The sequence below is a fragment of the Carcharodon carcharias genome, chromosome 31, assembly GCF_017639515.1.
Source record: "Carcharodon carcharias isolate sCarCar2 chromosome 31, sCarCar2.pri, whole genome shotgun sequence".
NCBI classification, from domain to species: domain Eukaryota; kingdom Metazoa; phylum Chordata; class Chondrichthyes; order Lamniformes; family Lamnidae; genus Carcharodon; species Carcharodon carcharias.
The window spans coordinates 17,090,610-17,234,788 of NC_054497.1; the positions used below are offsets into that span (position 1 = coordinate 17,090,610).

Below are 144,179 nucleotides of genomic sequence, written 5' to 3' on the forward strand. Positions count from 1 at the left end.
GATCAATGTGCTCTTTCACTCCCGGTTGAGGGAACTCCACACCCGCGCCCGCACATGGAGCGCATAGTGCTTCCTGGCGGACGTCACGCTGGGCAGGCCTTAATTGGCCAGCCCACATAAAATGACGGCATTCCCCCAGTTGGGGGCACTGATCGGAGGCGTACCTGCTCCCGCACTTCTCTGCATTGGGGGCGTATTTTTCCCAGTTAACCCAGTTAATGTTGGGGAAGTTGAAATCCCCCACTATTACTACCATATTAATTTTACACTTCTCTGAAATTTGCCTACATATCTGCACTTCTATTTCTATCTGACTGCTTGGGGACCTATAGTACGCTCCCAGCAATATGATTGCTCCTTTTTTGTTTTTCAGTTCTACCCATATGGTTTCATTTGAGGAGTCTTCTAAGTTGTCATCCCTCCTTACTGCTGTAATTGATTCCTTGATCAATATTGTGTTACCTCTTCCTCTTTTACCTCCTTCCCTGTCTCGCCTGAAGACTCTATATCCTGGAATATTGAACTGCCAATCATGCCCCTCTTTCAACCATGTCTCTGTGACAGCAATGACATCATACTTCCATGTGTTAATTTGTGCCCTCAACTCATCTGCCTTATTTGTCAGATTCCTTGCATTAAAATAGATACCATCCAACCTTGCCAAGCTCCCTTGTGCCTTAACTGGCTTATAATTTCTATACCTTCCTGACTCACTTGCTCTCTCTTCTAATTTTGACTGTACATCTCCCTCTGCTGAACCTCCTCTCAGGATCCCATCCCCCTGCCAAGTTAGCTTAAACCTTCCCCAACAGCACTAGCAAACCTCCCCGCAAGGATGTTGGTCCCATTCCAGTTCAGGTGCAACCTGTCCGCCTTGTACAGGTCGCACCACCCCCAGAAACAGTCCCAATGTCCCAGAAATCTAAAGCTCTCCCTCCTGCACCATCTCTCCAGCCATGCATTCATCAGAACTACCCTCCTATTTCTATACTCACTAGTGTGTGGCACCAGAAGTAATCTAGAGATTACTACCTTTGAGGTCCTGTTTTTTAATCTGTTTCCTAGCTCCCTATATTCTGCTTGCAGGACCTCGTCCCTCTTTCTACCTCTGTCGTTGGTACTAATATGTACCATGATCTCTGTCTGTTTGCCCTCCCCCTTTAGAATGCCCTGCAGCCGTTCATCCTGGACCCTGGCACCAGGGAGGCCACATATCACCTTGGAGTCACGTTTGTGGCCACAGAAATGCCCGTCTGTTCCCCTTACTATTGAGCCTCCTCCCACTATTGCTCTTCCCCTCTTTTTACTCTCGCCCTGTGCAGCTGAGCAACTCAGTGCCACTCCCCAGAGGAACCGTGAATCACCGTTTTCCAACACAGAAAAACGGTTCTCGAGCGAGATGCACCCTGGGATTTCCTGAGTACCTGCCTGACACCTTTCTTTTGACTGATGGTCATCCATTCCCTCTCTATCTGCACTTGAGTAAGCTGTGGGGTGACCACATCTAAAAATGTGCTATCCACAAAACTCTCAGCCTCATGGATGCACCTCAGTGCCTCCAGCTGCTGCTCAAGCCCCGAAACTCAGAACTCAAGTAGCTACAGCTGGTGGCACTTGCTGCACGAATGGTCAGTCAGAGCACAATGAGCTTCTAGGACTTCCCACATGTTGCAGGCGGTACCTAACACGGGACTGAGCTGCCTTACCATGCCTCTAGTTGAGAAGAAAAGCCCTTACTTTAAGTTAAATACATTAAAAAAAGTTAAATTATTTATGTACTTTTAAATAAAAACTAGAACCCATACCTTTCTTTAGCTTAATCTATTTTAAACTGGAGAAAAACACTTACCCACTACTTACCAATCAGTTCTCACCACTCACACTGGTTGTGATCTCTCCACTGCTCTCTCGTGCTGTTTTGTGATGTCACTCTTTTTTATTTTCAACAAGAACTGACTGCGGGACACTCTTCCCAGACTGCTTCACTGCGATACTGACTGCTGGACACTCTTCCCAGACTGCTTCACCGTGATTGCTGACTGCAGGACACTCTTCCCAAACTTTTTATTTGAAAAATGTACCTTATAAAATATCTGGAAGAACATTCCAAACTATTTCAAAATCACCATCACATAAGTACAATCAGATTCAACTTTTACAACATGTATCACAAGGTGCATCAATACAATCAATTAATATTATAATCATTTCAATATGGTCAATGCGGACAATCAGACAATGGTACTGGAGTTATCAACATACATCATGTTGCACTCTGAGGTGCTTCAATACAATTACAATACAATTAGTATTCAATGCATACATTCATTTTGAGCTATACAGCCCGAGGGGCTGGAAACTGTTGAGAGCCCCTCGGTGCACTGTGGCAGAAAGGTCTTAGACAGCGACCTTTCCCCATTGCGCCTTTGTGGCGGCTGCCCCAAGCTTTAGTGCGTCCCTCAGCAGGTAGTCCTGGACTTTGAATGTGCCAGTCTGCAACACTCGGTAGGGGACAACTCTTTGCGCTGGAAGACCAACAAGTTTCTGGCAGACCGAAGAGCGCCCTTCCCCGAATTGATGATCCTCTAGCTGCGGTTGATGTTTGTCTCGGTGTGTGTCCCTGGGAGCAGCCCGTAGAGCACAGAGTCCTGTGTCACAGAACTGATTGGGATGATCCTCGACAGAAACCACTGCATCTCCCTCCAGACCTTCTTTGCAAAGGCACAATCCACAAGGAGTTGAACAACGGTCTCGTCCCCACCACAGCCACCTCGAGGGCAACATGCAGAGGGGGTGAGACTCCTGGCGTGTTGGAAGGATCTGATGGGGAGGGCTTTTCTCACCACCAGCCAAGCTACGTCTTGGTACTTGTTGTAAAGTTTTGGCGATGAGGCATTCTGCCAAATGACTTTGACAGTCTGCTCGGGGAACCTTCCCACAGGATCCACCCTTTCCTTTTCCTGCAGGGCCTCTAAGACATTATGTGCTGACCACTGCCTGATGGACTTGTGACCAAAGCTGTTTCTCTGCATAAATTTTTCCACGAGGGACAGGTGGTACGGCACGGTCCAACTACTTGGAGCATTCAGCAGCAGCGTGGCCAGACCCATCCTTCGCGACACTGGGGACAGGTAGAACCTCAGCATGTAGTGACACTTGGTGTTTGCATACCGAGGGTCTACGCACAGCTTGATGCAGCCACACACAAAGGTGGCCATCAGTATGAGGGCGACTTTGGGCATGTTTTTTTCCCCCTTTATCTAGAGGCTTGTACATTGTGTCCCTGTGGACACGATCCATTTTCGACCTCCAGATAAAGCGAAAGATGGCACAGGTGATTGCCATCGTGCGGGAGTCTGGAATGGGCCAGGTACAGCAACAGTGAGAGTGCCTCACTCCTGATGACCAGGTTCTTACCTGCAGTGGAGAGGGAGCGTTGCTCCCACATGCCCAGTTTTCTTTGCACCATAGACACTTGCTCCTTCCAGTTTCTAACACGTATCCCGGTCCGTCCGAACCATATCCCCAGCACCTTCAGGCCGTAAGCCATGGCAGTGAAGGGGACAAAGGATCGGTCAGCCCAGTTCCCAAAGAACATGGTCTTGCTCTTCTAACGATTTTCCTTGGCTCCCGAGGCCAGTTTGAACTGGTCGCAGATGTGGATCAGTCTGCAAACCGACAGCGGATCCGAGCAGAAGATGGCGACATCGTCCATGTACAGGGAGGCTTTGACCTGAGTGCCTCCACTGCCTTGGACTGTCACTCCTCTTATGCCCGGATCCTTCCTGATGGACTCAGCAAAGGATTCCAAGTAACACACAAACAGGACAGAGGAGAGAGGGCAATCCTGCTTGACTCCAGGTTTAATAGGAAAGCTATTTGATTCCCACCCATTGATGGAGACTGCGCTACTGATGTTAGTGTAGAGCAGTTGGATCCAATTGCGAATTCCCTCCCCAAAACCCATTTTGGAGAGCACATCCACCATGTAGGTGTGCGATATTCTGTCAAAGGCCTTCTCCCGATCCAGGCTGATGAGGCAGGCGTCCACACCCCTCTCCTGCACATAGGCAATCGTATTCCTGAGCAGCGCGAGGCTCTTAGAGATCTTCCTACCTGGCACAGTGCAGGTCTGGTCAGGGTGGATCACCAATTCCAGAGCGGACTTGACCCGATTGGCGATGACCTTGGAGAGAATCTTTTAGTCCACATTCAACAGTGAAATGGGTTGCCAATTTCTAATTTCCTCCTTTTCCCCCTTGTGCTTGGAAATGAGGGTGCTGATGCCTTTCCTCATGGATTCTGACATGCTGCCGGCCAGAAGCATACTCTCGTACGCTTCTAGCAGGTCTGGGCCAATCCAGTCCCACGGAGCTAAATACAACTCCGCCGGCAAGCCGTCGCTTTCGGGAGCTTTACTCTTCTCGAAGGATGCAAGGGCCTTAGTCAGTTCGTCAGGAGTTAGCAGTTTGTCCAGGCTCTCCTGTGTACTGTTGTCTAAGATCTCCATGATAGAGGACAGGAAGGACTGGGAGGCCATGTTGTCTGTGGGCTTCACGTCATACAATCCGGCATAAAAGGATTTGCTGATCCTCAAAATGTCGGACTGCGATGGCTTTACTGAGCCGTCTGCTTCCTTCAGGCTGCTGATCACAGAGCTCTCTCTGTGTACCTTTTGGAAGAAGAAACGTGAGCACGTCTTATCCTGCTCCATGGAGAGGACTCTGGAACGGAAGATGGTATTGGAGGCCTCTGAGGCAAAGAGGGAGGCTTGCTGCCTCTTCACCTCTTGGAGTTCCTCCTTGACATCGACCCCCATCGACTGCAGCCGGAGCAGATTCTGCATGTTTTTCTGGAGTCGGGACATTTCCCTCTGTTCCTTTCTAGCTTTCTGGGTGCCTTTGAGGATGAAAAACCTCTTAATGTTTCCCTTGATCGCTTCCCACCAGTGTGTCAGGGACTCAAAGAGGGGTTTCACGGTTCTCCAACCTTTGTAATCCCTCTTGAGCTCCTCAATGTTCTCTGAGATCAGCAGTTGCATGTTTAGTTTCCATGCCCCCCTGCCTACCCTCTGGTCTTCCCCTAAGTGACAGTCAGCCAGTAGGAGGCAGTGGTTAGAGAAGAACACTGGCTTGACGTCGGTGGATCTGACTATGAACTTACGGGACACAAACAGGAAGTCTATCCTGGAACGGATGGACCCATCTGGCCGCGACCAGGTGTATCTATGCTGCGCTCTGTCTGCAGGGTTGCTGAAGACGTCGTACAGCTTGGCATCCTTAACTGTTTCCATCAGGGATCTGGACGTAGCGTCCAATCTGCTGTCGTCCCTGCCGGATCGTCCAGCAGCATCGATGATGCAGTTGAAGTCACCGCCCAGAATGACCGGCCTGGAGGAGCCAGCAGCAGTGGGAGCTGCTGAAAAACCACCAGCCGCTCGCCCTTTTGTGCCAGGGCGTACATGTTAATTAACCGGAGTGGAGCATTCTTGTACATTACGTCTGCTACGAGGAGGCGCCTGCCCACCACCTCCTTAACCTTGGAGACTGTGAAGTTGCATCCCTGCAGCAGAATAGCCAGGCTGGAGGAACAAGAGTCATTTCCTCCCGAACAGATCGATGGCCCATGGGACCACCATCATGACCATTGCCTGTAGGAGCTGAGGTGTGGTATCGCACGCTCCTGCAGAAACAACAGGTTAGCTTTGACCCTGGCAAGGTAGTCCAAGGTTGCAACACATCGCGTAGTAGATTTAATGCTACACACATTTATGGATACAATCTTTACACCTATTTTAAAGCATTTAGTCACTTACCAAACCTGACACACTTCCCAGACTGCTTCACAGCGTTGCTGACTGCAGGACACTTTTCCCAGACTGCTTCACAGCGATGCTGACTGCAGGACACTCTTCCCAGACTGCTTCATAGCGTTGCTGACTGCAGGACACTCTTCCCAGACTGCTTCACAGCGATGCTGACTGCAGGACACTCTTCCCAGACTGCTTCACAGCGTTGCTGACTGCAGGACACTCTTCCCAGACTGCTTCACAGCGATGCTGACTGCAGGACACTCTTCCCAGACTGCTTCACAGCGTTGCTGACTGCAGGACACTCTTCCCAGACTGCTTCACAGCGATGCTGACTGCAGGACACTCTTCCCAGACTGCTTTACCGCGATGCTGACTGCAGGACACTCTTCCCAGACTGCTTTACCGCGATGCTGACTGCATGACACTCTTCCCAGACTGCTTCACAGCAATGCTGACTGTAGGACACTTTTCCCAGACTGCTTCACCGTGATGCTGACTGTGGGACATTTCCCAGACTATTTCACCGCTATGCTGTCTGTAGGACACTCTTCCCAGACTGCTTCACAGTGATGCTGACCGCAGGACACTCTTTCCAGTAGAAGACACAAATTACACACCAGAAATAGGGGGTAATCATGGTGCTAAAAAGAGAAACTGAAGGTAATTGATATCAGTAGAGGAAAAGTACTGGAGAAACTTAAGGGACTAAAATTTGACTCTCCCAAGACCAGATGGCTTACATCCTAGGGTTCTAAAGAGATGGCTGCAGCGGTTTTGATTTTCCAAAAGTCCCTATATTCTAGAATGACCCCAGCGGATTGGGAATTTGAAAATTTGACTCCACAATTCAATAAAGTAGGGGGAGAGAAAATTGTGAGCTACAGATTAGTTAGCCTGACATCAGTTGTCAGGAAAATGCATGAACCTATCATTAAGGAAGTACTTCCTGTACTTAGAATATTATAGTATGATCAGACAAAGTCAACATGGTTTTACGAAAGGGAAATTGTGTTTGACAACTGAATTTTTTTTGGGAATGTAACTAATAGGGTAGATAAAAGAGGAATCAGTACATGTAGTATACTTGGATTTCCAAAATGCACTCAGTAAGGTGCCACAAAAAAGATTATTGGACACATGAAGTTGGGAGTAATACCTTAGTATGGATAGAGGATTGGTTAATGAACAGAAAGTGGAGAGTTTGGATAAACGGAGTATTTTCAAGTTGACAAGTTGTAATTAGCGGATTGCCGCAATGCTCAGTACTGGGACCTCAGTTGTTCACAATCTATATCAAAGCAAAAGAGGTTCAAAATCCTCCAACTCCCCAACAATACTGGGTGTATCTGCACCACATGTTCTGCAGTGGTTCAAGAAGGTGGCTCACCACCACCTTCTCAAGGACTGTTAGGGATGGGTAATAAATGCTGGCCTAGCCAGTGATGCCCACACCCCATGAAAGATTTAAAAAAAAGTAATGTATCTAAATTTTGCTGATGATACAAAGCTAGGTGGGCATGTAAGCTGTGACGACACATGAAGGCTGCAAAGGGATAATAGACAGGTTAATTGAGTTGGCAGCAAAATGGCAAATAAAGTATAATGTGGGGAAGTATGAAGTTCGCATAGGATTATGTAGGATATACAGCACAGAAACAGGTTTTTCACCCTGATCAGTTCTTGCCCATGTTTATGCTTTACTTGAGGCTTCTCCCATTTTTCTCATCTATATCTACTATTGTAACCATTTATTCCCATCTCCCTCATATGCTTGTCTAGCTTCTCTGGGAACTAGGAACAAGCAAATAAAATGCACTATTGCCACCATTGTCCACATCCCAGGAATAATGATAAAAGAAAGTACAGGATAATAATACTAGGTAGTAACAATGATATGAATGAGTAACAGCAATTTGCCTCTTTATCTGCACAGAATATTCTTAGTTTTGTGTCGTATATCTAATTTTCCTTTCTGCTTCCCCAGGTGAGAGGAGACACATGTTTGAACTGTGAGATGGTTGTTTAGCTTATGCAGTAAATTGCTGAGATCAAATATCACCTGACCATGACTCAAAGTGGGAATGGATGGCTTCTGGAGCGCATGTTCTGAAAAGTTCTCAGCCCACTGATTGAGAGGCGTAGGAAACGAAAGGAATGAGTAACCATCTGTAAGGGAGATTGGACTAAACAAGGAGGATCAGTGTAAGAGAACACTTTAAGTCTTGATTTGTCTATTAGGTATTTTACTCTTCATACATGCAGCAGAGAAAATATGTAGTATTAGGCGTAGAATACTCATGAGCAACGCCATGAAACAAATAGTTACATCGACTGAAAAAAGTAACATTAACAAGGAGAACAGGTTAGTCATGTATTCTATACTTAAGAGGATATGGTGCCATTTTGGCTGCTCAGAAGGAAGTTCCAGTAATCTGAGTGCCAGCTGGAACCAGTTCTGAACAGGGAAATAAGAACAGTTCAGAACTGGTGCTCCAGTAGAAATTTGTCAATTAAAGTGCCAATAATACTGCTGATATAGCTACTACAGGTCCAAACCGGTTATTTATTTAGTTTATCCGCTGTGCTTTATATTGCACTTAGATTTATTGTTATATGTATTTATTTATCACATTTATTGCTGGTGAGCATCAACTGATTTCATTAACTCCCCCTTCCAATGTTGTATTGTTTTGATTGGAAATGTTCAAGATTAATAACGAGATTCTGCAGATTTGCAGGTCAGACAAAACACTCAATAAAAAAACTGTGCAATTCTTATTGTGAAAAATGCCAAGTACACAAAATTAAAATTCCTCATTGATCACAGGCAAAAAAAAAACTCAGAATGAAGGTTTCAATAAAAGGTCAACCACTTTATTCCTGGAAAAGAGGTGAGAAGACACAGATAACTCACGCACAGTATCTGTGCTGATTGATTTCAGGCCAAACTTGCTCACGGTTCAGATCCAGTATTTTCTCTGTTAAATAACTGATCAGCTTGCTTTGCTCCTTTGAGACCTCATCCTCGCTCAACCCCTTCTTCAAATGATGAGCGAAACATGCTGCTGATGGAGAAAGAAGAGAGAAAAGATAAGCATTGATTCCTTGTTAAAGTTAACAAATAGCGCAAAACAATTAAAGCAAAAAACAGTTAAACAAAAACACAATTGGAAAAATAACTGCTGCTCACTGAGCTCCAGACCTCCTTGCAATTGAACCGGTAGGGGAAAAAAAGGAACATATTAGTGTAATAAAGACTAAATTATAGTGCATATACAGACTGCATGAATGCAGATGATATATATTATATATATATATATAATATCACCCCCGAGATAATCATCACTTTGAAGGATACTTTGTATGAATCGTACAGTTTTTATCTGGAGCATTCAGTAAATTGTACCTTCCCATCTATTGGAGTAAAGCAGCTCCGCATGTGTACTTACCTAGCTGTGCAAATAAACGCCGGTGCGGCTTCAATCTGTGCAGGCCTGGCAGGGTTGTTTCTCCGAGAGGCATGGTTGCTGTCCCTGTGGTTCCCGTGCTGCAACAGAAAGCAAGAGTAATAGTTCAGCTTATAATGACTCCTCAGCACTCAGATTGCTGCTGCATAAGGGTTGTAGTTATTGCACATATTACTCCGCTGGTCGGTGCTGAAAAATTGGTCCTGGGCCCTGCACTTGAGCCTCGATAGCTCGGACTCTAACCTTTCCTGGAAGTCTTGATTGATCCCAGAAAACTCCTCTGGATTCTGCAAGCCATGGACTGTCTTCTCTGCCTCCAGCCTCTGACCGTTCAGTAGCTTTTCCCAGTTCTGGGCGGGTTCTGCGCAATCCTCCAGCTATATTGCTGTCCTGGAAGTACTAGCTTTATTACTCTTGGCCGCTAGATGTTGGGACAATCATGCATCTCAGCTTCTTGTGTTGGCTGGCATATGTTCAGGCAATCTTATCCTTCTATCAGGAAAAAGGAATTAGATGTTAACAAGGTTGTTGACATTTTTGACGTGAGAAGGCATACAAATTCCATGCACTATTTGCTTTTAGGCACATGATTGTTCATGCAGTCTGTGAGAATACAATATGAGCAAAGACGATGAAACATAATGGCCAGAATTTTCCTGTTAGTGTGCGAGGGTGGGCCCAGCACGCCGACGCGTAAAATGACGTGTAGTGACGTTGCGCATGTGTCCCAACGTCACTGCGTGTCATTCAGACCTTTCATTCGGCAGGCGCGGGCCAGAGGTGGTTGCGTGCCCGCCGAACTGTCAAAGGCCTGTTAAAGCCATTGAAAAACCAATTAAAGTCATTATCAACGCTGCCTGTCCAACCTTAGGGTTGGCAAGCAGATGAAGAGCCCAAGTGACCTTTGCATTTTTCAGGAAACCTCATCCACAGGTGGGATGAGGTTTCCTGAAGGTTTTATTAAATGAATAAATATGTTTGTCACAATTCATAAACATGCCCCAGCTCATGTGACACTGTCACATGATGGGACATGGCTAAATTTATTTAATATTTATTTAAATATTTCAACATGAACTCAATCTCTCTGAGGCAGCTCTGCCCATGTAAAACTGATGGCGCGCAGCCGATCACAGGTGGCGATCGGCTCCGCGCCCGCTCCCGACCAGCGCCCCCCCCCCCCCCCCCCCCCCCCCCCCCAGGATAGGCAGAAAATTCTGCCCAACGAGTAGAGAGCTGCATATCTACCCTGGTCGCAGTAGCATCTCCCAACCCCCTCTTCGCTTGAAGGGTTGCACGGGCTACATCGTTGGCACTGATGTCACTCTACAGTAGTGTCCCAAACCTTTAGGATTTGCATGTGTTTTGATTTCTTTTGCTCCTTGAGGCCTTCCCAGGACTTTGCAGACAAAGAAAAACCTCAACATGTCTCAAAGACACACTTAATTTGCAACGATTGTGATCACAAAGGGGAGGATCTTCCGGTCGGCGAGCTGGGACGAGGCCCACTCGCCGACGTGTAAAATGACACGGGATGACGTCGGGTGGAATTCACGATGTCACCCTGTGTCATTTCCATTTTCAGGTCGGCGGGGGCGCAGCCGAGTCAGCTGCCCTGTCAACGGCCTATTGAGGCCATTTAAAAAAATAATTGACATAATTAATGGACCTGCCCATCCAACCTTAAGGATGGTGGGCAGGCCAGGAGCCTTGGTGGGTTTAAGAAAAAGCATGAAACCTCATCCACGGGCGGGATGAGGTTTCATGAGGGTTTTAAAATATTTAATAAATGTTTCAGTAAAAGCGATGGACATGTCCCAACTCATGTGACAGGATCACATGCGGGAACATGTCAGGGAAATTTTGCTATTATTTCTTTAACATTTTTAAATTTGGAGCTGATCTCCCTGAGGCAGCACTTGGCGCACATGTGTGAAAGAGCGCATCGCACTTCCTGGCGGCTGTCACACTGGGCGGGCCTTAATAGACCCGCCCACGTAAAGTGGCAGCGCACCCGCTCCCCCCCCCCGCAAACGGGCAAAGATTTTTCGCCAAGTTTCAGCTTTTTCGTTGAGATTTACTTCTAAGCAAAAGGATCTGTGCCTTATAAAAGACATCATCCTGCAACTGGTTCACTTCCCCCAAATTGTAGTCAGCCGACCTGCTGACGCTCAGCTGGACCCACCTTTCCTTGTGCATATTTGAGTCATGGTGGGTCTTGGGATCAAACTTTTTGATGATCTCTTTAATTGACACAATCCTGCAGACTTGCTTATCACCCAGGAATCAGACTCAAGCGAACTTTGCTGCACCACCCGTTCTTGGTTCCTAGAGATATCGATTGTATTGCTTTAAGAAATGAGTGCCAGAAAACAAGCTCTTTTCTCCCAAGTTGTGAAAAGCATGCCTCCATTACCCCCACTCTATATCTCCCCTCAGCTAACCAATCCGCCCCCACCAAACCTTCGGAGGGCTCTCTCCCCCTCCCTCCCGCCTCCAAACTCTCCCCCTCCTTCCAGCCTCCAAACTCTCCCCTTCTACCTCCCTCCAGTCTCCAGGCCTTGGGCCCTGCCGATGCTGCCAAATTCCGGGGCCTGCATTTTTCCGATGTTCCAGGACCTCCCTCTCTCCCTATCTCTCTCTCTCTCTTCTTCGCACCCCTCCATCCACCCGAACTCTTCCCTTCTGTGGGTGACAACTTGGCTGTCAGGCACCAGGGTAAGGAACGTGATGGAATGAGTGGAGAAGTGTTTGAAAGAAAAAGTAATTAATCAAAACTTATGGTTCATCTTGGAACCTTTGGACAGAATTTAATATCCTCCCTATGGCGAGTTTGGTGGTGGGGTATTTAATTGGGCGGGTGGGTGGCAGGTGGGGACCCTGCCGCTTTCATGCCTCTACCCGTATTAAGCCAGGGCGAGAAGGCTTGTATGCGGCCTTCCTGCCCCGCTGCCAATTGAGGCCCTTAAATGGGCCATTAATTCCCTCTTAAAGGCCTCACCCCACTGCTGCTGGTATTCCTGGTATTTACCCAGCAGCAGTTGGGGAACTCGCCATGTGGGAAGCCTGACAAACAAACCCTGTCAGGGTTGCTTGTGGACTTCCAGTAGGGAGGTGTTCCTTGTTCAAAGGCACAGTGCTTGTTTGAGGGACCCAGTATTAGGAATGGGTGGCCCACTGAGAGCCACCCCCCTGCCCTTGTGTTTGACCCCCTTCTACCACGCCCCCATGCCACTCACCTTCCCCACTTCTTCCAGGGATCCTGTGACAATCTCTGGTGAAGGCTTCAGTATGTTACCAGCAGCGGCTGCTGCTCCAGCTTGTGGGGGTGCCGGGATGGGAGGAGCGGAATTTGCACCCTACTGTGAGTGGGAGGTAAGTGCCTGCTTACCTTATAATTGTGTTGGGTCTCCCGTGGAAAGGTGACATGGGGTTCCCACTGGTTCTGCAACTGGTGGACTGGACCCCTATCGCTGCAACTAAATTGTGTCCATGTAGACTAATTTAAGAGACACAGAATTAACTGGGGAATTGTGTGTGTTTTATCTTAATGGAAAATTGACTGAAAAACACTACAGTGAGATGGGCCTGATTATAGCTTTCTTAGACTGAGTTGTTTCAGAGATAGGTAGAGAGATAAGGGCTGCACAATTGGACAGGGCTGAAAATGGCCATAGGTATCATAATGCATAATTAAGCTGCACCTGTTGCTTCTGTGCTGCCAGCTAATTTGCACGATAGCTGCAGGCAGCCAGCACTAAACTGCTATTGAGTGACTGCATGGGGTCCAAGTTTGTGTGATGTTAGCATTTAAAGTTAGCTTACATTACTTAAATCCAGACTATATTTCTTAAAGGATATAGGCAGATGCTGGAACTAATTGCAGAAGAGAGTGAAAGCAGGAAGAACACTGAATTACGGCGCAACAAGACATAGATGTGTTCCATGGTTCTCTGAGGTTGCTCTGAATGCTTTGGTAGAGGCGGTGGACAGGAGGAAAGAGGTTCCCTATTCATAGGAGGCACTTCAGGCAAACAGTGCGAAGGCAGTTGGACCAGGTAGCTATTGTGGTCAATACCAGAAGTCTGAACCCAAGGACCTGGATGCAGTGTTGCAAGAAGTTCAGTGACCCCCCATAAATGGCCAAAGTCGTGAATTTGTCTTCAAATGCCAAATCATACGAACTGCACCACTAGCCTCACTGCTTAATGCACTACATCCTCATCACTCATTTATCAACAATCAGTGATGTCATAGAGTCATAGAGGTGTACAGCACAGAAAAAAGCCCTTCGGCCCATCGAGTCTGTGCCGGTCAAACAAATAGCTAACTATTCTAATCCCATTTTTCAGCACTAGGCCCATAGCCTTGTATGCCATGGAATTGCAAATGCACATCCAATACTTGTTAAATGTTATGCGGTTTTCTGCATCTACCACCCTTTCAGGCAGAGAGTTCCAGATTCCCACCACCCTCTGGGTGCAAAAATTCTTCCTCACATCCCCTCTAAACCTCCTGCCCCTTACCTTAAATTTATGCCCCCGGTTATTGACCCCTCCATCAAGGGGAAAAATTCCTTCCTGTCTACCCTATCTATGCCCCTCATAATTTTATACACCTCAATCACGTCCCCCTCAATCTCCTCTGCTCCAGGGAAAATAACCCCAGTCTATCCAATCTCTCCTCATAACTAAAACTCTCCAGTCCAGGCAACATCCTGGTAATCTCCTCTGCACTCTCTCTAGTGCAATCACATCATTCCTATAAAGCGGATTCCAGAACTGCACACAATACTCTAGTTGTGGCTTAACCAGCGTTTTATTTAGTTCCAGCATAACCTCCCTGCTTTTATATTCTCTGCCTCGGCTAATAAAGGCAAGTATCCCATATACCTTTCTAACCACCTTATCTACCTTAAGGGACCGGTGGACATGCACACCAAGGTCGCTCTGACCCTCGGTACTTCCCAGGGTCCTATCATTCATCGTGTATTCCCATGCCTTGTTTGTCCTGCCCAATTGCATCACTTCACACTTATCCGGATTAAATTCCAATTGCCACTGACCAGCCCGCCTATATCCTCCTGTAATCTGTGTCACACTTCACTTTCATAGCTTCACTCTCTCACACTGAGCACTGCTGCAAGCCTCGTCTCACAGACTGACAGCTATTCAACAAGACAGCCATATCACATGTACCACATTCACTGACACACTTCCTCCTTTCTCTCACAGGGCTAGGTATTGAATAACTGGAGGCAGCAGCACCTACCCAGCAGAGAAATGACACGGTTGCAAATCCTAACTCCAGTGGGGGAGACAATGGTCACCATCACTTATCATACCCACTGAAGGGGCTGAAACGGTTAAATAAAACAGTATCCTGATCCTTTATCTTCCTTTTCACAACCTACTGCAAGATGTTACAAATACCTTCTGCTCCAGTTTGAAAGGAGCGGTTGAATAAAATTTTACGACCACGATCACCTTGACTGGCAATGCAGTCTTCATTCTGCTGTAGCAGGTGGCAGATTTCAGTGATGCTGCTCTTAATGTAGTGGAGACACAGTTCTTTGCAGAGGTTGATGTAGGAGAATTGTTTCCTGAAGACCCTGGGTGAATATGGCCTACTGTTGCAAACCCTTCTCCTGTCCCACGCCCTCTTCAAACAGCTTGTCCAGTTCTATGTCGCCTTTGTTCATTCTGTCTATTGGTGCTGTGGTCCAAAAGGGTTACAAACTACTGCCTCCATGTTTGTGACCAAATGGTTTGTGTGGAATTCTTGAATCACAACGGCACAGAAAGAGGCCATTCGGCCCATCATGTCTACACCGGCTCTCCAAATGAGCATTATGACCTAGTGCCATTGCCCTACCCTTTTCCCTGCACATTGTTTCTATTCAAATAATCATTTGATGTCCTCTTGAAAGCCTCGATTGAACCTGCCTCCACCACGCTTCCAGGCAGTGCATTCCTTGTTGTGTGAAAAAGTACTTTCTCACGTCATACTTGCTTCTTTTGCAAGTCACTTTAAATCTGTGCCCTTTCGTTCTTGATCGCTTTATGAGTGGGAACAGCTTCTCCCGATCTACTCTGTTCAGCCCCTCATGATTTTGAACATCTGTATCGAATCCCCTCTCCACCTTCTCTCCAAGGAGAACGGTCCCAACCCCTCCAATCTATCCTTATAGCTGAGGATTCTCATCCTTGGAACCATTCTTGTAAACCTCTTCTGTACTCTCTCCAATGTGTTCACATCCTTCCTATAATATGGTGCCCAGAACTGTACACAATATTCCAGCTGAGGTCTAATGAGTGTCTTATATAAATTCAGCATAACCTTCCTGAAGTTGGAACAAAATCCTTTAGCGCATGCCACACCACTCCTTGTGGATTTTAGCAACTTGAAATTCTAGAAACCATAAAGTACTTCTCCAATCACAACAAACAGCCAGTAAAAACCAATAAGCAATTAACCTAATTGATTATTCCTTTTTAATAACTGATGGGGGTTTTTACTACCGCTGAGTGAGGCCAAGAAAAGACATTAACTGGAACACTGTTGAACTTCAAAATGACAGCAGTGGTGTCAAATCATAATTGACATCATGATCTGCATACATCTGGTGGACGGTCCCTGCATGCATGCTAATGCCCTAATTAAAATGGCATCTGGCATGGCTAGCACCAGAAGTGTTATATGCATTGGACACCATTTTTTAGGCAAAGGGCCACCAATATTTCCCAAAAACTAGATGTTATGGAGTTGAATTTTGTGACGAGAGACTCCTTAAGATCTGTCAGAAATTCGGCTTGTCGCTGTGCCAATCAAAGTTACCACCTTCATTGAGAATTGCATTTATAAGCGAGAGTACATAATTTAAATGAAAAGAAAAGAGTTGACGTTTCGAGTCCTCATGACCCTTCGACAGAACTTGAGTGAGTTCTGTCGAAGGGTCATGAGGACTCGAAACGTCAACTCTTTTCTTCTCCGCCGATGCTGCCAGACCTGCTGAGTTTTTCCAGGTAATTCTGTTTTTGTTTTGGATTTCCAGCATCCGCAGTTTTTTTGTTTTTATATTTTTTACATAATTTAAATATCTGTTATTCAGCCTAATTGTTTTACCCAACATTCAACGTGGCTTTGTGTATAAGGAAGTTAACCCTTTGTGAGTTAAACCTGACTTTGTCAGTAACAAGTCTTAAACCAAAATTTGATCAAGGCTATGGATAAAACTCCCAAAGCATTGCACTTGGCTTTACCCAAATTGTAACTGGAACTAAACATTCTGAATTATAATATCTCTATACAGATAGAGAGAGGGAATATTTGAAAGTTGAGACATATTGCTTGGGCAGAATTTTGCCCTTAGCGGGGGCAGGCAGGGGCGTTTGGGATGCCGACTGCCACCCGCAGTCAGCACCAGATGGCGATTTCACACTAAGCACTGCCTGTGGGGGGGTGGAGAGAGAGGAGGCGAGTGAGCCGAGCACGAACTTCGCGCATGCACACGAGTGAACACGGAGCTGTCTCAGGGAGATGGCGATATTAAAAAAAAATAAAAATATAAAAAAAGTCCCCTCATGTGACTGTCACATGAGCAGGGACATGTTATTAATGAAAAATTAAAGTTTTTATTTTAATTTTATTTGCTTTTGGGAACCTTATCCTGCCCGTGGATGAGGTTTCCAAAAAAATGTAAAGGCTGCTTGGCCTTTTCACCTGCTTGCCAACCTTTAGGCTGGATGGGCAGCGAAAAATTTAATTTGATTACTTAATGGTCTTAACAGGCTTTCTAATTGTTGGTGGGTGCGCTGCTGGTTCTGGCACACACCTGCTGACCGAACAATTGCGTGACTGCACATTGACGTCAGTGCGCTTGGATGACATCACCGCGCGTCATTTCACGCTCAGGCGGGTCGGGTGTGCGCCCGCCTGCCGAATGAAAATTCCTGCTCCTTGTCTCAGATGTGCAGTGACTTTCTTCAGTTGAACTCTGGAATGTTTGACACTGTAATCTGCATACCCTACTACAAGCTTTGTATCCTTGCCATTAACTTCACGTCCCTCTTTGGCTATTGTCTCAGGCTGAAAGCTTTGTAAACTTCACGCCCTGTTTGACCTCAAGCTGAGGTTCTGATTGCATATCCTGTCCATGACTTGTTTCATCTCTGTAATATTTCCGCCCTTTACGTCAGGCACATTTAGGCGGTTTGTCACTTCCAGGTGGAGTAGCCGTCTTCCCCTGATAACTGGCTTCAGAATCCTTCAATCTGGATAACCTTAGGAAATTTCATCTGACCCTGGCTGAGTGCAGTTGGAATAGTGGCCGGAAATGCCTCACAGCTGTGCATTTTCCAGCAAAAATCATTTGGTGGTGATCAAGAGCAGGAACCTTGGGTTATTTTCTCCTTTAGGTTGAAACAGACTGCATGAGGCCAGTTGTACCCTCAGCACCATCTTGACTGAGATCAGCTAGTTCAATACAGAGTGAAGATCAAACTTGGGAGCTTCCTGATCTGAATGACTGCATTACGTTTACTCTGAAATACCTGTTTCCCATGATTACACAATGGCCCAGGGGGAAGAACAGGTTGATGGGAAAGGAGATTATTTTGCATATAACTTGTACTCTCATCCTCTTGGTTTGTTTTCTTAATTTCATTTTCTCACTTTCTCCTTTTACTTTCTTTTCTTTTACTATGCTTATTTTAATGTTGCCTATGTGTTATATTTACATATTGTAGTAGCTGTCTATTATACTGAGTTGATCATTTGGAAGGAGCACTAAAGTCAGCTTTAAATTAATATATTAGGTTGATGATGGAGCCAGGAAAAGAACAGCACCAAAATGTTCTGCACCATCTTGTGAGGAGCTGCTCTTTTGACAGCTTTTTCCAATGCAGATGGACATATGAGAAGGAATATAGTGGATTAAATCTGAAGAGGCGTAACAGTGTCGACAGCTTGATGTGTAACAAAGAGCAGCACTCCACATTAAGTGATGCTGCAGTAAAGAGGACTTTATCATTCCCGTCAGCAGGTACACATGGTAAGTTGTCCCGAGCAAGTGATTGCATAGCGAGGCACCCCATGCATCATCTCCCACTCTTTGTTCTTTTCTGTCTTTCTCCAATATCACTTCAGTCAGATTCAATGCAGAATTTAAGAGCAGTATCTCATATTCTTTATAGACACCCTTCCACTGTTTGATCTGAACATTGCCTTCCTCAGAGCAATTGTGATGAAAGGTCAAATCTGAAGCATTAACCTTTCTTTTAGGAGCTGATAGACTTGTGCATTTGCTGCTTCGCTTAGTGGGGTATTAGAGCCACTAACTCAATGAGTGAGCCTTATGTATGGCAGCAATCTCAGAATAAACTAGCTGGATTTAATAAACTGGGCTGCTGGGAAAAAAGAGAAATAAAGGGTTTTTGTAGGAACAATGTTAAAGAATCTGGCAAATTTACTTTAGATTTACCATTGGCCATGCTAGCACCTCACTGAATTCAATATAAAGCGGTGTCTAGATTTTTTAACAGGCATTATTCACATTGGCCTGGTTTCCACTCTGTTTTGGAGCCATATTTGACCCCTTCATGTATCAAATTGTAGTGTTATCTAAGTTTCATTTGAGATGTCCCACATTTCATGAATAGCACTTTGCATTTCTTTCCAGGATTTTAAAATCTTTGAATAGGCTTTGTGAAAGCACTTAGATTTTAACAACAAGCATGGGTTAATCAAGACATGTAATTACAAAATCTGCTCAGGGATTCAGGCATTTAATTTTCTCTGGTAGCATCATAAATATGTGAACAAAGGAAAAGGATGTGTTATGCTTCCAGCTGATGTTATAATTATACAAGCCTGATCCCAGGTTGGAACTTGGCTTGATAGACCTTACCTTTTATTTGTTTATTTAGATGCGTGGAGAGTAGCTACTGAACAAAGTCACAGGAGTCAGCTGATGAACTTTTAACAAAAGAATAAAACATTTATTAAACAATAGAAGACGAACTATATTTCAATACTCCTTCACCCACAACTATACCTTTACAGATATATACAGATTTGTAAGGCTAGCATAAGTTACAAAAACTATCTTATACTCTAATGTTCACAGAAAGTCCATGTATTGAACCTGGTTCTTGGAAATGAGTTGGGCCAAGTAGGTCAAGTGTCAGTGGGGAAACATTTAGGAGACAGTGATCATTGTATTGTATGTTTTAGGATGATGATAGAAAAGGATGATAGACAATCCAGAGTAAGAATAATTAACTGGACGAGAGCCGACTTTAATGGGGCAAGAACGGAGCTGGGCCAGATAGACTGGAAGGAAAGATGGAGAAACTAGCTGAACAATGGGCTACCTTGAAGAAAGTTGCTTTGGGCAAAGTCAAGGCATATTCCATTGAAAGGGAAAGATAGGGCAAACAAACCCAGAGCTCTCTGGATGAAAAAGAAGATAGAAATTAAGATAAAGAAGAAAAAGTGTGCTTATGACAGGTGTCAGGCAGAAAATACAATTGAGAACCAAGAAGAATACGGAAGGTTCAGAGGAGAGGTGAGAAAGCATATTTGAGAAGCAAAGAGGGATTATGAGAAAAGACTGGCAGCCAGCATAAAGGGGAACCCCAAAGTCTTCTATAGGCATATGAATAGTAAAAGGGTGGTAAAAGGAGGAATAGGACCGATTAGGGACCTAAAAGGGAATTTACACATGAACAAAGGGGCCATGGCTAAGGTGTTAAATGAATACTTCGCATATGTCTTTACCAAGGAGGTAGATGCTACCCAGGCCATGGTGACAGATGAGGAAACTCTGTCACTAGAAGGGTTCAAAATTGATAAGGAGGAAGTGTTGAATAGACTGTCAGTACTTAAAATTGACAAGGCACCAGGACCGGACGAGATGCATCCAAGGATATTGAAGAAAGTGAGAGTGGAAATTGCAGGGGCACTGACTATAATTTTTTCAGCCTTCCCTAGGCTTGGGAGGTGCAAACATTATACCCTTGTTCAAAAAAGGTTGTAAGAATAAGCCCAACAATTACAGACCAGTCAGTTTAACTTCAGTGGTGGGCAAGATTCTAGAAACAATAATTCGGCTTACAATTAGTAGTCACATGGAAAAATATGGGTTGATAAGGAAGAACCAGCATGGATTTCTAAAGGGAAAATCATGTTTAACTAACTTGCTGGAGCATTTTTGAAGAGGTAACAGAAAAGATCGATAAGGGTAATGTTGTTGATGTGGTGTACATGGACTTTCAAAAGGCATTTGTTACAGTGCTGCACAACAGACTTGTGAGAAAAGTTATTGTTCATGAAATAAAAGAGACAGTAGCAGCGTGGATACAAAATTGACTGAAAGATGGGAAGCAGAGGGTAATGGTCAATGGATATTTTTCGGGCTGGAGAAAGGTTTGTAGTGGAGTTCCTCAAGGGTTGGCTTTGGAACCCTTGCTTTTCCTGATATAAATGATCTAGATCTTGGTGTGCAGGGGATAGTTTCAAAGCTTGCTGATGATACATTGCTTGTAAATTGCAAGGACTATAGTGCAGAACTTCAAAAGGACATTGACAAGTTGGTGGAGTGGGCAGATGGGGGCATTTGAAATTCAATGTGGGGAAGTGTGAGGTGATGCATTTTGGTAGGAAGAACATGGAGAGACAATATAAAATAAGGGGTGAAATTTTGAAGGGGATGCCAGAGCAGAATGACCTGGGTGTATATGTGCATAGATCATTGAAGGTGGCAGGGCAGGTGGAGAGAGCAGTTAATAAAGCATTTTTAAAATTTTTTATTCAGTCACGGGACGTAGACTTCGCTGGCTTGGCCAGCATTTATTGCCCATCCCTAGTTGCCTTTGAGTAGGTGGTGGTGAGCTGCCTTCTTGAACCACTGCAGTCCATGTGGTGTAGGTACATCCACAGTGCTGTTAGGGAGGGAGTTCCAGGATTTTGACCCAGCAACAGTGAAGGAATGGCGATATATTTCCAAGTCAGGATGGTGAGTGACTTGCAGGGGAACTTACAGGCGGTGGTGTTCCCATCTTCTGCTGCCCTTGTCCTTCTAGATGGTAGTGGTCGTGGGTTTGGAAGGTGCTGTCGAAGGAGCCTTGGTGAATTCCTGCAGTGCATCTTGTAGATGGTACACACTGCTGCTACTGTGCTTTGGTGGTGGAGAGAGTGAATGTTTGTGGATGTGGTGCCAATCAAGCGGGCTGCTTTGTCCTGGACAGTGTCAAGCTTCATGAGTGTTGTGGGAGCTGCACTCATCCAGGTAAGTGGTGAGTATTCCGTCACACTTCTGACTTGTGCTTTGAAGGTGGTGGACAAGCTTTGGGGAGTCAGGAGTTGAGTTACTCGTCGCACGATTCCCAGCTTCTGACCTGCTCTTGTAGCACCAGCATTTATATGGCTATTTCAATTCAGGTTCTGGTCAATGGTAACCCCCAGGATGTTGACACTAGAGGATTCAGTGATGGTAATGCCATTGAACATCAAGGGGTAATGGTTGGATTCTCTCTTGTTGGGGATGGTCATTGTCTGACATTTGGTGTGGCTTGAATGTTACTTGCCACTTCTCAGCCTGAGCCGGGATATTGTCCAGGTCTTGCTGTATTTGGACATGGGGTGCTTCAGTATCTGAGGAGTTGTGAATGATGCTGAACATTGTGCAATCAGCGAACGTTCCCACTTCTGCCCTTATGGTGGAAGGAAGGTCATTGATGAAGCAGTTGAAGATGGCTGGGCTGAGGACACTACCCTGAGGAACTCCTGCAGTGATATCCTGGAGCTGAGATGACTGACTTCGGAGAACCACAACCATCTTCCTTTGTGCTAGGTATGACTCCAACCAGCGGAGAGTTGTCCCCCCTGCTTCCCATTGACTCCAGCTTTAATAGGGCTCCTTGATGCCACATTCTGTCAAATGCAGCCTTGATGTCAAGGACAGTCACTCTCACCTTGCCTCGAGAGTTCAGCTCTTTTGTCCATGTTTGAACCAAGGCTGCACTGAGGTCAGGAGCTGAGTAGCTCAGGTGGAACCCAAGCCGAGCGTCAATGAGCAGGTTATTGCTAAGCAAGTGCTGCTTGATAGTACTATTGATGACCCCTTCCATCACTTTGCTGACAATTGAGAGTAGACCGATGGGGCGTAAATTGGCCAGGTTGAATTAATCATGCCTTTTGTGTACAGGACATGTCTGGGCAATTTTCCCCATAGCCGGGTAGATGCCAGTGTTGTAGCTGTCTTGGAACAGCATGGCTAGGGGCATGGCAAGTTCTGGAGCACAAGTCTTCAGTACTATTGCCGGAATATTATCAGGGCCCATAGCCTTTGCAGTACAAGTGCCTCCAGCCCTTTCTCAATATCACGTGGAGTGAATCGAATTGGCTGAAGACTGGCACCTGTGATGCTGGGGACCTCCGGAGGAGGTCGAGATGGATCATCCACTCGGCACTTCCGGCTGAAGATTGTAGCAAATGCTTATCTTTTGCACTGATGTGCTGGCCTTCTCCATCATTGAGGATTGGGATATTTGTGGAGCCGCCTCCTTCAGTGAGTTGTTTAATTGTCCACCACCATTCAAGACTGGATGTTACAGGACAGTGGAGCTTAGATCTGATCCGTTGATTGTGGGATCAGTTAGCCTTTTCTATCACTTGCTGCTTATGCTGTTTGACACGTAAGTAGTCCTGTGTTATAGCTTCACCAGGTTGGCGCTTCATTTTTAGGCATGCCTGGTGCTGCTCCTGGCATGCCCTCCTGCACTCTTCATTGAACTAGGGTTGATCCCCTGGCTTCTTGGTAATGGTAGATAGTAATGGGGGATATGCTGGGCCATGAGGTTACAGATTGTGGTTGAGTACAATTCTGCTGCTGCTGATGGCCCATTGCACCTCATGGATGCCCAGTCTTGACTTGCTAGATCTGTTCGAAATCTATCCCATTTAGCACGGTGGTAGTGCCACACAACACGATGGAGGGTATCCTCAATGTGAAGGCGGGACTTTGTCTCCACAATGACTGTGCTGACTGTATCTTGCTGATACTATCATGGACAGATGCATCTGCGACAGTAAGGTTGGTGAGAATGAGGTCAAGTATGTTTTTCCCTCTTGTTGGTTTCCTCACCACCTGCCGCAGACCCAGTCTGGCAGCAATGTCCAGGACTCAGCCAGCTCAGTTTGTAGTGGTGCTACTGAGCCACTCTTATTGATGGATATTGAAGTCCCTCACGTAGAGTACATTCTGCGCCCTTGCCACCCTCAGTGCTTCCTCCAAGTGGTGTTCAATGTGGAGAAGCACTGATTCATCAGTTGAAGGAGGGCGGTACGTGGTAGGTTTCCTTGCCCACGTTTAACCAGATGCTGTGAGACTTGGTCCGGAGCCGATGTTGAGGATTCCCAGGGTAACTCCCTCCTGACTATATACCACTGTGCCACCATCTCTGCTGGGTCTGTCCTGCCAGTGGGACAAGGCATACCCAAGGATGGTGATGGTGTTGTATGGGACATTGTCTGTAAGGTATGATTCTGTGAGGATGACTATGTCAGGCTGTTGCTTGACTAGTCTGTGAGACAGCTGTCCCAATTTTGGCACTAGCCCCCCCCAGATGTTAGCAAGGAAGACTTTGCAGGGTCGACAGGGCTGAGATGCTGTTGTTGTTTCTGGTGTCTAGGTCAGTGCCGGGTGACCCGTCCGGTTTCATTCCTTTTTTGTGACTTTTTAGCGGTTTGTTACAACTGAGTGGCTTGCTCGGCCATTTCAGAGTCAACCACATTGCTGTGCGTCTGGGGTCACATGTAGGCCAGACCAGGTAGGGACGGCAGATTTCCTTCTCTAAAGGACATTAGTGAACCAGATGTGTTTTTACAACAATCGACAATGGTTTCATGGTCATCATCAGACTTTTAATTCCAGATTTTTATTGAATTCAAATTCCGCCATTTGCTGTGACAATTTGAACCTGCGTCCCCAGAGCATTACCATGGCTCTCTGGATTAGTAGTCCAGTGACAATACCACTGTGCCATCGCCTCCACAGGTAGTATAATATCCTGGGGTTTATTAATAGGGGCATAGAGTACAACAGCAAGGAAGTTATGCTGAATTCATATACTACACATGTTAGACCGCAGCTGGATATTGTGTACAGTTCTGGGTGCCACCTTATAGGAAGGATGTGAACCTACTGGAGACTGTGCAGAAGGGTTTTACAAGAATGGTTCCAGGGATGAGAAACTTCAGTAATGAAAATAAATTGGACTGTTCTCCCTGGAGAGAAGAAGTCTAAGAGGAGAGTTGATAGAAATGTTCAAAATCATGAGGGGGCTGGACAGAGTAGATAAGGAGAAGCTGTTACTGCTCATAAAAGAATCAAGAATGAGAGCGCACAGATTTAAAAGTGATTGCAAAAGAAGCAAATGTGATGTGAGAAAACACTTTTTCACAATGAGTGGTTCGTTGTGGAATGCACTGTCTGGAAGTGTGCTGAAGGCAGGTTCAATCGAGGCATTCAAGAGGGCATTAGATGATTATTTGAATAGAAACAATGTGCAGGGGTCTGGGGAAAAGGCAGGGCAATGGCACTAGGTCATAATGCTCATTTGGAGAGCCGGTGCAGACATGATGGGCTGGATGGCCTTCTGTGCCTTTAAAATTCTGTGCTTCTGGCCAGACACACCACACCCTGAAACCAAGTGACAGATGCCACCGCAGACAGGTGCTAGGGATCTCTCATCAACTCCTCCCAGTCACTTGTTACACCGTTAGACAACCAGTCTCACTGAACTCCCCCTTTCACAAGAGGGTTTCCAACCTCTATTCTGCCATAACTTGCTTTGGAATCTTCTAAGCTGATGCTTTCTCTCAGACGCCTTCCGCAAGTGTCCACCTCCACAGTTTCAAACTCTCCTTCCGATGTTCCCCTCCCCTGGGTCACCACATGCGTTCAAGCTTCCTTCCATTTCACACTCTCTCACTGACTGAGCTGTCAACAGTACACCACTGGTTCACATGCCCATAGCAAAGAGTTACAGACCTTCAGTTGTCTCTTTGGACCTTCTAATTCCTCACAAACCATTGTCGCTTGAAGCTTGGAGCCTTTCTCTGCTCCTCACTTTAACTTCACTTAGCAGGCTCTTTTCCAGGTTCCTGTCCTTCCTTTGACTAGAAGGTCTTTTTGGAACTTACTCCTGTTCCAGTCCCCTGGATTTGGGGACTTTCCTCTTTAGCTTGGGACTTGCTATCTGCCCCTTTTGCTCCAGTCTCTCTCAGGCAGCTACTTTCAACCAACTTTACTTTGGACTCTTCGACAGAACTAAGTAGAAATAGGAAAGGAGTGAAATATAAGCTGGTTTAAGGTGTGTGTGTGTGTGTGTGTGTGTGTGTGTGTTTGTGTGTGTGTGTGTGTGTGTGGGCGGGGGGGGGGCTTGTGGGTTGGGTGGGGGGAGAGAAGTGGAGGGGCGGGTGTTGTTGTAGGGACAAGCAAGCAGTGATAGAAGCAGATCATCAAAAGATGTCACAGACAACAGAACAAAAGAACACATAGGTGTTGAAGTTGGTGATATATATCTAAACGAATGTGCTAATTAAGAATGGATGGTAGGGCACTCAAGGTATAGCTCTAGTGGGGGTGGGGGAAGCATAAAAGATTTAAAAATATATAAAAAAATAATGGAAATAGGTGGGAAAAAGAAAAATCTATATAATTTATTGGGAAAAAACAAAGGAAAGGGGAAGAAACAGAAAGGGGGTGGGGATGGAGGAGGGAGGTCAAGACCTAAAGTTGTTGAATTCAATATTCAGTCCGGAAGGCTGTAAAGTACCTAGTTGGAAGATGAGGTGTTGTTTGTCCAGTTTGCGTTGGGCTTCACTGGAACAATGCAGCAAGCCAAGGACAGACATGTGGGCAAGAGAGCAGGGTGGAGTGTTGAAATGGCAAGCGACAGGGAGGTTTGGGTCATTCTTGCGGACAGACCGCAGGTGTTCTGCAAAGCGGTCACCCAGTTTACGTTTGGTCTCTCCAATGTAGAGGAGACCACATTGGGAGCAACGAATGCAGTAGACTAAGTTGGGGGAAATGCAAGTGAAATGTTGCTTCACTTGAAAGGAGTGTTTGGGCCCTTGGACGGTGAGGAGAGAGGAAGTGCAGGGGCAGGTGTTACATCTTTTGCGTGGGCATGGGGTGGTGCCATAGGTGGGGGTTGAGGATTAGAGGGTGATGGAGGAGTGGACCAGGGTGTCCCGGAGGGAACGATCCCTACGGAATGCCGACGGGGGGGTGAAGGGAAGATGTGTTTGGTAGTGGCATCATGCTGGAGTTGGCGGAAATGGCGGAGGATGATCCTTTGAATGCGGAGGCTGGTGGGGTGATAAGTGAGGACAAGGGGGACCCTATCATGTTACTGGGAGGGAGGAGAAGGCGTGAGGGCGGATGCGCGGGAGATGGGCCGGACCCGGTTGAGTGCCCTGTCAACGACCGTGGGTGGAAAACCTCGGTTAAGGAAGAAGGAGGACATGTCAGAGGAACTGTTTTTGAAGGTAGCATCATCGGAACAGATGCGACGGAGGCGAAGGAACTGTGAGAATGGGATGGAGTCCTTACAGGAAGCGGGGTGTAAGGAGCTATAGTCAAGGTAGCTGTGGGAGTTGGTAGGCTTGTAATGGATATTGGTGGACAGTCTATCACCTGAGATTGAGACAGAGAGGTCAAGGAAGGGAAGGGAAGTGTCAGAGATGGACCATGTGAAAATGATGGAGGGGTGGAGATTGGAAGCAAAATTAATAAATTTTTCCAAGTCCCGCCGAGAGCATGAAGCAGCACCAAAGTAATCATCGATGTACCGGAGAAAGAGTTGTGGAAGGGGGCCGGAGTAGGACTGGAACAAGGAATGTTCCACATACCCCATAAAGAGACAGGCATAGCTGGGGCCCATGCGGGTACCCATAGCCACACCTTTTATTTGGAGGAAGTGAGAGGAGTTGAAGGAGAAATTGTTCAGTGTGAGACAGACAGAACTGTCTTGGTAGACCAATCGTGTCAGCTTGCTCCTGCCCCACAGAACTCATTTCTCGTTATCTTGACTCCCTTCTCTCTCCCCTTGTCCAGTCCCTTCCCACCTATATCCGCGATTCCTCTGACACCTTACGTCACATCAACAATTTCCAGTTCCCTGGCCCCAACCGCTTCCTCTTCACCATGGACGTCCAATCCCTCTACACCTCCATCCCCCACCAGGATGGTCTGAGGGCCCTTAGCTTCTTCCTTGAAAAGAGGCCCAAACAATCCCCATCCACCACTACTCTCCTCCGTCTGGCTGAACTTGTTCTCACACTGAACAATTTCTCCTTCAACTCCTCTCACTTCCTCCAAATAAAAGGTGTGGCTATGGGTACCCGCATGGGCCCCAGCTATGCCTGTCTCTTTATGGGGTATGTGGAACATTCCTTGTTCCAGTCCTACTCCGGCCCCCTTCCACAACTCTTTCTCCAGTACATCGATGATTACTTCGGTGCTGCTTCATGCTCTCGTTGGGACTTGGAAAAATTTATTAATTTTGCTTCCAGTCTCCACCCCTCCATCATTTTCACGTGGTCCATCTCTGACACTTCCCTTCCCTTCCTTGACCTCTCTGTCTCAATCTCAGGTGATAGACTGTCCACCAATATCCATTACAAGCCTACCAACTCCCACAGCTACCTTGACTATAGCTCCTCACACCCCGCTTCCTGTAAGGACTCCATCCCATTCTCTCAGTTCCTTCGCCTCCGTCGCATCTGTTCTGATGATGCTACCTTCAAAAACAGTTCCTCTGACATGTCCTCCTTCTTCCTTAACCGAGGTTTTCCACCCACGGTTGTTGACAGGGCCCTCAACCTTGTCCGGCCCATTTCCCGCGCATCTGCCCTCACGCCTTCTCCTCTCTCCCAGAAACATGATAGGGTCCCCCTTGTCCTCACTTATCACCCCACCAGCCTCCGCATTCAAAGGATCATCCTCCGCCATTTCCGCCAACTCCAGTATGATGCCACTACCAAACACATCTTCCATTCACCCCCCCCTGTCGGCATTCCGTAGGGATCGTTCCCTCCGGGACACCCTGGTCCACTCCTCCATCACCCTCTAATCCTCAACCCCCACCTATGGCACCACCCCATGCCCACGCAAAAGATGTAACACCTGCCCCTTCACTTCCTCTCTCCTCACCGTCCAAGGGCCCAAACACTCCTTTCAAGTGAAGCAGCATTTCACTTGCATTTCCCCCAACTTAGTCTACTGCATTCGTTGCTCCCAATGTGGTCTCCTCTACATTGGAGAGACCAAACGTAAACTGGGCGACCGCTTTGCAGAACACCTGCGGTCTGTCCGCAAGAATGACCCAAACCTCCCTGTCGCTTGCCATTTCAACACTCCACCCTGCTCTCTTGCCCACATGTCTGTCCTTGGCTTGCTGCATTGTTTCAGTGAAGCCCAACGCAAACTGGACGAACAAAACCTCATCTTCCGACTAGGTACTTTACAGCCTTCCGGACTGATTATTGAATTCAACAACTTTAGGTCTTGACCTCCCTCCTCCATCCCCACCCCCTTTCTGTTTCTTCCCCCTTCCTTTTGTTTTTTCCCAATAAATTATATAGATTTTTCTTTTTCCCACCTATTTCCATTATTTTTAAATATTTTTAAATCTTTTATGCTTCCCCCACCCCCACTAGAGCTATACCTTGAGTGCCCTACCATCCATTCTTAATTAGCACATTCGTTTAGATATATATCACCAACTTCAACACCTATGTGTTCTTTTGTTCTGTTGTCTGTGACATCTTTTGATGATCTGCTTCTAGCACTGCTTGCATGTCCCTGCAACCACACCCCCCCTCCACTTCTCTGCACCCCCCTCCCCCCCACCACTCTTTTCTTCTCCGCCGATGCTGCCAGACCTGCTGAGTTTTTCCAGGTGATTATGTTTTTGTTTTGGATTTACAGCATCCGCAGTTTTTTGTTTTTTTACTTTGGACTGGCTATCTGCCCCTTCTGGGTTGCTTTTGCCTGGCAGGCAGCTGTCTTCAAACTGAACTCAAAATTGCTGTTTCTTTAGTTTTTCTATGTATGTGTGTAGATGGGGCCTGCCTCTTTAGACCCCTGTTGCTAGGCAGCAGCACAGATTTTCCTACTCTTGTATTTGCTTAACTTAGTTTGAAAAGCTATAAAGCACTTCAGAAATGCAGGCACCTTTTAAAGTAAAACTAAAACTCAACTTGATCTTTTCTTAACACACACATACAGAAAAAACAAATCAAACTTTAAAGCTAAAACCCATTTCTAACACCCACAAATACAAATATAGTTTACTTAACTATCTTTATTTCCTAACAGATGGAAAAAAGACCAGTCCCACCAAATACCCCATTAATCTGCATTATCCCCTCAATTCACATAATCACTTGGGAGAGACGAAGAACTGAAGAAAAGAATCTGGCCGTTTTGAGAAAAAAATCTGGAAAAGTCTCACTGCCTCCCTAAGGCATTATTTCCAGCTACCCTTTCAAGGACTTGCCCAGCTCCCCTTTTAAGGACAGCAAGGAGTCCATATTTACGATATGCTTTGATGATGATCCTGTGCAGCCATGCTGTAATTTGGAAAAGAACTGTGCAGGTGACTGATACGTTTAGAAGAAATCTGTGTATAAATCACCTTTGGTATCACAGCCAGGCTGCAGTGAGATAGGCCCTTTTCAGCAAAAAAGAACATGTTAGCAGATGGTTTGTGGATAATGAAATCTATCCCTGACCCCATCTAAAATGATCTCACTAAATGTAGTCCAGTCAGCAACAGAGGAGCACTGCAATGAGGCACCTGTATGTACAAGTTTGGTCATTGAAGAAGAATCGTTTGGAGTCTTAAAGGGATGCTTTCACTGCCTAGGTAAGTGGTGTGGCTGTACTTTATGCTGCAGATGCATGATGTAGCTTCTCTGTGCCCTGCACTTCAGTTTACAGTTAAACCTAGAGTTTATTCTCGCGGATGGTGGGGTAGGGGGTGCAAACCAGACTTTGATGGAGGCAAAACATTATATGATGCATCATTGTCCTCAATGACAGCTACAAAGGGCAGTAGAGCACATTTCATCGCTGAGCATCATTTTGTGTCATACTATCTACCTTTGACATCAGAGCCTTAACTCCTTCTCACCCACTTACAAATAAAGAAATATTCTCTCACTATAGTTTCCATCCTAGCACCTGACACTCACTTAGCCTTTTCTCCTCTGCATATCTATATAGGAACATAGGACTTTGTCAGTCATCCTCACTTAATTCAATGAATCAGAACCAAATAAGTGCACCTTTTCTTTATGACGCTAACCCATGAATAACTCAGCATCGGTGCAAATTCTATTATATTAGAATAAAGTTCAAAGTAAACAGGAACCAACTATTAATAAAAACATACAATGCTGGAAATATTTAGCAGGTCAGGCAGCCTCAGTGGAGAGGAACAGTTAACGCTTTGGGTTGATGATGATCCTTCCATCAGAACTCCTTTGAACTCTTTCTTAATGCTGTCCTTCCTCTGGATTAACCTATTGTGCATCTCGATACAACCTGAGGGCCATAGTTGTGAGTGGTCCTTCTCTAGCTCCATAACTTTAATTGGTACTTGTATGCTATTCTAACAAAGTAATTAATTCAATTTAAAATAAGCCTGTTAAGGCGTGCTAATTGTCCCTTCCTTCTACTTGCAAAACATTTAATTTTCCTTTAAAAAAAATCAAATTTCAGACCTTAAGAACCATGTTAGAAATTTTGGCACTAAAGTAATTTTTGTTTCATACCGCATCTCACTCTTCCACCCCACCTGACCATCATCATCTCCCCATCTTAGCCTTGAACTGTTCCCGCCCCTGCCTCCGACGACCATCACTGACCAATTCCCTAGACCACCATCTGACCACTCCCCCTGCCCCTGTTAGTACCTCCAAGCTTCCCTCCTTGCTTTGTGCTGCAGGATTTCCCAATAGACAGCCTGTTAATTAGGCTGAATTTCAGGAAGGAAACATGCAGACTGTTTAAAATAAAAACATGCTGCAGTACTTTTGGGTTTCTCCTCTATAACTACAATTGCAATCCCCTGCTCCGATTGCATGGCCATAAAGTTTTCATCAATAGTTGAAACAGCATTCTTGCTGAATGAGACAATTTTATTTTGTTTACCTTAATGCTACGTGGACGATGTGTGATTCTGACAGAAAACATCTTTCTTGTCCTTTCAGAACTGGTGTGTGAAATTATTGCAAAAGACTCTATTGAGAAATCAACTGACATGAATATCTGCTCAGAGGAAGATGTTCTAAATTGCACATTTGAATCCTGTGATATCGAAGGGAAAGGTAACATGTTACTTGCTTGAAGTGGTTACTAGGCTGTAATCTAATCAGGGATTTAGATAATGCCAAAGCTTTAGTGCAGATTTAGAGAGTTTATACTGTACAATGTAAGGGCTATTCTATCTTTGGAATTGTTTTCAGTTATGGCCACATACCATAAAAAGGTACATGAAATAAAGAGGGTGCAGGCATGAACAACAGAAATAATCCTAAATGTAAAGGAGCTGAGCCTTGAGAGAAAAAGATAATGGTGTAGTGGTAGTGTCACTGGACTAGTAATCCAGAGGCCCAGGCTAATGTTCTGGGGATATGGGTTCCAAATCCATGACAGCTAGTGGAATTTGAATTCTGTTAAGAAATCTGGAATATAAAGGTAGTCTCAGTAATGGTGACCAAGAAACTATCACTGATTGTTGTTAAAAACCCATCAAGTTCAATAATGCCCTTAGGGCATCCATACCTGGTCTGGCCTACATGTGACTCCAGACCCACAGCAATGTGGTTGACTCTTAACTGCCCTCTGAAATAGCCTAGCAAACCATTCACTTCAAAGCCAATTAGGGATGGGCAATAAATGCTGGTCTTGCCAGTGATACCCACATCCCATGAAAGAGTAAAGAAAAAAGCACAAGCTCTACAACCTACTGCAAAATGTTCGAAGGGGCATCAAGCCATATCAAATTCTATAAGGTGAAGCCAAATTACAACTTCAAAGTTATCCAAGCTAAATAGAAATTGTGAATGAGTGAAATACATATTAGAAGAATTTCTTTATTCAAAGGGAGATAAATGTATTGATAATTCACCAGATATTTTGGCAGGAACAAATACAATACAGTAGTAAACAATTAAAATGTAGTTAAATGTTCAAGTGGGAAGAGTTAGGTGCTAGAGAGAAGGGCTTCGAAGGAACACATTACTGTTTTTCACCCTGGGCTGTTCTAATGCTCCTGTGTACAGTCCATTGTAAAAGTTGATTGCATTTTAAACTAGCTGTTTTTCAATGGTTAATGAAGCCTGGCCTTGATTATCCCTCTTGTATCTGTAGGGGAAGTATACGTATCCAGAATCATCAGATATCTGGAAGATGTAACAGGTCAAAGCTGTGAGAAGGGGCAGCTAAAACTACTGCACAAAATGCTAAATCCTGAAGAAAGGGACATTGCTGTGAATTTAGGAACCTTCCACAACATTATGAAGCAGTGGATTGCTGAATGCAGACAGGAAGGGTAACTACCATAGACTGTGTATATAGGTTTTTCTACATATATATGTATATATATATAGTTAGAAGCTTTGATAATGGTATAATTGTAATGAAGTTTAACATTCCTGACATGCAGTGACTTCTGAGTTTAATCTGAATTTTAATTCATCCCAATGAATGAAAGAATGAATGAAAATGTAAGAGTAGATTCTCTTTTGGCGCCCTCAGCTGGGTGCTTGACAATTACAGTTTATTTGAGTTGTGCAGTGCTTGTTAGAATGTAGTTTTTCTGTCCCAGGCCATTTGCATGGAAAGCAACATCTAGAAGGTCCTTGGACCCACAAAGAGGTTGGGGGGTGGGTTTTAAAAATGAGAAATCCATGCCTGCCAAAATCTTCAGACTAGCACCAGAAAAAAGCACTAGTGTTTCTTTTCTACAGGTGCCCCTCTGCTTAGGTGGTCAATGGTTGACTGAGGAGGGAAATGAAGTGGGCCTCATTTTTCTTCTCATCTTTACATTGGGACTGTTCGATTCCAGGCATTGCTGAAGGAGACTTGACCTAAAGGGTCTCTGTTCCTTTTTCTCTTTGTTGTGCTTGGGAAACTGAAGCTCTGATTTCAATTGAAGTTGCCTGGCAAGAAGTGGTTTTGAGTGAGACACTTGATTTACAACCCTCCTGATTTTATGCTGCATTGACTTCAGTCTCCAGTGAGTTCCAGGAGATAACTGTGACCACAAGGTATGTTACCTAAAATCCCACCTACTTTTCCATACAGCAATTTGAGATTCCTCTAGCAACTTATTTGGCTCCTTTTGAACATTTACTGAGAATCTCCTTGTACTGCATCAGCAAGAATCCTACTCCAAAAGTTAATTAGTTTCTGGTAAAAGAAAAGCCAAGATGCACATTGCACAGAATTACAGAAGGAGGCCATTCAGCCCATCCTGCCTGCACCAGCTCTCCAAATGAGCATTATGACCTAGTGCCAATGCCCTGCCTTTTCCCTTGTATTTCTGCACACAGTTTCTATTCAAACAAACATCTAATGCTCTCTTGAATGCTTAGATTGAACCCGCCTCCACCACAATTCAGACAGTGCATTCCAGACCTGAACCACTCGTGTGAAGAAGTTTTTTCTCATGTCACATTTGCTTCTTTTGCAAATCATTTTAAATCTGTGTCCTCTCGTTTTTGATTCTTTTACTAGTGGGTACAGCTTCTCCCTATCTACTCTGTCCAGCCCTCTCATGATTTTGAACATCTCTATCAAAACTCCCCTTAGCCTTCTTCTCTCCAAGGAGAACAGTCCCAGCCTCTCCAATCTATCTTCGTAGTTGAAGTTTCTCACCCCTGGAACCATTCTTGTAAACACCTATCTTTTTTACAAACTTTTGGTCATCCTTTCAGTGTCTCCTTTGACTGTGTCTTTTCTTGGGCAGTTATCTACATTAAAGATGCTTTATAAACGCAAGTTGTTATTGTCTGAAGTGCTTTGGTGATGCTTCCGCAGTAACTATACGCATATAGCCCCTTTTAGATGTTCCTTACAGTGGACAAAATGGACTACAGCTAACTGTGAAGCGACATTTTGGGCATTTTACACTGCCACTAATGAGAGTAATAGAGCAGGAAGCCTTTGTGTAAAGGAAGGACTGATTTACGTCCAAATACATTTTAGCGCCTGCCCCCTCACTCAAGTAGCCTTTGAACACATGGCTAGAGATCTGGGTCTTTCAAGCAACCCCATTATTCCCAAAAGAAAAAACTAGTTGAGGTGATAGGAAATAAAATAATACTTGTTACATGTATTTCTTAGTGATAATGAACCATGTTGATTAGGAAGGTCGTTTATGATGAGACTTGGTTTTAGAGATTTTAGATAGTAAGGGTGGTTTAGATTTCCAGTGTTTAAAATATGAAGGAGTTGGTGACTTGACTATTAAAAATATAATCTCTCTAGATTCTCCAGTGGAAAGAATGAAGAGGCTACGTGCTTTGAAAACATTTGCATTTTACCGACAGGTTTGTATAATGTTGTACCAATCTTTAAATGTTAATTGGTGAAGACAGGGTAATGAACTTATCATTTTCAGTTTTTGGGGTTTATTTCCACTGGCCAAAAAAGGCTCTGTGCATAATATTGAAGCAAGGCAACAGATACTTGTGGCAACAATATTGGAAATGTTGAACTTTCTGAAATTACTATACAGGTTAGTTATGCTTTCCCAGCTCTTAGCTGTGTTCACAGGAAGAATAGGTTGGAGGATCACAGCTACCATTTTCTATTTTTGACTTATTTTCCTTCGAGTATGGCCTTCTCCTCTAGAATTATGGGATTATGGAATTAACCCTTGTATTTAATGGTTACTGGCTATTAATTAATTTAAAAAAACAATGTTTTTTCCCAGATAAGAAATCTGATACAACTTCAGGGCAACTGGAAGGGTATGGAGGTGACGTAAACAGAGGAAACCTGTAAGTATCTGTGCAACTATTGGACTTAAAATTAGCAACAATGAAGCCAGCCAGTTTAGTAGTGAACAAGTAGAAGTGTCTGTGGATCATGCTGGCCAGTAGATGTAATAGAACATTACTGTGTACTCAGTACACTACTACGTCATGGATTCTCAAGCTTTTTGCCTCTTGAGGCTGAGGCCCCCTTCTGCAGACCCTGGAACACAAGTATTTTTTTCTTGTATAATTATAAAATATAAGCATAAAAACAGTTATGCAATTACAAAAAACAAACATTGCTTGTCCTTTTATATTTCATGCTTAGCAATTAAGTGTCCCTAATTTAGAGGGTTTCAAAGATTCATTCGACAATGCTTGTACAGAAATTATGCACTGTGGTTGAGGTATATCGCCATTTCCAGTACAGACTAAACCTAAATTCAAGTAGCTGTCATAATATTTCCTTAATTTTCCAGTGTTAATAGTGGCTTTATGTTTTTACTCACACCTCCACTTCCTCAGAGTTCTCTGGCCCTTATGGTTGAACTTGATGAAGGAAGTTCTGTATCATCGCTCTGTGGGTTTTGTTGTTTTGAAGCTGATGGTGGACTAAAAAACTTACTCATATCTAGTAGTTACTGTGTAAAAACAATCATTTTTCCAGTTCATTGTAAGTTATCTTAGATGAAGTAAAAAATGCATGATGTCGCTTGAGAAGCCATTAATTTCCGAATTTTTAGCATATAATAAATACACATGAACCAGGGATGAGCATAAATGACAGCCTTGTCCATGTCCCAAGAATCAGAATATATTAAAAATATCCTAGCCCTCACCCAAATGGGCAAACATAGCATCAGATACCTCACATGGATGAGCAAAGCATTCGAAATGTCAACTCCTTCTGAAGAAATGTTGCCTGCTCTTCGTAGCTGTGTAATGACCTGTTTTCCAATATGTGCACTGTTGCAGTAATTTGGTTTTTACCTCCCTTTAAAGGGGATGCTTTGATAAGTCATATTGTGAACTTGCACCACATTCATTCCTTGTTCTTGGGAGGTGCTGCATGATGAATTGATGGGCCTGTTCTCTGTCTCAAGGGTTATTAGAGTGGTTACCTGCAGATGGCTAAATAGTGACCCCAGCAGAGCTAGACACTGGACGAGGGAAGGCAGAGCCTGTGGCAGGGGCTGAATCAATGGGAGGATGGAGTTTAGGGGAAGAAAAGCTGGGGTGAAATTCATCTGGTTAATTGTCAACATATCTCACGTTTGAGGGAAACTGGGATTTGCTTGGAAGTTGCCGCCTTTCCCTAGGTAAGTTTCTAGGACTAACCCCATACGTTGCTGTCTGGCTCCAGGTTCATATTTCACCATCACACATTAATTTATAACCTCATAACCACCTTCCACTTTTCAGTAGCCTCACTATATGGCAGGTGCAGTGTGGGGCTGTGCTGATTTGAGAATGGGTGCTGCTGTATTTTGTAATGGCAATAAAGAAAGTACTAGTTTTACCTATAAGCTGGTGGACCCCTTGAAACTTTCTCGAGGACCTCCAGTTGAGAACGCCTGCTTTATATCACAATTTTGTTTTTTGTGAAAGCTTTATTTTAGAAACTCACTGAGTAAATATGTGTATGTGGTCCAAAGACTTAAAAATAAATTGTGACCGCTGCCCAACCTTTCTTTCTGGCCTGTTCCCACTAATTGAGGTGAGCTGTTGGCACCATCTATTGGTAGTCACCCCTCTGGGAGGAAGAAATTCAAGTGCTGCTATAGCATTGAAGTGGCTACAGTAACTGCAAATTGTTGTGCAACCACTTTGTTCCTAAGTCAAGTTGGAAAACAAGAAAATCTCACATTTACCTTTTTCAGGGCAGAGAACCTCAAAATGTCAGAGGCATAGTGGAGGTCTTGCTGTCAGATTGCAGCAGAGGAGGAACCAGATTTTCAGAATGACAGGGAGGAGTCCCACAAAGGCTGTAATGTTGGCCCAATGGCATGAGGTAGCCATGCCAGTAACTGCCACTTCTAACGCTCCATCAATATGAAAGGAACACCAGAAGGAATTCAGCGACTTCATTAAGATGATCAGGCTTGGAAGATATAATACTTACTTAAAACTAGGCCTTCTTTGTAGTAATTTTGCTTTTGGCCTCTGAGTGTGCTACAAAGTGTACTTCATTCTTGAAATGCCCATGGAAAACATAACAAATGGGAGCAGGACAAGGCCATATGACCCTTCGAGCCTGAACGATCTCAATAAGATCTTGTCTGAATTTCTACACCAACTTTACTTTCCTGCCCTTCTCCTATATCTCCAAGAAGCACAAGTCCCTTCATATCCCTGTCTCTTACTGCAACTATTCTTTAATTACAACCTCAGAATCCTGGTGGAAATGAGAAACCATGTTGCCAGTTTCCTGCACCTGTCCATAAGAAGGACCCTAAAAGCTGCTGCCGGGTAGCTACTTTTGTCCCAAATCCAAGAGCTCATTGACCATCAGGCATCTACCGCTTATTTGCAGATCTGTGATTATAGACTCCATGTTCGCAGCCCTGTATCCAATGTCACTCATCCATCACTGTAGGGCTTTTTGCTGTCCTAGGCAAAGGACTGCACATGTCACCTTTTAACATGAGGTGTGCAGTCAACAACTGCACAATTTTGGTGGGTTGGCAACCTTTACCCAGTGGCATTGCAAGCAATGATAACTTCGAGACTATCAAGTCCCATTGCAGCCTTCACGTTAATCTGGCAGGAGAAGAGTTCAGAGGAAATGCGTGAGCAAGGTGTAGGCTTCGCAGTAGGGGATCACTACTCTCAATGATAGAACCCCCTCAAGAACTTGTTCTTTTTATCTGCCCCTCAACTCAAACAGGGCCAGTTAACCCTACCCTTATCTGTGCTCCAACACTGTGCTCCAGTACAGAGGTGAAAGACCAGTTCTGTGAGGAACTTGATACTGCTATCAGCAGAATCCCTAAGTCAGATGAGTTGAGGGTGTTGATTAACACATGGGGATATCACATCATTGCTATCACGGAGACATAGTTGAGGGAGGGGCAAGACTGGCAGCTCAATATTCTGGGGTGTAGAATCTTGAGGCGAGACGGTGGTGGGGAGGGGTGTAAAAGATGAGGTACTATCACAATATTGATCAAGGAGTCAATTACTGCAATAATGAGAGATGATTTCTTAGGTTCCTCAAATGAGGTCATGTGGGTAGAATTTAAAAACAAAAAGGAAATCACATTGCTGGGAGTTTACCATAGACTCCCAAACAATCAGAGAGCTATAGAAGGGCAGATATGTAGGCAAATCTCAGAGACGTGTAAAAATTAATAGGGTAATAATAGTAGGGGATTTCAACTTCCCCAGTATTAACTGGGATTGATGAAGTGTTAAAGGCTTAGAGGGGGTGGAATTCTTTAAATGCATCCAGGAGAGCTTTTTAAGCCAGCACATAGAAAGTCCTACAAGAAGGGGCAGTGCTGGACCTAACTTTTGGGCACGAAATCGGGCAAATGGTAGAAGTGTCAGTGGGGGAGCATTTTTGTGATAGGGACTCTGTGAGAACATCTTTACCTACCGCGGGATATCAGTGCAAGAGTAGGTGCGGATCATGAGGCATGGCCCTCCTGCCTCGGACATCATGGCCTGGGAAAGATAAATGAGAATGGTACATAGACTACTTGAGTCTTGCTGCTACCATGAGCTTTATGTAACCAACACACCACAAACTATACCACAAGGTGCCCTGGAGACATTGAAGATCAGGGCACTGGCACCAGCTGGACTTGATCACCACCAGATGTGACTCTGAACAGCATTCTCAACACAGCTACCACAGCGCTGACTGTGATACAGATCACTCCTTGGTGTGCACCAGGGTGAGGATGCAACCCTTGAAATCTTTTCATTCAAAGCAGAAATGCCGTTCTTGTATCAATGTCAGTCATTTGCCTACCTAGATAAAAACCAACAATTCCGTGACCTGAATACTCTCTGGCATTTCCACAGAGTGCAAAATCAAAATGGAACATATTTTGAGACACTATCTACAATACTGCACTCAACTTATGGGAAGCAAGAGTGCAAAAATGCTGATGGCTTCAAGGCTAGCTAATAATATTGTGTTGGAACCTGTCGTTGATGCCAAGCAGTCTGCTCTTATTAATTTCAAAAGAGATCAGAGTGAGAAAATTCTGAATGAACTAATAGCTGCTTGAAGTAAAGTCCAACAGACTGCTAGGCAGTGTTTCAGTGCCTACTGGTTACAAGTCTGCCAGAATATCCAGATGTCCTTCGACACAAGGGTATGTAGGCAGGGATCAAAAAGGCAACAGGTTCATCAGCAAAGACAATGGCTCCATTGAAAATAAGGGCATGGGAGGGTCATCAGTGACTGTGATAAATAGTTGTAGCCATGGGTGGACCACTATGTTTAGTCGTACTCCAAAGGGAGAACACCATAGAAAGCTTGCCTGTCATGGCAAACCGGAATATTGAACCCACAGTGGAGGAGCTTAGCAAAGCCAATGACTTGTCATGGGCAAAGGCCCAGATCCTGATGCCATAGTGCCTGAACTCATCAAGTATAGGAAACCCATGCTACTGCAGCATCTGCACAAACTTTTCTGTCTCTGCTGGAGGGATGGGCCTGTGCTCCACGATATGCATGACGCAGAGATTATGATCCTGTACAAGAACAAAGTGAGCTTCATATGAAAAGTATTTGCCTGTGATGCCCTTATCAGACTGCGGATCTACTCTGCATCTATCCCGAATCCCAGTGTGGTTTCAGAATTGGAAGATCTACAATTGACATAATCTTTTCGGTCTAGCAGTTCTAAGAGAAATGCCGTGAACAAAGGAGACCACTATATGTTACTTTCATGTGTCTCACCAAGGCTTTTGACCATGTGTGTAGAGGGACCTATTTAAGCTGCTGGAGAAAACTGCTGTTCACCAAAGCAGCTCGGGGATCTCCTTTTTCTGTGACAACATGATTAGTAAGGTCAGCTACGACCGGGCAACATTGGAACGCTTTAGGTCCACAGTGTGGTCAAATGGGTTGTGTTCTGGCACCGACACATTTTGGCATATTCTTTGCTGCTGTCATGCTTTCAGGTCATCTGCAGAGGGGTGTCTAGGTGCGTAGCAGAATTGACAGAAAGCTGTTCAAGCTTGCTTGCCTGAGATCCAAAACAAAGGTATGCCAAGTCCTCATCAGAGTTGTTCTACGCTGATGATGCCGTGTCCACGTTTCATAGTGTAGAACACCTGCAGCGGCAAATGGACAGACTCTGTCAAGGCTGTAATGAGTTTGGTTTCACCATCATCATTAGGAAGACAGATGTCATGGAGCAGGTTATTGCTATACTGCCATCTATCAGCATTAACAATATGATGCAGGGGATTGTTGATAGCTTCATATATCTAAGCTGCACAATCACAGCAATCTGTCACTTGTTGCTGAAATCAAGCCATGCATCACAAAAGCTGCAGCTGATATATTCAAACTAAGTAAGAGTGCGGAACAACAGCAACCTGACTGAGAATATCAATCTGCGAGTCAACCACACCCGTAGCTTCAGTGCACTCCTTTGCAGTGGTGAGACCTGGACAACATATGCATCACAGGAGAAAAGGCTGAACAGTTTCTACCTTTGTTGTCTTAGATGTGTCCTTGGCATCTCTTGGCAGGACAAGGCCACCATCTCAGAGGTCCTGGAGTGTGCTAATTTCATCAACATACACTTATTGCTAAGCCAACAAAGTCTTCAATGCTTTGGCCATGATCATTGGGTGGATGGAAGCCTTATATCCAAAGATTGCCTGTATGGTGAATTGGCCACTGGGTCATGATCTCCTAGACATCCATACCTCTGCTACAAGGACATCTGTAAGTGAGATATAAAGATAGCGGATATTGACACTGACAGCTGGGAGACAGTCACTGATGGCTGTGACTGCCTGGAGGCTGACTGGAAGGGCATTGGAAGAGATAAACAGAAATGAAAAACTCAGCTGGCCGAGAAGAGGGACCAGGGAAAATAGAGACCAGCGAATTGTGCACCTTCCCTGCCCACTGTCTTCCTCGACATCAAATACAGCTGAGACCATCATGCCAGAGTGTCAGGGATCCTGAGCCACATCAGACATGCTTAACTCAGAGTTGACCACCACAGCCTAAACTCTTCATCTTATGTAATATCGATGTTGCTGTGCTCAGTGAACTCCCTGCATAAGGGCAGCATAGAGTGGAAGGAGGAGGATACACCATCTGGAAGGGTAAACCAGAGGAAGATCGTCGTATCCATGGAGTTGAGTTCGCCGTCAAATTAGAACCGCAGATATACTTACAGGGCTTCCAAATGACATTAATGAATGGCTCATGACCTTACGCTTTCAGGTTAGTGCCAATGAAAGGGCTACAATCATCAGTGCTTATTCTCCCACACTCCATTCTCTTGGAAAAAAAAAACCCAGAAAGCTCTTTTATACAGATCTGGATTCTCTACTGGCAGCTGTCCCAAAAGAAGACTAACTGATTCTACTGGGAGATTTTAATACCAGAGTTGGATGCAACTACACCATTTGGAAGGGCACCATCAAGAAGGAAGGAGTGGGGAAATCAAATGCCAACTACAATCTAAGACTGCTCCTCACCAAGGGCGCTGAACATGGGCTCACCATCACAAATACACTCTTCAGTTTAGAAAGATAAATACCAAACAATGTGGAAAGATCCCCGATCATCGCATTGGCCATCCTGGATTACGGAATTGTCTATGCCCATGATAAGAAGGATGTGCACATCGCTTGAGCTGTGTGGGGTGCAAAGGGCTGCTGGACAGACCATGGACTTGTCTGCCCCACCATGAACATACGACAAATACCCAAACACCAAAGATACTCAAAGGAATTCAGAAAAAGTTTGAATATCCACATTCTCCAGGATATAAAAACAAGTTAACAATTCCAGATGCAACTTTCTTCCTGTCTTGCTCTCATAGGCTCCAATAATGCCAGTGTGGAAGGGTTTTGAGACAAGATCAAATCTGCAATCCAAGAGACATGCACCCAAATCAACAGGTTTGAGCCTTACATGCACCAAGACTGGTTTGACGAGAAATTCGCAAACTTAATGTCTTGATTGGAAATGCCAAGCATGCATTACATGTCAACATCACGCTGCATGCACCTTAAGTTTTCTGATGATACAAAGCTAGGTGTGAATGCAAGCTGTGAGGAAGACCAAAGAGGCTGCAAAGAAATATGGACAGGTTAAATGAGTGGACGACAAGGTGGCAGATGGAGCATAATGTAGGGAAGTGTGAGGTTATTCACTTTGGTCTTAAGAATAGAAAAGAATATTTTTTAAAAGGCGTGAAACTTTTAAATGTTGACGTTTAGAGAGAGTTGGGTGTATTCATACAAGGAACACAAAGTTAGCATGCTGGTATAGCAAGAAATTAGGAAAGAAAAGGGCTTGTTGGCCTTTATTTCAGGAGGATTTGGAGTATAATTATAAAAAAGTCTTGCCAATTGTACAAGGTTTTGGCGAGACCACATCTGGAATATTGTGTGTAATTTTGGTCTCCATATTTAAGAATATGCTTGCAAGACATAACAATCGAAACAATCCCTCAGTGGCTTGAGAGATCAAATTTGGGTATGCTGCCAACCCTTGCTGAGACAGAAAAAGCTATTCAACAGATGAACAACAAGTTGTGTGGTGCGGACAAAATTCCTGCGGAGATCTATAAAGTTTGTGGTCATGCACTCTCACTCAAACTCTCAAGACCATTTGACAAAAATCTGTGATGATGAGGTACTACCTCCAGACTTCCTCAATGCCATCTTTGTTTCATTCAAGAAGGGTAATAGTCAATCTGTGGGAACTATAGAGGCATATCCCTTCTACCAATTGTGGGGAAGAGTTAGGCACTAATCCTGCTGAACCATCTCCTACCCATAAGTGAAGACATCCTTCCAGAGACCCAGTGTGGTTTCCTACTAACCAGGGAAACCACAGACATGATCTTGGTCACTCAACAAATCCAAAAAAGTGTCTGGCATAACACAAAGACTCTATGTGGTCTTTATTGATCTGTCAAGGCCTTTGACTCCATCAAGCATGAAGCCCTTTGGAAAGTCCTCCAGAGACTTAGGATTTCTAGCAAAATTTGTTATTATCCTGTGACTCCTGTAACTATCAATGTCCTGCGGGTTACCATTGATCAGAAACTGAACTGGACTAACCAGATAAGTATTGTGGCTACAAGAGCAGGTCAGAGGTAGGGAATTCTGCAGCGAGTAACTCGTCCCCTGACTTCCCAAACCCTCTCCATCATCTATAAGGCACAAGTCAGGAGTGTGATGGAATACTCTCCACTTGTCTGGATGAGTGCAGCTCCAACAACACAAGAAGCTCAACTCAGACAAAGCAGCCTACTTGATTGGCATCCCATCCACCACCTTAAACATTCACTCCCTCTACCACTGGTGCAGTGGCAGTCGTGTGCGCCATCTACAAGATATGTTACAGCAACTCACCAAGGCTCCTTCGACAGCACCTTCAAAACCTGCGATCTTCATCTTTTGTATCCAGACCGGCACCAAGTAAGGATGTTTGATTGTGCCAACTCTCTTCACTATCTACCTTGACCTGGTTTTTGGAACTCATTCGTGACTAACTTCCACAAAAGGTCATGGTTGAGTCTCAACTCAACAGTAATCTTTTCAAACTCAATAGGCAGGAGAACCATGACGAAGGTGACACTTCAACTTACAATACTTACAACCACAACTTACAATATATTGATGCACACCTGTGGCACAGAGTGCAAGCAACACTCAGACCACCCTCAACCTCTTCAATTCTGAATACAAAAGGATTGGTCTCTCATTCAACAGCAGCAAGACCAAAATCCTCTACCAGCCCCTCCCTGGACAAGCACCTACACCTCTAGCTATTGTTATCGATGGGAAACACTTCCCATTTCTAGGCAGCTACCTTTCTTAAAAGGTGACCATCAAAGAGGATATCCAGCACAGAATCAGCTGAATCAGCCTCCACCTCTCTTTGAGTGGGAGAATTCCAAAGATTAATGATCCTCTGAGAGAAGAAATTGCTCATCTCTATCTTGAATGGGAGATCCTTTATTCTGAAACAGTGCTCCTTAGTTCATGTTGCCCCAGAGGGGAAATACCCTCTTAGCATCTGCCCTGTCAAGCCCCTTCAGAATCTTGTATGTTTCAAAAGATCACCTCCTACTCTAACTCATTGTGCTTATTTTTTGTAGACTAATGAGTTCTATCTACTGCAGTTCCTATTTGCCTCGTGATTATCAATTTTTTCACACTATTTAATTGAGGGCCATTAAATGAGGAAGACAGAAAGCTTTGGATTAATCAGGAAATAAATACATGCCTAAATTGAAGATGTGGTTGGCTTGTAGCTACAGTACTGTGCAAAACTTTAGTATAACACAATTCCAGGCTTGCTGCCCTGAGAGTAGTAGTATAAGGTTTTTAAAACTGTCCTGAACCTCCCCATTGGCAATGTTCTGCTCGGGTGGCATCTGGGGGTTGGTGTAGTGAATGGGATTTGAAATGTCCTCTGTTGGAGAAGCTTCTCCAATCCTCTCCCTCTCTGGGGCATTGCTGCTCCCAGCTTCTCGGAGCTGGGGTGCGCTGTGCGCTTTACTGCTCTCAGATTCCTGGGCTGGGATGCGCTGGCCTCTTTGGGTTGTGGGCAAAGTTGGGGTGCGCTGCCCTCCTCATTCTCTCCAATGTTCTGTCGGTGCCGCCCTTGTACTTCTTCGTCTGAAGAGCAGCTGCCCTCATCATGCGTGTCAGATGGGAGAAGCCTCTTGCCAGTTGTCTGGGAAGTGGCTTGGTCCCTTCTTAGCCCCTTCTTCCTTTTGGCTTTCTTCACCAGCTGCCACTCTCCCTGCTGATTTTCCGCTGCTTCCTCCTCATCCATTGATTCACTCTCCTGAGGAGTGGGAGGTTCAGTGGCAGTGCTGTTGATTGGCTGTCTGCTGCCTCAATCCTTTCCTCCACCTCTCTCTCCCTGTCCTCCTTTGTCTCGTTCTCACTGGGGGCCTTGGTGGTTGGAGTGTTGCAAGTGTCCTTGGTATTTCCTCTGCTTCCCCCTCGTTGGCTTTGGCTGCCTGTGCATAAGTGAGGCAGCATTTGGGGCAGTTCCTGTAGAGGTGGCCTGCCTTGCCACACAGGTTGCAGCGCTTAGTCTGTTTGCAGTCCTTTGTCTGGTGCCCTTCCTGTTTTCAGTTCTTGCAGAGGGCAGCCCTGCAGTTGGCTGCCACATGACCAGACTTGCCACATGAGCGATAAAGTTTGGGCTGCCCAGCGTAGACAAGGTAGCCACGGCTTCCCCCGATAGCGAAGCTGGAAGGAGGGTAGAAGATGGCTCCCCTACCATCGGTTTTGAGTGTGATCTTAACCTGGCGTTTGCATGTCCAAATCCCGAAGGCGTCTCTAACCTTGGTGCAGCTCCCAACCTTGTCGACGTACCTGATTAGGAAGGTGAACACGTCGGTGACAGGGATGTAGGGGTTGTAGAGATGCACAGTCACCACATGGTCCCGTTGCAACGGCAGAGCAAAGAGCAGCTCCACCGTCAGGATCTCCGTCACCATCACCATCTCCGGCTGGTCTCTCTTCTCCTCAAACACCTTCAGGAACTTGACGCAAGCTGCCACATGCTTGAAAGTCACGTCGAAACATTCAGTGCAGGGGAAGTCTGGGAGGAAGTTGATCTCCTCCACTTCAAATCCACACGCCTTCAACAGGATCCGCTTGATGAAGAAGGCCCGATCCATGGGTGCTCCTCCTTTGCTGTCTTTCACCATCACCTGGACGGTGTTAGGTACCCCATGGTCTGGGGCTCGATTGGTTATAGCCACCGCTTCACAACTACAATTGATCTTAGCCAAAAGGCGGAGAAGCGATCTTTCTCCCAAAGTGAATAACTTTTTTTTTGAAAAATATACATTATTCATAAAATATCTGGAATAACATTCCAAACCATTTCAAAATCACCATCACATAAGTACAATCAGATTCAACTTTTACACAAGGTGCATCAATACAATCAATGAATGTTACAATCATTTCAATATAGTCAATGCAGGCAATCAGACAAAGGTATTGGAGTTATCAACATACATCATGTTGCACTCTGATCTGCTTTAATACATTTATAATACACTTAGTATTCACTGCATACATTCATTTTGAGCTGTACAGCCCGAGGCGCTCTCAACAGTTCCCAGCCCCTCGGTGCACTGTGGCAGAACGGTCTTAAACAGCAACCTTTCCCCATTGCGCCTTTGCGGCGGCTGCCCCAAGCTTTAGTGCGTCCCTCAGCACGTAGTCCTGGACTTTGAAATGTGCCAGTCTGCAACACTCGATCGGGAACAACTCTTTGCCCTGGAAGACCAACAAGTTTCAGGCAGACCAAAGAGCGTCTTTCACCGAGTTGATGATCCTCCAGCTGCAGTTGATGTCTGTCTTGGTGTGTGTCCCTGCCCATAGAGCACAGAGTCCTGTGTCACAGAATTGCTTGGGATGAACCTCGACAGAAACCACTGCATCTCTCTCCAGACCTTCTTTGCAAAGGCACAATCCACAAGGAGGTGAACAACGGTCTCGTCCCCACCACAGCCACCTCGAGGGCAACGTGTAGAGGGGGTGAGACTCCTGGCGTGTTGGAATGATCTGATGGGGAGGGCCTTTCTCACCACCAGCCAAGCTACGTCTTGGTGTTTGTTGTAAAGTTCTGGTGATGAAGCATTCTGTCAAATGACTTTGACAATCTGCTCGGGGAACCTTCCCACAGGATCCACCCTTTCCTTTTCCCGCAGGGCCTCTAAGATGTTATGTGCCGACCACTGCCTGATGGACTTGTGATCAAAGGTGTTTCTCTGCATAAATTTTTCCACGAGGGACAGGTGGTATAGCACGGTCCAATTACTTGGAGCGTTCTGCGGCAGCCTGGCCAGACCCATCCTTCGCAACACCGAGGACAGTTAGAACCTCAAAACGTAGTGACACTTGGTGTTTGTGTACCGAGGGTCTACACACAGCTTGATGCAGCCGGACACAAAATGAATATCTCCCAAAGTGAATAACAGCACATTTTCCCAAATTGTACTGCACCTGCCACCTTGCTATCCACTCAGCCTTTCTATATCTCTTTGTAGCAGTCTTTTTGGGTGGAAGTTTCCATGCTCGCTGGCGTCGGGCATCAAGGTGGGCCTGAGTGGACAATATGGTGAGAAAGCCAAAGATCTTTCACGATGTTGTGAAACCAGTTTGCAGTTGTTTGCTCTGCCTGTCAATGGTGGGCTGTGTTTCCTGCCACTGCATGTTGAAAGCTTCATTGTAATAAATCTGCACATCATTATAGGCACAGCGTACCAGAATTATCCCCCCACGCTGGATCATCCGGGTATCATGCCGACGTGTTTCACAAATGAACATAAGTGCTGTTCACCTGGCGAGCTGTGCTTTGCTTGAGATTTTGAGGCATGTTTGCCTACCGTGCTTTGGGCAGCGCTCTCAGTCATCAGCGCCAGGCTGTGCAGGCAGCACCACATCACTTTTAGGAGGGCTCGTGGGCAGGTCTCTATTTATGAGACCAGCTGTATGCAGGGCTTTGGGTTGCCAGGGAAGGAGGAGAAGTGGCCTGAGGCAAGGGAAGAGGCTGCAGGGCTAGGGCATTACTGGGGAAGGTGGGTATCCCAGGGTGTTTTTGGGAACACATGTTGATCTGTGCAAATGGGCTCAAGAGGTTGAGGGCTGAGAAGGCAATATCCAGAGGTGATGAGTCCAGATGGAGATGTGTGGGTGTTTTGTTTTTATTCATTCATAGGTTGTGGGCTTCACTGGCTGGGCCAGCATTTGTTGCCCATCCCTAGTTACCCTTGAGCAGGGTAACTTCTTGAACCGCTGCAGCCCATGTGGTGTAGGTACACCCACAGTGCTGTTAAGGAGGGAGTTCCAGGATTTTGACCCAGCAACAGTGAAGGAATGGTGATATATTTCCAACTTAGGATGGTGAGTGACTTGGAGGGGAACTTCCAGGTGATGCTGTTCCCATTTATCTGTTGCCCTTGTCCTTCTAGATGGTAGTGGTCGTTGGTTTGGAAGATGCTGTTGAAGAAGCCTTGGTGAATTCCTGCATTGCATCTTGTAGATGGTACACACTGTGTCGGTGGTGGAGGGAGTGAATATTTGTGGATGTGGTGCCAATGAAGTGGGCTGCTTTGTCATGGATGGTGTCAAGCTTCTTGAGTGTTGTGGGAGCTGCACTCGTCCAGGCACATGGGTAACATTCCATCACAATCCTGACTTGTGCCTTGTAGATGGTGGACAGGTTTTGGAGAGTCAGGAGGTGAGTTACTCTCTGCAGAATTCCCAGCCTCTGACCTACTTTTGTGGTCACAACAATTAAATGGCTGATCCAGTTCAGTTCCTGGTCAATGGTAACCCCCAGTATGTTGATAGTGGGGGATTCAGCGATGATAATGCCATTGAGCGTCAAGGGGAGATGGTTAGGTTCTCTCTTGTTGGAGGTGGTCAGTATCTGGCTCTTATGTGGCGTGAATGTTCCTTGCCACTTATCAGCCGAAGCCTGAATGTTGCCCAGGCCTTGCTGCATATGATCATGGACTCCTTCAATATCTGAGGAGTCATGGAGGGGTGCTGAACATTGTGCCATTATCTGCAAACATACCCACGTCTGATCTTATGATGGAGGGAGCGTGTTGATGAGAAAGCTGAAGATGGTTGTGCTGAGGACACTACCGTGAGGAACTCCTGTAGTGATGTTCGGGACTGAGATGATTGACTTGCAACAACCACAACCATCTTCCTTTGTGCTTGGTATGACTCCAACGAATGGAGAGTTTTCCACTTTGATTCCCATTGACTCCAATTTTGTGAGGGACCCTTGATGCCATGCTCAATCAGATGCTGCCTTGATATCAAGGGCAGTCACTCTCATCTCATCTCTGGAGTTCAGCTCTTTTGTCCATGTTTGGACTAAGTCTGTAATGAGGTCAGGAGCTGAGTGGCCCTGGTGGTACCCAAACTGAGCATCAGTGGGCAGGTTATTGCTGAGCCACTTGGATAGCACTGTTGATGACACTTTCCATCACTTTGCTGATGATCGAGAGTGGACTGATGGGGCATTAATTTACTGGGTTGAATTTGACCTGCATTTTGTGGGCAGATATATCTGGGTAATTTTCCACATCTCTGGGTAGATGTCAATGTTGTAGCTGTACTGGAGCAGCTCGGCTAGGGGCGCGGCAAGTTCTGGGGCACAAGCCTTCAGTGCTATTGCTGGGATGTTGTCAGGGCTCCTAGCCTTTGCAGTATCCAGTGCCTTCATTCGTTTCTTAATGTTACATGGAGTGAATCAAATTGGCAGAAGACTGACACCTGTGGTGCTGGGGACCTCAGGAAGAGGCTGAAAAGGACCATCCACTTGGCCCTTCTGGCTGAAGGTGGCTGCAGTTGCTTCAGCCTTATCTTTTGCACTGACGTGCTGGGATCCCCCATCATTGAGGGTGAGATATTTGTGGAGCCTGTTCCTCCAGTTAGTTGTTTAATTATCCACAACCATTCGCAGTTTGATGTGGCAGGACTGCAGTGCTTAGATGTGATCCCTTGTTTGTGGGATTACTTAGCTGTCTATCACATGCTCCTTATGCTGTTTGTTATGCAAGTAGTCCTGTGTTATTGCTTCATCTCATTTATAGGTATGCCTGGTGCTGCTCCTGGAATGCCCTCCTGTACTCTTCATTGAACCAGGGTTGGTCCCCTGGCTTGATGGTAATGGTAGAGTGGGGGATAATCTGGGCCATGAGGTTACAGATATTGGTTGTATATGGTGGTGCCACACAACACTGGAGAGTATCGTCAGTGTGCAGACTGGACTTCGTCTTCACAAGGACCTTGTGGTGGTCACTCTTATACTGTCATGGACAGATGCATCTGCGACAGGTAGATTGGTGAGGATGATGTCAAATAGATTTCTCCCTCTTGGTTCCCTCACCATCTGCTGAAGTCCCAGTTTAGCAGCTATGCCCTTTATGGCTCGCCCAGCTTGGTCAGTGGTGGTGCTGCTGAGCCACTCTTGGTGATGGACATTGAAGTCCCCTACCCAAAGCACATTCTGTGCCTTTACCACCCTCAGTGCTTCCTCCATGTGATGTTCTACATGGAGTACTGATTCAACAGCTGAGGGGGGAACGGCAGGTGGTACCCAGTAGGAGGTTTTCTTGCCAATGTCTGACCTGATGCCTTGAGACTTCATGGGTTCCAGAATCGATGTTGAGGACTCTTCCCCCCGCCCCCCCAAAATCACTTCTGACAAAGGTGCCAATCCCCAACAGTGTTCTTTGCTCTCTTAGAGGATGTGTGGGCTGTATGTGTTCCCTCATCACCATCTTGGAAAGCAAACACATTGGTGAATTGGGATAGCAACTTCTCATGACAGCTGGCACCTGGGCTGTGACTATTGCGATGATCTGAAAGTAAAGGCATGCAAACCAATCAAGGAAAAACTAATTGAAGAGAGAACCCTCCAGGAATTTAATGATCACAACCCCTTTGAAAAGGAAGACCATGAGCTGAAATTCTCTCTCTTTCTTTTGTGTTGCACAACGGGGAATGCTGAAAGCACTGACTTGAGAAAATGGAGCACTTTCAGCTCCTATGAAGAACTTCGCAGCTGTATCATTCATTGCTGCTGTGATGATAATAGAATAAATTTTGGTAGACAAAAAGAAGAACGAAGAACATCCTGAAGACACTGCTGGATATAAGGAAAGGAGGACTTCATTACTGCTCTTAGAGTAGGGATTTCACTTTCTGTAGATATTGGTAGCATTTCCGTACTTGTTTCAGCATGAGGCTGCTCTGTTGCATACAATGGGATCTCTGGGTCAGCAGGAGAAAGTAAGATTGCGCCATCATGAACAGTGGAATAAACTTCAGGACAGGGAGCTATAGGAAGCTCCCGCATAGTACTCTGGTCTGTAAAATTGCTTGAAAGTTCAACATCAGCGTTGGGCGCTGTTACTACAAGGGTCTCAGTAGTAATAGTACTGGTGTCAGTACTCCTTCAGATAGTTGCTCTGTAGCCAACACTTCCATCTATGCTGTGGCAGTTTCCTTAGATGCGGTATAGCATTTATGCACTCCTGTACTGCAATATGTTCACTTACTTTTGTTGCACCATTTCTAGTGTGTGAATACTCCTTTGGCTTGGTAGTGCTGTGTGACTACTAATGACTGGGTTTTTAGTTCAACATTCTGTTGGTTTGAATATGTTCAAACTCCACTTGATGTTTGACTGATGTTTGATGTTTGGGCCTCTGCTTCTTTACTGAAGGAAACCTTGAGTGTGTCCATGGCATGCTGATGAGATCCAAGCATGAGCCCCAGCTTAAATTTGTACAAATAAATAAGCTCTGAACTTTCACTATTGGTTTGATCCAATTTAGAATTAAACATCTCATTCTCCCTGGATAGCTTTTTGCTGGCTGCTTACAGTTGTTGATGTATATTGTCAGTGGGCTCAGTGGAATAAGTAGACAAATTCACTTTTTTATTATCTTCTTCAACAAAAGAGACTCTCCTCAAAAGAAACAACAAAGACTTCATGATCATTGGCAGTGGAGCTAAAGGGTGTAGTAAGGTTCAGGACCTCTTCCAACAGATCATCTGCCTCTGTGGCAGTTTCATTCTCTTGAACTTTGTCCTGAAAGAGCAAGCCAAGATCTACAGGTTCATCTAGCAGATGGTCACTCATTGTTGGTGCATACTGTTTCTACGTTTTCTAGCCTGCCTCCAAAGAGAAGTGAAAGATCTGCAATCTCCTTCTGTGGTCCAGTGGATGGTGCTCCTTCAATAAAGACTGGCTTACTCCATAATGAATTGACTTCAATTTCTGCTGCAGGTTTGAGCTTTCCCAGTCTTTGGAACAACTTTGGAAACCCATTCCTGAATATTGATCCCCTGTATCTATTATTACCTCATCAACCTTTGTAGAAGACCAAGTCCTGAACACACTGCCCTTCTGAGCAGAGAATTTTGCTGGTTCCGTAAGATATAAAGAGTTTAATTAATTTCTTTATGTCTAAGGGTTGTAGTGATCTGACCTTTCACTTTGAGATCTTTGCCTCCTGGCCCCTGTAGATTTATTTTTGATGGCTGGATCTCAAAGTTATTAAACCAGCCCAATTTGTCCGTTGCGACTGTGACCCCAGCCCCAGTGTCCAGTTTAAATTATATTCTGTATCCTTTGACTTCCAGCTCTGTAGACCAGAACTGCTTATTGGGGTCTTTTATTTATCCCAGGAGATCTCCAGCTTCAATGTCTTTATTTCCAATTTCCTGTACTTTAGAATGGTTGGAAGCTTGTTCTCGTTTTATTCCTTTAAATTGTGCTTTAGATCTGCAGAATTGTTTAAAATGTCCAGTCTTGCCACAGAGAAAGCATTTGGCTCTCCCTACTGGGCATGCTTTGCAGTAATGCTGTTTTTTGTCACTGCACCTGGAACACTTTAAAATAGTTGGAAGGGTTCTTCCCGCCCCCTTGGTGATTATGGTAGGCTTTTGGGCTTTTCGATGGGCAGCGCTCTGGAATTTGGGCCTATGTACCGCCGGATCGACCCCTCTCAAGCCTCGGTATCTCCTTGAAGTACACATCCCAATCTACTTTTGCAGCTCTGCCTGCCTTGCAGCGCCTCATTCAGCGTGCCAATTAAAATGCGGTCATGGATTAACTCACATTTTAAAGCTCTGTAGCCGCAACTACTGGCCAGCGTGTACAAGTTATCAATAAATGAATTGATGGATTCACCCAGTTTCTGGCTCCTTTGGTTGAATCTTGCCCGTTCAATGACCGGATGTTTCTTAGGGCTGAAATATTTATCGAAGGCCCTCAAAACTTCCTTGTAGGGTGCTGAGGTCTCTGGCCTTTTGCCTTGCCAGGGCATCATCAGCTGTGTCCCCAATTGCATATAAAAGCGCTTCCAGAGCTTCCATTGTTGTTCTTGCTGTGGGTACTGGATGTGTTGGAAGGGCTGTGGAAAGGGTAGTAGTTGTTCAATGGAAGTAAACATCGTGAGTGATTCGTTCATTGTCCCCAACTAAGGTATGTTTTACTTTTGTTCCTCTTCTTTGTGAAGTTGAGCTGTTCCTAGGTCTTTGCCTGTGCATTACAAATCTGTGGCCTCAGTTTTCTTAAACTGGCCTCTAGCACTGCCATCACGGTTTGGCTTGTTGCCCTTGTGTTTTCTTCTAGCCAGGTGAGGCTTCTCTTACACTATGAATGACTTGGAGATAGTCAGTATTGAGTTTTTCTTAAAACTATTTTTTTTTACAACTATTTACATCCAAGACATCATGGTTCTCTGGACACAGAGTGTTCTGTGTCTTGCTCCCTTGAATCTCTTGGCCATCTGACTTTGATGTCATGCTTACATCATCATTAATATCATTGTCTTTCTGATATAACCATTATCCCCTGACTTGTGGAGCCGGGAACTCTCCCAACTCAGCACACCTGACTTGCGGACAAAAACCCAAGCCTCTCTGCCCCATCCTGCTTGCCTTTACTCAAATCGCCACAGTGCTCTGTTGGCTCAACTGTCCCTTAGATTTCTAAATTTCCCTTAAACTGTATCCTCCTTCCTCTTTCCCACTTTTAGTTTAAAGCCAATCCACAGCCTTAGTTGTATGATTCGCCTGGACACTGATCCCAATCTGATTTAAGTGGAGCCCATCCCAATGGAACAGCTCCCTCTCTCCTGGGTACTGGTACTAATGCCCCGGGGAGGGTGGTGGCATAGTGGTATTGTCACTGGGCTGGTAATTCATTGACCCAGGATAATGTTCTCGGGACCTGGGTTTGAATCCTGCCATGGATGGTAGAATTTGAATTCAATAAAAATATGGAATTAAGTTTAATGATAAACATGAAACCATTACCACTTGTCGTAAAAACACATCTGGTTCATTAATGTCCTTTAGGGAAGGAAATCTGCTGTCCTTACGTGATCTGGCCTACATGTGACTCCAGATCCGCAATAATGTGGTTGACTCTTAAATGCCCTCTGAACAAGGGCAATTAGGGACGGGCAATAAATGCTGGCCTAGCCAACGACGCTCACATCCTGTGAATAAATAAATAAAAAAGTCAAAACCCCTTCTTTCTACACCACTTTGAGCCATGTGTTTAATTCTCTAGTCTGCTCGATCCTAAGCCAATTGACGCGTGGCTCAGATAACAATCCAGAGATAAGTACCTTCAAGGTTCTGTGATTAAATTTAAACCCTAACTCCTCAAATTCTCTCTCAGCAGAGCATCATTCCTACTACGAATGCCGTTGATGTTTATGTGGACCACTAGAACTCTCCCTCCCACCCAAAATTTGTCTCCAGCTGTGAGGAGATATCCTTCACCCTGGCACCAGGCAGGCAATGCAACCTTCGGAGCTCCCGTTTGTGGCTCTATTTGTACCTATCCCTCTGAGTACATTGCCCCTTTTCACTGCCAAATTTCTTCTCACTCCCATCACTTGAATGGCATCCTGCAGGATGGTGCCATGTCAGCTTTCTCATCCATCCTGCAGGTTCCTTAATCTAAAGGACGTGACTGCTTCCCAGTACAAAATGTCCAGGTATTTCTTCTCTTTTCGAAAGTCCCGCAAGTCTGCAGTTTGGTCTATATGTTGGCAACTTTGAACCAAGACTGTTTAAGCTGCAGGCACTTACTGCAGATATGATTGTCCAGGATTGTGATGCACTCCACAGAGTCCCACAGTTCACAGTCATAGCATGACTGTTTAACCTTATTTATTTGTTTGATTACTTAACTGAATTAATAACAAGTGATAGTAAGTGACAGCCTCCTTGTTTGGAGACAAACGAAGAACACTCACCAGGTACAGGAGAAAAACAGAAGAATAAAAAGAAGCACCTCTTTCCTCCTTTGCACTGAATTCCTACTTGCACCAGGCTTCCGACTTGGTTCACGAAGCACTCTATTCACAAGGCACTCTGTGCTCCCCACCTTGTGCTGCCCTTGTTTTTCTAAGTGGTAGAGGTTGAGGTTTGAAGGTGCTGTAAAAGGGGCTGTTGTTGCAGCTGCATTGATCCAGGCAAGTGAAGAGTATTCTATCATATTCCTGACTTGTGCCTTGAAGATGATAGAAAGGCTTTGATGAGTTGGGAAATGAGTTACTCACTGCAGAATTCCCAGCCTCTGACCTATAGCCACACTTTATATAGCTGGTCCATTTAAATTGTAATCGTTCAGAATGTTGGTGCTTGGGAATTCAGCAATGGTAATGCTATTGAATGTCAAGGGAACGTGGCCAAACTCTTTCTTGTCAGAGATGGTCATTGCCTGGCACTTGTGTGGTGCAAATGTTAATTGCTGCTTATCAGCTTTAGCCCGAAAGTTGTCAGGACCTTGCTGCATCTGGAAATGGACTGCTTCAGTATCTGAGCAGTTGCAAATGACGCTGAACACTGTGCAGTCCTCAAGATTCCATTCTTGCCCGCAGCCATCCAGTAACTCACAAAAGTGTCCAGTTTCAATATGTGTCAAATGGCTATTCAACTGTTGAAAGAAAGAAATAATTTGTATTTATGTAGCATTTTCAACATACTCAGGATGTGCCAAAGCGCTTTGCAGGAAATTAATTGCTTTCAACTGTGGTCATTGTTATATTAGTAAATATGACCTTTAATTTGCACACAATAAAGTCCCACAAAAAGATAAAGCACAAGTTGATTTATTTATTGACATTGTTGATAAATGATAAATGTTGGGAATGACCCTCAGAGTGTTCCTTGCATTACTTTGAATAGCAGTATGGAAGGCTAGATTCTTTGCCTGAAATGGGATGGAATGGCAGTGGAGTATGAAGCAATTCTGCCAGTCAGATCGACCCCAACCTCAATTTTGCTCCCCCTCCCCATGGGGTGCAGCCCCCCAGTTCCTTTCCTATCCATTCCAGTTACTGCTACTTCCCAGGACTGCCATGTGGAAGATGGCAATAAGACCAAGGTAGTGGTGACGGTGGCCCTAAGGTCAGCAGTGGAGGGAAATGACCGAGGAAAGGCTTGTTCTCCTGCCATATATGCCCCCATTCACTTACAGTATAGGCCTTCATTTCTGCTGAGATGTATACTGCCGTAGCTTTATGGATTTTTGAGACTCAACTGACATTTTAAATGTCTAGGTGTCTCTTCTGGTGGCAGCAATAATGCCATTGCAGAACTATTGAGGATTTTTCAAACTGGCAGTAACTGGCTCCCTCTTGGACCAAGTGTGCCTGGAGCCTGCTATACATATCCAGTGTTCCAGGACCCAAGGAAATTGTTCGGGGCTGGGGTGGGATAGGAATGATGGATGGAGGTTCAATTTATCTACCACTCTACCCCAAATTGGAAAATCACACACAAGATCTCTCATACCCACCTGAATAGTTAGATTGAGCCTGGGTTTAGTATCTCAGTCAAAAGTTGTCATGTCTGAAGATGCAGCTATACCTCGGTTAGCCTAGATTTTGTGCTCAAGTTCTGGATTGGGGTTTGAACTCATGACTTTCTGATTCAGGCAAGAATATTACCATTCGTAGTCAAGGTTCCATGGAGAATTTTGCAGCTGAATCAGTTGTGTCCTCAGCCAATGTCTGCACATGCATACTTTCTGTAGTACAAGGGTTTGGTACATGTAGGGTTAATGTGGGACTGAGTGCAGTACCGCTTACAAAGTAATGTAAGAGAGCACATGACCCGCCCCCAGTGTCAGCCTAGTGTTGGACAGAGCCATGTGTACCAGCAAGCATGGAAACAGCTCCCAGCTTGTACCCTTTACTGTATATTTGTAAGTAGTTCTAAGGGTCAATAAAGACTTACAGTTAACCTATGTATGACTATGAAGACTACTTCAGACCTACTGAGCTATTACCAAACACCTATGCAACATTTTCTTTTAGGGGGTTACTGGATGTAGCAGCCCAGTTTTTTTAGCTCTTAACCCTGAGTTCAGAGTGCCTCTAGTGCCAGCCTTGCTAAGATTAGCTAAGTCACGAGAGACTGAAATCAAACCTAGGGTCTTTTGATCTGTATGACTTAACTGTAAACTGAATTTGGGGCTAGTAGGAAGTTATATTCTACACATTTGAGATTATATTAATCTTGCACCTAAGTGGAGAAAGATGAGAATTCTGAATTTTTGCAGATAGATTGATTTGTGTATAGTTGTGGATATTTTTTCCTCGTGTAATTACTTTATTTTGATGGGACAATAGAGTTCAGAGAGAGAAGTCTATGTTAGGACATTATTTTTGAATACTAATGTTCTACTCTGCCATGCTGCCTTGCATTCATTTATTAAAGTAACATTAACTAAGGAAAACAACCACATTAGTGAAGTACTGGAGTCAAGTAGGTTCCATGGGAAGAGACCCCGTTAAGGAATCAATGTGTTTAGACAGTGAAATGATGGGAGAAAATTGGTAGAAAAAATATCTAACTAATATGGAATATTTATATTCAACAACAACACAAACCCTGATATGTGAGTGAGAGCCTTTAAACATTGCCTTTGAAATAACTTTTAAATTTAACTTTTTTTTTCTCAAGAGAGACTACTGAGCTAATCAATGACATCGAGTGTCTGGAGTACACGAACAGGAAGCTGGTGGATCAAAATGCAAAACTACAAAGATCAGTAGAAGGATTTGAGGAAGCAAATGTACGTCTGACTGAGGAAATCTTTGATCTGAAAAATAAACTCAAAAGGTAGCTTGAAATAAAATGGCTGTAAAAAGCCTGTGCTATGTCAGTGTGAAAAGTCCCCTGCCTAAGGTCAGAAAATATCAAAAAAAAGTACATGAGTAAACATCAGAATTGCCAATGTTTGTGTTAGTTTAAAATGCAGCCTAACATTACTATACAGTATAGAAACCTGGGGCAGAGTCTTCCGCTCCCACCGGTAGAGGGAAACGTGATGTGCGGTGGCACTAAATTTAGCATGGTGGAAAAAATCAGTTCCCCACTGGTGGGAAATTATCTTGTAATTTTATTCTGCCGACTTGGATGATGGGTCGGGTTTCCCACTGATCTATGTTGGGGGACCACATTTGCATTCATTCACATTCATTCACATCTCCTGTATGCTCATTAAAAGGTTGACTTGCTGGAAGTATGTGCCCTGCCAGCAGATAATTAGAACGGTCTGTTTCCCGACTGTTTACTTGAAAGGCTATCTGGAGTAGATGGGAATGTGGAGTTAAGGTTACAGTCAGATCAGCCATGATCTTATTGAATGGCGGAGCAGGCTCGAGGGGCTGAGCGGCCTACTCCTGCTCTTAATTTGTATGCTTGCATAGGTGGCATGTGCCTGGCGAAAATCACTTAATCAATGGCTTTGAGATATGTAGACACTGCCTTTGCCTACCTTTAAGAGCGTTTCTGCAAGATGTCGGGTGATTGTATCAGAAGCTGTGCCAAGGCTGGAATATGGGAGGCAATATCAGTGGAGAAGGGGAAGACAGGGCAGGACTTGGGGGGCTGGTGCTGGAACATGAGAGTGAAGGGAGAAGACAGAGGCAGGACTGGGGGTTGGTGATGGAACACAGGAGGGAAGGGGAAAGACAGAGATAGAACTGGGGGTGGTCAAGTGTTATATCAATAAGACAAGAAAAGAAAAAAACTGTATATATCAAAACTTTATTCTTTTTTGCTATTTTAAAATTGACTTCTGCTGAACCACAAAATGGTTGCTACAGGTCACAAGATTGGCTGTTTGCCTGGAAGGCTCCAACAGACTACAAGAACAGAAGAATCCTTGTGGAATCTCACACCCCATTGTAAAGCCACGTTATAATCACAAAACTAGAGGACTAACAGATAAACTGACTCCCCCAGCCGGGACAATAACAAAGACAGAGCCATCAAAACCCGTTATACCTGAAGAAGTGTTAACAGCCACCATTTTGCTCCTGAGGGAAACAATGGATTTTAGCTAGGAGCACAGAAGCTGCTTGTGAGGCTGCTGTTAACTCATTAATGGGTCATGTCACGTGACCTCATGCTTCTAGTCTTTTGGACCATTTTAATATTTCATTTCTAGCCTCACAGCTCAGCCAGCTGCTTCAACACCAACCAGACAGAACTCCAGCGGCTTCCCGCTGACCAAGCAGTTGGCCACCATCTCTCAACTCCTCAAAGCCTGTTTGATGTTAAAAGTGTTTGATTATTGCCTGCTAAGTGGCCTAAACACAAAAACCACATTTTGTTGCAGGGTCATTAGTTTCAAGGATTTTCGTGTTGCCATCTCCAACCGGAAACTCATTTAGACTGAAATCTGCCACAAAGGAAACACCCTCTGGACTTGACTTCTCGGACTCTGGAAATCATGTGAACGAGTATTCATGCCTATGGTTCTTTTACTGTTGTTGCCCATAGTTGTAAATCTTCCTCTTTTCTGTCCCTCCTTATTGCATTGTGATGTGTGTGTGTGTGTGTGTGAGTGGAGAGCACAACTCCCATTCCCAGACTAAGGGAAGACTTCCTGAAACCAGCAAGGCCCCAGAAATGATGTTTACTCCAGAGTCCTGACCTGAAGCCTGTTACTTCTGTCCAAGCAGCTGTGAAGAGTTTTGAAGTATTCCTGCTCTCACACGCAAGTAGCAGTAACTTTAAGCATTAAATGTCTGACAAAGAACACTCGTGACCCCACTCACCCCCTTATCCCACCTGTGGGTAAGGTTTATAAAATTGTCTCCTACCCGCCTGCCCATTGCACCCGTGCAAGGACCTAAAGATCGCATGGACCCCGAAAAATCAGCATCAATTATTGCCTCAAGGGCCTTAAGTGGCCTGTTACTTAATGGCGGGCGCGCACCGGAGATCATTGCATGGCTGCCCACTGTAATATTGCGATGGTGCGTGGTGATGTCAGGACGCTCGCCCAACGTCACCGCGTGTCATTTTACGCGTCAGTGTGTGGGGCCCGCCCCCACATGCCGACATGAAAATTCTGGCCCATGTTTTCACTCCCCACATCTAAATTAATGTAAGTCGTAAAAAGTTGAGGCCCCAGTACAGACCCCTGTGGACTTCACTCATCACATCCTGTCAATCAGAAAAATAACCATTTATGCATACTCTCTGCTTTCTGCCAGCCAACCAATCTTTTTTATCCATGTTAATATGTTATCCCCTACACCATGCACTTTTATTTTCTGTAATGATCTTTGATGTGGCACCTTATCAAATGTCTTCTGTAAATCCAAGTACAGTACATATACAGGCTTCCTTTTATTCACTGCGCATGTTACTCCTTCAAAAAACTCCAATAAATGGATTAAACATGATTTTCCTTTCATAAAACCATGCTGACTCTTCCCTATTGCTTTGAACTCTTCTGAGTGGCCAGCTATGACCTCCTTAATGATCGATTCTAATAACTTCCCCACGACAGACGTCAAGCTCACTGGCCTATAGTTTCCTGTTTTCTGCTTCCCTCCCTTGAATCAGGGGCTATATTTGCTACTTTCCAATCTGATGGAACCTTTCCAGAATCTAGGGAATTTTGCAAAATTAACACCAGCGCATAAACCACCTCATTAGCCACCTCTTTTAAGTCCCTAGGATGTAGTCTGTCGGGACCCGGAGACTTGCCAGCCTTTAGCTCCATTAATTTGCTCAGTATTGTTTCCGTAGTGATTTCAATTTCACCAAGTTCCTTTCTCCCATTCACCTGATTTGCAGCTATTACTGGAATGTTTTTTGTATCCTCTATAGTGAACACAGAAGCAAAATATTTGTTCATTTCTTCCGCCATTTCCTTATTTACTATTAACTCCCCACTGTCACTCTGTAGTGGACCAACGCTCACTTTACTTACTCTTTTCCTTTTTATTTTCTTTCTCCTGATTAACCTTTTAGTCATTCTCAGCCATCCTTTATATTCTGTCCAATCATCTGTCCTGCCACTCAAATTGTGGAGTTGTATGCTTTTTTCTTAAGTTTGATCCTTTCTTTAATATTTTTAGTTAACCACTGATGTTGGGTCCTCCCCTTAGAATTTTTCTTTATAGTAGGAATGTACTTATTCTGAATACTCTGAAATATCCCCTTAAATGCCTGCCATTGCTTCTCTATTGACCTATCCTTTAGCCTAGTTTCATAGTTCACTTCAACTAGCTCAATTTTCATCCCCACATAGTTCCCTTATTTAAGTTTAAGTCATTAGTCTCAGACCTGCTCTTCTCCCTTTCAAACTGGATGTAAAATTCAATCATATTGTGGTCATTGCTACCTAGGGGTGCCTTTACCGTGCAGTCACTAATTAATCCTGTCACGTTACACAATACCAAGTCTAATATAACCTTCTCTCTGGTTGATTCCAGAACATGCTGCTCTAAGAAACTATCTCGAAAGCATTCTAAGAACTCTTCATCCAGGCTACTACTGCCAATCTGAATTTTCCAGTTTGTGTAGATTTTAATCATCCATGATTATTGCTGTCCCTTTATCACAAGTACACAACATTTTCTCTTGGACACTTTGTCCTATACTGTGGCTACTGTTAGGGGATCTGTAGACTACTCTCACTAATGACTTATTTCCCCTACAATTCCTCATCTCCACCCAAACCGATTATATGTCCTGATCTCCTGAACCAAGTTCATCACTAACTATTGCACCAATGCCCTCTTTGATTAACAGTGCTACTCCTCTGCCTTTACCTAGCTTCCTATTCTTCTTGAATGTCATGTACCTTTCAATATTAAGGCCTCAGTCTTTTTCGTTCTGCAGCCATGTCTCTGTAATTGCGATCTGATCATATTGATTGATTTCAATATGGGCTATCAGTTTATTTACTTTACTATGAATGCTATGTGCATTCAGATAGAGAGCCTTCAGTTTTGTCTTTTTGTTACCTTTGCAACATCTAGTCTTGACTGCTGATATATTGTTAGGTTTTTTCTCTCTGTCCCTTCCTGCCATTCTCTGACCCTCATTTCTCATATTACTATTTTGCTCTCCTGCCTTGACTCTACACCTTGAATTGCTACCTCTACCCAAGTTCCACGGGTGATAATATGACCGTTTTGCTGATTCTTGTTGGCTTATTCTGCTACGTTTTTCACCGGCTTAAATTCAGCTGTGTACTGGTTATTCTTTCTCATAGGCATTGTGATAGATAATGTGGTACAAGTTAGTCTTGTCGATTGCCTGGGACATTGCTGTTGAAATTGGCGGAAGGAAAAAGGTTCCTAAGCATACCTTTAAATTAATTAACATAGTAATTATTGGTAAGTCATTAATATGCACAACACAATTTGAACCCTGAAAAACTAGGGTCGACTTTTGCATGAAGTATATGAAAACTTATGCTTTTTAGGTCAAAAGTCATGTGGTTGACTTTTACTTGAGATTGACTTTTACATGAGTATATAGAGTATGTATTTACTGCCTGATATGTCTTGCTACCTGCATTCAAACTGCAATGAGGCAACAAACTCATGGAAACTAAGGCCAGGCAACAGTGGTGAGTAAGAGATCATCATTGTCTCAAAAAGAAAACTTCATATCATTGTTGGTGTGGGCCATAGCAGCAGGAACAAACTGACATTCTCTATAGTTTCAGATCTGCTGCTGGCCACAGTCTGCTCCATTGGAGTGAGGACGTGCAGCTGCACCTGTCCTGCACTGATTAGGTGTTGCTGTCTCCGGCAATAGGTCACTTTGTCCTGCAAGAAAGAGGGAAGTTTGTCAGTGAGTGTTGTGTAATGTGTTTGGATGATGTATGTGTCATAATTGAATAACTGGAAGTGTATGCAAACTGAAAGATGTGGGTATGAAACTTGCAGCAGTACTAAGTGTGTGAGGGTAAGCTTGAGGCCATGAATATCTTGAGTTGTGCATGATAGAAACAGCTGGTAGTTGAGTGAAGTGGATGTGTTGAGTGGAGCAATTTGTGCGGTTACTGTTCAAAGGCTATATCCTTATAAATGAAGTTGTAATTATTGACCTTAATCACTCATGTAAGATCATTGAATTTTTTCCTACACTGCATCCAGGTCCTCAGAGCTAGATAGCTGGCATTGACTGTGACAGTTATCTGCTCTCACTCCCTCTTTGTGTAACTGAAGGGCCTCCTGGGGGAAGAGGACCTCTCTCCTCCTGCCCACCTTGCAATAAGGCCTCCAGTGCTGCATTGAAGATCCTTGGAGCATGCTCTCTGGACTGATGTGCCACTTTCACTCTTCTTACACTCAGAAACTCTTCTCTAATCAGTTCCAGCAGTTGCTTCAGCTAGAATACACCTCAGCTTTAAGAGATGCCAACATATCATGGCCTTGCCATTGAGGCATCTTCCTTCAGGCGCTGCAGCTTAAGCACTGGCCAACAGTAGCATCCTCTTGCAGGTGCTGGGCACAATCCTCAATTGTACGTGACCCCAGCAGCCTGTTAATTGCTGCCGTCAGCAAAATGCTGCCTCTGGGTCCTGCCACCTGTTGGGAGGGTTTGGCTCCCACTTTCGCCCTGGAGGTAGGACTGCGGCTTCCCGGAAAAATTCATTTCAAAGAGTGGGATAACTGGATTGCTCCACAGAGAGCTGCGTACACTCAATGGACCAGTTGGCCTCCTTCTGTGCTGTAATAATGAACTTTATAAGTTAGGCCATTTTAAAAATGTACTTTCATTTGACCAGAAATTGTCAGGAGTTGGGAACTTCAGTTACCTTTAGGTTTTAGCAGTTAGGCGATGATCAGTTACTCAGTATAATTAAAAAAAAGGGGTGATTTTCTTCCTTGGAATACTGTGCACCCACAGCGTGTGATTTTCTGTCTGCTGTGGATGGAAATTCATGGCTTTCGCATGAGCAATTTCCTAATATGTACTCCTGGCCCACATCAAAGTGTAGAATAAAATCCCCTGGTACAGAACAGAATCCTAAGAAAATCACACATAGTTACCAGGAAACCAAATTGAAGCTACCTTTTAAAGTTCAAACCATGTTCTCAATCCAGACCTGTCCACTGCTGATTGTTAAATAATGATGCTTGTTACTCCTTGCAGCTCTCAACAAGTGTTACTTCATGTCAAGTTACTAGAGAATGAACTAGAGGATTTGAAATCCATTGTGAAGAACCTGGAGGACAGAAATTCTAAGCTGCAGAGCCATAACAGACAACTGGTATGTATCTGTAAATGCAAATTAGGGCCAAGATTGATTTTTTTTAACATTAAGGCTAAGTTACCTTCAAAGCCCTTGCCTAAATTGAATTTATTTGTGGCTAACTAAAAACAGATTTCTTCCCTTTCCTACTGATTGAGGGGGAAAATATTGCCACAGATAACATCTATTCTTCACTTATGAGCATTGATAGTGATTGTCAGCAGGTTTTTCAACATTTAAGAGTATCACAGATGAACCTGATCTTTTTCTTGCCTGGTGTCCATAGTATGTTTTCCAGCAGCAGTGACTGGACAGTCACTGGGCCACTGAACCCTGAATGATACTTTTTCTCTTTGCTAGCCCGAGTCTTCTGAGACCATTTGTTGACAAAGACAAGCCTCAACTGAGATACGAACAAGGAACAGGAGTTAGCCATTTGGCCCTTCGAGCCTGCTCTGCCATTTAATAAGATCATGGCTGATCTCTTTTTTTTATTTCTGTTCATTAAGTTTTAACAACAATCATAATGAGTAACAATACAAAAAATAGCTTACAGTACATTAATAATTTAATACACTTAACATTTGGAAGAGAAAGAGAAAGAAAAGCGAAAGGAAAAGAGAAGTAGGAGAAAGAAGAAGATAAAGGAAAGAAAGAACCCTCCCCAGCCCCGAATAAAAAAAAAAGAGAATCAGCAACAATCATAGACCAGATATAGTTTCACATACAACCTAATTAAGATCAGTTATGTGAAAGTAGAGAGCTGTAGTTCCTCCAAATAATCTAAGAAAGATTGCCAAGCTACATAAAATCCATCAGTGGAGCCTCTAACAGTGTACTTTATTTTCTCAAGTTTAATATTTTGTATAAGTGTTATGGGACAGTGGATGGTAAATGTCCGGCAGAGGGTGCTGGTGAGAATTGACTGAAGTATTCTGGGAGAAGTCACCGCAGACACAGTGACTCAGAAGGGAATCGAGGAGAAGGACTCTTGCACTCAACAGGAGGAAGAGCATCCAACAGAGGGTGCTGGTGAGAAGTGACTGAAGCATTCTGGGAGAAGTCACTGCAGACACAGTGACTCAAGGGAATCGAGGAGAAGGACTCTTGCACTCAACAGGAGGAAGAGCATCCAACAGAGGGCGCCGGTGAGAAGTGACTGAAGCATTCTGGGAGAAGTCTATGTGCAGGACAGGGGTGTGGACACCTGCCTCATCAGCCTGGATCAGGTGAAGGCCTTTGACAGAATATCGCACACCTACATGGTGGATGTGCTCTCCAAAATGGTGAATTCGCAATTGGATCCAACTGCTGTACACTAACATCAGTAGCGCAATCTCAATCAATGGGTGGGAATCAGATAGCTTTCCTATTAAATCTGGAGTCAGGCAAGGCTGCCCTCTCTCCTCTGTCCTGTTTGTGTGTTGCATAGAACCCTTTGCTGAGTCCATCAGGAAGGACCTGGGCATAAGAGGAGTGACAATCCCAGGCAGCGGAGGCACACAGGTCAAAGCCTCCCTGTACATGGATGAGGTTGCCGTCTTATGTTCGGATCTGCTGTCGGTGCGCAGACTGATCCACATCTGCGAGCACTTCGAACTGACCTTGGGAGCTGAGGTAAATTGTGGGAAGAGTGAGGCCATGTTCTTTGGGAACAGGGCTGACCGATCATTTGTCCCCTTCACCGTCAGAGCTGACGGCCTGAAGGTGCTGGGGATATGGTTCGGAGAGACCGGGGCACGCATTAGAAACTGGAAGGAGCGAGTGTCTATGGTGAAAAGAAATCTGGGCATGTGGGAGCGACACTCACTCTCCATTGTGGGTAAGAACCTGGTCATCAGGTGTGAGGCACCCTTGCTGTTGCTGTACATGGCGCAGGTCTGGCCCATTCCAGACTCCTGCGCGATGGCGATCACCTGAGCCATCTTTCGCTTTATCTGGAGGTTGAAAATGGATCGTGTCCGCAGGGACACAATGTACAAGCTCCTAGGTAAAGGGGAAAAAACATGCCCAACATCGCCTTCATACTGATGGCCACCGTTGTGTGCGGCTGCATCAAGCTGTGCGTAGACCCTTGGTACGCAAACACCAAGTGTCACTATGTGCTGAGGTTCCACCTGTCCCTGGTGTTGTGAAGGATGGGTCTGGCCACGCTGCCGCGGAACGCTCCAAGTAGTTGGACCGTGCCGTACCACCTGTCACTCATGGAAAAATTTATGCAAAGAAACACCTTTGACCACAAGTCGATCAGGCAGTGGTCGGCACGTAACATCTTAGAGGCCCTGCAGCAAAAGGAAAGGGTGGATCCTGTGGGATGGTTCCCCGAGTAGACTGTCAAAGTCATTTGGCAGAATGCCTCATTGCCAGAACTTTCCAACAAGCACCAAGACGTAGCTTGGCTGGTGGTGAGAAAGGCCCTCCCTGTCAGATCCTTCCAACATGCCAGGAGTCTCACCCCCTCTGTATGTTGCCCTCGAGGCGGCTGTGGTCGGGATGAGACCGTTGTTCACCTCTTTGTACCTTTGCAAAGAAGGTCTGGAGAGAGATGCAGTGGTTTCTGTCGAGGTTCATCCCGAGCAGTTCTGTGACACAGGACTCTATGCTCTACGGGCTGTTCCCAGGGGCACACACTGAGGTAAACATCGACTGCAGCTGGAGGATCATCAAATCGGTGAAAGACGCTCTTTGTTCTGCCCGAAACTTGTTGGTCTTCCAGCGCAAAGAGTTGTCCCCGACCGAGTGTGTAGACTGGCACGTTCCAAAGTCCAGGACTACGTGCTGAGGGACGCACTAAAACTTGGGGCAGCCGCTGCAAAGGCGCAATGGGGAAAGGTCGTTGTCTAAGACCATTCTGCCATAGGGCACCGAGGGGCTGGGAACTGTTGAGAGCCCCTCGGGCTGTACAGCTCAAAATGAATGTATGCATTGAATACTAGTTGTATTATAATTGTATTGAAGCACCTCCGAGTGCAACATGATGTATGTTGATAAGTCCAGTGCCATTGTCTGATTGTCTGCATTGACTATATTGAAATGATTGTAATATTCATTGATTGTATTGATGCACCTTGTGATCCATTTGTAAAAGTTGAATCTGATTGTACTTACGTGGTAGTGATTTTGAAATGGTGTGGAATGTTCTTCCAGATATTTTATGAATAAAGTATATTTTTCAAGAAGAGAAAAAAAAATTCTGGGAGAAGTCACCGCAGACACAGTGACTTTGGAGGGAATCGAGGAGAAGGACTTCTGCACTCAACAGGCAGAAGAGCATCCAACAGAGGGCGCTGGTGAGAAGTGACAAGCATTCTGGGAGAAGTCCTGCAGACACACCGACTCAGAAGGGAATCGAGGAGAAGGACTCTTGCACTCAACAGGAGGAAGAGCATCCAACAGAGGGCGCTGGTGAGAAGGGACTGAAGCATTCTGGGAGAAGTCAGTGCAAAAATAGCTTCAAACATTACATTGTTGTACTGTTTACATCCCTCCCTCCTCCTCAAGCCAAAAAAAAGAGAGGGAGAGGCAGCAGCTTCAAGAGTGCACCAGACCTGCGAGGGACACTCTTCTGAAAGTGGATTTTAAAAAAAAGCAAAATACTGCGGATGCTAGAAATCTAGAAGAAAAACAAAAATACCTGCAAAAGCACCGGTCTGACAGCATCTGCGGAGAGGGATACAGTTAACGTTTCGAGTCTGAATGACTCTTCATCAGAACTAAGGAAAAATAGAAAAGAGGTGAAATATAAGCTGGTTTAAGGGGGGTTGGGACAGGTAGAACTGGATAGAGGGCCAGTGATAGGTGGAGATTGCCAAAAGTTGTCATAGACAAAAGGCCAAAAAGGTGTCGATGGTGGTGATATTAGTTAAGAAATGTGCTAATGGGGACATTAAGGGTAGAAAGCAGGACGAGCAAGGGACAGATAGCCCTAGTGGGGGTGGGGTGGGGTGGGGGGGGGAATCGAAATAGGCTAAAAGGTAGAGATAAAACAATGGATGAAAATACATTTAAAAATAATGGAAATAGGTGGGAAAAGAAAAATAATATAAATTATTGGAAAAAGGGGGATCGGAAAGGGTGTGGGGAAGGAGGAGAGAGTTCATGATCTAAAGTTGCTGAACTCAAAATTAAGTCCGGAAGGCTGTGAAGTACCTAGTCAGAAGATGAGGTGCTGTTCCTCCAGTTTGCGTTGAGTTTCACTGGAACATTGCAGCAGGCCAAGGATGGACATGTGGGCATGAGAGCAGGGTGGTGTGTTGAAATGGCAAGCGACAGGGAGGTCTGGGTCATGCTTGCGGACAGACCGAAGGTGTTCTGCAAAGCGGTCACCCAGTCTGCGTTTGGTCTTTCCAATGTAGAGGAGACCTCATTGGGAGCAGCGAATGCAGTAGACAAAAAGCAGCTGATTGCTGAGTAAATACTGGTGAGTTCTTTTTTCAATTTACTAGAGTTATTCATTGCTTAATACTGAGGTAGGAACCTAATAAAAAAAAGTATAGAGTAGTACTGTACAAGTATAATTAGTCAAGAAACAAGGTTCCTAGCTAACATAAATAAAGCCCTGAGCTAGCGTATTTTTTTTAAGGGAGTAACTAGCTTAATTGAGAGGGACGTCATGGCAGGAGATCTCAGACCCGTGATATGCTCCTCCTGCAGCATATGGGAAATGAGGGACGCTTCCCTGTTGACCATGTGTGCAGAAGGTGTGTCCAAATGCAGCTTCTAGCTAACTGCATTTCGGGGCTGGAGCTGCGGGTGAACCCATCGTGGAGCATCTGTGATGCTGAGCAAGTCGTGGATAGCACATTTAGTGAGGTGGTCACACCGCAGGTGAAGATTACACAGGCAGAAAGGGAATGGGTGACCATCAGGAACAGTAAAAGACTCAGGAAGGTAGTGCAGGAGTCCCCTGTGGTCATCCCCCTCTCTAACAGATATACCACTTTGGATACTGTTGGGGGGAGTAGCCTCTCAGGGGAAAGCAGCAACAGCCAAGTTCACGGCACCATGGGTGACTCTGCTGCTCAGAGGGGCGGGAAGAAAACAAGTGGCAGGGCTATAGTGATAGGAGATTCAATTGTTAGGGGCACAGACAGATGCTTCTGTGGCCGCAAATGTGAATCAAGGATGGTATGTTGCCTCCCTGGTGCCAGGGTCCGGGATGTCACGGAGCAGCTGCAGGACATTCTGGGGAGGGAAGGTAAGCAGGTAGTGGTCGTGGTATACATTGATACCAACGACATAGGTAAACTAAGGGATGAGGACTTGCAAGCTCAGTACAGGGAGTTAGGAGATAAATTAAAATGCAGTATGTCAAATGTAGTAATCTTAGGATTACTCCCAGTTCCATGTGCTAGCAAGAGCAGGAATAAGAGGATAGACTAAATGAACCCGTGGCTGGAAAGATGCTGTAGCTGGGAGGGATTCAGATTCTTGAGGGACTGGGACCGGTTCTGGGGAAGGTGGGACCTGTACAAACCAGACAGGTTGTACCCAGGCAGACCTGGGACCAGTGTCCTTGCGGGGGCTTTTGCTAGTTTTTTTGGGGAGTATTTAAACTAATGTGGCAGGGGGTTGGGATCCCAGGAGTAGGATCAGATAGGTCAGATTCAGATCAGAAAAATGGAGGTAGAACATTAGCTAGGGACGTTGTAATAGACATGGAGTTACAGGAGAAGCAGAGTTTAAGAAGTGTCCAGCAAGTGAAATTGACGGGGTTAAACTGTTTATACTTCAATGCAAGGAGTATTACAAACAAGGTAGATGAGTTAAGGATACAGGTAGACACATGGCAGCAGGATGTCATTGCTAACGGAGACCTGGCTAAAGGAGGGACAAAACTGGCAGCTAAATATCCCAGGTTATAGAGTCTTCAGACACGATATAGGAGACAAAAAAGGAGGGGGTTAGCACTAATGGTTAAAGAATCAATACCAGTTGTGAGAAGGGATGATATACTAAATGGGTCAACAAACGAGGCTTTATGGATTGAGCTTAGAAATAAAAATGGGGCAGTTACACTACTGGGAGTATACCTCAGACCCCCAAATAGTGGAAGAGAGATAGAAGAACAAATATGTAGGCAAATTTCTGCTTGTAAGAACAAGAGGGCAATAATAGTAGGAGACTTCAACTACCCTAATATTAACTGGGATTCAAACAATATAAGGGGCACTGAGGGAGAAAAATTCATGCAATGTGTCCAGGAAAATTTTTTCAACCAATTAATGACAAACCCAACGAGAGGAGATGCAATTCTAGACCTAGTCTTGGGGAATGATGAAGGGCAAGTGGGTGAAGTGACAGTTGGCAACCATATTGGGGACAGTGATCACAATTCAGTTAGATTTAGCATTACCATGGAAAAGGACAGAGATAGGCAGGAGTAAAAGTCTTGAACTGGGGTAAGGCAAATTTTGCAGAAATGAGAAGGGACTAGGCTGAGGTGGACTGGACAGCACTGCTGGAGGATAAAGCAGTAGAAAACCAGTGGGATGCATTAAAAAGCTAGATCCTAATTGTACAAAGTAGACATGTCCCCTACAAAAATAAGAGTGTTACTGCCAAATCTAGACCTGCCTGGTTGACTAGAGGAATACAGGGGAAGATCAAACATAAAAAGGAAGCGTACGATAGGCACAAAGAACTAAGCACTGCAGATGGCCTAGATGAAAATAGGAAGTACAGGGACGAAGTAAAAAAGGAAATAAGGAAATCAAAGAGAGGGCATGAAAAAAGATTAGCAAGTAAAGTTAAAAATAACCCAAAGATGTTTTATCAATTCGTTAATGCTAATAGGAAAAAGTAGAACCTATCAGAGATGAAGATGGAAACTTGTGTGTAGATGCAGAGGCTGTGGGAAAGGTTTGAATGAATATTTTGTCTCCGTGTTTACAAAGGAAAGGGAGGATGTAGATATAGTAGACAAGGAGGAACACTGCAAGATATTGGACGGGATAGTCATAAAGAGAGAGGAAGTACTCGAAGGGTTGAAATCCTTGAAAGTTGATAAGTCGCTAGGGCCAAATGGATTGTTTCCGAGGCTGCTGAAGGAAGTCAGGGAGGAGATAGCAGATGCTCTGAGATGATTTTCCAATCTTCACTAGATACAGTGGAGGTACTGGAGGATTGGAGAAATGCAAACATAGTTCCACTGTTTTTTTAAAAAGGGATCAAAGGAAATGCCAAACAATTATAGGCCAGTTAGTCTTACATCGGTGGTGAGCAAATTAGTAGAATCAAGCCTGAGAGATAGGATTAACTGTCATGTGGAAAGGCATGGACTAGTCAGGGATGGTCAGCATGGATTTGTTAAAGGAAGGTCTTGCCTCACAAATTTGATTGAATTCTTTGAGGAAGTGACAAGAAGGGTTAATGGATGAAGTGCAGTGGATATTGTGTACATGGATTTTAGCAAGGCATTTGACAAGGTCCCACATGGCAGATTGGTCAGGAAAGTAAAAGCCCATGGGATTCAGGGTAATATGGCAAACTGGATAAAAAGTTGGCTTTGTAACAGGAAGCAAAGGGTAATGGTCGATGGATGCCCTTGCGAATGGAAAGTTGTCTAATGTGGTGTTCCACAGGGCTCAGTGTTGGGACCCTTGCTGTTTGTGTTAAATATTAACGATTTGGACGTGAACATGTGGGACATGATTGGGAAATTTGCAGATGACACAAAGATTGGCCAAGTAATGGATAGTGTAGACGATAGCCATAATCTCCAAAACAATATAGATGGGTTGGTGGAGTGGGCAGTAAAGTGGCAGATGGATTTTAACATAGAGAAGTGTGAGGTTGTATATTTAGGGAGGTCAAACAGTTACAGGGATTACACAATAAATGGGAATATACTAAGAAGGGTAGATGAAGTGAGAGATCTTGGCGTACAAATACACAGGTCCCTGAAGACAGCAGTTCAAGTAGACAAGGTTGTAAAGAAGGCATATGGAATGCTCTCCTTCATTGGCAGAGGTATAGAATATAAAAGTAAAGATATAATGTTGGAATTGTATAAAACACTGGTGAGGCCACAACTGGAGTATTGTGTGCAGTTCTGGTCACCACATTACAGGAAGGATGTAATAGCTCTGGAGAGAGTTCAGAGGAGGTTTACAAGAATGCTGCCAGGGTTAGAAAAGTGTAGCTATGAGGAGAGATTGGATAGACTGGGGTTATTTTCCTTAGAAAAAAGAGGGCTGAGAGGACTTGATTGAGGTGTACAAAATTATGAGGGGAATAGGTAGAGTAGACAGGATAAAATTGTTTCCCTTGGAGAATTCTGGAACCAGGGGACATTGATTCAAGATAAGTGGCAGAAGGTGTAGGAGGGACATGAGGAAGACCGTTTTTATGCAGAGGGTAGTGGGGGTCTGGTATTCGCTGCCCAAGTTAGTGGTAGAGGCAGAAACTTTAAACTCTTTTAAAAAGTACCTGGATCTACACCTGAAGTGCTGTAAGCTGCAGGGCTATGGGCCGGGTGCAGGAAGGTGGGATTAGAAAGAGCACCTGGTGTCCTTGGGCAGGCATGAACAAGATGGGCTGAATGGCCTCCTTCTGTGCTGTAACTTTTCTATGGTTCTATGTCAAGCTGCTCAAATCCCAGAGGGAAACTTGAAACAGCCACCACAACTGTTTTGCAATTTGTATTTTATTTCAAGATGCGTACCTTGAATTTTTAGTTGTAATAAGTCCGCCGAGTCTTAGAGATGTTTTACAAAACTAAATTAAACATTCATTGAAAAAAGAAAAGATTTTAAGCACATACATAGGTCTACAAATTACTACTATAATCACTCCTAAAACCCCTAATTAACCTGATTCCCAGTTGCACGTCCATTAAGGCAACAGTGAAAACAAATTTCAACAGACCCAAGTAAAGCACACAATACCCTGGATGGGGATATTCAAAGTGAGTTTTCTTAACTTTGGTTTCTGTAGACAGCAACTTGATGTCTAGAGGCTGGAGGCTTTTCATGCTTGTTAGATCTTAGAATGCCTTCTCCCTTACACATAACCTCATCTCCTATATACATGCTTCTCCTTTTTAATGCAAATTCTATTGTTCCCAGATGTTTTTGCAACTACTTTTCCCATAATGTAAATCTTTTCATTGTACTAATTTTATCAGTAATCTTTGTGAAAAATAGACACAATGGGCAGAATTTTCCCCCCGTCAAGGGGGCAGTTGAAGAGTGGGCACAATTAAGGCCTGCCCAGCGTGATGTCCGCATGGAACTGCTATGTGCTCCCTGTGCAGGCGGGGGGAGTGGGGGGGATTACCTTTACCTGAGCCGAGAGTGCGCTCTTTTGAGCATGTGCACGAAAGAGCGCACTTTTCTCCCTGAGGCTAACTGCTGCCTCAGGGAGATCGGCTGTACATTAAAAAATCAGAAAAATAAGAAAAATTCCCTGACCTCCTCTCATGTGACACTGTCACATGAGTTGGGACATGTCCATAACTTTTAATTACGCTTTAATTAAATTTTTAAAAACTTACATGAAATCTCATCCTGCCCATGGATGAGGTTTCATGCTTTTACTAATGCCCGCCAGGGCTCCTGGTTTGCCCGCCAACTTTAAAGTTGGACGGGCAGGTCCATTAATTAGTTTAATGACCCTGTCAATGGCCTCAATTGGCCATTGACAGGTCAGCGGGCACACAGCTGATTCAGCTGAGCCCCTGCGTACCTGAAAATTTAAATGGAGCGTGGTGACATCAGGAGTTCTGCCTGACGTCATCCCGCGTCATTTTACGCGTCGGCGAGCAGGCCCTGCCCCCTGCTCACCGACCGGAAAATCCTGGCTAATGTTTGGTTTAGCTTCTTATGGCTAGGTGTAACATCTTACCATCTCTTTGAAATTCAAACTAACCTGATTTATCTAAAAATACAAATGTTCCTCACACCTCACATTATAAAACTTCAGCCATGTTTATATATTTAGCTTTTCAAAATTAGCTTCCCTTTTGGTAACCCAAAAGCTGGAGACCAGCTGCCCCCAATTCAATTAAGTCCCCCCCCCACACACATCCATACAGAGAAACTAATTCAAATCCCACTATTAACCTACCTTTACATATTTTCAAGACAATAAGATCACATATCCAATTAGTAAAAGAAGGCAGGGCAGATTGTTTCCAATTTAATAGAATGATGCATCTAGCCAATAATGTTGAAAAGGTAAGTGCATCAGTCTTAGTTTTATGTAAGAGGGATGGCATTTGGTTCCACTCCAAAGAGTGTAGTAATAGGAGAGGGTTCAATGTTGCATCTAAAAATATGAGAGTGATGTAAAAGTTTTTGTCCAAAACAAAGCCAATTTAGGACACAACCAGTACGTATGAATTAGAGGGGCTGGGGTAGAATGACATTTATCACAGATTTGATTAAAATTTGAGTAAATCTTTGACAATTTCACTTTGGATAGATGGATATGATATAGGATTTTAAATTCTAATAGCTCATGTCTTGCACATACAGACGAGGAATGTACATGAAAGAGAATAGACTTCCAGTTATCTTCTGATAAGTCTGAGTCAAAATCTTGCTCCCAGAGAGTTTTTAAGGTAGAAAGTGAAGGGCAGTATAGTGAAAGAATGAGAGAATACAATTTGTAAATGAACCCCCTAATGAAAGGATTTAGTTCTAATATAATAAAAAACGGTGATTTGGGGGGCAATAGAGGAAGCTGAGCAATTTTTTTTACGTGCAATATTTGATTTGTAAGTAGTGAAAGAAGTGTGCATGGGGCAGATCATATTTTTGAGAGAGAGAGTCAAAAGAAGCAAAAATATTATCAATATATATGTTAGCAAAGAGTTTTGACACCTCTTGCATGTCAGACTTGAAAGGCAGGATCTCCTAGTGAAGGCGGAAATAAATGACCTGCATCAATAGAGCTGCATAAAGAGAGAGACTAGCCCAAAGTGTGTTCTGAGCTGGATCCAAATCTTAAGTGACTGTCTGACGATAGGGTTTGAAGAAAAGTGACCGGTTGAGAAAGGAATGGAGGAGCACAGCAGAGCAGGCAGAGATGCAGATTGACAGGAGGCTGCCTCCAATTGTACCCGTGCTAAATCAGCCGAGTCCAAATAAACCATGAAGAAATATTTTGGATATTAGCAGACCAATAATAAAACTGAAAACTTGGCAGTGCCAAACCACCTAAATGCTTGGGTCTGTAAAAAGACTTTATGAATTCTGGGTGTTTTCTTATTCCAAATAAAGGAAGATTAATAGATCTATTGCAACCAAAAACACTTGGGGATAAACAATGCGATGCACTGAAATAAGTATAGAAATTTTGGCAAAATATTAATCTTTACAGAATGTATATGACCAACTAAAGAAAGGGGTAAGCTAGACCAATGTGCTAAGTCTGCTTCGTACATTCCAATACAAGATCAAGGTTGAGCTTAAAATGGTCTCCAAGGGATTGAAATTAAAATTCCTAAATAGTTAAAGCTGTTTACTGAGACCTTGAAGGGGGGGAAAAGAAAGAAGGCGACTTCTTAGTGGATGCATTGGTAGTCATCTTCTGAGATTCTATGGACTCTGGAACAGTTCCTACAGATTTGAAGGTAGCTAATTTAACCCCATTATTTAAAAAGGGAGGCAGAGAGAAAACTGAGTTATAGACCAGTCAGCCTGACGTCGGTAGTGGGGAAAATTCTAGAGTCCATTATAAAAGATTTAATAGCTGAGTATTTGGAAAACAGTGGCAGAATCGGACACAGTCAGCATGGATTTACGAAAGGGAAATCATGCTTGACAAATCTACTGGAACTTTTTGAGGATGTAACTGGTAGAGTTGATGAGGGGGAGCCAGTGGATGTGGTTTATTTGGACTTTCAGAAGGATTTCCACAAAGTCCCACATAAGAGATTGGCGTGTAAAATTAAAGCGCATGGGATTGGGGGTAGTGTATTGAAATGGATAGAAAATTGGTTGGCAGACATGAAACAAAGAGTAGGAATAAACAAGTCTTTTTCCGAATGGCAGGCAGTGACTAGTGGGGTACTGCAGGGATCGGTGCTGGGACCCCAGTTATTCACAATATATATTAATGATTTAGATGAGGGAATTAAATGTAATATCTCCAAATTTGCAGATGACACAAAGCTGGATGGGAGGGTGAGCTGTGAGGAGGATGCAGAGATGCTTCAGTGTGATTTGGACAAGCTGAGTGAGTGGGCAAATGCATGGCAGATGCAGTATAATGTGGATAAATGTGAGGTTATCCATTTTGGTAGCAAAAACAGGAAGGCAGATTATTCTCTGAATAGCTATAAATTGAGAGGGGAATGTGCAACGAGACCTGGGTGTCCTTGTACACCAGTCGTTGAAGGTAAGCTTGCAGGTGCAGCAGGCAGTAAAGAAGGCAAAAAGTATGTTGGCCTTCATAGCGAGAGGATTCGAGTACAGGAGCAGGGATGTCTTGCTGCAATTATAGAGGGCCTTAGTGAGACCACACCTGGAATATTGTGTGCAGTTTTGGTCTCCTTATCTGAGGAAGGTTGTATTTGCTATAGAGAAAGTGCAGTGAAGGTTTACCAGACTGATTCCTGGGATGGTGGGACTGACATATGAGGAGAGATTAAGTCGGTTAGGATTATATTTGCTGGAGTTCAGAAGAATGAGGGGGGAATCTCATCGAAACCTATAAAATTCTAACAGGACTAGACAGGGTAGATGCAGGAAGGATGTTCCTGATGGTGGGGGAGTCCAGAACCAGGGGTCACAGTCTGAGGATATCAGGTAGACCATTTAGGTCTGAGATGAGGAGAAATTTCTTCACCCGGAGAGTGGTAAGCTTGTGGAATTCATTACCACAGAAAGTAGCTGAGACCAAAACATTGTATGCTTTCAAGAAGGACTTAGCTATAGCTCTTGGGGTGAAAGGGATCAAAGGGTATGGAGAGAAAGTGGGAGCAGGCTATTGAGTTGGATGATCAGCTATGACCATAATGAATGGCGGAGTAGGCTCGAAGGGCTGAATGGCCTACTCCAGCTCTCAGTTTCTCTGTTTCTAACTCTTTGCAATAGAGTTAATGGGAAAAATTTCAATCTTTTGCAAATTAATTTTAAAATGTGAAATATGACCAAATCTCTCAAGAATAGAGAAAATATATGGGAGAGATGAGGCTGGATCAGAGATGTAAAGAAGCAGGTCATCAGCACATAGGGAGAGTTTCTGCTCAACTCCACCCGTATAACAGCCTGTATATCCCCACAGCTCCGCGGTGAAATTGCCAGTTCAATGGCAATAATGAAAAGTGAGGGGTGAAAGGGGACAGCCCTGTCAGGTACCTCGATGGCGGTCAAAGAGTTTAGAGTAGATATTATTTGTACATACAAGAGTAACCAGCGCAGAATATAATAATTTTATCCATTTTATAAAAAATGGGTCCAAATCCAAATTTTTGAAGAGTGAAGAAAACATAGTCCCTTTCTACTCTAATCTAATCTCTAATCTAAAGCCTTTTCTGCACCATAGTTAGAAGAACCTCAGGGAGAGGAGTGGTTGAATGCGTATAAATAATATTGAAAAGATGCCTTAAGTTAGAGAAGGATTGCCTGCCTGTAAAACCTGTATGGTCAGGGGAAGTAATAGGTGGAAAGACAGGTTCAAGATGGTAGGCTAAGGCTTTAGCTAGTATCTTGACAACTGCATTTAAAAGGGAAATAGGCCAGTATGAACTGTAATGCAGAGGACCCTTATCCCTCTCTATAAGAATGGACAAAGATGCCTTGTGCAGCCTAGGAGGGAGCATTTTAGAGAAAAAGCATTACGTAAACAGAATAATAATGAAGAAAATGTGATGAGAATTTTTATGAAATTCTATTGGAAATCCATCAGACACTGGTGCCTTATTACATTGCATGGATTTAATTGGCCTTAGTATTTCATCTTGGAAATGAAGTACTTCTAACGCATTCATAGAGTCAGACATTAGAGGTCGGATGTGAATATTATCAAAAAAATTGTGAAATAAACCAGGATCTGAAAAGGAATCTGAGTTATAAGGAGTAGAATAGAAAAGTTTGAATTGATCATTGATCTCCTGATGGTTGACCCTGATGGTGGTGGTTGACCCTGTTGGACTGGTAATTTCAGTAATAAACTGAGAGGAAGCAGACTGGCGAAGCTGGTGAGCCAGGAGTCTATCGGTTCTTTCACCATGCTCATAAAATGTATCACTTGATCTAAGTATAAGCTTTTCTGTTTGTTTAGTAGAAAGAAGATCAAATTCAGTCTGTGGAGCTAGATGCTGTTTGTATAATATTGGGGCAGGTGCAATAGCATACTGCTGATCCACTAAGTGAATTTGGTCAATCAATTGGGACAATTTTGAAGTATTATATTTATTAAGTTGAGTAGTATATGAAATTATTTGTCTATGTAGATAAGCCTTCATGCTCTCTCAGACAGTAGCAAAGGAAATATCTGGGGAAGTATTAAGTTCTATAGAAGTATCTATATACGAGGAAATGAATTTAGTAAAATCCGGGTCTATCAGAAGAAGAGAAACAGGTTGGTCATGGAATCGTGTTGCTGAAATCACAAAACTACTGTATCCGCAAAATTCAATAAATGGGAGCAGCCTCTCCTGTTAAGGAAAAAATAGTCAATGTGTGAGTAAGTGTGATCAACATGATAGAAAAAGGAGTGTTATCTTGCTGATGGGTATAGAAAACGCCATGAGTCTACCAATCCGTGTATTTCCATAAATTTTCATGATGGCTTAGGCTGATTTTGATATTGGAACAGATTTTGTGGATGAGTGATCTAAATTTGGATTAATAACACAGTTAAAGTCTTCTCCAAAAGGTAAGTGATATGAATCTAAATCAGGTATGGAAAAAAGAAGCTTGAAATGAAACGGTGATCATCCCAGTTGGGTATATATAAGTTACCTAAGATCAATGGACTGTTTAAAAAGCCTGCCTTGTACTATAACATAGTGGCCATTAGGGTCAGCTATAACCTGAGAGTGAACAAAGGGAATGCCTTTATGGATTAGAATTGCCAAGCCTCTCACTTTACTATGAAAATTAGAATGTGACATCTGCCCAGCCCAACCCTTCCATATTTGAAAGTGGTCGGATGTACATAAATAAGTTCCCCGCAAGAAGGCAATGAGCACCTTCAAATAATGTAAATGAGAGAGAACTTTAGTTCTCCTAACTGGGTGATTTAAACCTTTCACATTGCAGGTGATAAGATAGATTGAATAACCACCATGTAAGACCTTAATATTAGTGGACATTATGATAATAAAGCGTATGAAAGCGTATGGTTCTAAATTCCATTATGATTAAAGGAACTCATCCACCTGAAGAATGTTAAAAACTGACCGAAAGGAAAGTACATCTGTATATTTGGAAAAGAAGGCTATATTTTAAGTCCGGTTTCATGAATTTGGGCTTTTAACAGATTTGTATTCTCCACGATGTTGGGCAAGATCCACGCTGAGATCAGGGTAGATGATTATCTTGCTTCCATGAAAGTTTAGTTGACCCTTTTCTCTAGACAGATGCATAATTTTCTCCTTCACTCTATAGTGATGCAGTCCTAGTATTATTGGCCTTGGGGGGCTCACCATGCTGCGGCCATGACGCCAAGACCACTTGTTGACAAAGACAAATCTCAACTGAAATACGAATATATGAATGTATGAACAAGGACCGTGAGTAGGCCATTTGGCCCCTCGAGCATGCTCTGCCATTTAATAAGATCATGGCTGATCTAATAATAACCTCAAATGTGCATCCTGCCTACCCCTGATTACCTGTCACCCCTTCCTAGAATCTATCCACCTCTGCCTTAAAAATATTCTAAGACTTTGCTTCCACCGCCTTTTCAGGAAGAGAGTTCCAAAGACTTAAGACCCTCAAGAGAAAAAATTTTGCCTCATTTCTGTTTTAAATAGTGATCCCCTACCTCTAGATTCTCCCGCAAGAGGAAACATCCTCTCCACATCTATCATGTCAAGACCCCTTAGTATCTTATATGTTTCAATCAAATCGCCTCTTATTCTTCTAAACTCCAGTGGATACAAACCTAGCCTGTCCAACCTTTCCTTATAAGACAACCTGCCCATTCCAGGTATTAGTCTGGTAAAGCTCCTCTGAAGTGCTACCAATGTATTTACATCCTTAAATAAGGATACTGTACACAATATTCCAGATATGGTCTCACCAGTGCGCTGTACAACTGAAGCAGTACTCCTGATGTGTTGTCACTAGTGTGTTATGATGCCAGCTGAAGTTGCCCCTAGACAAACAGAAAATGCTGGAAAAATTCAACAGTTCTGACAGCATGGAAATTTTGAGTCCATATGACCTTTTTTCAGAGCTACAGAGAAGTAGAAATGTGATGAAATGTATACTGTTTAAGGTGGGTGGAGTAGGTGAAGCTGGATAGAAGGCCAGCAATAGGTGGGGGTGAAGGAAAGATTGACAAAGATGTTCCCCTGTGCACTGTATTCCCACTTTGAACCAAATCCCCAAATATACTCACTTGGTCTCTGCCTCACTCAGGCCGAAGTCTCTCTCATTACTGACTGTGCACCTCTTACAGAACAGATTACACAAACAAGCCGCAGGAGGGAAATAATGTTGTGGAAGTGTAGGAAGTACCTTGGCAGAAAGAGCGATTAAGCCTATGAGAGAGAGAATAGCATATCTCAAATTACACCTAGATGGTCTGCATAGTTCTTTTGAACTTAAACCTTCCTATGGTTCTTTGAATTCAGCATGGATTAGGGTTCAAATCTGGTCGGCAATGCACAAGTTGAATTTAAACCCCAGTCCTTAAAAAAAGAGACAATCCTTTCTTGTCCTTAGAGAACATAGTGATTTGCTCCATCTGGACTGAATTCAAACACAAACCTGATGAAGAAAAGTGTGTTCCAACTTTAATTACAGACTTTGGGGAGGTAAGTTTTTTATTCTTTCATGGGATGTGGGCGTTGCTGGCAAGGCCAACATTTGTTACCCATCCTTAATTGCCCTTAAGGAGGTGGTGGTGAGCCTCAGTCCATCTGGTGCAGGTACTCCCTCAGTGCTGTTAGGAAGGGAGTGCTAGGATTTTGATCCAGCGACAGTGAAGGAACAGTAATATAGCTCAAAGTCAGAATGGTGTGCGGTTGGAAGGGGAGCTCGCAGGCGGTGGTGATGCATCTGCTGTCTTTGTCCTACATGGTAGTGGTTGTGGGTTTGAAAGATACTGCTGAAGGAGCATTGGTGAGTTGTTGCAGTGTATTTTGTATATAGTACACACTGCTGCCACTTTGTGTTGGTGGTGGAGGGAGTGAATGTTTAAGCTGTTCAAGCGGGATGCTTTGTCCTGGATGTTGGAGCCACACCCATCCAGGCAAGTGGGGAGTATTCCATTACACTCCTGATTCAGCTATGGTAATGCCATTGAATGTCAAGGTGAGATGTTTGGATTCTCTCTTGTTGGAGATGGTCATTGCCTGGCTTTGTGTGGCACAAATGTTATTTGCCACTTATCAGCCCAAGCCTGAATGTTGTCCAGGCTTTGCTGCACATGTACATGGACTGTTCGTCTCAGTAGTTGTGAATGGCACTGAGCATTGTACAATCATAAGAGAACATCTCCATTTCTGACCTTATGATGGAGGGATGGTTGTTGATGATGTAGTTGAAGATTGTTGTGCCTGGGATATGTGGAGCAGAGTGTAGGATGAGCTAATGTTTGCAAAGAGTTGAGGATGTGATATCAGCCAGGAGACCATTGGAATCTGGAAATTTATTTTATTGAGAAGCAAAGGCGAAGGAATGATGCCCAGTAACAATATTACCATGGTCAGTGCACCGTTGAACTTTTCCTGTTATTCTCCTCAAGCTGAAAATATGCTTTTCCTCATTGCGTAGAGGTCAAAACTCACTCATTCTTTCCAAGGAGCTCAAAACTATGGAAGTTCCGAATCTTATCAGTTGCCATTTCTCTTACAAACAGCATCTAATTGCTACTTTTTGATTGATTTAATGTTCTTTCCTGACATTTACAGCCTTGGTGATGTCGTGCATATGGGCTTTACCTTTACCTAGATTCCTCAATTCAAAATTAATTAAAACATTCAAAATTGAAGTAGATAGACTAAGGTCTGGCTAGAAAATTACAGATATGAGTGAAATTATTCCAGTGTTGCGATAAAATATGATGGAAAAACCTAGATTTCCCATGACAAGAATTTAATGAAATCTTTTTTCAATAGGAAAAGGAACAACAGAATCTAAGCACAAGGATTTGTCAGCTTCAGGAAGAGGTAAGCTTTTAGAGTGGGGAGATAGGTCAAGAATAGATCCAATTGTCTATATATTGGTGCATCTCTTGTCGTCAGGATGATTCAGAGGGTATGCTATTTTGTAACAATAAAGATCATAGTCCAAATAACACAATCTATTATTGCTGAAAAAAGAGACATGCTGTAGAAGCTTTTCATCTTACACTCATCAGCACAGATGCAAGAATGCCAAATTTCAAAGGGAACAACAATTTATGCTGCATAAAAATGGGTGTTGATTGGTTGGCAAATTGATCCTAATAGATCGAGGTGTTGCCATGGAGAGTGCAACAGGGAACTGTTGTCCCTCTCGCTTTGTCTAATTTTAAAAAAGCACAATGCCTAGACATGTTCTTTTTGCCTATGGGGCACAGGTCCCTGCATATGAATATATGTAGCTTCTTGTAAGCATAAGTGAACCACATTGCAAGCCCAACTGATAAGCTTAGATTAGTTATAGTGTAATTCTTAGCACACTCAGGATTATTCAGTAAGTGGTGTCCGATTGCGGGTTCACATCTAATGTCGAACATTATGTTCTGAGCTTTGCAAGTGTGGGCTGGTTGAATATTGTCAGTACTGTACCTATTGTGAACAGCTGAAGGGATGTGCTGTTTGATACAAGCCTCTTGTCGTTTGGACATATGGGCTATGTATCTGACATTGCATTGGCACTAAAATTCATATACCACATTACGTCTTCTTGGCTTGATGGCAGCATCCTGTTAGTGAAAAATACCACTTGTGTTAGTACTGCATAGTAGCAGCGTGAAACGACCAACTTCATCTGTTGCTGAAATTTTCAACATACCAGATGCTTCCAGGGTAATTTGTGGTAGTCTGGGCACTTTGCAAGTCTGAAAGCAGCAGCCTTAGGCCCATTCATGAGGATGTGCTTTACACAGCGAGCAATGATCTGCTTGGTGTAGCCATTTTTCTGTGGGATAGCTTTGTTGTGCCCTATTTCAGTGTCAAGCTTGCACGGTGAGCACATGGCTTGGGCCCTATTTATGAGATTGCCAATAAGGCCAATCCTATAGTGCGAAGAGTTGTAGGAATCTCATAGTGTATATTTACTAGTGAAGGGTTAAGCTTGCAGTAGAGAATAGCGGAAAACACATTAGCGGATTTCTCAGGATAGTGATCAGATTATTGTTTGCTGTGTACTATAAAGTTTTGCACTATCAAGTGACATAACCTATTTATAGAGATGCAGATTTATAGTGACTGAATAAATGAATTTGGAACAAAACAAAAATACCTGGAAAAACTCAGCAGGTCAGACAGCATTTGCGGAGAGGAACACAGTTAACGTTTCGAGTCCGTATAACTCTTAAACAGAACTAAGGAAAAATAGAAAATAAGTGAAATATAAGCTGGTTTAAGGGGGGTGGGACAGGTAGAGCTGGATAGAGGGCCAGTGATAGGTGGAGATAACCAAAAGATGTCACAGACAAAAGGACAAAGAGGTGTTGAAGCTGGTGATATTATCTAAGGAACGTCATAATAAAGGTACAGATAGCCCTAGTGGGGGTGGGGTGGGGGGAAGGGATCGAAATAGGCTAAAAGGCAGAGATAAAACAATGGATGGAAATACATTTAAAAATAATGGAAATAGGTGGGAAAAGAAAAATCTATATAAATTATTGGAAAAAAGGGGGATCGGAAAGGGGGTGGGGATGGAGGAGAGAGTTCATGACCTAAAGTTGTTGAACTCAATATTCAGTCTGGAAGGCTGTAAAGTGCCTAGTCGGAAGATGAGGTGCTGTTCCTCCAGTTTGCATTGAGCTTCACTGGAACAATGCAGCAGGCCAAGAACGGACATGTGGGTGTGAGAGCATGGTGGAGTGTTGAAATGGCAAGCGATAGGGAGGCCTGGGTCATGCTTGTGGACAGACTGAAGGTGTTCTGCAAAGCGGTCACCCACTCTGCATTTGGTCTCTCCAGTGTAGAGGAAACCTCATTGGGAGCTACGAATGCAGTAGACTAAATTGAGGGAAGTGCAAGTGAAATGCTGCTTCACTTGAAAGGAGTGTTTAGGCCCTTGGATGGTGAGGAGAGGGGAAATAAAGGGGCAGGTGTTGCACCTTCTGCACTTGAATGGGAAGGTGCCGTGGGAGGGGGTTGAGGTGTAGGGGGTGATGGAGGAGTGGACCAGGGTGTCCCGGAGGGAACAATCCCTGCGGAATGCCGCCGGGGGCGTGAAGGGAAGATGTGTTTGGTGGTGGCATTAAGCTGGAGTTGGCGGAAATGGTGGAGGATGATCCTTTGAATGTGGAGGCTGGTGGGGTGATAAGTGAGGACAAGGGGGACCCTATCATGTTTCTGGGAGGGAGAGGAAGGTGTGAGGGCGGATGCGCGGGAGATGGGCCGGACACGTTTGAGGGCCCTGCCAACCACCGTGGGTGGAAAACCTCGGTTAAGGAAGAAGGAAGACATGTCAGAGGAACTGTTTTTGAAAGTGGCATCATCAGAACAGATGCAGTGGAGACAAAGGAACTGAGAGAACGGGATGGAGTCCTTACAGGAAGCGGGGTGTGAGGAGCTGTAGTCGAGATAGCTGTGGGAGTTAGTAGGCTTGTAACGAATATTGGTGGACAGTCTATCACCAGAAATTGAGACAGAGAGGTCAAGGAAGGGAAGGGAAGTGTCAGAGATGTACCATGTGAAAATGATGGAGGGGTGGAGATTGGAAGCAAAATTAATAAATTTTTCCAGGTCCTGATGAGAGCATGAAGCAGCACCGAAGCAATCATCGATGTACCGGAGAAAGAGTTGTGGGAGGGGGCCAGCTGGAACAAGGAATGTTCCACATACCACATAAAGAGACAGGCATAGCTGGGACCCATGCGGGTACCCATAGCCACAGCTTTTATTTGGAGGAAGTGAGAGGAGATTAAGGAGAAATTGTTCAGTGTGAGAACAAGTTCAGCCAGACGGAGGTAATTGACATTGGGGGTAATTTGAACTTGTGTGAAGTACTGAACCTAATTCTGCTGATTTATTGTATACTGTAAGTAGTGGAGGCCAGTTATTTTTCTATGGTGAGTCACTCCTCACTACTTTCATGCCTCTATTAAGTAGCTAATTATCAAAATTGCTTTAACACTGAGAGCAGTTCACTTGTTCTTTAGTGTATATGTATGATACAAATAACAGAAGAGACAGGTGGTTAAAAATAAGAACCATCATCATAGAATCACAGAATTGTCATGGCACAGAAGGAGGCCATTTGCACTGGCTCTCCAAATGAGTAATTCATCTAGTACCATACCCCTGCCTTTTCCCCATAACCCTTTTACATTCTTCCTTTTCAGATAACACTCTGATTCCCTTTTGAGTTCCTCGAATTGAAGCTGCCTCTACCACGCTCAGGCAGTGCATTCCAGATCTTAACAATTTGCTGTGTGACGTTTTTCCTCATGTTGCCATTACTTGTTTTGCCAATTACTTTAAATCTGTGCCCTCTCGTTCTCAACCTTCCACCAATGGGAACAGTTTATTGCTCTACTCTCTCCAGACCCCTGGTGATTTTGAATACTGCTATCAATTCCCCTCTCAGCCTTCTTTTCTCCAATGAAAATAGTCCCAACTTCTCCAATCCAGCTATGTAACTGAAATTCCCCATCCCTGGCACCATTCTCTTGAATCTTTTGTGCACTCTCTGTAATGCCTTCATATCTTTCCTAAAGTGTTGTGCCCACTACTGAATACAATACTCCAGTTGAGGCCAAACCAGTGTTTTCCACAAGTTTAACAATAACCTCCTTGTTCTTGTACTCTGTGCCCCTGTTAATAAAGCCTAGGATACTGTATGTTTTATTAACCACCCTTGCAGTCTGTCCTGCTGCCTTCAATGACTTATGCACATATACAGCCAGGTCTCTCTTTAGAGTTGTACCCTTTATATTGTCTCCACACATATCTGTGTTGAATTTCATCTGTCACTTGTACATCCATTCTGCCGACCTGTCCACGTCCTTTTGAAGTTCTACACTACTCTCTTCACAATGCTTCCAAGTTTCATATCATCGCCAAATTTTGAAATTGTGCCCTGTACAACCAAGGTCTGGGTCATTAATATATATCAGGAAGAACAAGGATACCAACACCGATCTGGGGGGGAGCTCCATTACAAACCTTCCTCCAGTCTGAAAAACATCCATTAACCGCTACTGTCTGTTTCCTATCCTCAAAAATAAAATAAATGAGAATTTTAAAAAATGAGGTTGAAATCTGGAACAACATTGATATATTAAAAAAGTAAGGTTACACTTTTCTTGCATCTGATACAGAATGGGAAATTAACAACCGAGAAAGACTATGCACACTGGAGAACTGAGGAGCTAGCATCAGAGAAGGTTGAGCTGAAGGTATGTCACTGCAGTGCCAGAAAAAGTGCAAAAAAAACTTTTTGGCAGTTTCTTAGATTGATCTTTTTTGTTGTTAGTAAGTCATTACAATGTAGTGTCATTTCACTTCAGGTTCTGCTGCACCTCTGGTGAACCTTGTTAGAAGAATAAATATTAGATGAGGACAGGATTGTGCTTGATTGTGATGTCCAGCATGATCTAATTGTGAATATGTCAAAGCAAAGCCTGACCTTGTTACAACCTGCTGACCACATTTGTGCATATGAACATACAAACTACAAAATAGGAGCAGAAGTAGGCCATTTGACCACTTGAGCCTACCCCGCCATTCAATAAGATCATGGCTGATCTGTTTGTGTTTCGAGTTCCAAGTTCCCAATTACCCCCGAAAACCTTCGATTCCCTTGCCTAACAAGAATCTATCTACCTCTGCCTTAAAAATATTCAGTTACCCCACTTCCATCGCCTTCTGAGGCAGAGAGTTCCAAAGTCATACGACTCTCTGAGAGAAAAAAATTCTCTTCATCTTTGTCCTGTAAGGGCAACCCCTAATTTTACAACAGTTTCCCCTAATTCTGGACTCACTCACAAGAGGAAACATCCTTTCCATGTCCACCTTGTGGAGAGCATTCAGAGTCTTATGTGCTTCAATTAAGTCACCCCTCACTCTTCTAAACTCCAGTGGAAACAAGCCCAGTCTGTCCAACCTATCCTCCTAAGACAATCCATTCATTCCAGGTATCAGTCTAGTAAACCTCCTCTGAACTGCCTCCAACGCATTTACATCCTTTCTTAAATAAGGAGACCAAAACTGCTCACAGTATTCGTTCGAGATGCGGTCTCACCAATGCCCTGTATAACTGAAACATAACATCCTGATTTTTATGTTAAATTCCTTTCGTCATAAAAGATAGCATTCCGTTAGCCTTCTTGATTACTTGCTGCACCTGCTTACTAACGTTTTGTGACTCATGCACGAGAACACCTAGATCCCTCTGCACTTGGAATTCTGCAGTCATTCTCTGTTTAAGTAATACTTTGCTTTTTTACTCTTTCTGCCAAAGTGAACAACTTCTCATTTTCCCACATTATACTCCATGTGCCAGATTTTTGCCCACTCACTTAGTTTATCTATATCTGTCTGCAAGCTCCTTATGTCGTCTTCACAACCTATCTTTGGTTCCTGCCTACCTTTGTGTCATCTGCAAATTTAGCTGCTATGCCTTCGCTCCTCTCACGTAAATCATTGATGTAAATTGTAAAAAGTTGAGGCCCCAGCACAGACCTCTGCGGGACTCCGCTTGTCACATCCTGCCAATCAGACAAATTCCTATTTATGCATATTCTCTGTTTTCTGCCAGCCAGCCAATCTTCTCTCCAGGCTAATATGTTGCCCCCTACACTAGGAGCTTTTATTTTCCACAATAACCTTTGATTGCACTTCCAGCAATGGTCGCTGGCAGTGGGAGCCACCTTCAATTTGTTTTTACCATCTTCTGTGGAAAGCTGAGGTTAACTGTAATATTGTCTTGCTGCCCTGGCCGAGGCCAACTAACTCAGCAGATTGTGGATTAAAAATTAGCTATCTATTGTATGTGTGATTATAATTAATCACAGACTGCTCCTTTTATTAACTGTTGATTTAGGATTTCACATTATCAAATGAATCAAATCATATTTTTTAACTGCCGGAACTAAAAATATATGATTGCTGCTTGTCGTTTACAAATATGTGAGTTGAATTTCTTTGCGTGGGGCTGGAGGGTGGTGGTGGGGTGGTCTCCCAATTGTCCATAACTTTGGTAGAAGAACCACAGAAAGCTCAGGAACTGGTGCTAATGTACCATTTGGCGTGTTGTAATAAATGATCAAGAGAACACCCATGGAAACTCAACTACAATACTAATCAATTTCTTGCCACAAGACCCTGCTAAAGAGTCTAGTGTGAGTATCTGAAATGTTAATGTTCTTGCTTTTAAGAACCAGATGCACGAAGCCAAGAGACTTATTTCCGTTAAAGATGTCTTGCTAACTGAGGTGGGTGTAAAAATGACATGGGTTTGTTTCACACTAATGTACATTCTCATTGGTTACTAACTATATCAAGTTTCCTGAAGTAGGTGTTGACTTAAGTTTATTAATAACTGTAAATAGATTTCAAAAAATCAATATATTGGTGATTGCCAGTTTTACATCCATAAGATTGACAAAGCTATGGAATGTCATGTTGTCATCTGCTGCGCTCAATCTGGACCAGAAATCTACCAAGTACTATACTGCATTGAGTGACTTTTAGTCATCTAGGATATCTGTCTGCATCAGGCACTACTTTCCTTGGATATGCAAATTGCCATTCTGTGCTGACTGTAGGACCTCAAATGAGAAATTAAGGCCAGGGTTTTCCCGTCGGCGAGCGGGGGGGACGCGGGGCCCGCTCGCCGATGCGTAAAATGACACATGGTGATGTTAGGCGGAACTCCCGACGTCACAGCGCCCCATTTAAATTTCAGGTAGGTGGGGACTCAGCAAAATCAGCTGTGCGCCCGCCGACCTGTCAATGGCCAATTGAGGCCATTGACAGAGTCGTTTAAGTAATTAATGGACCTGCCCATCCAACCTTAAGGTTGGCGGGCAGGCCAGGAGCCCTGGTAGGCTTCAGAAAAAGTATGAAACCTCATCCACGGGCAGGATGAGGTTTCATGTAGGTTTTCAAAAATTTAATTAAAGTGTTTTTAGGAGTTATGGATATGTCCCAACTCATGTCAGGGAATTTTTTTTTCTATTTTTAATATTTTTTTTTTACTGTAGAGCCGATCTCCCTGAGGCAGCACTTTGCCTCAGGGAGATGTGTGCGCACATGCGAAAGAGCGCATTCTCGGGTTTAGGGATTCCCCCACCCCGTCCGCACAGGGAGTGCATAGCGCTTCATGCGGATGTCACGTTGGGCAGGCCTTAATTGGCCCGCCCACGTAAAATGGCAGCCTGCTGGGGGAAAATGCTGTCCTAAGGAACAAATGGGTAGAATTTGTGTTGCATATGCTCTGCCAAGTTCTATTAGGTCTTAAACAGCCTAACCATCAGTCTTTAAGGATATCACTGGAGGTTGGTCAATAAAAGAAGTGGCTGCAGAGGTAGTAGATGCGTTGGTTGTGCTCTTCCAAAATTCCCCAGGTTCTGGAAAGGTCTCAGTGGATTGGAAAATCTCAAATGTAACACCTGTGTTCAAAAAAGGAGGGAGACAGTAAGTAGGAAATTATAGGCCAGTTAGCCTAACATCTGTCATATGGAAAATGCTAGAATCCATTATTAAGGAGGTAATAGCAGAACATTTAGAAAAATCATAATATAATCAGGCAGAGTCAACGTAATTTTGTGAAAGAGAAATTGTTTGATTTACTTTATTAGAGTTCTTTGAGGAAGTAACAAGCAAGGTAGGTACAGAGGAACCTGTGAATGTGGTGTACTTAGATTTCCAAAAAGCATTCAATAAGGTGCCATATCAAAGGTTACTGCATGGTGTAGGGGGTAATATATTAGCATGGATAGAGGATTGGTTAGCTCATTGGAAGCAGAGAGTAGGGATAAATGAGTGATTTTCAGGTTATCAAGCTGTAGTTTCACTGGAGTGCCGCAGGGATCAGTGCTGGGGCACTATTTACAATCTACAATCTTGGATGAAGGGACTGAATGTATGGTAGCTATATTTGCAGATGATGCAAAGTTAACTAGAAAAGTAATTGTCAAGAGGAGGCAAAGATTCTACAAAGGGATTTAGATAGGTTAAGTGAGTGGGCAAAAATTTGGCAGATGGAGTATTATGTGGGAAAATGTGAACTTCACTTTGGTAGGAAGAATGGAAAAACAGTACATTATCTAAATGGAGAGAGACTGCAGAACTCTATGGTCCAGAGGGATCTGAGTGCCCTGATACACAAATCACCAAACGTTAGTATGCAGGTACAGCAAGTGATTCGGAAGGCAAACGGAATGTTGGTTTTACTGCAAGGGGAATTGAGTATAAAAGTAGGAAAGTGTAGCTACAGCTGTACAGGGCCTTAGTGAGACTGCATTCTTGTACTCCAAGACTGCATCTGGAGCACTGTGTACAATATTGGTATCCTTGCATAAGAAGGAATATAATTGCATTTGTAGCAGTGCAGAGAAAGCTCACTTGACTGATTCATGAGATGAAGGAGTTATCTTAGGAAGAAAGGTTGAGCAGGCTGGGCTTATCCCCATTGGAATTTAGAAGAATGAGAGGTGATCTTATTGAAACAATAAAATCTAGAGGGGACTTGTCAGGTGAATGATGAGAGGATGTCCCTTGTGGAGGAACCTAGAACTAAAGGACACAGTTTAAAAATTAGGGGGTTCCCATTTAAGACTGGGATGAGGAGAATTTTTTTCTATTAGAGGGACATTAGTCTGTGGCATTCTTTTCCCCAGAGAGCAGTAGATGCAGAGTCATTGAATATATTCAAGGCTGAGTTAGATTTTTGATCAACAAGGGATTCAAGAGTTATGGGGACAGGCAGGAAAGTGGAGTTAAGGCCAAAATCAGATCAGCTATGATCTTATTGAATGGCGGAGCAGGCTTGAGGGGCCCAATGGCTAACTCTGGCTCCAAATTCTTGTGTTCTTGTAAAGAGGCCCAAGAAATGTTCAGTTTTTATTTTCATGAATCCAGCAAGCAGCTCTTCTCCAGCCTGCCACCAGTGCATTCGAACTCCTCTCTTGAATTGCCTGTCTGCAACCCCCCAAAACCTGACCTATATATGAGAGCTAGTCAGTTTCCCGCCCTATTGGTAAGCTGGGGTACCCATGGATTTCTTGGAGCATTTAAATGAAGGCTAAAACCTAATTTGGTTTGAATCCTAGGCCGGCATGGACTAACACGCAGAACGATTGCTCCATTGACTCTGCCATGTTTTCGTTGGAAGTTGAATTTTTCCCCGACGTAAAATACTAATGAGGAAAGGGAGTAGAAATGTAGAGAGGAATCTGTAAAGCTCAATATTGGATCCAAAGATAGAATTTTGCTACTGTAGTTGTATTATCATTACCAAAGTTCTTCATGTCACATGTCAGTAAATTAATTGCAAGACTTGGGGGTGGTGGCATAGTGGCATAGTCACTGGACTGGTATTCAAGTAACCTAGGATAATCCTCTGGGGACCTGGGTTTGAATCCCACCACGGCAGATGATGAAATCTGAATTCAATTTTTTAAAAAAATCTGAAATTAAAAGCCTGATAATGACCATGAAACCCTTCTGATTCACTAATGTCCCTATGTCCTTCACTAATGTGACCTCAGACCCACAGCAATGTGGTTGACTCTTAAATGTGTTCTGAACAAGGGCAATTGGGGATGGGCAATAAATGCTGACCTAGCCAGCAATGTCCATATCCCATGAACAAATTAAAAAAAAGGCATCTGTATGGGGCTCACAGGAATGTTTATGAAGCAAGAGGCATGAAAGAATGGTAAAATGACGTCGTATTAATGAGAAAATAAAGGAATAGTGCAGTGATGTGTAGGTTAAAGAATAGAATCAATGATTTATTCATGGGTTTCAAATTGGGTTTGGGCAGATTTCAAAGGTTCTGAAGTGTTTTAATATGGAAACGATCTGATACAGGTTCTTCGACATCTATAGCATTGTGTTTCTGAGGCTGCTGTCTATCATTATTTTACAGAGAATAAACCAGTCAGAGGAATTGAAATCAACTGTAGATGAATACAATAACATCATTAAGGTAATATAATGCAAGACAAAGGGCATCAACAAGCACTTTAAAAACTGAAATGAAAATGTTTCTTTTATATCAGGATCAATTTTTTGCTGCTGAAATGTTTGAAATATATTCAGCATGACATGTCTTATCAGACTGGTGAAGGTCAAAAACCAAACTTGTGCTCATCATCCAAACTAAGATTAGAAAATGTTGGGAAAACACAGCTAATCCATCAAGATCAGTAAGAGAAAGTACATTTTTAATGTGTTATCCAAGCATTGGATTTCATCTGAACGGATTTCACTGGCATTAAGTTTGGTATTCATTCCACGTTGAAAATTATTTTTTCATTTATGTATTTTTTAAAATTAGCAGATCTCTGCTGCTCGTAGGTAGACTGGGATATGGAGAACACTATTTCTTGACAATTTATTTTAACTTACCTCTTTACTTTGTTTTCAATTCTGAAGAGTATTTCTAGGCATGAACTATCTCTTGCTTCACTTCTGGCTTTTGGGTTGTTCAAGGATTATCTGGGGTATCCAATAAATTGATTTGCATTGTATGGTGAAAATAATATCATCTTTCAATTTTAATACTAGTAGTTTGCAACGCTAAGTTTCTTTTGCCAGTTTTCTTACAAATATTTTTTTCTAAAAGTGCTAAATCTTGTGGGATATAGTTCCTGGGTTACAGGGGATTGGAGCATAAGAATAAATACATCTTGCTACAGTTGTACAGGGCTTTGGTGAGACCAGACCTGGAACACCATGTGCAGTTTTGCTTCTCATATTTAAGGAAAGATATACTTATATTGGAGGTCGTAGAGCAAAGGGTAACTAGATTGGTCCTTGGAATGAGAGGAATGTCCTGTGATGAAAGGCTGAGTAAATTGGGTTTATATTTTTTGGAGTTTAGAAGAATGTGAGGTGATCTTATTGAATCGTACAAGATTCTGAAGAGGCTTTATAGGTTAGACACTGAGAGGTTGGTTCATCTGCCTGGGGAATCTAGAGCCCGGGGGCATAGTTACAGTTTAAGAGGTTGATCATTTAGGACTGAATTGAAGAGGAATTCATTTACTCAAAGGGTTGTAAATCTTTGCAATTCTCTACCCCAGAGGGTTGTAGATGCTCTATCGTTGAATACATTTAAGGCTGAGGTGGACACATTTTTGATATCTCAGAATCCAGGGATATGGGGAGCAGGCAGGGAAAGTGGAGTTAAGCCATAGACCAGCCAAGATCATGTTGAACAGTGGAGCAGGCTCGAAGGGCCCTATGATCTACTCCTGCTCTTATTTCTCATGTTTTTATGTTCCACAAATGCCTGTCCCCATCTGGTATCCAACCCAAATAATCATATACTTGTGTAAGCCTAGACAGTGGTCTGCTTTAGGCCATAAGACATAGGAGCAGAAATTAGGCCATTCGGTCCGTCGAATCGGCTCTGCCATTCAATCATGGCTGATAAGTTTCTCAACCCCATTCTCCCACCTTCTCCCTGTAACCTTTGATCCCCTTACCAATCAAGAACCTATCTATCTCGGTCTTAAGTACACTCAATGACCTGGCCTCCACAGCCTTCAGTGGCAATGAATTCCATAGATTCACCACTCTCTGGCTAAAGAAGTTTCTTCTCATCTCTGTTCTAAAAGGTCTTCCCTTTACTCTGAGGCTGTGCCCTCGGGTCCTAGTCTCTCCTACTAATGGAAACACCTTCTCCACATCCACTCTATCCAGGCCTTTCAGTATTCTGTAAGTTTCAATCTGATCCCCCCTCATCCTTTTAAACTCCATCAAGTATAGACCCAGAGTCCTCAAACGTTCCTCATATGTTAAGCCTTTCATTCCTGGGATCGTTCTCGTGAACCTCCCCTGGACCCTCTCCAAGGCCGGAACATCCTTCCTGAGATATGGGGCCCAAAATTGCTCATGATAATGTGGTCTGACCAGAGCCTTATAAAGTCTCAGCAGCACATCCCTGCTTTTATATTCTAGTCCTCTCAAAATAAATGCCAACATTGCATTTGCCTTCCTAACTACCGACTCAACCTGCAAGTTAACCTTAAGAGAATCCTGGACTAGGACTCCCAAGTCCCTTTGCACTCCAGATTTCTGAATTCTCTCCCCATTTAGAAAATAGTCTATGCCTCTATTCTTCCTACCAAAGTGCATGACCTCACACTTCCCCATGTTGTATTCCATCTGCCACTTCTTTGCCCATTCTCCTAACCTGTTTAAATCCTTCTGCAGCCTCCCTGCCTCCTCAATACTACCTGTCCCTCCACCTATCTTTGTATCAGCTGCAAACTTAGCCAGGATGCCCTCAGTTCCTTCATCTAGATCATTAATGTATAAAGTGAAAAGTTGTGGTCCCAACACTGATCCCTGCGGACTCCACTAGTCACCGGCCACCATCCTGAGAAGGACCCCCTTATCTCCACTCTCTGCCTCCTGCCAGACAGCCAATCTTCTATCCATGCTAGTACCATGGGCTCTTATCTTACTGAGCAGCCTCCTGTGCGGCACCTTGTCAAAGGCTTTCTGGAAGTCCAAATAGATAACATCCATTGGCTCTCCTTTGTCTAACCTACTTGTTACCTCCTCAAAGAATTCTAACAGATTTGTCAGGCATGACCTCCCCTTGATGAAACCATGCTGACTTTGCCCGATTTTACCATGCACTTCCAAGTATTCTGAAATCTCATCCTTAATAATGGACTCTAAAATCTTACCAACAACCGAAGTCAGGCTAATCGGCCTGTAATTTCCTGTCTTTTGCCTCACTCCCTTCTTAAACAGGGGGGTTACATTAGTGATTTTCCAGTCCTCTGGGACCCTCCCTGACTCGAGTGATTACTGAAAGATCACCACTAATGCCTCCACTATCTCTGCAGCTATCTCCTTCAGAAGTCTGGGGTGTAATCCATTTGGTCCAGGTGATTTATCCACCTTCAGACCTTTCAGTTTTCCTAGCACCTTCTCCTTGGTAATGGCCACCATACTCGGCTCTGCCTCCCGACTCTCTTGAACTTTGGGGATGTTACTCGTGTCTTCTTCCGTGAAGAATGACGCAAAGTAACCATTCAGTTCCTCCGCCATTTCTTTGTTCACCACTACTACTTCTCCAACGTCATTTTCCAGCGTCCCAATGTCCACTTTTGCCTCTCTCTTACCCTTTATATATCTAAAAACTCTTGCAGTCTTCTTTTATATTACTGGCTAACTTACCCTCATATTTAATCTTCTCCCTCCTTATTTCTTTTTTAGTCGTTTACTGTTGGTCTTTGTAGGCTTCCCAATCCCCTGGTTTCCCACTGCTCTTTGCTGCATTGTATGCTTTCTCTTTAGTTTTTATGCAGTCCCTGACTTCCCTTGTCAGCCATGGTTGCCTCGTCCTCCCTTTAGTATGCTTCTTCTTCCTAGGGATGAATTATTGCTGTGTCTCCCAAATTACTCCCAGAAACTCCTGCCATTGCTGTTCCACTGTCTTTCCTGCTGGGCTCATCTCCCAGTTAATTCTGGTCAGCTCCTCCCTCATGCCTCTGTAGTTGCCTTTATTCAACTGTAATATCGTTACATCTGATTCCAGCTTTTTCCTCTCAAATTGCAAGGTAAATTCTATCATATTATGATCACTTAGTCTTAAGGGTTCCTTCACCTTAAGCTCCCTTATCAAATCTGCCTCATTACACATCACTAAATCTAGAATTGCCTGTTCCCTAGTGGGCTCCACCACAAGTGCTCCAAAAAGCCATCTCGTAGACATTCCACAAATTCCTTTTCTTGAGATCCACTACCAACCTGATTTTCCCAGTCTACCTGCATGTTGAAATCCCCCATGATCACTGTAACCTTGCCTTTCTTACACGCCTTTTCTATCTCCTGGTGTATCTTGTGCTCTGCTTCCTGACTACTGTTTGGAGGCCTGTACATAACTCCCATTATGGTTTTTTTATCTTTGCAGTTCCTCAACTCTACCCACACAGATTCCACATCATCTGACCCTACATCATTTCTTGCTATCGATTTAATTTCATTTCTTACTAACAAAACAACCCACCCCCTCTGCCAACCTGCCTATCTTTTTGATAGGATGTATATCCTTGGATATTTAGCTCCCAGTCCTGATCCCCTTGCAGCCATGTCTCCGTGATGCCCAGCACATCATACCTGCCAATTTCAACCTGCGCCATAAGCTCATTTACCTTATTTCGTATACTGCGTGCATTCAGATACAACACCTTCAGTCTTGTATTTCCTGTTCCCTTTCTCATTGTGGTCCCTTTATCTGAAGCTTGAAGTTAGATTCCTAGCCCTTTCCAAACACTGTGTCCTATTTTGTGTTCTGGGGACTTTAATAGCTTCTCCTGGGCTCTCCTTTCTTTTCAGTTTTTCATAATTTTCCATGAAGTTGAATCCACCCCCCCACAAGTTAACCTGCTGCTTTGTTTCCCATTAGTCATACTTCTTGGAGTTTTACCCTTCCCTCTTTCTTGTATTATTTAATTTTATAACTTTAAATATCAGAGTACAGGCACCTACAGTTGTAACAATTTAGAGTCGGATCTTTAAGGAGACATTGTACGATACAATCCATATGAGTATTCAGGTCTTACACTTCACAGTTCCAGTGGTTCGCTCACAGCTTTTATGTCAATTCTACCTTTGATCTCTACACTCCATGCACACTGCCACTAACTCATTGTATGTCAAAGATACAGAAAAGTGACATCAGAATAATATTATGGAGTTAGCAAAATATATTTAGGTTTTCTCAATAACTTCTAATTATTCTGTTACAATGGTTATATTGCCCTCATAAGCTCCATGTTTAGACTACCCTCACAAAGATAATTTTATTACTGTATTTGTGGGGCGTTAGTGGTGTTATGGTAATGTCATTGGACTAGTAATCTAGAGGCCCAGGCTAATGCTCTGGGTTTAGATCACACCACGGTAGCTGGTGGAATTTTAATTCAATCACTAATTTAAAAAAAAATTCATTCATGGGATGAGGGTGTTAAATGCTAGATCAGCATTTAATTCCCATCCCCAATTTTCCTTGAGAAGGAGGTGGTGAGCTGTTGCCTTGAACTGCTTTTGTCCATGTGTTGTAGGAACACCCACAATGCTGTTAGGAAGGGAATTCAGGATTTTGACCCAGTGACAGTAAAGGAATGGCGATATGGTTCCAAGTCAGGATGGAGTGTGGCTTGCTGTAATGTGTGTTGAAGGAATCTTGGTAGTTTCTACAGTCCTGCATCTTGTAGATTGTGCACACTGCTGACACTGTGCATGGGTGGTGAAGGGAGCGAATGTTGAAGGTGGTGGATGGGGTGCCATTCAAATGGGCTGCTTTGTCCTGGATGGCGTCGAGCTTCTTGAGTGTTGTTGGAGCTGCACTCATCCAGACAAGTAGAGGGTATTCCATCACACTCCTGACTGGGGCCTTGTCGATGGTGGACAGGCTTTGCAGAGTCAGGAGGTGAGTTACTCTCCGCAGAAGTCCCAGCCTCTGACCTGCTCTTGTAGCCACAGTATTTATATGGCTGGTCCAGTTCAGTTTCTGGTCAATGGTAATCCCCAGCATGTTGGTAGCTGGGGATTCAGCAATAGTAATGCCATTGAATGTTAAGGGGGAATGGTAAGATTCTCTCTTGCTGGAGATGGCAATTGCTTGGAACTTTTGTGGCATGAATGTTACTTGTCAATTATAAACTGAAGCCAGAATATTGTCCAGTTCTTGCTGCAAATGGACACAGAGTGCTTCAGTATCTGAGGACTCACGAGTGTTGCTGAACATTGTGCAAATATCAGCAAACATCCCCACTTCTGACCTTATGATGGAGTGAAGGTTATTGATGAAGCAGCTGAAGATTGTTGGGCCGAGGGCAGTACCCTGAGGAACTTGACTTGCGATGTCCCAAGGCTGAGATGATTGACCTCCAACAACCACAACCTTCTTCTCTTGTGCTGGACATGACTCCAACCAGTGGAGAGCTTTCCCCCTGATTCCCATTGACTTCAGTTTTACTGGGGTTCCTTGATGCCACAATTTGTCAAATGTAACCTTCATATCACGTCACTCTCACCTCACCTCTTGGGTTAGGTTCTTTTGTCCATGCTTGAACCAAGGCTAAACTGACATCAGGAGCCGAGTGCTCCTGACGGAACCAAAACTGAGTGTCATTGAGCAGGATATTGCTGTATAAGTGCCGCTTGATAGCATTATTGGCGACACCTTCCATTACTTTGCTGATGGTGGAGTAGACTGATAGGGCAGTAATTGACCAGGTTGGATTTGTCCTGCTTTTTATGGACAGGACATAACTGAGCAATTTACCACATTGCCAAGTAGATGCCGTGTTGTAGCTGTAATGGAACAGTTTGGCAAGGGACGTGACTAGTTCTGGAGCACAAGTCTTCAGTACTACTGCTGGAATATTGTCAGGGCCCATAGCCTTTGCAGTATCCAATGTCTTCAGCCGTTTCTTGACATCACATGGAGTCTGGAATTTGAAATTTAGGGCGGAATTTTTTGTTCCTGCTGGCATTGGGCATCATGGTGGGCATGAATGGACAATATGGTGGGAAGGCCAAATATTGGTTTCCCGCCGTTATGAAACGTGTTTGCTAGGGTTCCACCTGTCATTGGCTGGCTATGTTTCCTGTCACTGGATGTCGGGAACTTCATCGTAATACATCTGCATGTCATTCTAAACCTAGCTTACGGGAATCATCCACCCACGCCAAATTTACCACCTACGTCGGCAGGAAAACACGCCGGTGCAGAACATGTCTTGACAAGCGTGATGTGCAGAAGTCAGGACTTAGCGTCAGAGCCTTGCTCATATCGCAGACATCCGAGGAGCAGATGATGGAGCCCAACAACAATGGAACCTTGGAGGAACGTCCATCGCGTGCTAGGTGGATTTTTATGACCTGGTTCTGCTGCGAAGCAGCTCACGGAAGGTGGAAAGTCACGGTTGAGGGTCTGCTTCAGGACTTCAGTCTCTTGGCAATGGTCTGCAACAGATGATCGTTGAAGGGGTGGCAACTGGGGTGTTAGTTGTAAGGGGGGAGGAAGATGTAGGGGAAAGAGCTCTGAGGGGGGGCGAAGGACTTCGGGGAGAGGAAGGAGTTCGGAGTGGGGGCTGGACTTCGTGGGGAAGGAAGGAGTTCCGAGGCGGGGGCAGGACTTGGGGGAGAGGAAGGAATTAGGGGTGGGGAAGGAGGCCAGGGGGAGGAAGGAGTTTGGGGGTAGGAAGGAGTCTAGTGGGAGGAAGGAGTAAGGGAGGGGGGAAGAGTAAGGGCCAAGGAAGTGGTAAGGAAGGGGGAAGAAGTAAGGGAGTGAGGAAGGAATCTGGAGGGGGGAAGTAGTAGTAGGGGAGGAAGGCGCCTTGGGGGAGGAAGGAGGGTGGAAGGTGTAAGGAGAGATGTCCAGGTGAATGGGCAAGGGAGGGGCCTGCCTCCTGGGGAATGAAATGAGGGTGGGTGTGATAGGAGGGAATGGTGAGAATGAGACAGGGCAGAGTGAGCCGGTAGAGTGGGAAGGTGAGGGTGTGATGGTAACGATAGAAGGGATGGTGAGGGATGGTTGATGGGAACTCAGAGGCAGACACAGACCCTGGGGTGGGCAAGGAGGAGGTCACGGAGGTTAAGGTAGATGAAGGTGGGATTTTCGGGAAGGTAGGGAATGTGCACGTTCACCTGGACATCCCCAAGAGTTAAGGGCTGTAGGTGGTAGGTGATGGTGCGGAGGTGGAAGGTGGTTTTCAGGGATGTTGACAATGATGGGGGAAAGGACATGGGTGACTGAGGGAGGGGAAAGGACGGGGGAACTAATGAAGAATGTTACGTGCACTGTGCTTCTAAATCCGAAGGTGAAAGGAGACTCGTGGTGGGTGAGAACAGGTGCTGCATGGAAGTGTGCTCAGCGGGTGAGCGGAGATGCAGGTCAGCTCAGATGGACAACTGAAAGGGAACCCCAGTAGGCAGCATTGAAAATGCTCTGGGTATTGAGATGAGTCTGATGGAGGAAGGACCCATGTGTGCATGGGCGAGTGCTTGCATGAAGCTCCGAAAGGCCCTGCCATACACACACATACCTCCTTCCAGAATCACTCGTGGGGACGGCTGTGTGCAGCTGAACTACTAGTGGGGGTGGGGATGCAGTGGGAGGACTTGCAAAGCCTGTAACTGAAGCTGAAAGACACCATTATGTATTGTTCAGTGAAAGAGAATATATTTTCAGATTATAAAGTGACAAAATGTGATCACTCGTACAACCACTTGTGATCAGAAATTCTTAACTTTTCTAGGCCTAACGCTTGTAGGTGTTACTCTGACATCTACAGCAGGGGTGGAGACAGCCTGTGCAATGGTTGGCCCTGTTCCCTCTGATAACTTCGGCGTGGGTCTTCTGGAGAGCCAATGCCTTAAGGTCCCCAGCTTGCTTTGGCTGTCCTCCTGTGGGCCGGCTGCTCCCTCTATGGTGACAGAGGACGAGGTTGAGGGGATCACAGGAAAAGGGAACTCGGAGGGAGAGGACAGCTGCTGAGATTCCTGAGTGGATGCCCCTGGTCTGTCCAGCTGCTGCTCCTCCTCTCTTTGGGTGCCTGAAGGCCATGGCTGACTCCATGAGGGGAAGTAACACCTGGAGGGATGTTGAGATGCCCTGTTTCCCTCTTGCGTTGCCACTGCAGGAACTCACCCGTGGCTACTGTGATGGATTGCAGGACTGCGCGTATCTTCGCGTTCTGCTGGACCAGGGTTTCCATCTTCCCCACGGAGATCTCAGTGTGCGCACGTGTTGGTACCACTTCATCAAAGAGCAGGCGGAAGCACTCCTCTGACTTGCGTGTCATTCTTTTGAGGTCTTCCAACAGCTCTGCGTGGTTTTCCCCTGCCTTCTGCTGTCTCTCCATGATGAGTTGGAAGGCTGAATCCAGCGGTTTGTCATCGGACTCAGAGTTCAAGATGCCTCTTCCCCAGCACTCCTCCGGATGCTTGGGAACGCGGCTGAACGTGCCTTCCTCTGTTGCGGACATATGTCCAGATTGTGAACCCGAGCCTACTCTAGATCTAGGTCTCACTGAGGTGTGTCTCGGCACTGGTGGAGGGTGCGGGTGAGCACTATGACGAGTCTTCCAGGCTGCCTATTTCCAGCTCTTCAATGGAGGAGGTATCCGCTTTGCTGGAGGTTAGGACCAAGATGGAGCTGAGAGACTGGCTGGCTGAGGGTGTTGACAGAACTCCCTGTGAACCAGAGTAGAGATAATTAGTGCATGGCAGTAGAGTCAAAAGCATTTGCATTGAGTGAGGGATGATGTGATGCAGGATCCTCACGTAGGTGCTCATCGCCGAATTCACCGTCACCGCAGGCACGGTCCACGCCCTCACCACTCAGTGCGATGGCATGTCCCTCAGAATGAATGAGGGACCTAATGGGGACCATTTCATCCCTGGTCTGGGATCTCTCCTTGGTGTTGTCAGACAGCTTCTCCTGCATGAAAACAGATGGAGAGAGTGCAAGCAGGACACATGACAAAGCATGGAAAATGTGTTAAGCAGAGCCATGGACGGGATGAGGATGCGAGCTCCAGAGGATATGAGCCTGATGGAGATGTGAGGGTGTGTGTGAGAGTTAGTGGTGTTGTCCCTTGAGGTGTGAGATCCATGTGGATGTGTTGGGTTTGTGAGTGTGTGAGTTGGGAGTGACGAGAAGAGTGAGTTACCCTGGCAGAACGGATGAGACCATTCATCTTGTATTGGCACTGGGTGGCTGTCTTCTACTGCAAGGTGTTGGCGCTGATCAGCGCTGAAACTGCCCCCCATGCTGGATTTGTCACCTTGCTTGCTGGCCTTCGCCTAGAGTGGGGGTAGAGGACATCGTGGTGGGCCTGCACGGCATCCAATAGGCATTCCAGGGACGTGTCACTCAACCGAGGGACTGCAGTCTTCTTGCCTTTCAGGGCCATGTCTTCAGCAGTCGTGGGCTGGAAGCATTGAGCAGTGTGCGCACGACTGCACTTCAAATATGGCTCCTGGAGTGTGGAGGTGGTGAGGTGATGGCATGGTGCGCAAGTTGGAGGCTGCCTGCCATCGAATTGGCATGTTTCCGGGGAATGTATGAATAATGAGGCAGGATTGGGCCAATACGGCGTGAAAAGCCGCATTGTGACTAGTAGGTAAAGCATTGTTTTTCCCACCCACCACCACAATTAAATGAAATCTGAGACGATTCCACCCTTAGTCTCAGTGGTGGTGACCATGACAACTATCATTGTTTGTTGTAAAGACCCGTCTGGTTCACTAAAACCCTCCAGGGAAGGAAATCTGCCATCCTTACCACATCTGGCCACATGTTATTCCAGACCCAATGTGGTTGACTCTTAACCGCCCTCTGAAATGGCCTAGCAGGCCACTCAGTTCAGGCCCAATTAGGGATGGGCAACAAATGCTGGCCTTGCCAGTGACACCCACCAACCTGAAAGAGTAAAGAAAAAAAATTGTGAACACAGGTGGCTAGATGAACATCTTCCAGACATGGTTCAGTAACTTCTCACATTCATCCTCCCTTATCTGAGAAGACATTATTTTTTATTCTTGCTTTAGGATAACATACACAATTGTTACAAAAATAAAAACAAAAAAACTGCGGATGCTGGAAATCCAAAACAAAAACAGAATTACCTGGAAAAACTCAGCAGGTCTGGCAGCATCGGCGAAGAAGAAAAGAGTTGACGTTTCGAGTCCTCATGACCCTTCGACAGAACTTGAGTTACGACTGGGATGCGAGGAGTGTGCGAATTATCAAGCCCCACTACTCTGCAGGCCGTACCATTAATTTAAAAATTTCTCACCAAAATGTCCAATTGTGTACCTATACCTCTAGTACTCAGAAGAAGAGACTCTGACCAGGCTTCTTTCAAAAACTCAGAATGATTAATTTATCTTAAAACAAATCATCTTTTAACAAGTTGCAGGTACTGGTTTACACAGAATTGTAAACCAAAAGTATAACTATCTTCCTAAGGAATTCCTCCAGCGCACACACAGACAAACAAAAGACAAACAGATAGAGTGTCTCTGCAAAGATGGGCTTCGGAGAATGGGTGTTATAAAATAAAGGATAAAGCCTGCAGGGTCTTGATGCTGTCGACTTGGAGTTCTCTCCGGTGGATGCCTGGACGTTCTCACCACTGGTCTCATCTTTGCAGGTCCAAATGCAGACTGGTTATGCTCAGATGAGGGTTAGGCAAAGTAGAGAGATAGAGAGAGAGCCTGTCAAGGTAGGCTTCTTTCCTTAGCTTGTTCTCCAGCAAAACTTCTTTCCAAATAAGCAGGTATGCAACTTAAGTTTTTTCCCCTCTGCTATGTGATTGCCTTTTTGTTTCCCAGCTATTCATTAACTAAAGTGTGTTGCAGTGCAACAAACAAACAACTCTTTCTCAAGTACCATAAAGGTCAGGTGATTTCTTGGAAGTTCCAGGGTGAATTTATGAGCTTCTTTAAAAAAAAAAATCCCAGGTTAGCATCCAGAAGAGCAGATCATGCCAGGTCCTTCCATTTTGTAAAAGAAAACTTCAACTTTGAGAGATATGTATCTAACACAATGCATCCAGTAGTCAACAGATAGCTGTTGTCACTCATCCAGTGCTGATCCCACATACATCCCAGGACATTGAGGTATGCAGGTTGTGTGAATTCTCGTTTGCAGAATGAACACATATTGGGAAATGAATTTCAACAGTTATGTGTGAGGTATTACATTTTGTTCAGAAAATGAAGGAAATTTTATATTAATTGGAAAATAAGAAACTAAATGGGGTAGAGGAGCAAAGAAACCTGGGGCAGGAGTTTTAGGTTGGTGTGCGGGCGCGATTTGTAGGCCTGGGAGTGGCTGGGGAACCGACTGCCGTCTGCGATAGGCCCCCAACCGCAATTTCACCCTGGCTGGCCAATTAACAGCCAGTTAGCGTGAAGTGCACGCTGAAATGCTCAGCGGTACCGGGGTGGGGCGGGAGGAGGTGGGTGCTGACGTATGTGTGGGTGCGGTAGAGCGCTGAATGATAGCTCCCTGAAGGCAGAGAGCTGCCTCAGGGAGCTGAAGACTTCAAAACAATGAAATAAAGATTTTAAAATCACAAATAAAATGTCCAAGCATCACAGTCAGTTCCTTGAACATATACATATTAAACATTTTGGCCATAGATTTAAAAAAAAATTTAATAACAGAAACCTCAACCCACCCTTGGATGAGGTTTCGTCAAAAATGCAAAGCCCGCCTGGCAGATTCGCCTGTCCACCAACCATAAGGTTGGACGGACCACGAAAAATTGGCGATAATTGGAACTTTAACAATTTTAATTGTCTCCTTAATTGTCAGCTGAAATATCATGCAAGCATGGGATGACGTCGGGACAGTCGCCTGATGTCATCACGCGCGATTTTGTGTCCAATTGGGTCAGATGTGCGCCTGCACACCGACCTAAAAATTCTGCCCGTGGGGTGCAAATACACATATTACTAAAAAATTGACAAATATTAATAAGACTCTGAAAAAAAACAAGCAGTTAGGTCCATTTTTGGAGGAATATTGAATTGAAAAGTAGAGAAGCTAAACTTGCATTGAATCTGAGGGCAGGATTTTTGGGTCGTTGGGTGGACGTGGTGGGTGGGCCCGAGAGTGGCCAGGAAATGGGCCGCTGCCCACGATTGGCCCCCGACTGCGATTTCATGCTGGCTGGCCAATTAACGGCCAGCCAGCGTGAAACATGCGCTGAAAGGCTCAGCGTTGCTGGGGTGGGGGCGGGAAGACAGCGAGCACTGAGGTCTGCGCAGGCACGGGGAGCGCGTAACGAAAGTTTCCTGAAGACAGAGAGCTGCCTCAGGGAGCTGAAGAATTTAAAACCAAGAAATAAGGATGTGAAATGCAGAAAAATGTCCACACATTGGACTCGCCCACCTAAACATACAAATAATAAAAATCCTGCCCAAGCGTTTTTATTTTTTTTAATTGATATCGGAAACCTCATCCCACCCTTGGATGAGGTTTCCTCAAAAATCCGAAGGCTGCCTGGCCGGTTCACCCACCTGCCAACAGTAATGTTGGACGGGCAGTGAAAAATCACCACTAATTGAAACCTTCATGGTCTTAAAAGGCCTCTTAATTGTCAGCAGGCACGCTGCCAACTCTCATGTATGCCCGCCGATTGAAATATTGTCAGTGGGTGTGCTACTGACTGTTGCAAGTGCCCGCTCACTGAAATATCGCATGAGTGCGCGATGACTTTGGGACGGTCAACGTGTGCTACTTTACACTCGAGCGGGTCAGGCGTTTGCCCCCCCTGAGGGATGTAAAATTCTGCCGTTGGTTAGACTACTTGGACTTGTGTGCGCAGTTTTGGCCACCATGGTATAAAAAGAATATAAAGGCACTGGAGAGCGAGCAAAAAGAGATTTACAAGGATGATACCAGAAATGTGAGGTTTATACATAGCTACCAGGAAAAAAAAAGACAGGCTGAGTCTCTTTTCTCTTGAAAGAAGAAGGCCTGAGGATTGACCTTATAGAAGTCTTTAAAATTGTTATAGGCTTTATTGGAGTAGGCACAGATTTCCACTTGTAGGGAAGTGAAAAACTAGAGGATATCGATATAAGATAGTCAGCAAGAAATCAAAAAGGAAATTCAGAAAAAACTGCTCTACCCAGAGTGGTGAAAATATGGAACTCAGGAGTGGTTGACATGAATAGTATAGATGCATTCCAGGAGAGGTTAGATAAGCATACAAGCAAAAAGGGAATAAAGGATTTTGCTGATGGTGGGTGTAGATGAATAAGGATGGAATGAGAGTCTAGTGGAATATAATAGCATGGAATGGTTGTGTTGAATGGTCTATTTCTGTATGTACTATTCATCAGTGGAAACATTCAAGCATGTTGCTGTCCTAATCTAACACATTCCAGCAAGTTCTTCTCCAAGCCACACACCATTCTGACTTAGAACTATATCTCTGTTCCTTCACTGTTGTTAAACAAAACACATCTCCCTTCCTAATAGCATTGTGGGTGTACCTGCACCACGTGGACTTTAGTGCTTCAAGAAGGCAGCTCACCACCACCACTTCAAGGGCAATTAGGAATGGGCAATAAATGCTGGCTTAGCTGTGATGCCCACATCTTGGAAATGAATAAAATATAAAAAAGCATTCTGATTAAGTTCATTGACCTGAAATGTTAACTTTGTTTCTCTCTCCACAGATAACATCTGACCCGTTGAGAATTTATAGAATTTTCTGTTTGTATTCCAGCAACAGTCACTGGGTAGTGATCAGAAACGAGAACCCTGGCTAATTTTGCCTCTATCTGGTTCAAAGATGTTGAAGCCAGTTGTAGCACCGAGACTGCAATATTGGCTGAGACCAACTAACTCATCACTAACCAGAATTTGAATTGGGGCGCTTCCTGATCTGTATTGTGAGCTATTAGCTGAATAAACTCATTAAACCATCAAGGCTGCACTTCCCATATCTAACCTGCCTAATGAGCTTAAGCCACCCCCTCATGCAAATGTTGGGACATAATATATGTACAAATTTCCTGGGAGGATGTTGGATACCTAGTGCCAGCTCTTGTCCTAGTTGAGGTCACCATTCTTGCTTAGTTAGAGAAACATCTCAGCCTCCTCTGGAGGTCTCCAGCATCACAGGTACCAGCCTTCAGCCAATTTGATTCACTCCCCATGATATCAAGAAATGGCTGAAGGCACTGGATACTGCAAAGGCTATGGGCCCTGACAACATTCCAGCAATAGCACTGAAGACTTGTGCTCGAGGACTTGCTGCCAAGCTGTTCCAGTACAGCTGCAACACTGGCATCTGTCCTGTACACAAAAAGCAGGATAAATCCAATCTGGCCAATTGCCACCCAATCAGTCTACTCTCGATCATCAGTAAAGTGATGGACGGTGTCATCAACAGTGCTATCAAGTGCCACTTGCTCAGCAATAACCTGTTCACTGACACTCAGTTTGGGTTCTGCCAGGATTGCTCAGCTCCTGACCTCATTAGAACCTTGGTTCAAACATGGACAAAAGAGCTGAACTCCAGAGGTGAGGTGAGAGTGACTTCCCTTGACATCAAGGCCGCATTTGACTGAGTGAGGCATCAGGGAGCCCAAGCAAAACTGGAGTAATTGGGAATCGGGGAAAACTCTCCGCTGGTTGGAGTCATGCTTAGCACAAGAGAAGATGGCTGTGGTTGTTGGAAGTCAATCATCTCAGCTCCAGGACATCACTGCAGGAGTTCCTCAGGGTAGCTCCCTTGACCCAACCATCGTCAGCTACTTCATCAATGACCTTCCAGCATAAGGTCAGAAGTGTATAACGTTCAGCACCATTCATGATTCCTCAGATACTGAAGCTGTCGATGTCCAAATGCAGCAAGACCTGGACAATATCCAGGCTTGGGCTGATAAGTGGCAAGTAACATTCATGCCACACAGGTGCCTGGCATTGACCACCTCCAACAAGAGAGAATCTAACCATTGCCCCTTGACATTCAATGGCATTACCATCACTGAATCCCCCACAATCAACATCCCAGGTGTTACCATTGACCAGAAAGTAAACAGGACTGTCCATATAAATACTGTGGCTACAAGAGCTGGTCAGAGGCTAGGAATCCTGTGGCAAGTAACTCACCTGACTCCCCAAAACCTGTCCACTATCTGCAAGGCACAAGTCAGGAGTGTGATGAAATACACTCTGCTTGTCTGTGTAAGTGCAACTCCAACAACACTCAAGAATTATGACACCATCCAGGACAAGGCAGCCCTCTTGATTGACACCCCATCCACAACCATTCACTCCCTCCATCACTGATGCACAGTGGCAGCAGTGTGTACCATCTACAAAATGCATTGCAGGAACTCACCAAGGTTCCTTCAACAGCACCTTGCAAACCCACAATCACTACCATTTCGAAGGATAAGGGCAGCAGATGTATGGAAACACCACCACCTGGAAGTCCTGTTCCAAGAAACACACCATCCTGACTTGGAAATACATTGCTGTTACTTCACTGTCGCTGGGTCAAAATTCTGGAACTCCCTCCCTAACAGCATGTGGGTGTGTCTACACCACATGGACTGCAGCGGTTCAAGAAGGCAGCTCACCACCACCTTCTCAAGGGCAATTAGGGATGGGCAGTAAATGTTGGCCTGGCCAGTGATGCCCACAACCCATGAATGAATAAAAAGAAACATGGTGCCTGGAAACTTACCTGTATTTATGGAATTCTGTGCTTGATAACTTCCTTGGCAATTTTTAACTAACAATTTATATGTGCACTTGGTGTTAAATGCATGTTCTTGCTTTTTTTTCCAACACAGGGATTGAAAGAAGAAATAAATAGATTACAATATCATCTCACATGTGAAGATTTGACAGTGTAAGTTGGACACAGTAATAGACATCAGGGCCTGGAAAGGCCTCAAGGCCAGAGTTTTAGCAGGATGTTTTTTCACCTACCATGGAGGTGAGGGTGAGGTTATCTGCTGCATTTTCACAGTACTGGCTGAGCCATTACAGAATATAGTGACCAAAATTGATTTTTGCGACTGAGTAAACAAGGGCCAGAATTTTACGTTAGTTTTGGATGCATGGCCAACTGAAAGAATATTAAATCACAAGTGACGATGGATGTGCGCTCAACGTCATTACACACTAGTGCAATAGTACGGTGGGTGGGCGCATGTGGGAGTCAGCAGCGTATCCGCTGACAACTGATCAACCACTTTAAGGCAGTTAAAAGGGCAGTTGACTTGAATTTTATGTTGCCTGTGCAATTTTTCATTCAGCACACAGGCAGGCAGCCATCCTGTTTTAGCAATTTTCTCATTCAAGGATGGGATAAAAAGGGGCAGGAACACTGGCTGTGTGAGCTGTTAGGAGTTCAGGTGAGAGTTTGCTGTTTCTTCATTGTTGAGATTTCAGACATTTTCCTCTGGTTTCTTCTGGGGTGTTTGCTTTGTTAGCCTGTTTCTGAGGAGTCTTTTGTTTTGTCAGCTCTGTTGGAGCATTTCTGCTCAGTGTAGCCTTCAGTGTATGGGGCAGTGCCATCTGCATCTCAGCAGATGGGAATTGTGTACTCTGCTGGGGACACGTCCTCCTCTGTGGAGGAGAGCGGCAGAAGGGAGAAGGGTCAAGTCACAGAATCACAGAATTGTTACGGTGTAGAAGGAGGCCATTTGGCCCATCATGTCTCCACCGGCTCTCAGAGCATTTTAACTTAGTACCGATCTTCTGTCTCCTGGTGTCTGCAAGCAGCGTTGCAGGGAGTGATCTGTTAGAGGAAAAGTACAGGCACGGGGGTGCAGGGGCAGCAAGGCGGACGGAACTGCAGAAGACGCCACTATCCTGCTGCCAGAGTGTACAGGCAGCGATCCAGCTACCTGATCATGTCCGAGGTACAGTGCTGCAGAAGGCTGTGCCTCCCTAAAGATGTTGTGACATCATTATGCCATATGATTGGGCCGGAGATTGCCTCCAACCATTGCCAGTGGCTCTGAAGGACACAGTAGCCCTTAATTTTTATGTATCCGGATCTTTCCAGGTGTCAGTGGGGATCTGTGTGAAGTGTCCCAATCAACTGTCCGTAGCTGCGTCAAGCTGGTAACTGATGCTTTTTCAGACAGGTCATCACAGTCATTCATTACCGGCCAGCAAGGCTGAGCGAGCCAGAGGCTTCACAGCTATTGCTGGGTTCCTCCAAATCCAGGGTGCCATAGACTGCACTCATATGGCTATCAAGGTGTCAGCAGGTCAGTTGGGTGCCTTTCTGACTAGGAAGGTTTATCAATCCATGAACGTGAAGATAGTATGCGACCATGAGACCCAGATTCTGCAAGTCTGTGCAAGGTGCCCAGGCAGTTCCCATGATGCGTACATACTGCGACACTCCCAGGTGCTAAACCTGTTTGTGGCTCCAGCTCGGCTGGATGCTGGGTTGCTGGCTGACAATATCCATTGAAAAAGTGGCTCATGACGCTACTGCAGCATCCTAGGGGAGAGGCGGATGAGAGGTACAATCAGAGCCATGCCTCCACAAGGCTGGTGGTTCAGAGGACAGTAGAGCTACTGAAGATGAGGTTCTGCTGCCTGGACCGTTTTGGGGGTTCCCTGCAATATCCTCCAGAGTGTGAGTTGCTTATTGCCATTGTCTGCTGTGCTCTGTGTAATCTGGCACTGGCAAGGGGGCCCCACTTGAGGATGAGGATACTGAGGCAGCTCCACACGCAGGTGGATCAGCTGAGGATCCTGGGCAGTTACAGGGTGAGGATGAGGAGGTAGACTTGATGAGCCTTCGGGGAGGCAGGGACACCAGGGAAGCCTTAATTCAACACTCCTTCAGTTAGGCTGCCAAGGCTTGGCTTTCATTTCAGTTCAAGGGCACCGCCTCCGACACACACATTTCTGAGAAGGCAATGCCATGATCCCAATCTTGCCTCACAACCTCTGTAATAAAGCTTGTTGCCCCTGCTGTCTATTATAAGGCACTGACGAGGCCTGCACCTATGGAAAACATGAGGGACACTCAGGGCATGGAAACAAAATCTTGCTTTATATCTTTACCAGAGTTGCAAACAAAGAACAAAACATAATATGGTTGCCAAAGTTACACAAAAACAGTACATAGCACTGATGAATTGGACCTGTGAAAATGCATGGTGTCTTGAACGTACGTTTACGAGTTCTTTGTCTTGGTGATTCTCCACCCCCCCCCCCCCCCTTGCTGGCAGTGACATTGGAGACAGATAGCTGTCTGTTGTCGTGTTGGCCCTGTTGACATTGGTGATCGTCCTCTGGCCGGCATGGCCTGACCCAGCTCTGCCTGGGAAGGTGCGACCAGTGACATGGCTGGGCACTTTTCAGTTGTTGTAGCCTCGGAAGATGCAGCGGTCACTGGCAAAGGTGTTGGGGGGTGGGAGTGGAGGGGAGTACAGGGGGAGAAGGATGTAGCAGGGGAGAATATGGCACTGGGGAGGAAGGTGTAAGAGGAACTCGGTGAGGGGGGACGGAGCTTGGATGGAGGAGGGAGTTTGGAGCTGGGGAAGGAGTCCATGGGGAGAGAGATTCTGGGGGGAGGAGGCAATCCGGGAAGATGAGGGAGTAAAGGGGAAATGTGTGTGAACACAGAAGGGAGGGGTCTGTGGAGCGAACTGAGGGTGGGTGTGGTAGGAGGGAGTCAGTATAAGAGGGGGCTGAGTGAGCCGGAAGGGTAGGAGGGCGAGGGTGCGATGGTAGCGGTAGGAGGGACGGCAAGGGTGGCTAGTGGGGACTTGGAGGCAGACACAGACCCTGGGGGTGGGAAGGAGGAGGTTGGGGAGGTCAGTGTGGATGGGTGAAAAGACGGGGAGGAGGAAGGACAGGGACCTGAGAAGAAACCTTACTACAACTGTGTTTTTGAAATTGAAAGTGCGAGAGCCTCGTGTTGGGTGGGCATAGGTGCTCCATGGGAGTGCCATCAGAGGGTGGGTGGAGATGCAGTTCAGATAGTGGTAAAAAGAGGAGCAGGGCTGATTAAGGAGCAAAAAGGGGATTTACACTTGGAGGCAGGGGGCATGGCTGAGGTGGTAAATGCATACTTTGCATCTATCTTTACCAAGGAAGCAGATACTACCAAAGTTATTGTGACAGAGTAAGAAACTGTCACTAGAAGGGCTCAAAATTGATAAGGAGGAAGTGTTGGATGAACTGTCGGTACTTAAAGTTGACAAGGAACTGGGTTTGGGTGAGATGCATCCAAGGATATTGAAGTAAGCAAGTGTGGGAGTTGCAGTGGCACTGGCCATAATCTTTTTGTCTTCCCTAGACTCAGGGGAGGTGCCAGAGGACTGAAGAATTGCAAACATTACGCCCTTGTTCAAAAAAAGATTGTAAGAATAAGCCCAGCAATTACAGACCAGTAAGCTTAACTTCAGTGGTGGGGAAGCTTCTTGAAATAATTATTCGAGATAGAATTAGTAGTCAGATAGAAAAATGTGGGTTGATGAGGAAGAGTCAGCATGGATTTCTAAAGGGTGAATCATGTTTAACTAACTTGCTGGAGCTTTTTGAAGAAGTAACAGGTTTGATGAGGGTAACGCTGCTGTTGTTTATATGGACTTTCAAAAGGCATTCAATACAGTGCCACACAACAGGCTTGTGTGAAAAGTTATAGCTCATGGAATAAAAGGGACAGTAGCAACATGGATACGAAATTGGCTGAGTAATAAGAAACAGGGTAATGGCTAATGGATATTTTTCAGGCTGGAGGAAGATTTGTAGTGGAGTTCCCCAGGGGTTGATATTGGGACCCTTGCTTTTCCTGATATATATTGATGATCTAGATCTTGGTGTGCAGGGGACAATTTCAAAGTTTGCAGATGATATGAAACTTGGAAGGATTGTAAACTGTGGGGACAGTATAGAACTTCAAAAGGACATAGAGAAGTTGGTGGAGTGGGCAGATAGGTGGCAGATGAAGTTCAAGGTGGATAAGTGTTAGATGATGCATTTCCGTAGGAAGAACATGAACAGACAATATAAAATAAGGGGTACAATTCTTAAGGGAGTGCTGGAGCAGAGGGACCTGGGTGTATATGTGCATAGATCATTGAAGGTGGCAGGACAGGTGGAGAGAGCAGTTAATAAAGCATATAGTATCCTAGGCTTTATTAATAGAGGCATAGAATACAAGAGCAGGAAGATTTTGTTGAACTTATATGTATTGTGCACAGTTCTGGGTGCCACATTATAGGAAGGATTTGAACACATTGGAGAGAGTGCACACAATGGTTCCAGGGATGAGAAACTTCATTTATGAAGAGAGATTGGAGAGGTCTCCTTGGAGAGGAGAACGCTAAAAGGAGATTTGATAGAGATGTTCAAAATCATGAGGGGGCTGGATAGAGTAGAGAGGGAGAAACTGTTCCTTCTCATAAAAGGATCTAGAACAAGAGCGCAGATTTTAAGCGATTTGGAAAATAAATAAATGTGATGTGTGAAATAAACTTTTTCACAGCGAGTGGTTCAAGTCTGGAATACACTGAAGTGTGCTGGAGGCAGGTTCATTCAGAAATTCTTAACTTTTCTAGGCCTAACAGCAGGGGTGGAGACAGCCTGTGCAATGATTGGTCATGTTCCCTCTAATGACTTCAGCATGGGTCCTCTGGGGAGTCGAGGCCTTGAGGGCCCCGGCTTGCTTTGGCTGTCCTCCTGTGGGCCAGCTGCTCCCTCTGCGGTGACAGAGGATGAGGTAAGGAGGGTCACAGACAAAGGGGTCCTGGAGGGAGAGGACAGCCTCTGAGATGCCTGAGTGGATGACCTTGGGGTGTCCAGCTGTCGCTCCTCCTCCCTTCAGACGCCGAGGGCCCTGGCCTGACTCCTTGAGAGGAAGGAGCACCTTGAGGGATGTTGAGATGCCCTGTTTCCCCCTTGCATTGCCACTGCAGGAACTGACCCATAGCTACCGTGACGGCATGCAGGTCTGCGTGCATCTCTACATCCTGCTGGAACGAGTAAAAAGGAAGAAAAATTTGTGTTTATATAGCGCTTTTCATGACCCATAGGTCATCCCAAAGTGCTTTACTGGCAGTGAGGTACTTTTGAGGTGTTGTCACTTGTAGGAACCCAGCAGCAGTTTGCACAGCAAACTCTCAAACAGCAATGTGATAATACCCAGATAATCTGTTTTCGTGATTTGGATTGAGGAATGAATATTAGCTAGGACACCTCATCTCTTTTTTTGTACCTACAGAGTCTGTGGTCTGCAGAGTGTGGAATTACAAAGTTCCACTGTTCCTGTAAGAGCTCCAGAACACTCATTACAACTAGAAATAGAAGAGATTCAGCAGGTAGGGATTATCAAAAGAACTCAATTTAGGATAGTTCACTTAGACATGTATTTTCCAGTCCCATAACTGAAAGGAGGCAGGCCTTTGGAGTGGGATGATGATTCAGCTTTTCATGTGTACTCTTGTTCTATATCCTTTTACGAGAAGGAACAGTTTCTCCCTATCTACTCTATCCAGCCCGCTCATGCTTTTGAACACCTCTATTGGTCAGCTGAGTTTGGTTTCCAGTCTATTTTCTGCATGGTCCAGTGGGAAAACTGATCATCTGGTTCCAAACTAATCTAAGTGCATTGCTGTGAAGATGCTAGTTTAAGGTAACTTGACTTGCATATCTCCACACTTTTTTTTCTTTTGGAATAGAAGGATTTTACAGGCTGTTTAATATCCTGCTTTGAGCCACATCAACACTCCTTCTGTGGCCAAAAAGTCCAGGGTTGGGACTTGTAGTTCAGTACCACAGTGCTGCTAATTGAGCCAGCCAGGCTCTACTGATATTGATTAAAGCTAAAGGAAGATATCTTTGTTTCAGAGCTTTGGTTATCTACATATTTCATAAATTTTACATGTACATTGTGAGCTTTACACCCCTGAGATTTCCTGTGTACTTATGATTGCATAATGCTCAATACAATAGTATCAGAGCTGTTCTGCTGCAATAAAACAGAAAATGATGGAACTATATGGAGGTCTGCCAGTATCTGACAGACAAAAGACACTTGAGAATTTAAAGGAAAAGTTCGTACCTGAACACTGTGGGACATAAAGGCCTAGGCTTTCTGACGTTGTCGCACCAGTTTTCTGACATGTCAAGTGGAAATGGATGAAAATGTGCTCTGGGATGTTCTCCGCCAAAATCCACCACCCAGTCTGGAGGGTGATTCTGACGGCATAAAAATCGCCTGTCCGTATTTGAGCAAGCATATTTAAATTAAATTAAAATGGAGAAAAATAAAAATAAAGATCATCGTGCAACAAAATCTTACCATGTGTAGTCATGGTCAAGAACACATACTGCTGTAATCTTGTGCAGTGGGTCACAAATAAGATTTAAGGAAACAAAATAAAACTAATGTCAACACGGGCAAGACCAGGACACATTTGAAAAGATAAAGTAACCAAAAGGGTGTTCTAAAAGAGCGTATGAAAATAATTGGCAGTTGCCTTAAGAGGTAACAGGGTCATAAAGGAACTAATACCACAATATTATAATAGAAAATAAAGGAATGACAGAAATGTTTAACAAGGGATTTAATAGAAATTATAAAAATTTGAAAGGGAGATTAATAAATAATTTTTTTGCGCTAGTTGATCATTGGTAATAAGGGAGCATACATTGACAGTTAATGCTAAAAATTTACAGAAGTTAGAATAATTGCTTCATCTAATAAATTGACAGATTATGGGAGAGGATTTTTCCCTCATCAGATGGGCTTGGAGGGGGCGGTTGGGAAGCCGACCACCGCCTGCGTTCAGGGCTGGACTGCAATATCACCCTGGTGGGCCAATTAAGGCCGGCCCAATGTGAGTCATGCGTGGCAGTGCTTAGTGCTGCCTGTGTGGAGGGGGAGGAGGGCAAACGCGAATTTCACGCATGTGTGTGGGTGCGCGCTGGAAAAACTCCCTGAGGCACAGAGTTGCCTCAGGGAGATGAAGAGTTCAAAACATTAAAAATAAATTTTTAAAAATGTTATAAAACATGTCCCCTCATGTGACTGTCACATGAGCAAGGAGGTGTTATAAATGAAATATTAAAATTTTTATTTTATTTTTATTTGCTGTTGAAAACCTCAACGTGCCCATTGATGAGGCTTCCTAATTAATTATCAGATTATGGGAGAGGGTTTTTCCCTCATCGGGTGGGCTGGGTGGGGGCAGTTGGGAAGCCGACTGCTGCCTGCGATCAGGGCCAGACTGCAATATCACGCTGGCGGGCCAATTAAGGCCTGCATGGGAGACTGATAACAAAGGTAAGAGCCCATGGGATACAAGGCAAATTGGATCCAGAATTGGCTGAGTGGCAGGAAGCAGAGGGTGATGGTCGAGGGGTGTTTTTGTGACTGGATGCCTGTGTGCAGTGGGGTTCCACGAGGATCGGTGTTGGGTCCCTTGCTGTTTGTGGTATATATAAATGATTTAGACTTGAATGTAGGAGGGTTGATCAGTAAGTCCATGGATGACATGAAAATTGGTGGGGTGGCAAATAGCGAGGAGGATAACCTTAGATTACAGGATGATAAAGATGGACTGATCAGCGGCAAAAGGAATTTAATCCGTATAACTGTGAGGTGATGCACTTGGGCAGGACAAACAAGGCATGGGAAAACACGATGAATGGTAGGACCCTGAGAAGTACCAAGGATCAGAGGGACCTTGGTGTGTGTGTCCACTGGTCCTTTAAGGTAGCGGGACAGGTAGATAAGGTGGTTAAGAAGGCATATGGGATATGCCTTTATTAGCTGAGGCACAGATTATAAGAGCAGGGAGGTTATGCTGGAACTGTATAAATCGCTGGTTAGGTCTCAGCTAGAAGGTTGCATGCAGCTCTGGAATCTGCATTATAGGAAGGATGTGATTACGCTAGAGAGAGTGCAGAGGAGATTTACGACGATGTTGCCTGGGCTGGAGAGTTTTAGTTATGAGGAGAGATTGGATAGACTGGGGTTAATTTCCTTGGAGCAGAGGAAATTGAGGGAGGACATGATTGAGCTGTATAAAATTATGAGGTGCATAGATAGGGTAGACAGGAAGGAATTTTTCCCCTTGATGGAGGGATCAATAACCAGGGGGCATGGATTTAAGGTAAGGGGCAGGAGGTTTAGAGGGGATGCGAGAATCTCCAGCTGTTCCTTCTCTTCCTTGACTACCCACCTTCCTCCCACCTTTCCATTTTCTATCCTCAGATTTCAAAGGGTGCTGCTTGCCTAAAAGTTTTAAATCTTTGTTCCTGTACGAGTTCTTACTACTGAAGGAAGTGAATCTTTAAATCGAGTGGGTGGTGAGGGAGTTGAGGGAGTATGAAGGGTGAAACCTAGAGGGCTAATATTTAACAAAACAACTGGGGCAAAGTCCCAGAGAACCGAGGCAGGTCTTTTAACCAGCTTGCCTCAGTGCTCAGCAGCCCCTACGGCCGCCTCCAATCTGTGCCTGTGTTTGGAAGGCCTGATTTCATCCTGCAGCTGCCCTCCTTGAACAAAGCTCCCGCTATTTGGGGCACTTTTTCCACATGCAGCTGTGGTGAGCTGGGAAATTTCTCAGCTCTATGCACCCGCCTCAGGAGCATAAGTTCAGGCTTGAGAGATACTTTACATCATACATGCTGAGCCAAGTTGCACAGTGTTCTGTCATAGTCTTCCTAATCTTATGTCACAGTGACTCACTTTTATCACGTATCTGCACATTACCTCATGTCTTGAATGCTGTGAACTTTATCAGTTTACAATAACTTATATCAGCTGAGCATTCCAAACACGTGCTGGATGTCAATAGATGAAGGTTGCCTTGCAAGTTAAAAATCTATCCCATCTTGTTCAAGAAATTAGGGGAAAATGTTTTTCCACAACTCTATATTTGCAGAACGTTGCATTATTAGTAGAAATACAAGCATGGGTTCAGAATCTTAACTGCTACTATTTCAGGTGTACATCAACAATCTAGATGCAGCAGTTAATGCTATGATAGCCAATCGCATTGTTGTTAGTTATATCACAATGACCTGATGCAGGTTTTCACCCTGCCGCAGATTACTCCTGATCATGAATCTAGGCTACAACAATTAAACCTACTTTTTATTCCCCTGGCAGAAGACAGACTTTTCAGCAAATAATTTACCCACGCCACTGTGTGGCATGGTGCCGCTCCATGACTCAACTGGACAAATCAAAGACGTTCTGTATTATATATGTTCTCAATTAAACCGGATGGATTTTCAGGCAATCAGTGAGAAACTGGTAAGAATTACTGTCACCTCTGATTCTCCTATGCAGATGTTGGGAATGGCTGAGGCCCTTTTTATTATCACCCTTCACAAGCTAATAGCCTGCTCACACTTGTGTAGGCTTTCACATGAGGCAAAAATATTTTGATGAGCTACTAAAGGGCTGCTAGCAAATGTGGAAGCACACACCAATGTAACTGAGTAACAGGAGAAAATTGGGGTAAAGTAAGTCCTTTAGGCATCAACTTTGTTGGAAAAAGCACAAACTTTCCACTGTTGCTATTCGTTTGTCATTATGCTGTTATGATCCCACCTGATGTTAGTACTGGAGAAGTCAGATCTCTGGGTGGAACCTGGCTTGATAAATCCTAACTTTTATTTTTTGGTTAGACACGTGGAGGGTGGCTACTGAACACAGTCACAGAGTCTGCTGTCACATGAGCAGGGACATGTTATTCATGAAAAATTAAAGTTTTAATTTTATTTTTCTTTGCTTTTGGAAACCTCATCCCGCCCTCCACGTTTCTAACCAAAAAAATAAAAGTCATGAGGGTACATGTTTTATTACATTTTTTATTTTCTTTATTTTTTTATATATCTCTTCACCTCCCAGAGGCAGCTCCGTGCCTCAGGGAGATTATGCAGCGCTCACTCCTGTGCATGCGCGAAGTTTGCATTCTTCTGGCTGGTACCACCCCCCCTCAGCCAGCACTGGCAGTGCTCAGCGCTGTCACTCACATTTCACGCTGGGTGGGCCTTAATTGGCCCGGCAGCGTGACATTGCGGTGCGGTGGCAATTGCAGGTGGTTGTTGGCTTCCCATCGCTCTGGCTGAACCCGCCTGCCAAGGCCAAAATTCTGCCCATGGAAACTCTGTCTTTCACACGGGGTTTAGACTGAGGTTGATCGACTCGCTCGGGCGCCATATTTTAACGACAGCTGCGCACACACTTCTCAATACCTGCAGCCCAGGCATGGCCCCAAACGCCAAGAAGCGTGTAGCCCCCCCCCCCGATACAGAGATGCGTCCCTGGGACGCCTTTTAAACGCCATGGAGACCTCCCGTGATGTCCTCAACCCCTGCTTTGGCCGCAGGAGGCCCATCAGTCTCACTACTCCAACTTGGGAGTTGGTGGCGGAGGTGGTCAGTGCCAATGCTGCACTCAAGATGTCGGCCATCCAGTGCAGAAAAAGGATGAATGATCTCATCCATGCCGCCAGGGTAGGTTAACTATCTCATCACTCTCAACTAAGGATTTGGAAATCGTGGACGCTTCCTGGGAATCGTGTGCAGACCTATAGGATGCGTTTGTGGTGGTCGCAGACCAACTGAACATTCAGCGGGTGGAAGCCCTTGCGGTTGATGTAGTTGACTGTTTGTTGCCAAGGAGATCAAGTGCCAAGTGAGTGTAGTTGATTGCGCTCTGCACTGTGGAAAAGAGAGATCTGCACAAATCCCAATGCTCTTGCTCCCTGGCTTGCCTGAACCCAGTAGAAATGCACAAAGTTCTGTGCCTTTGTAAAGTTGGTGTCCGTGACCTCCTGGATGCACTTGAGCATGAAAGCTTGCGAAATACTGCACAGGTCACCTGTGGAGCCTTGGAAGTAGCCACCGGTGTAAAAGTTGAGCACCGCAGTCACTTTCATGGCCACTGGCAGCAAATGCCCTCCATGTACCCGACGCTAAATCCTGCAGCAGGTGACTTTTGTGACCAACAAGTTCCCTAGACTTGAGCAAATTCAGCGACATTGGTTCTCAGACATTTGCAGGAATGACAAGCGCAATCTATATACTCTGAGTCTAGTGAGGCACCTACGAGCGATGGCTCACTGGATCTTCAGCTGCGAGTGAAGGAGGCTCTGCTGCACCTTCATCTCCTCCCGTTGGCAAGCCAGGTGCCGCTGTCGCACTCTTCTCCTTCTTCTCCACTCCCTGTAAGCCAAGAGGCATACCACTGGATCACCAGGCTCCATGATCCTGATGTTCTCCTCCTGCAGTCTCAAGGCCCCTTGCCCATGCTGGAGAGTGTTGGCCACCATTTGATTGGCCAGTGTGTAGTGCACTTCATGGCTGTCTGAAACCCCACCCACCTCCACCCCACTGCACTTTACTGATTGGTGACAGCTTCGGCCACTGGACTGCACGCTGTGCTCTCAGCTCAGACACAGGCATTCCCCTAAAGTGGATTGCAAGGCTGCACTTCTGGTTTGAACCATGAGGGATATTGGTCCAAACCTTAATAAAGACATTGCAAGGGGATCTGAGTGTCTCTAGCCATGACTGCACCATGACCACCTTTCCCAAGGGGACTCTACAACTTATCCAGTTGTCCAATTGTTCTGCATCCTCCTAAAACACACATTAATTTTCAGCCTGTGCTCGAGGGGTGAAAAGATCTGGAGCATTTGGGTGCCCATTCATGCTTTTGCATTGTTTGGGTAGGCAGAAATTCTTAAGAGGCCCGACTCCAAGCATGTCAATGGAGTTGCTGCTGAATGGTCTCAGCTGCAGAAAAATGCTCATTTTTGACAAGGTATGCCAAATGCATGGCCGCTTTCCGAACCACCCCCGCAAGAGCTGGACCTAGAGGGGATCCCGTGGCAACACCATCTATTTGGGCATAAATGGAGTCATTAAAACTGAGCTCAACTGCGCAAGTTGCCAAGTTCATAAGTTCAATGAATACTGATTTACACAATGGTGGTGGGTCTAGATTGCCATGATGTAGTGCTGCAGCGCTTCCTTAAGTGGGACATTGATGAATAGGCTAGCAATGTCAAAACGTCTACCCCTCGCATATTTCTGATATGTGGATGATACATTTGCTATATTTAAATCTGCAGCTGCATGTAATAATTTCCTTATATGTCATAATGGGCTCCATCCTGCGCTCAAACTCACCTTTGAAATGGAGCAGTCAAATGAAACCGCCCCCCCCCCCCACCCTTTCTTGACGTGCTGGTTTAAAAATCTGCCAGGGGTTCTTTACCATGGTCTACCGCAAGCCTACCTTGGTCAATATGCGCGATGGGATTCTTAAAGTTCCACATATTATAAGATTGGTCTTATTGGCAACCTTGTAAATTGGGCCCGAACCATTTGTTCACCATGCAAGCTTGATAACTCAAAGGCATCCTGCAGGATAATGGCTACCTGATCAGATCATTTTGTGCTGTACATCACACAAACTCATGAACGGGCCTAAGGCCGTCACTTTCGGCCCTGAGAAGTGCCCAGTCTACCTCAGATTACTTTGGAAGGGCAAGGTATCTCAAAAATTTGAGCAACGGGTGAAGCTATCTGTTTGATGCTGCTCCTATGCAGTAGCAACACGAGTGGTATTTGCGACTAACAGGATGCTGCCGTCAAGCCTAAAGCACATTCCGCTTATCACACAAATGAGTAATGTGGTATATGAATTTCAGTGCCAGTGTGATACTAGGTATGTAGGCGATACATCTCAAAGACTGGGAGATCATATCAAGTGGCACGTCCCAGCCACTGTTCGCAACGGGCAAGCTATAGACCGAACCAGCCCGTGCTTGCAAAATTCAAAACACAATGTCCAACATTAGATGTGATTTCGTGATTGGACAACATTTGCTGAATAATTCTCAGTGTGCTAAGAATTATGCTGACAACTAATTTAAGATTGTCAGTCGAGCTCGCAGTGTGTCACTTTTGTGTGTACTGGAAGCTACATATATTAATACACAGGCCCTGTTCTTTGCAGACAGAAAGAACATGTACACACATTGCGCCTGTTTCAGCTAAACAAAATAAGTGACAACCACTCGCTGACCCATTCTGCAGAGCAATGCCTTGATCAATCAGGGCCAAGCTGCCTGGTTTGAATTTCAAACAATGCTTGGCAGCTGTCAGTCACCATCACTGGTGCATTCTCCATGGCAATGCCTCTACCAATCAGAGTCCACTTGCCAACCAGTCAGCACTCTGTTTACATAATTGTTATTTTCCCCTTAAATTGGTCTTGTGAAGTGTCCTGATGAGTGCAAGATAAAAAACTTCCACGTGTCTCTTTTTTCAGCAATACAAACATACATTTTGGTTTTTTCTGTATTCTTTGTTTGGAGATAGAGAACATCATCCACTCTGGGAATGGCTAAGACATTGTAGCGATGGGAAAACCCAGGAGTTTTAAATTCTCATAGTTTAAAGAGAAAATGGAGTGTGGGCAAGCATACCTTTTCTGCTTTATTTGCACTATACACTAAATTCTTTATAATTTGCTTGTGTATCCATGTGGCTGTCCATTAGTCACCTTTTAAGAGCTCTAATTTTTTGCATTCTGTCTTTCAGATTATTTACTTGCTTGCTGATAAGGTTGTTTATCCATTACTTTTTGTCTGTCATTCTGCCCATCATGCCTGATTTATCTATTAGTTCACTACCTATTTGTGCCTGACTACTCACTTATCATCTTATGTTTACAGTTTATGCAGCAAGAGGTTGAAGAGGAGGCAAAAGGATTTCTCCAGACAATCAGCGCTCTGTTTCACAGTATGATTGTCTGGGATATGTACAAGGGGAACCTGGCTCCACAGAAGATAGCAGTCACACAGCGGTGTCAAGCAACAGAGAGGGATTCACACATTAGGTACTTAGGCTAACCCATCAAAGCACAAAAATGTGGCTCAATTGCCTTTTAATTATGAGAGAGCAAGATTTAACAAGTCTTATCGTTTACTACCTGACCTATCAAGAAACTTGTGTCGAAGACCTCTAATATATTGAAGTCATTGACCTGAAATGTTAATTCTGTTTTTCTCTCCACAGATGCTGTCAGACCCGCTGAGCATTTCCAGCATTTTCTGTATTTATTCCAGATTTCCTGCATCCGCAGTATTTTGGTTTTGTATCACTAGAGATCTTAGTAGTTAGGGAATATGATTCATGGGCCAGGATTTTACAGCTCCTTCCGCCTGCCGGGATATTATGGTCCTGCCGAATGGAGATTTAAGGCTTACCACATCCACTGAGGGGAGACATGCTCAGCAGGGCCGTAAAATCCTAGCTATGGAACCATAGGCCAGAATTTTGACGTCGGCTTGTGGGGGTGGGCACGACACGCCGATGCGTAAAATAACACGCGGTGACATTGGGTATGCATCCCAATGTCACCACGCGCCATTGTGATATTTTGGTGGGCAGGCGCTATGAGCTCTGATGCATGTTCGCCCTTAATTAACAGGCCACTTAAGGCCCTTGAGCCATTAACACACCGAGATTTTTCAGAGCCCGTGCGATTTTCAGTGCATTACACAGGCGCAGTAGGCAGGCAAGTAGGCCACATTTTAAAAAACCTCATCCACAGGTGGGATAAGAGGGGTGAGTGGGCTCGCGAATGCTATTTGTTAGTCGTTTACTTTTTAAACTTACTGCTGCTTGCTTGTGAGAACAGGAGAACTTCAAATATCTCCAGAGCTGTTTGAACAGGAATAACAGGCTTCAGGTCAGGATCCTGGATTAAACATCATTCTTGGGGCCTTACAGGTTTCGTGTATCTCCACTAGATCCTCCCGCAGACTCTGCTAGACTTCCAGCATCTGCTGCCTCAGGGACGACCCACTGAGCATGTTCCTGGTCCCCTGCAGTCCTCTGACTGCCGGCGTTATGGGCAGTCTCCATCTCTGCCTGCACCTCAAGAGAACATGAAGTGCCCTCACCACTGTGCCCCAGGCCACAGGCCGATGATCTTATCTCTACTGAAGTGCTGGTAACTGTGCTGGTGCCTGCCTGGCTGAGATGGTGTGATGCTGGCGCGTATATCTCTTCAGGGCCCTCAGGTGTCAGTAGTGGGCCCTCTGCCTCCTCAGTCCAGGTGTGCTCCAGTGAGGCTGAAAGGAAAAACAAGGACATTTGATTTATTGAAGTTGTAACATTGTTAATGTTCATGCCTGGCCTCCCAGATCAGGATGCGCTCCCCCTTCCATAATCAATGGGAAACCCATGTTGGATGCTAAATTCAATGAACAGTCAACATGGTTGCAAAGACAGACATTGTGACCTCAGTGCACGGTGCTCTTACCTCCCACTGGCACCCCAACCTCACCACTGCTGGTAGACTTGGGCGCATGGCACCTCTCCAGCTCAAGAGCCTCCTGCTTGTATCTGGTGAGCATGAGTAGTTTGGCCTGCCCTCTACCGGTCAGCATCCGTTCTACATTATTGTGTGCAGTCTTCTCCTGAAAGGAGACAGGAGCATTGAATAGTCTACCCTGTACCTGGATTGCCATTGCAGCTCTGCCACCCCACCTGAGTGAAACATTGCAGGGCTCATGTGATTTGTGACCCTGGAGCCATCATACACTCACTCCAAGCAGCCAGGGCCAACCCCCTTGCCCAGATGCTGCCTCCATCACGTTTGCCACTCACATTGAATGACCTAAAACAAGGAAGCAATACCACCTAGAAGGACAAGGGCAGCAGATTGATGGCTGCCCCGCCACCTGGAAGTTCCGCTCCCAGTCACTCAGAATTCTGACTTTGAAATGTTTCGGCGTTCCAGCACTGCACCAAGGTACAGATCCTGGAACTCACCCCCAAAACAGTACTGTGGGTCTAAGTGCACCACATGCAGCAGATACAGAAGCCAACTCAGCATCACCCTCTTAGGGGCAATTAGGCATGGGCAATAACTGCTGGCCCATGTGGTGAATGATTCAATGCAGTAACTACATTCAGAGTTGGGGGGTGGGGCCAGGAGGGGCCAACCTAACTGCTGTGCTCAGTGACCCATGCAAACATGGTACTCACCCTTCTCGATCGCAAGAGGTCGTTGAAATGCTTGCAGCACTGAACCCAGGTGCTTCGCACCAAATTGTGTGCGCTGACCCCTTCTGCCACCTCCTCCCAGGCACTTTTCATCATGTGGGGGGGGGCTCCTCCCATCCCATGGCGCAATGATTTCGCGCTACGCTGCCACCTCCTCGAGGAAGGCAGTGAGGCACTCATCTGAGAATCTTGGGGCACAGTGCCCTGCCCTCCTGCCTGGCCTGCTCTCTGAGAGCGCTCTCGGGAACCCTTCTGTGCGCCATCATTGGCAGCTGTTGGAAGGCTGCCTGCGTGGTTTTTAAACAGGCCGCCTGGTCACCATTGAACCCAGTGGTCATTGGAGTCCCACCACCGCCCGCCCCCTCCCGCTATTCTTGGGGAGCCACGATTCACGTTGGGTGGGCCTTAGTTTGCTCGCCCACGTAAAATGATGGCGTGGAGCCGATCGCGTGCAGCAATCGGCTCTGCACCCGCTCCCGCATAGCCTGCCCAACGTGCTGAAAATTCTCCCCGTAGAATGGTTACATCACAGAACGAAGGCATTTGGCCCATCGTGCCCATGCCAGCTCACTGCAAGATCAACTCAGGTAGTCCTACCACCCATCCTTGCATTTCTTTTAGTCCTGCAATTTTTTTCCCTTCAGGTACTGTCCCAATTGCCCTTTGAAAGCCACATTTGAATCTGCTTCCCACTGTACTCTTATACATTCCAAACCCTAACCACTTGCTGCAATGAAGACGATTTTTCTTATTTCACCATTGCTACATTTCACAGTCGCCTTAAATCATTGTCCTCTGGTTCTTGACCCTTCCGCCAATGGGATCAGTTTCTCTCCATCTACTGTCTAAACCCCTTATGATTTTGAACACCTCTACTAAATTTCCTCACAACCTTCTCTAAGGACAGTAACCCCAGCTCCTCCAGTTTATCCAAGTATCTGAAGCCCCTCATTCCTGTGAATCTTTTGTGAATCTTTTCTTCACTCTCTCTAACGTCTTCATATTCTTCCTAAAATGTAGTACCCAGAATTTGGCACAGTACTCTAGTTAAGGCTGAACTAGTGTTTTATTAAGGTTCACCATAACTTCCTTAGTTTTGTACCCTATGCTTCCTTTTATAAAGCCCAGGGCCTGAATTTTATTCGATGAGGGAGTGCGATTGGCAGGCCTGGAGTGGATGTGATATCCGCTTCTGCCTGCGATCGGCTCCCGACCCTGATTTTATGCTGGCTAGCCATTGTGAAACACGCCTATACTGGCTCAACGTCGCCGGCGGGACCAGGGCAGGCACTGGGTCCATTGGGATTCCAGGAGGGGGATATTTAAAAATGGACAGTGAACTCCTTGAGGGCTGCCAAGAGGTGGTCAGAAGCCTCAGGGAGCTGTATATGAGTCTGTCAGTGCCTAGAAGGAATTTCCTATCGGAGCAGTATTTATGGCCTCTGGACCTGCATCCCATGCCAGGCAGGAAGGCAATGCCTGTGGGCACTCTGCTCCCTGTTTTACCGATGAATGCCTAAGTGTTCTTCTGAAAGCAGTGAGTGCCTGGTGGGATATATTGATCCCTTGGGACAGTAAGAGGAGGCCACCTTACCAAACTAAGAAGCTGTGGACAGAAGTGGCTGCCCAAGTGAGCGGCCATGATGTTGTGTGCTGCACTTGGTTCCGGTGCAGGAAATGGTTCAGTGACCTGCTCTTTGCCAAGATGAGTACTGAGTCCATTTGGAACTGTGTATTGGTGTCTTAGTGGGTGGCAGGACTTATTGGCGCTCACGGGTGTAAAATGCAATGTCAAATGGCACATATCCCTGTACCTTGAGCGACTGAAAAATGTGCCTGGTTGATTGGATGTGTGCAAGGGTGAGGTGTGCCAATGTGATGGGCACTTGCACCTGTGTCTCTGGGGGTGGCGGCCAGGGGGGGTGGTTGCTGGTATGGTCTGGCATGTATGGGGGAACTCATGAAAGCACTTTCGTCCTTATAGGAGAAGAGGAGTCATGATGTTCAGGAGTAAGGATGAATGGGTGGAGGTGTGCCCAACCTCTTGATTTTGAGGAAACTCTGGGGATGGCCTACGAGCGTGAAGCAATGTCCACAGGTCGCGGAGAGGCAGAGGTCTCGGAGGAAGGTAAGAGTCCACTGGACAGGGAAGAGACCAGGGGAGGGTATAAGATATGTAGGGCAGTGGCATTTGGAATTAACCAATAGTCCCTGTTGCTCTTTCATTCGTAATGCCTCTGTGAGGCAGTTGTCCATTGAGAGAACCCACCAGAGTGCCTGCACTGTGACTTTGTAATGATGTTTGCTACTGACATTTTCTTCTTCCTCCCTCAGATGCACCATCCTCATGACACCAGGCAAACCCCGAGGATGCTCCTTTGACCCCCAAGGAGGAGCCACTCGCAGATACACCCGTGTCACATCTTCCCTCTGCACCAGCACAGGTACAGGCACGTCGATGGGTATTAACGTGTTGGATCAGATGATACTGCACAGTGGTGAGGGCACATCCCACTAGCAGATGCAGTGAGTTGAGATGCTGGCAGCCAGAGGATTGCTGGAGACCAGGACAACGCTGAGTCCGAGGCAGGTGATGAGCCTCTAGAGTCATCCATCAAGCGGCAGATGCTGGATGTCCAGCGGAATGCACGGGAGGATCTGGCAGAGATCCCTGAGGGTCTGCATGCCATGGTCTCTATCTTGGAGGAGTATATGCGGAGGAGAGCACTGCATTGAGCAGGAGCTCTCAACGTACAACCTCCTCCACAGAGACACTGGTGACTGTCTTGGAGATGCAGCTTCAGGAACACAATCAGGTTCTGGCATTGCGTTCAGACCTGCAAGCCCACACACTGGCATTGACGTCAGTCAATGATATATGGATTACGCATCTGGTAACTTTGCTAGCTGCTCGTGTATCGATGGTGAGCAGGGAGGTTCAAACCAACTTCATGTTGGCGGATTAACTGCAGCTCGCATCTCCAATCTCCTCCCAGGGCTATGTGCATGATAGCAGCAGCTCCTCCGCCCCTCTGCCAGTGGCTGTGGCATCGGATGAGGCCGTGGCAACTGAAGAGTGCCCAGCCAAGGCGCTGGACTTTCCCATCCAGATGAGGCCTGCACAGGCCCCACCGGTCAGAGGACAGCTGCCAAGGTCATCAAGGCCAGCAGGGCATCAGAGAAAGTAGGCTGCCTCCAAACCAGCTGCCAATTAGGGAGGGCACCAAGACGTAGCACTCAGTAATGGAAGTTTAAGTCACTATGATCACAAAAAGGGTTGTCACGGGTGAGTTATGTTCCCTTGGCACGTGTGCACTGGTTCAATTGTATATGCGGCTTCATTATAAAAAATGTCTCATTATGTGCAATGCCATTAGTACACTTCATATTTTGGAAAGGAAATGGAGGGGACATGAGGAAAAACTTTTTCATGCAGAGGGTGGCGGGCGTCAGGAATTCGCTGCCTAAGTTGGTGGTTGAGGCTGAAATGCCCAACTCATTTATAAGGTACTTGGATCTGCATCTGAAGCGGTAGAACCTGCAAGACTACGGACCAAGTACTGGAAAATGGGATTAAAATGAGTGACTAGTTCCTTTTTCATCTTTTTCTGACTGGCACGGACATGATGGGCTGAATGGTCCCTTTCTGCGCTGTAACTTTTCTATGGTTCTATGGAATAGTCTGGGGGTCGCTTGTTACACAGAGGAATGAATGCAAATGTTACTTCAGAGATGGGATCTTGACTTAAGGGTGACAGGATTGCCTCATCAGAAAAGATCATTGAGGTGATGCTACCCTTGCCATCGCCTTGACTCTTTGCATTGGATGCCTAGCTGAAAGCTCTCAGAATCAAGCTCTCTCTGGTCTTCCTGCCTCCCATAGGGACCCTCACATTGGCTTCCGCCTCCTCACCGGGGGGCTCCTCTAGCTCCTCCTCAGACCCAGCACTTGAGTCGTCCTTTGCGGCATGTGGAAAAGGATCACTGTCTTTGTCTTCAAATTGGTCCCCCCATGACAGAGCCAAATTGTACAAAGCGCAGCAGGCAACAACAATGAATGAGATGCGCTCTGGAGGATATTGAAGTGCTCCCCGTTTGTCATTCAGTCAACTTCATATCCATGCTGCCACTGTTGCTTTTGGGCAGCAACTTTCCTGGCATCGTGTGGCACTTTGATCAAACGCCTTTTGGATATCACGTTCACCACCTCAACTACATTACTCTCATGAACCCTCTCTGTTACCTCATCAAAAACGCAACTATTCAAACATAATTTGCCTTTAAAAAATCCACACTGGCTTTCTTCAATTAATCTGCATTTGTCAAAGTGACTTAATTTTATCTCGGTTTAACATTGGAAAAAGCATCCCCTCCACTGTGGTTAAACTAAATGGCCTGTAGTTGCCGAGTTAATTCTTACACCACTTTTTGAATGAAGATTGCAACACTTGCAATTCTGCAGTCCTCTGGCACCACTCTTGGATCTGAGGAGATTGGCAAATTATGACCAGTACCTCTGCAGTTTCCACCCTTACTTCCCTCTGCAGTCCTGGATGTCTCCCATCTTGTTGTGGTGACTTATAAACTTGCCTTTCTATACCTCCTTCCTCACCATTGATTTGTAGCCCATCTAGTGTCTCAACTACCTCATATAGCACTAGGGATTCTGTCAACTGTGGGACATAGAAATATGCATGAAATTGGGTATAAATACCTTAAATACTGGTTAGAACATAACATGTGATAACCATTACTGCAACTCAGTTTGTAACAATTTTTTTCAAAATATATATTCTATTTGACTTTCAGAAATGGTGCAACAGAAGAAAGCAAACATCCTGCAGTAGAGGAGTCTATAAATGCTATACCACATCTAAAGAGATTAAAAGAGCATCATTGGAATATGTTAGTCACAGAGCAAGTATCTGAAGAAGGCCTGGGCACTGCAGGAAGATTATTTAAGGAAATAGAGGTTTTGAGAAAAGAAACTCATAGAAACACGCTTGGTTGGCAAATGTTTGAGGAAGAGGACAACATAAATAAAAAAAGCACTGGAGCTATGCAGCAGTCTCTGAGTTTCACTGTAGAAAATGATGCAGAACGAGCAACTGAAACAGAATGGCAGGTGATGTTAACATTGGGTGAGAAATAGTGAAGTTTCCTATCAGAGTGAAATATTTTGTTTTTGCAGAATGTGAAGAACAGAAACAGGCTATTTGGCCCAACCAGTTCATACTGCTACTTATTGTCCTCCTTTCTTTCCTCATTTAACTCAATCAACGTAACCTTCTATTCCCTTTTCTCTCATGCTTGCCTAGTCTTCCCTTAAATGGTTCAGTACTATTTGTCATATGCTTACCACTCTGGAGAAGGAAGCTTCTTCTGAATTCTCTATTTGATTGGTGACTATTCTAAGTTGATGGCTTCTAGTTTGGCTCTTCCCCACAAGGGAAGCACTCCTTCTGTCAATTGTATCAAAACCTTTCATAATTATAAAGGCTTCTGTACTAATACTTCCATATGATGGGAAAAATCTTATAATGTTTAGTTTGACTATCCATTAAGTGACCTCCAGAATGGAATAGGAGGAGGAGTAGCCCTGATAGTAAAGGGTGGCATAAGGACAGCAGCGAGGAAAGATCTTGGCTCAGAAAATCAGGAAGTAGAAACAGTGAAGATTAGGAATCACAAGGGTCAAAAAACATTGGTGGGAGTAATTTATAGACTCTCAAATAGTAATTAAGTTGTAGGACAGAGAATGAAGAAAGAAATCATTGGAGCTTGTAACAAAGGCAGTGTAAAAATTGTGAGGGACTTTAATCCTTATGTAGACTGTATATATCAAAAGTAGCCTGGATGAGGAGTTTGTAGAATGCTTTTGTGACAGCTTACTGGAACAGTATCTGGTGGAATCAGTTATTTTAGATCTGATATTACGCGTTAGGGCAAGTTTAATTAGTAATTGCATCATAAAAGGTCCTCGGGGGGGGGGGGGGGAGGTGGGGAGTGTCATAATATAATTGAATTCAATATTAAGTTTGAAAGTGACATACTCCACTTCCAAATGAGAGTCCTCAACAAAGCCAATTACGTAGGTATGAGGGGAGAGCTGGCTAAGGTTGATTGAATAAATAAACTAAAAGGTATGGTGGTAAATGAACAGAGGGAAACATATAAAGAAACAATTCAAAATGTTCAACAAAAAATATATTCAATTAAAAAATAAAAATGCACAAAAAAGATTTGCCTGTGCCTTACGAGGGAAGTTAATGATATTTGTGTATGGACAGGAGGGAATTAATTTAAACAGCCCTGATTTCTTCCCTCACCACCCATCCATAAATTTTTATGTTCCCCTTTATAGGTCGTGACATATTTTCCCAACCCCTCAGTTTAGGTGTGATCCAATTTCTGTTAACAGCTCCACAGCAAAGTCAAGATAAGGTAACTCAGAGGGGTAGTTTATTTGCACACACTCAAACCTGAGAGGGGGGGTTGCAACATAGCCTTCTTTTTCACTCATACAATAAAAGGGGGAATAGCAAAATAAAGGGAATTACAGGGCATAAGTGTTTTGTCACTCCTTAACAATTAAGAATGCATGCACACACAGCTATCTGTTTCTGAACTCTAACTTCCTGTATGAAAAACATGTTCCTACAGTCTGCAAGCATGACCCAGACCTCCCTGTTGCTTGCCATTTCAACACACCATCCTGCTCTCATGCCCATATGTCCGTCCTTGGCCTGCTGCAATATTCCAGCGAAGCTCAACGCAAACTGGAGGAACAACACCTCATCTTCCGACTAGGCACTTTACAGCCTTCCAGACTGAATATTGAGTTCAACAACTTTAGATCATGAACTCTCTCCTCCATCCCCACCCCCTTTCCAATCCCCCTTTTTTCCAATAATTTATATATATTTTTCTTTTCCCACCTATTTCCATTATTTTTAAATGTATTTCCATCCATTGTTTTATCTCTACCTTTTAGCCTATTTCGATCCCTTTCCCCCCCACCCAGCCCCACTAGGGCCATCTGTACCTTGTTCGTCCTGCTTTCTACCCTTAATGTCACCTATTAGCACATTTCTTAGCTAATATCACCACCGTCAACACCTCTTTGTCCTTTTGTCTATCGCATCTTTTGGCAATCTCCACCTATCACTGGAAATCTATCCAGATCTACCTGTCCCACCCTCCCTTAAACCAGCTTATATTTCACCTCTCTTCTATTTTTCCTTAGTTCTGTTGAAGAGTCATACGGACTCGAAATGTTAACTGTATTCCTCTCCGCTGATGCTGTCAGACCTGCTAAGTTTTTCCAGTTTTTGTTTTGGATTTCCATCATCGGCAATTTTTTGCTTTTTCCTTTATTCCTTATTCTCCACCAGAGGGCAATACACCTGGGACTTAGCACACCCTACTAGCAGGTTTTATATAACAATTCTTTTTAACTAAAACGTCCTTTTACAAAAAAAGACGTAAGCATTAAACACAAACATCACATCTCCCCTTTTAGCCAGGAACAAATCGGTCAGGTGGTTTGCAGATTTACTTTGGTCTAGAGAGGATGGTTGGGTTAGGTATCTAAATTTGTTTGCTTAGAAATTGAAGGTTCTGCTGTTCCACTTGTTTCTGTTTAAGTTCAACAGTTGCAGCTACAGGTGCCACAGGTTTTTCAGTTGAATCAAGTCAGGTTTCAGCAACTGGAGCAGATGTTTCCCAGAAATCTTCCAATGTGACTGGAGAACCCTGGAAATTTGGTTCCTTGGATTTGGCTTCTCTAATCTGGTCAGCATGTCTGCCAGACTCCACAGGAAGATTCAACATCAAAGGTCAGTGGTCCTCAATGCATGATGATTCTTCCCAGGGGCCACTTTGGTGTCACACAGTAATTTTGGACCCAAACAGACTGACCCAGATTAAACTGAAGCTAGTTTACTTGTGTCGTTTGAACTTTTCTGATCAAGTTACCTTGAACCAATCTTTCCTTTCAAATCTGGATACAGCAAATCCATTCTGGTACACAGTCGTCTTCCAGACCTCAGCTCAACAGGAGATATGCCTGTTGTTGAATGTGGAGTGTTACGATACATCATCAAAAATTTCTTCAACTTCAACTTCCAATTTGTTTGTGTCCTCCCCTTCAATATGGCCATATTTAATGTCTGGACAAAGCGCTCCACTTCACCATTTGAGGATGGGCGGTAAGGCGAGATGAGAATCTGTTTGATCCCAATGTTTTTTAGGAATGTTCTAAATTCATATGATGTGAACTATGTGCCATGTAAGACACAATCTGCTCCGGCAATCCAAAAGTAGTGAACATATTCCGGTGAGCATCAGTGATCTTTGCTGAAGCAGTTGACTTCATGGGAATAACACGAGGCCACTCTGTGTGGGCATCCACCACAATCACGAATGTATGTCTGAGAAGCGGTCTGACAAAGTCCACATGAAGTCTCTGCCATGGGTGGTCAGGCCAAGCCCAAAGATGTAATGGGATAGGTGCAGGAGAAGACTTCATTTCTTGGCATGGAAGGCAATCACTGACCATGCGTTAGATGTCTTTATCCAGGTGTGTCCACCATACGTGTACACGAGCTAATGTTTTAATTTGACAATTCCCATGTGACTGAGGTTCTTCTGACACTTGCGTTTGGAATTTTGGAGAAATAACAACTCTGATTCCCCATAACAAACAACCATCTTGCAGAGTCGGCTCAAATCTGAGCATGTAGTAAGGCTTAAGCTTAGTAGTCACTTCTTGATGTACACACCAACCCTGCTATGTGTACAGGTAAACTTTGGAGAGCACAACAACCCTCTGCGTTTCAAGTCAAGTTTGATCCGCTTTAACAGGTAACAAGTCTATCTGGTTCACATTGAAAGCAGTGACTTCACTTTGGGTTGTAGGGCTGTGGTGTAACAGAAATCTGGAAATTGTGTCTGCATTTCCATGATTCTCAGTTGAGCAAAATGTAATTTTGTCTGGTAAGCAGAAAAGATCAGTGCCCACCTTTGTAGGCGTACGGTGGCAAGTGTCGGGATTTGTGACTTTGGGCTAAGCAACCAGGTCAAAGGCTTGTGTCCTGTAATTAATGTGAATTTGCACCCATACAAATATTGGTGGAACTTCTTGACTGCATAGATTAGCCCAAGAACTTCATTCTCAATTTGGGCATGATTTTGTTCCATCTTGGATGATGTGCGTGAGGCATATGCAATGGGCCTTTCACTGCCATCGGGAAATGTGTGGGAGATGATAGCTTCAACACCATATTCAGATGAAACCCAGCCAGGTTGACAGGCAACTTTTTACTGAAATGTGCCAGGACTTTAGCAGAAGTGAGCTGTTGTTTGAGTTCCTTGAAACTTTCCTGACAGGCTTGTGACTGATCCCATTTTGCATTTTTCTTCAGCAGATTATTCAATGTGCTGCCTTGATAGCCAAATTGAAAATGAACTTGCCGTAGTAATTCACAAGACCCAAAAACAAACAAATCTCCTTTACATTTTCGGGCTGTGGTGCATTTACCACTACCTTTACCTAACTGGGTGAGGTTGAGAGATCAGTTTCATCAATCATATGTCTCCACTGAGGGCTTCAAGCATTTGAATTTCTTACAGCAGATGCCGTATTTTTCCAGTCAATGCAGGACCCCGCCTAGTTTCTCTAAATGAGTTGGGAGGTATTTCCCTGTGATGAAACTGACTCAATTTCATGCTGTTCTCTTCGGTGAAACTTGAATGTCTCGGCAATAATTGCTGGTCTGGGATCGAAGTGCTTTTTCAGAACATCCACAAGCTTTTTAAAATTTTTGTCTGCTGGCTTGTCAGGAGCAATCGTTCTGATGACTGTAAGAAACATGGAGGCTTGCTTTTCCTCTTCAATCTCATTCACAATGAAAAACTTCCATTTGCTTGACATAAACTACAAAGTCTATAGTAGCTGGATCAAAAGCCTCTAAAACCCCTAATAATGATGATCCTGTCCTCGTCGCCATTTGAAGTGTTTTGTCACTTAACAATTAAGAATACACACAGCTATCTGCTTCTGAACTCCAACTCCCTCTATGAAAAACGGAAGGTTCCTTTATTCCTTATTCTCTACCAGAGGGCAATACATCCAGGACTTAGCACACCTACTGGCAGGTTTTATATAACAATCCTTTTTAATGTCCTTTTACAAAAAAGCATAAACATTAAACACAAACATCAGAAGGGCAAAAACTACAGAACAAAGAGTTATTATTTCACGTGAGTCCAGAGTCAAAATCCAATGGTGTATTCTTTCACAGATTCAGCGGGCTGAAGACTGATGCTGCATAATTCACTTCCAGTAGAAATGACTTCCATGATGGGATGGACACATAGAGATGAATTAGTCTGTGGATTGGTCTTGTAGGTGCTGGTACAGAAGTTCCAGTGAAAATAGTGTAGATGAAGCCAGGCAGTTAAACCTGGACAGTGCCATTGGTTTGAGCTGCTGCTTGCTAGATGAAGAACGGCAGTCTGCTTTTCAGCTCCACGAGGTAATATTACAGGTCCCACTAGCTTGGTTTGGGGCGGGGCGGGGCAGTGGGGGGGGGGGGTGCGCTGTTATGTAACTACCACCTCTCCACTTTGGCTTGGACAAAGGATGTATATTCCTTAGTCTGGATTCTTGAGGTTGGTAATGTCTCCACCATTAAGGATTTCAAAAGAGGTTTCAGGGTCCATTGTCCTATCTCCATTGGCCAGGCCTAGCCTGAGAAATGTAAATAGCCCTTGTATTATTCCCTTTGAATTTGATCTCTACGGTCACAAGGGTCATTAGCATCACTTTAGAGATAATGAGGTGTCAGCTTCTCTGAATGCCAGAATGTTCCTTTCTTTTGAGTCATAGCGAGCCATGGCTTCAGTCATTTTAAAGCCTTTGTCCAGTTTTTAAAAATTTTAGAAATTAGCCATGAAGATGTATATAGATTTTATAAAACTATAGAGTGACATCTTTGCCCCTTGACAGTTAGATTAAAGAGGCTTATAATGTGGCAAACCAGAAAAGGGTGACCAAAAAGTTGATAAAAAGAGAAAAAAATAGAATATGAGAGTAAATTAGCCAGGAATATTAGAACAGTTTGAAAGAGCTTTTGCAAGTATATGGAAAGAAATGGAGTAACTGAAGTAAATGTTGGCCCCATGGAAGCAGAGAGAGGAGAAATTATCATGAGGAATGAGAAAATGGCAGAGGCACTGAATAATTATTTTGTATCTGTCTTCACAATAGAAGATACGATCTTATGCCAGAAATTGAGGATATCTAAGGAGCTAATAATAGTAAGGAATGCAATGTAATTAATATCAGTATAGAAAATGTATTGTAGAAACTTAAGCAATTAAAAGCTGACCAATCCCCAGGATCATTTTTTTATTCATTCATGGGATTTGGGTGTCACTCTGGCTAGGCCAGCATTTATTGCCCATCCCGAATTGCCCTTGTTCAGAGGGCATTTAAGAGTCAGATGAACATACGAATTCAGAGCAGGAGTAAGTCCCTCGAGCCTGCTCTGCTATTCAATAAGATCATGGCTGATCTGAATGTAACCTCCCGATGATCAATCACCCCCTTGTTAATCAAGAATCTATCTAGCTCTGCCATAAAAATATTCAAAGACTCTGCTTCCACTGCCTTTTGGGAAAGAGTTCCAAAGACTTACAACCCTTTGAGAGAAAAAAAATTCTCCTCATCTCTGCCAACCACATTACTGTGGGTCCGGAGTCACATGTAGGCCAGACCAGGTAAGGATGTCAAATTTCCTTCCCTAAAGGAAGTTAGTGAACCAGATGGGTTTTTACAACAATCAGCAATGGTTTTGTGGTCATCATTAGACTTTTAATTCCAATTTTTTTAATTGAATTTAAATTTCACCATCTGCCATGGTGGGATTCAAACCCAAGTCCCCAGCGCATTACCCTGGGTCTCTGGAATTCTAGACCACTGCCTTCCCTTGATGGCATAAGCCCTAGGGTTCTGAAAGAGGTAGCTGCTGAGATTGTGGTTGCATTGGTTATGATTTTCATGGAGATTCCAGAATGGACCCAGTGGCAAGTTAGCAACTGTAACTCCTCAATTCAAGAAAGAAAGGAGAGAGAAAAAAAGGAAGTTAAATCCTGTTAGCCTGACATCAGTCATCCGGAAAATACTGGAATCAATTTTAAAGGATGTTTTAACAATGCACTTTGATTTTTCGAGAATGTGACTAGCAGGATAGATGCAATATACTTGGATTTCCAAAAGACATTTGATAAGGTGCCAGACGTAAGGGCTCACACAGTGGGAGGTGGGGGTAATATACCAGCATGGATGGAGGATTGGTTAATGGGCAGGAAGCAGAGAGTAGGGATAAATGGAGCATTTTCAAGTTGGCAAGCTTTAATAGGCAGGGTGCCAATAGCTGGGGTCTCAGCTATTTGCAAACTATGTTAATGACTTAGACCAAGAGACCAAAAGCAACATATCTCAGTTTGCTGTTGATGAAAAGTTAGTTGGGAATGTGAGCTCTGAGGAGGAAACAAAGAGGTTGCAAAGAAATATACAGGCCTGAAATTTTAGTAATAAAAACAGCAAAAGCTGGAAAAACTCAGCAGGTCTGACAGCACCTGTGGAGAGAGAAACAGAGTTAACATTTTGAATCAGTATGACTCTTCTCCAGAGCTAAAGAGAAGTAGAAATGCGGTGGTATTTATACTGTTTAAGTGGGGTGGAGCAGGTAAAGCAGGATAGAAGGTCAGTGATAAGTGGGGGCTAAGGAGGGATTGACAAAAATGTCATGGACACAAGACAAAGGGAGTGTTACTGGTGGTGGTGAAGACTAAAGAAGGTACTGAGAGTGGCATCAAGGTAAGAAAGCAGAATGTGTTAATAGCAGAACAAGGGTCAGCAATCTGTGAAAGAACACTGTTATGGCACAGCCGATGGTAAATGCTGAGCTGCTCAAGTCCCAAAGGGAAACTTGAAACAACTATCACAACTGTTTTGCAAGTTGTATAAATTTCAGGATCCATGCCTTGAATTCAGAAGTAATAAGACTATTGAGTTTTATAGGTTTCTTAAAAAACAAAATTAAACTTTTATTAATAGAGGAAATGATTTTAAGTAAACACATAGATTTGCAAATTACTACTCTAACTTCTAAATCCCCTGGTTAATCTAACTCCCAGTTACACTTTCGTTAAGGCAACAGTAAGACACATAGATTTTAAAAGACCCAGGCAAAGAAACATGATACCCTGAACAATCCAATTAAAAGTGAGTTTTCTTAACTTTAGTTCTTTGTAGACAGCAGCTTGAGGCTTAGATGCTGGAGGCTTTTCACAGTTGTTTTAGAGCTTAGAATGCCTACCCTTACACACAGCCTTCTGTCCTTTATACATATTTTCCCCTTTGAATGCGAATTCCCATTGTTTCACTATGCCTTTGGATTTTACCTCTCTAATAATAAAAATCTCTTAACGTACCAATTTTACCAGTAATCTTTGGGAAAAATAAAGACACTGGGTAGAATTTTGCTCTGGGCGGGGTTGGTGGGGCGGTCGGGAAGCTACCCGAAATGGTCAGTGCACCACCATTTCACGCTGGCCGGCCAATTAAGGCCTGCCCAGAGTGATACGTGAATGGCAGGGCTGAGTGCTGCCTGTGGGGCAAGGGGAAGAGGACGAGCGGGCCTAGCGTGAACTTGACGCATGTGTGCGAAAGAGTGCTGAATAATCTCCCTGAGGCAAGGAGCTGCCTCAGGGAAATGAAGAATATATTGAAAAGATTATTAACAGCAGAAAAATTTAATGAAACATGTTTTAAATTAAAATTTAAACTTTTTATTTCATTTGTATTTGATATTGGAACCTCATCCCAACTGCAATTTCATGCTGTCTGGCCAATTAACGGCCACCCAGCCTGAAATGTATGCTGAAAGGCTCAGCACTGCCGGGGTCGGGTAAGGAAGAGGGCAGGTGCTGAAGTCTGCGCGGGCAGGAGGGAACACGCACTGAAAGTTCCCTGAAGGCAGAGAGCTGCCTCAGGGAGCTGAAGAATTTTAAACCATGAAATAAAGATTTGGAAATGGAGGAAAAGATGTGCGCATCAGACTCCCTCACATGAACATATAGATTATAAAAATTCTGTCAAAACTTTTTTTAAAATTAATATCAGAAACTTCATTGCCCCCATGGATGAAGTTTCCTCTAAAATCCAAAGGCCGCCAGGCCAGTTTGCTCGCCTGCCAACCGTGATGTTGGACGGGCAGTGAAAAATCGCACTTATTTAATACACTAATGGCCTCAATAGGCCTTTTAAGTGTTGGCGCACGCGCCCGCCAACTGAAATATCATGTGAGTGCATGATGACATTGGGATGTCATCATCCCATGAGCGCCCAACGCCATTATGCGTTATTTTACACCCGATCGGGTCGGGCGCATGCCCGCCCTCAGGACGTAAAATTCTGCTCACTGCTAAATCCGGAAGGCTGTAAAGTGCCTAATCGGAAGATGAGGTGCTGTTCCATCAGTTTGTGTTGGGCTTCACTGGAACATTGCAGCAGGCCAAGGATGGAGGTGTGGGGATGAGAGCAGGGTGGAGTGTTGAAATGGCAAGTGACAGGGAGGTCTGGGTCATGCTTGTTGATAGACTGAAGGTGTTCCGCAAAGCGGTCATCCAGTCTGCGTTTGGTCTCCCCAATGTAGAGGAGACTTCACTGGGAGCAACAAATGCAGTAGATCAAATTGAAGGAGGTGCAAGTGAAGCGCTGCTACACATGAAAGGAGTATTTGGAGCCTTTGACGGTGAGGATGGGGGAGGTAAAGGGGCAGGTGTTGCACCTTCTGCAATTGCTTGGTAAGGTGCCGTGGGAAGGGGATGAGGTGTTGGGAGTGATGGAGAAGTAGACCAGAGTGTCCCGGAGGGAATGGTCCCTACGGAATGCTGTCAGGGAGATTGAGGGGAAGATGTGTTTGGTGGTGGCATCATGCTGGAGTTGGTGAAAATGGTGGAGGATGATCCTTTGAATGTGGAGGCTGATGGAGTGAAAAGTGAGAACGAGGAGGGCCCTATTCTGGGAGGGAGGGGAAAGTGTGAGGGCAGAGCTGCAGGAGATGGGTCGGACACGGTTGAGGGCCCTGTCAACCACAGTTGCGGAGGAGGAGGGGGGAACTTGGTTAAGGAAGAAGGAAGACATGTCAGAAGCGCCGTTTTGGAAGGTGGCATGATCAGAACAGATGTGATGGAGGTGAAGGAACTGAGAGAGTGGGATGGAGTCCTTACAGGAAGCAGGGTGTGAGGAGCTGTAGTCAAGGTAGCTGTGGGAGTCGGTAGGCTTGTAATGAATATTGGTGGTCAGTCTGTCACCAGAAATGGAGGTAGGGAGGTTAAGGAAGTGAAGTATTAGAGATGGACCATGTGAAGGTTATAGAGGGGTGGAAATTGGAAGCAAAATTGATAAATTTTTCCAGGTCCAGACGAGGGCATGAAGTGGCACCGATACAGTCATTGATGTAGCAAAGAGTTGTAGAAGAGAGCCTGAGTAGGACTTGAACAAGGAATGTTCCACATTGCCCATAAAGAGACAGGCATAACTGGGATCCATGCAGGTACCCATAGCCACATATTTTATTTGGAAGAAGTGAGACAAATTAAAGGAGAAATTGTTCAGTGAGAGAACAAGTTCAGCCAGACGGAGGAGAGTGGTGGTGGATGGGGATTGTTCGGGCCTCTGTTCGAGGAAGAAGCGGAGAGCCCCCAGACCATCCTGGTGGGGGATGGAGGTGTAGAAGGATCGGACATCCATGGTGAAGAGGAGGCAGTTAGGGCCAGGGAACGGGAAATTGTTGATATGCCGTAGGGTGTCAGAGGAATCACGGATGTAGGTGGGAAGGGACTGGACAAGGGGAGAGAGAACAGAGTCAAGATAGGAAGAAATGAGTTCTGTGGGGCGGGAACAGGCTGACACGATGGGTCTACCAGGACAGTCCTGTTTTTGGATTTTGGGTTGGAGGTAGAAGCAGGCTCTGTGGGGTTGGGAGACTATGAGGCCGGAAGCTGTGGAGGGAAGATCTCCAGAGGAGATGAGGTCACTGACAGTCCTGGAAACAATGGTTTGATGTTCAGTGGTGGGGCCATGGTCCAGGGAGAGGTAGGCGCTCAGCCTCTACAAGGTGGAGGTCAGTATGCCAGACAACAGTACCACCCTTGTCGACAGGCTTGACAACAACGTCAGGGTTGGACCTGAGGGAATGGAGTGCAGCAAGTTCAGAAGGGGACAGTTTGGAGTAGGTGAGAGGAGCAGAGAAATTGAGACAATGTCATGCCGACAGTTCTCAATGAAAAGATCTAGAGCAGGTAAGAGGCCAAAGGGAGGGGTCCAGGGGGAGGGAGAATACTGGAGATGGGCGAATGGATCCATTGAATGGGGGGAGGGCTCCTGTCCAAAGAAGCGAGCATGGAGATGAAGGCGGCAGAAGAAGAGTTCAGCATCATGCTGAGCCCGAAATTCATTGAGGTGAGAGCATAAGGGTATGAAACTGAGTCGTTTGCTGAGTACAGAATGTTCAGCATCAGAGAGGGGAAGGTTAGAGGGTATGGTGAATACATGGCAAGGACTGGGATTAGAAGAAGGGATGGGATCAGAGGGATGGGAAGGGGTGGAGGGTCCTGGATGGGGTTGGTATCAATAAGTTGTTGGAGCTTGTGTTCCTTAACAGTATAAATTCCATTACATTTCTACTTCTCTTTAGCTCTGGAGAAGCCTTACGGAATCAAAACGTTAACTCTGGGCAGAATTTTTCACTCGGCGGGTGCACGCCCAACCTGCTCGAATGTGAAATGATGCGCGTTGATGTCGGCCGAGTGTACTGACATCAACGCGCAGTCGCGTGATAATTCGGTCAGCAGGCGCGCAGCGGCAATTAAAAGGCCTGTTAAGACCATTAAATAATCAATTAACTTGGGTAAACCTAATGGCTGGCGAGCAGGTGAAAAAGCCAAGTGGCCTTTGCATTTTTTTGGAAACCTCATCCATGGGCGGGATGAGGTTTCCAAAAGCAAATAAAAATAAAATAAAAGTTTTAAAATGTAATTAATAACATATCCCTGCTCATGTGACAGAGTCACAAGAGGGGACATGTTTCTTTACATTTTTATTTTCTTTTTAAAAAACGCTTCATCTTCCTGAGGCAACTCAATGCCTCAGGGAGATTCTCAAGTGCTCACTTGTGCGCATGTGTGAAGGTCACGCTCTGCTTGCTCAGCCTCTCCCCCTCCCCCCGCCCATACAGAAAGCGCTGAGTGCTGCCACTCACATTTTACGCTGGCGGGCCTTAATTGGCCCGCCAGTGTGAAATTGCAGTCCGGTCCTGATCACGGGTGGCAGTTGGCTTCGCGGCAGAGCCTGCTGGCCAGTGGCAAAATTCTGCCCCCTGTTTCTGTCTCTGCAGATGCTGTCAGACCTGCTGAGTTTTTCCAGCATTTTCTGTTTTTATTTCAAATTTCCAGCATCCGCAGCATTTTGCTTTTACCTGAATATTTAGGTTGGCGGACCATCCAAAGAGTCACCAGGAACACATCCCTGCCCACTCCTGCTGCCCCACAGCAATTTTACACTGAAATGTGTGTTGATTGGCAGTAGACATAACTTCCTCACTTCACTAGGGAGGGGTCCTGTTTTGGAGAGTCACATTGGCCGGCAACTCCAGTTCATGCAGCAACAGCAGTGGCTGGAAGGTGAACTGCACGGAGCTGCCTGAAACAAAGGGTGGAATTGTCCCACATTTACACTAAGTATGGTAGCGAATGGGGAAAATTATGTTTTATCTACCGGCTGCAATGGTGGCTTCTCACGCTGCGTCGTCCCTAACCCACTACATTAATTATACACTCCTAGGAAACTCTCCATTTCGATAGCAGGTGGGCACTCATTCGCCCTACATGCCATCACCATGCCGCTTCATCACACTGGGTGCCACATTTAAAGTGCAGCTACGCACAGATCGCAGTGCTCCCAGCATGCTGCACAGAAGACAGGGTGGCCCCGAAAGGTAGAAAGACTGCAGTCCCCGGTTTAGTGACGTGTCCTTCGAGCGCCTTTTGGATGCCATGGAGGCCCGCCATGATGTACTGTACCCCCACTCTGGCTGCAGGATGGGCAGGGGCATCACTAATCTAGCATGCGCAGCAGTGGCAGCGGTGGTCAGCACCAATGCCATGCAAAATAGGACAGCCACCCAGTGCCGCTACAGGATGAATGATCTCATTCCTTCTGCCAGAGTAACTCACTCTGCATCACTCTCAACTTACATATTCACAAACCTATCACACATCCACAGGGAAGGGACAACACCACTAAATCTAAGACACACCCTCACATTTCCATCAGGCTCTTGTCCCTTTGAGCTCATGTCCTCACTCTGTCCATGGCTGCACTCACCACACAAACATTCCATGCAGTGCCATTTGTCCAGCTCTCACTCTCT

The 144,179-nt window shown here is 44.7% G+C and overlaps 1 protein-coding gene across 1 annotated transcript; it reads left to right on the forward strand.

The window, feature by feature from the left end:
- Positions 1 to 8,146: 8,146 nt before the first annotated feature.
- LOC121271595 (protein KASH5-like) lies at positions 8,147 to 107,402 on the forward strand. The gene is made up of 12 exons (XM_041177630.1): positions 8,147 to 8,174; positions 31,567 to 31,683; positions 32,729 to 32,909; positions 34,850 to 34,911; positions 35,298 to 35,364; positions 58,060 to 58,218; positions 64,516 to 64,633; positions 82,860 to 82,910; positions 87,224 to 87,301; positions 89,282 to 89,338; positions 93,001 to 93,060; positions 107,310 to 107,402. Exons 2-12 carry the CDS (start codon positions 31,617 to 31,619, stop codon positions 107,400 to 107,402), a joined length of 993 nt encoding a protein of 330 aa, XP_041033564.1. The 5' UTR covers positions 8,147 to 8,174; positions 31,567 to 31,616.
- Positions 107,403 to 144,179: the final 36,777 nt, after the last annotated feature.

Bases quoted from the DNA above. Each gene is read 5' to 3' on its own strand.
- LOC121271595 (XM_041177630.1), top strand. From the start codon at position 31,617: ATGAATATCTGCTCAGAGGAAGATGTTCTAAATTGCACATTTGAATCC. The intron at 32,910-34,849 runs GTAACTACCATA...TAATCTCTCTAG, and splicing joins GCTGAATGCAGACAGGAAGG to ATTCTCCAGTGGAAAGAATG. The intron at 34,912-35,297 runs GTTTGTATAATG...GTTTTTTCCCAG, and splicing joins CATTTGCATTTTACCGACAG to ATAAGAAATCTGATACAACT.